We start from the raw sequence: 144179 nt of genomic DNA, 5'->3' as shown, positions 1-144179 counted from the left end.
TCCAGAGGTCCCTTCCAACCCCTGTCATTCTGTGATTCATTCTGTAAAACAGCTGGCTCCTGATTTTCTTGGCTTTTTTTGTACATTAAGGCAAACATTTGAGACGTTTTTAACTTCCAAATGATCTATTCCTTGTAGTGCAAAAAAACCCCAAAACCAAAACAACCAAAACAAAACAAACAAAGCCAAAACCAAACCAAACAAAACAAAAACAAAGCCAGAAAAAGAGACAATTTTCTCATGCTGCAAATGTAAAAATTGTTCACTTCTTTGTGTATTCTGCAAATTTGCACTCAATTCTTCGCAAGCTTTAAAAGTTGCAGGTTGAGAGATTGTTCAATACAAGACTTATTTTTGATTATTAGATGCTTGGTACCAGATAGCATGTGTACATTGGGGTTCAGCTGTTCTAGAAGTATTTTGAAAATTCAAATTCAGCCTCAGTACACTGAAATGTCTTCATTTCCTTGTAATGGAAAAGGACCGTGGGTCCCTAACTCTTATTGGTAGAACAATTTCCTATTTGAGTTTAACTTGTTTTATGGAGTGTTTCTTTGTGGTTAGGGAATATTTTTATGTGCTTTGCTTTTGTCATAATAATATAGTAGATTTAGAGCATTAGGGAATAAGGTTTCCTGATAGTCAAAGACTCCTTAATGGTATCTAGGAACTTTATTGAATATTAGAACATATTAAAAAATAAAGCCACCTCTCTGCCTAGTGTAGTTTCTCATATTGGTCTTTTATGTAGGTTTTTTATGTCTATCTTAGTTTATGGACATGAGACAAATGAAGTAACATTCAGGAGAATGAAGGCAAAATAACCCAAAGAGAATAAAGCAGAATTTATCAGCAGAAGATGCAGTGCTCAGCAAACACATTTCTCAAGAGCTTCTTCACGTCGGTCTGTCACACCTGGATTCCTGGGCCGTGAGCACTCCCTGGAGAATTCCCTGCTCTTTAGCAGCAGGCGGCACGCTTTGGAAATAGCACCTGAAATTTTCACTACTCCTAGGCTTCCAATTTATTTTCTGATACGGGTGTTGAGTCTCTTCTTGTGGTCACAGCAAAGCTCGGATTGATTTTAGCCAAAGGAGAAGCAGAAGAGTAATGGGCATTGTGAAAAATCCAATTCTTTTAGCATACAGGATAAATTGGAAATCTGGGCTTAAGTAACAAAGACAGCAGAGAAGACTGGAGTTGAACTGTTTATTGGAGAGGATACAGCTGAAAAAATGCTTAACCTTCTTATTGTCACACATTTTCATTTTCTTCACTGCCTGAGCAAATAGTTCTACTACAAACAGAATTGTATTAATCTAAGTAAGAAAGACATTCCTGGAGTATTTTAAATGTTTACTTGAAGCGGACTTCTTTACTGCTAAAGAAGAAACACTTGAAAGAAGAAACACTTTTTCAGAAGAAAAATTAACGCCAAAACGAGACATTGGAGATTTGCTTACAGTGGTATGTTACAGTAGTGGAAATTTTGTCGTAAATAATACAGTGACAATCTTTGCCATCACTTATACACACACACACACAAAAGGACGTTATAACAGAAATGCAGTCATTTAGGAGAGGAAATGTGCAAGTTACCCTTTAACTGTAGTGTTGCCTTTGAAGAACCTGAACAAAGTATTCAGAAAACCAGTGACCTGTGATGTTAATAATAGTGTGTCAAGAGAATGTTTATTATGCAATAATTCTCGAAAGGGCAAACAAGGTTGTCCAAACACTACCTTCAGCTTTTTAGCAGAAATATTTTCTCTCCTGAAAATTGTGTCTCAAATATAAACTATGGGTTCTTGTTGGTTTTATTGTGATACTTGTGCAAGTTCTTTGCAGAAAACATCATTTACTTGATTGAAGCCTTAGCCCTCTCCAGGACTATACACTCAAGCACAGCAAGTGTTCGAGCTGCTCCACACCGTCAATGTTAGAAACTTATTTCTAAAAATTCCTTGAATCATGCAGTTTTCCATAAGCCTCTTTGCACACAAAACACTCGCAAAAAATAGAATAAGCAGTGAGTCCTGCAAAGACTTATTCCCAAGAGTAGTCACATTTTCTTTATTTGGACAACTTCTGTGAATAGAAGGTTTGTCAGAAGGAACATGACTGTAAAGGATGGGACATGATGAAGTCCCTGAATGCCCTATATTCATATTCTTGTTATTGGTGTGATGAACAGAGTACACTCCCAATGTGTACTTCTCTGCTTTTCACTGATGTGGCCTTCCAAGCTCCTGGATATTTTGCTTTGAATATTTTGAACCACTCTGCTGTTCATTAATGGGGTTGACTTAACTTCTTTTGATTTCTTTGTTGACACAGGTTTTTTTCAGATCACAAAGTCTGCATTAGTTATTGATTTTTAGTTTGAATTTCAAACTGAAATGTATTTCATATAGTTTTCTGTTTACACTGGCTTTTTCTATTCCTTTAGATGCGTGCAAGGTGTAACAGGAGCACTCAAGGATGATAGCAAATTGTAGGAAATCTAAATAAATTCAGTGCCTCCATCCTGCATAGAGCAGAAGTCAATGAGATTCCCACAGTGGAGCCATTCTTCACCGGATAGGGTTAGAGGGAAAGTCTTAGTAAAACAATTTTGGGACAGATTGATAACACAAACATAAGCGTAGCTCATGTAGCAAAACTTTGAACTGCTAATTTTGATGTGTGCAGCCTATCACTTGATGCAGTTTCACTGCAAGGCCAGTAGCCGGTGTACTACTGATTTTTTTAACGATGGTTGTAGGGCAGAGCTGAGACTTCTCAACTAGTGAGTTCTTATTTCTTCCCAGGCAATATTAAATTATATCTATAAATATATCATAGCAACATAATTAATTTTTTCAAGGGGAAATCATGCCTCACAAATCCTCTTTGAAGATGTCAGCCACCCTTTAGATGAGGGTGATCCCATCTGATAAACCGGTATTTTTGAAAAAGAAGGTAAGATATCCACAGACCTCTCATGGAATACTAACTGGTTATACGAGGGGAAAAAAGATAGGAAGTTTTTGTAACTGAGAGCTATAACCAGTGGAATCTCTTGGTGCAGCTTGTGCTATTTAATGTATTCATTCAGGGGAAAAAAAAGGCTTACTAGTGAAGGAACTGGCTTTGCAGCTAGCAGGATTATTCTGTGTAGCTAGAACTGCAGTAGGTAGATCCAAACACAGACATAGATCCAAATTCAGTATTATTGTTTAGGAAGGAGAGCTGGTCATCACTGTGGCTAGCTCAGCATTCAGCAGAAGGCAAGTAGGAAGTTAAAAATAGTTAGCAAGGAAACAGAAAACAAGCAAAACCATTGTTACTGTATGAACTCACAGTTAGCCCATGTTTTGAATGATGCATGGCATTCTACTTAGTCATCTTATGAAGAATATAGAAGACAGAAAATGTAAATGAAAGACCAGTGACTTACGTACCTCAAGAACAAAACTAAACAAACATGGATTCTTCAGCGTGGAAAAGAGGTGACAGACAAAAGTCTGTAAGTGATCCGTGATCTGGAAAAAGTATATAGGAAATTACTCGCTGTTACTTACAACACAAAAACTCAGCTTCACCCAATAAATGACCAACCTGTAGACAAAGAAATGAAATAAAGTATGTTTTCTATAGACTCAAACTGGGGAATTTCTAGACATAGGGAGGTACAGAGATGGCACGTATTCCGTCAAAAAGATTAGACAGGTATGATAAAAGTTATGTCCACAGACAGCTATTTAAAAATCACGGTCCTGGTGTAACCCCAAGAGGAGGGAATCCCTAGTCTGAACATCGCTGTTGGGGAAAGGAGCATGTTACATGCTTTCTGGTTCCTACATCATTTCCTTAAGTCCCGCTACTGGTCACAGTTGAAGACGAGATACTGGGCAGGAGGGAAGGTGGGAAATTACAGTGAGGACAGCAGATCTTCAGAATAATGAACTCCATACCATTCATGTTGTTAAAATATTTTTTTTTTCTATTGCTTCTTTTTGTGACTGATTTTTGTTTCGACTGAGGCAAATTTATTTACTTCTATAATGTAAATGGTACTGCAGGGTGTAATTTAATAAAATACTTAGTCCTGTACTCATGTCCTAGTATAAGTAAGATCAGCCTTAGTGTATAATTATTCTGATTTGTTGAAAAGTCAGATGATTTTCCTGTCAAGCAAGTGGCAAAGAAGCTGGTAATACCATGTATGAGTTTTAAATAATGTAAAACTACCTTGAAACATCAGCTGCTGTGGGATTACTTAAACTGACCTGGTAGTTCACAAACGGGCTATGCGGAGCGTTCTGCTGGCCCTCTGGGTTGCTCTGATTTGAGGGGTATCCAAGTGATGTGTCGCTTTGCGACAGACACGTCTGTTCACCAGTTCAGGATCCAACGTGAAGTAGAACAGCTCTGCCTTCAGGGAGGGGATCGAGAAGAGGGAGCCAGGTCCTTCACAGTGGTGCGTGACAGAGAGACCTTAGACGACGGGCGTGAGTTGAAGGAAGAGGGGTACAGAAGGGATCTAAAGAGAAACTTTTCCTCCACAACAACAGTCCAGCCATGGCACAGGCTGCCCAGCGAGGTTGTGCCATCTCTATCTTCAGAGGTTTTCAAGTTTCGACTGGATCACGCCCTGGGCATCCTGGTCTGACCCCAGAGCTGCCCCTGCTTTGAGCAGGAGGTTGGATCAGCAACCTCTCAAGGTCCCTTCCAGCCTGAGTTATCCTACGATCCTATCATTTTATGAGGTCAGACATAATAGATATAATAGCAGACAATTACAGAGACTAACTTCTTCCTTAATATGAAGGTTTCACCCGATGTGCTGTACTTCAAGCTCTCAGAAGATATTTCAGGATCGCAGTATTGTGTCTGAAACCTGCTGTTATTTTAGCCCTTCATGTTTGTTTCCGTAACTGCCATGGGTGACTTGGCCACAACCCCAGAAAACCACCATGTAGGTGGAAGGAGGGACAGAAAGAAGGGGTCTGCCAAGGAATTGGACACCTGAGCAGAATTCCCTTCAAGTGCAAATTTTCCTCATTCACAGTGGAAAGTTCTCCAGAAAGATTAGTTATTTTTTAAGTGATAGGGGAAATGTTTGCATGTGGATGTGGGGGAGTAAGTGCTGAGGGAAAACGGCTTAGAGGAAATTTCAGTTTTCTGCTGTACCAGTATATCTGATAAATTGTCTTAGAGGAGCACACTGGAAATTAAGAGTGCATTTATTCTGCCAAATGTCAATGATAGGAGGCACCAGATAGCTGTTGCTAGCTAAAAATCCAGCTTTAGGCAGGGACCCAGGTAGACCATTTCAGGTTATGCAATTGATAATAAGCAAATGCTATTTTTCACTAGAAGCAATCTTAAAAGCAAGATTTACAATACCTCTCCCCCCCCCGTATTGTTATATGCAATGGATTAAATAATTTTCACCACAGAAAGATATTTTATCTTGACAAGAGCAAATGCCTCAGGCCTCATGGAGGCCTCAGGAATGTGGAGCAGGAGGTAGTCCTCTATGGAATAGCTGGGGCTTGTAAGCCTGATCAAAGAGTGATCTTTTTCTGATACATCCTGAAGTGTCTGTGCTTAAAGATGACTGGAACAAAATACTGGGTTTGTGTTAAGCATCTGACAAAATACCCGTTCTTGTTTACTTAGTTGCTTGTTTGTCCTGATATGCCCAGTCTCACTTTTCCGTGGTTTGCCTAAAGTTGTGTCTGAGCTTTGAGGCTCTCGAGCAGCACACTGAAACGGCCTCTGTCATTTCTCATAGCTTCCCTTACAAGTCTGCTTCAGAAAAGACCTTTGTCTGCTTCGTGCTTCACAACGCCGTTTTCCACACCCTCTAATTGCCTCACCGCAGTTTGTGGCTTGTTTCCACGTGAACCAGCTGCTGTCGGGGAGAAAAGCTAAGGAGGCAGCTCATGGTCTGGGGGCTCTGGCAGATCGAAACATATATGCAGCACGTGTCGATCAGTGGAAGGCAGAAGTGACGTCTCACACTGTGGGGTACTGCAGAATGAAGAGCAGCAGTAGGTAGTTGTTAGTGGGTTGAAATCGTCTGAAGTAAAAAAAGAAAAACTTCACATAAAAGAGAATGGAAGGAGGTTTCTTAACCCATTTCATTCAGAAATTAGTTGACGAGGCACCCCACAAAATCTTACATGGGTGAGGTGAGTAAGGAGCTGCAGTGTGTGGGGAAGGCATCTGCTAAACTTGTTTCGTCCCAGGAAAAAAAAAATCATGAAACCCTACCCGTAATTTTCTTGAAGCAATAGGATTAAGACCAAAAAAAACTTTCATAATATTATATGAAATAACAGGAACAGTCATAATGTAAAAGAAGGCTTTTCATTTCTTCTTGCGTCAAAAGAAGGGGAGAGGAATTTTTGCTCTGCTAGTTAGTCAGCTCCCTATCAAGAGTCTGCATTGTTTCCTTGGACAGGGAGAAACCGGAGTTCTGTTTCACAGAACTAAGCCAGGGAGTTTCGATGGAAACACTGGAGTTCCCCTATTTGTTGGGTTTTCTGTTTATTTTTGCATTTGCTATCTGTAAAACCACAAATAATATAACTAGAGCCATACCCTGGGAGTCATGTTTTGCATAAATTTAAAATGCTAAGAAAGAGAGTGGGAGATTAAGCCTCGGTTTGCAGATAACCCTTCCATGGCACAGCTCAGGGACAGCTAATCAAGCCTGTCAGCAACATGTGGCTCCACAGAAGTTTGTGTGTGGCTGGAGTGGGACTGTGCCAGGGTGGAGACGCCTGCGAGAAAGTCAAGCAACAAGACCCCTAAGAACATGGCTCATACCTGCGCTGGAGTGGTGGGTGCTTACGGTCACCTCTGAGACATATGCAGCTTCTGGAAACTCTGCCTCTCCAGCGCTCAGCAGTATGTAGTACATGTCTTGGGCACTTCAAAATAAGAAAATTTGGGGATTTAGATTAACAGGAAAGGTAGTCGTATCCTCAGCCTTGCAAGTCAATCACCAGTCAAAAGGAAGAAAAGTAACTAACTTGCTAAGTGCAATCATATTCATGCCTTTTGTCATTTCTACACGTCTCAAGACCATTACTGAGCTTCTGACATATTTTGAAGAGTCCTTTCCTACCAAAAGACGAGTTGATGGTGATCTTCAGACAGTAGTTGACGTGGAAGTCAAAAGGACCTGAATAATGACACAATCGAGGTTTTGCTGCATTTTTCTGGTTAATGTTCCCTCAAATAGGCATGATGAGGCAGTGGGTGAAGAGGTTGTCCACATCAAATAAGTGCTTTCTGAGCTGGCAGTCCTAGGTTTGCTTTCTAAACATAAACTTGCCCTTCTTTGTGGCAGCACTTACAGGACAGCACTTTCCTACAATGCTTTTTTTCCTTACAAGACGAGACAGAAAACTAGGTTAAAAGTAATGGCCAGAGTTGCTCAGCTCTTGCAGTGCATCATAGCAGGAGACCAGTAAGATGATGGAGAAAATGAGGTTTCTGGCTTGCATTGCTTTGCACCGAGGAGTGGCTTGCTGTCCTCTAATTGTGGCTACCAGTTTACTATATGGTAAGGAACCTTGTTAACAGAATGTGAATGCCACTTATTTACCTCTCACTTGTGGAAGCATACCCTTTGGTCTTCTGTGCTTTGAGGAGGTCCTAGTTGAGTCATTTAAGCCATTTTTTTCTTTTATCTCTGCTTTTTTATGAATACATTTTTCAAAGAAGCGAGTTCCTATTTAGACACCAAGCATGTGCAAAGCCCCAGCAGATTCCATCATAAAACTTAAAACTGGGTATTTGGAAAGAGCTTGACGTCAACGTCAAAGTGAAACTCAGTCTCGAAGAATTGGCTTCTTTGAGATCTGTTATGTTGAGAGCACTAGTTATGGGTGAGCAGCTGCTGAGGTTCGAGCCTGTCAGGTTCTCCCACTGACTCACTGTGAAGTCCACAAACCCAGGTGGGAAATACTTATTTTGGGTGTTAATGATGCAGCAAATAATAACAATACTTCAGTTTATAAATATACTTCAGTGTATTTCAAAACACTTCAATTTAAAATCCTTTACAGCAAACCAGAAAAAATGTGGAAGGAAACTTTAAGCTCATCTTAAATCTTCATAAAGGGCAAAAGTGATAGAATTAATAAAAATGACTGTGTTGCCATTAAAAACAACCAAAACCAGCCGGCTGTTTCCCTTAATCCCCTCCTTTCCACTTCCCCTTCCTCCAGGAAACGCCATTGCACACAGACAAAATGTGCAGCTTTTAACTTTGTATGTGCCAAATGAGACGCCAGTGGCGTAATTTGAATAAGGCATGATGGGGATGTGGTTCAGACTAAAAACGTTAGTAGTGCTGAAGCGTGAGGGGAAGCAGTAGCCTGACAGTGAAAAGACTGACAGTGACAAGGAATGACTTCCGTGTGTGCATAAGCTCAGCTGCTTTGCATTTGTAAGCCTTAGGGTGGTAAAATACTAACTTGAAAGTCAGATTCTGCACTGCAGAGACTTTCTTTTCACTGAGCTGAAGGATTTCTATGTGGACCAAAACCAAGACAGAGACCTCGTGGGCAGCGAGCAAGCCCACGTGCGTGGCACAGTGCAGAGCCATGCAGGTATGCTAGGCTGGGCCCAGGCAGTCTATCACAGAATCATTAAGGTTGGAAAAGACCCATAAGATCATCAAGTCCAACCATCAACCCAACCCCACCATGCCCACTAAACCATGTCCCACAGTGCCATGTCTACACGTTTTTTAAACACCGCCAGTGATGGTGACTCCACCACCTCCCTGGGCAGCCTCTTCCAGTGCTTCACCACTCTCTCTGGAAAAGACATTTTTCCTAATATCCAGCCTAAACCTCCCCTGGTGCAACTTGAGGCCATTTCCTCTTGTCCTGTCGCTAGTCACTTGGGAGAAGAGACCAACACCCACCTCACCACTACCCCCTTTCAGGTAGTTGTAGAGAGCGGTAAGGTCTCCCCTCAGCCTCCTCTTCTCCAGACTGAACAACCCCAGTTCCCTCAGCCGCTCCTCATCAGACTTGTGCTCCAGACCCCTCACCAGCTCCGTCGCCCTTCTCTGGACACGCTCCAGCACCTCAATGTCCTTCTTGTAGTGAGGGGCCCAAAACTCAATACAGTATTTGAGGTACAGCCTCACCAGTGCCAAGTACAGGGGCACGATCACTTCCCTGCTCCTGGTGGCCACACTATTTCTGATACAGGCCAGGATGCCGTTGGCCTTCTTGGCCACCTGGGCACACTGCTGGCTCATCTTCAGCCGGCTGTCGATCAACACCCCCAGGTCCTTTTCTGCAGGGCAGCTTTCCAGCCACTCGTCCCCAAGCCTGTAGCGTTGCACGGGGTAGTTGTGACTCAAGTGCAGGACCTGGCACTTGGCCTTGTTGAACTTCATGTAATTGGCCTCGGCCCATCGATCCAGCCTGTCCAGATCCCTCTGCAGAGCCTTCCTGCCCTCGAGCAGATCAACACTCCTGCCCAACCTGGTGTTGTCTGCAAACTTGCTGAGGGTGCACTCAATCCCCTCATCCAGATCATTGATAAAGATATTAAAACAAGACTGGCCCTAAAACTGAACCCTGGGGGACTCCACTTGTGACTGGCCACCAACTGGATTTGACGCCATTCACCACAATGCTTTGGGCTCGGCCGTCCAGCCAGTTTTTTACCCAGCAAAGAGTACATCTGTCTAAGCCATGATTCGCCAGCTTCTTCAGGAGAATACTGTGGGAGACAGTGTCGAAGGCTTTACTAAAGTCCAGGTAGACAACATCCACAGCTTTTCCCTCATCCATTTGGCAGGTCATCTGGTCATAGAAGGAGATCAGGTTAGTGAGGCACGACCTGCCTTTCATGAACCCGTGCTGGCTGGGCCTGATCCCTTGGTTGTCCTGCACAGGCCCTGTGAGCGCCCTCAAGATGAACCTCTCCATAATCTTCCCCAGTACCGAGGTCAGGCTGACAGGCCTGTAGTTCCCCGCATCCTCCTTCCGGCCCTTCCTGTAGATGGGCGTCACGCTGGCAAGCCTCCAGTCGTCTGGGACCTCCCCTGTTAACCAGGGCTGTTGATAAATGATGGAGAGTGGCTTGGCAAGCTCCTCCGCCAGCTCCCTCAGCACCCTTGGGTGGATGCCATCAGGGCCCATAGACTTGTGGGTGTCCAGGTGGCATAGCAGGTCATTAACTGCTTCCTCCTGGATCACAGGGAGTTTATTTTGCTCTCCATCCTTGTCTTCCAGCTCAGGGAGCTGGATACCCTGAGGGTATCTGGTCTGGCTATTAAAGACTGAGGCAAAGAAGGCATTAAGTACTTCAGCCTTTTCCTCATCCTTGGTGACAATGTTCCCCCGCATCCAGTAAAGGATGAAGATTCTCCTTGGCTCTCTTTTTGTTGTTAATGTATTTGAAAAAACATTTTTTGTTATCCCTTATGACCGTGGCCAGATTGAGCTCTAGCTGGGCTTTTGCCATTCTAATTCCCTCTCTGCATGACCCAACGAGATCCTTGTACTCTTCTTCAGTTGCCTGCCCCTTCTTCCAAAGGTGATAAACTCTCTTTTTTTTTCTGAGCCTCAGCAAAAGCTCCTTGTTCAGCCAGGCCGGTCGTCTTCCCCGCCGGCTCTTCTTACGGCACATGGGGACTGCCTGCTCCTGCGCCTTCAAGATTTCTTTCTTGAAGAAGGCCCAGCCTTCCTGGGCCCCTTTGCCCTTCAGGACTGTCTCCCAAGGGTCCCTCTCGACGAGTGTCCTGAACAGGCGGAAGTCTGCCCTCTGGAAGTCCATGGTAGTGGTTTTGCTGACGCCCTCCTTACTTCACCAAGAATTGAGAATTCTATCATTTCATGGTTGCCAAGCCCAAGACGGCCTCTGACCATCACTTCTCCTACCAGTCCTTCTCTGTTCGTAAACAGCAGGTCAAGCAGGGCACCTCCCCTGGTAGGCTCGCTTACCAGCTGCGTCAGGAAGTTATCTTCCACACACTCCAGGAACCTCCAGGACTGTTTCCTCTCTGCTGTGTTATATTTCCAGCAGACATCCAGTAAGTTGAAGTCCCCCACAAGAACAAGGGCTTGCAATTGCGAGACTTCTGACAGTTGCTTGTAGAATGCTTCATCTGCCTCTTTGGCCTGGTTGGGTGGTCTATCACAGACACCCAGCAGGATATCCACCTTGTTAGCCTTCCCCCTCATCCTTGCCCATAAGCACTCGACCTTGTCATCACAATTGTTGAGCTCTATACAATCAAAACACTCCCTAACATACAGAGCCACCCCACCACCTCTCCTTCCTCGCCTATCCCTTCTGAAGAGCTTATAGCCATCTGCTGCAGCACTCCAGCCATGCAAGTCGTCCCACCGTGTTTCTGTGACGGCGACTACGTCATAGCTGTCCTGCTGCACAATGGCTTCCAGCTCCTCCTGTTTGCTGCCCATTGGAGTAGATGCACTTGAGCTGGGCTATCGATTTCACCCCCAACATCGGCACGCCAGCCCTAGGCTCATCTCTAGTGAGCCTCGTTTCACCCCCTTCCACCTTCGAATCTGGTGTAAAGCCCTCTCGATGAGGCCCGCCAACTCATAAGTGAGAATCCTTTTCCCCCTTGGGGACAGTTGAACTCCATCAGCTGCCAGCAGGCCTGGGGCCGTCTAAACCACACCGTGGGCAAAAAACCCAAAATTCCGCCAATGGCACCAGCCTCTGAGCCAATGTGTTAACCAGCCACAAGTACAGGGCACTGACCCCCAATGGATATCCCATGTCGCTTGTTGTTAGCGTACACTGTTGGTATAGAGCTTCTGGATCCAAACTGCCTGTTTACTGATTTAGCGTGTTACCAATTCAGGTACCTCTGCATCGAAGCCGGCATTATTTCATTCTGTCAGTCTCCCGCTTTGATGCATTTTTCTGTAATTCAGGCCCATGGAAGGGAGGCGAAGCATCACCTGACAGTTTTAAAAGGAGATTGTGGTAAATGTTGTGTTTAATGGACAGAATTGTCATTCCTGTCCTTAGCTCTGAGAATTTTGGATGCTTTTCGAGTCTCGATAGACCTCTGGTGTGAGGCCCGGAGTGCGCTGCCGGATCACGGGCCAGAGGGCTGGTGCTTTTCCCCCTCCATCAGGAAGCGGTCACAGGCTGTGGCAGCCGCGTCAGGTCGGGAGATTCACAGCGGTGACGGGCAGGACTGGGGCACTTCAGCCTCCCCGGCACTGCTGAGGCTGGTCCCGCTGCCCTGGCACGCTGGGGACCGGCTGCTGCCCAGGGGCTTGGCCACCACGGGCGGCTTCTCCCCAACTGCCACAGCACCCAACGCAGCGCTGCTGCAGGCACTTGGGGAGCAAATAAGCGCGGTATTGAGTAACGCACATTTATTCCCATACGAATATCCACAGATTGTCACTGCAGCAATGAAAGATGGGGAATTTTTTTAAAAAAAGTTATTTTAATGCAAACTTCCATTTAGCTGCATGTTAGATAATTGATTTTTGTTGGTTTTTTTTTTTTTTCCCCCCTCACAGCCAGTACCCGGTTGCTTTCTACGGCTTCAACTTATCGCTGCTCGTGAAAAGGCCCCGCGGAGCGCCGGTAACGGCCCGAGGAGGGCCAGCACCGCCCGCCCGGCTGCTGCCGCCGCCCCTCGCCTCACGGGAGCGCGGGCTGCGGTCGTTGGGCGGGAAGGTCGCCCTTAAGGCTGCCCGCCACTCCTCGAGGCTGCCTTCCCCTCCGCGGAGCCTGACGGCCGCCCCGCCATCGCCGTGCGTGCCCCCTGAGCGGCCGAAGGTAGAAAGCCGTGACCACAGCCCGGCGCTTTCCCCCCGCAGCCGCCGCGGCCGGCCGGCGCCTCACGCCTCCTTAAGAGGCGGCGGTTAGCTGACGGCTGGCGCCTCCCCGCCGGGCGGGTGAAAAGTGCCGTATGCCCGCAATGGGGACCGGGACCGTGCCCCAGCCGAGAGGGATGGCCGAGCCCGCGGGACCTCAGGCAACCGTAAGCGCGGTGCCTCCTTCTTACGCGCTCAACAGCGGCTCCTCCGCGGGGTGGCAGGGGAGGGCTGACAGGGCGGGGGGTGCGCGGCTGCTGCGCCCGGCCCCGCGGGCAGTCAGGGCGCGGAGGGCCCGGGCTGAGGCGGTGGAAGCACCCGCTGGGGCGGGACACAGCGCGGCGGTGAGGAGAGGTGCCGGCCGGCCGCCCTCCCCCGCGGCAGGGCAGGCGGCTGGTCGAGCCCCCTTCTGTGAGGGGCGCCGAGACGGGCGGCCGGGGCCGGGGGAGAGCCGGGCGGCGCGGAGCGGCGTCTTCCCGCGGGCGCCGCCTCAGGCACCTGCCGCCGCCGCCGCGGCGCTGCCCGCCCGACCCTGCCCGCGCCCCGCTCCGGGCGGCGTGGCCGCGGCTGCCGAGGAAGGCGCGCTGGCCCTTCGCCTCTCTCAGAAACGCGGTCGGCGTCGGGCGTCCGCCCTCCCGGAGCCCGTACGCGCGTAAAACGAAGTTTTCGTGAGGTGAAAGAAGGGCAGCGAGGGGTAAAAAGGCGTTTGCGACGCTCGCCGTGAGCGCCAGAGCAGCGCAGCCAGAGGTAGGAGAGCATGCCGGTGGTGATCGTGCGACAGATGGAAGGAGGGACTGCGAAAGTTGCATAAACTTCATGACTCATTATCAGTCCCTCCGTCGTGGGGTGGTAGGTTCGTGCTTGCCTTAGTCCACTGTCGCTGGAATGGGTTTTTGGCAACAACTGCTGCGAACTCTGCCATCTCATTTATTTATCCCCGCATAGTATGCACGATGAAGCAATCCATTTTGAAACTTATAGGGAAGTAACACAATGTATCTGTTAAGGAAAAATTTCACTAAACGTCTGCGACAGCAGGTTTTCTTTAGGGTCTGATACGAAAAAAATGTGCTTCAGAGTTGCTCTCTGTGCCTTATAGCAGGCATCTGTTCGCATATATTAGAAGTGTGATCACAGACCATAATCCCTTCTTTTCATGGGGTTACGTGTTCCCCTTCAGGAGCAAACTCGCACACTTTTACTGGTAGAGGCTAATCTGTCGTCCTGGCTGACCTCTGGTCAGTCCTGCTGCATCGTTGGGAGAAGCTGCTGCCGGAGGGGTACGATCAGTTCCTGTGCTGGTGGTCGTGCTTCCCCCCCAGTAGCTCAGGGGTTTGCATTAGTACAAAGTCCGTTACCTTCCCTCGAGCAGCTGCTGAAAGTGGGTTTGAACCTTTGGGCTGTGGACTGGAGCTGCTGAAGCTCCGGCATCTGTTGCCTGTGTGACCCCTGCAGAGCTGGTCACAAGCCATAGTTTTAAATTGAGTTTACAACTGGTCTGTTTTTGTTTCATTTGCCTCTTTCTAAACGGAAGCTCCGTGTAATCTGTCGAAGGATTTATCTTTGGCTTCACAGGCAGTGGCAGCAGAATTGGCTATCATCTTCCCGAGGGGTGATGAACTCTCTCGTGTGTGTCTGCTATGCCTCAGTGATATAACTGCGTCTTTCTCACTAGTCTGAAAAACAAATCCCAGAACCTGTCTTAGTAATGGAAATGATCTCATCACTGTCCTAGGTTATAATAACGTGATGTAGTAATCAAATACTTTAAAAAGAACTCTCTCTTTTTTAAAAAAAAAAAAAAAAGCAGCACTACCACCCCCCCACCCCCCCAGTATTCAGACTTTCCTGAGGGCTTTCATTTACTGTTTGCCTCAGAGAAATGATATGAATTTCCTGACTGTACCAACTTCCAGTAGCCTGTGTGTCAATGTCTGGAGCAGCATTACTCAGCCCACAGTGCAGGGACAGGAGGTGGTCTCTAGGACATGGGAAAGTGGTCCACAAAGCAGGAGCAAACAAAGCACCAAGAAGCTCCAAAGAAATGTATTTTTTTTTTTAAACAGATTGTGGGGAAAGTAAAAGTAACTAATGAACATTCAAACTTCAGCCCAATTTTTTAAAATGGGAAATATTGTGGCAATACTGCAAGAGAGAATGGGTGGACTTTCCTTAGAAAGATCAGTTAGTTCTTCAGCTTGAAAGTATTGTATAGAATGAGCTGATTTCTGTACAACATAGGATCACAGTGTGGGTGAGGGGAAAAATATCAGACATATATTAAGAGATGATAGGGCTGTCACTGTACAGATTTTACTCATTTGCTCTAACGTTGAAAATGAAATCCACGGCTGTTGCCAGTGGTATCTCTGAAGCCTGTGTTGGTCCTGTACCAGTTGGCAGGTGGGCAGGGGCATGGACACTGCAGTTTTTCTCCCAATATGTTTTCCTTTCCCAGAAAGGTGGTTGCTGAGATGACACTCTCCATCGCAGCTCATGCTTTTGCTGCGTGCTGGGGCTTCCAAGGCTGTCAGCACGCGTAGCGATGGAAGCTTCCGGGATCTGGACTGACTGTAGAAGTCAATGTGTGAGTGAGTTGCCCAGATGCTTCAAGTAATCCCTGGAGGAAAAACAAGCGCTTCCAGGATAAAATTAACGTGATCCTAAAGCAGATATCCAACAGGCCACATAAATTATATGCTAGCAGTGCCTCTTTCTCTCTGCTAGCTAAGCACAGATGGAGACTTTTATATGGTAGGTGTTTGAAGTTAAGTGAGGCAAATCCTACCTCTGGGGTCCGTGTCTCTGAGCACAGGAGTCTCCCGTGCAGACTGCACGGCTGTTTGCAAGTACTCTTTTTAAGTTGTGGGATGCAATCACCTTTCAAATGAGTGGTAGGATTGGTAATGGTGCATCTTAAGGCTGAGCGCAAAGAATGTAGTGCTTTTTTTTGTCTGCTGATAACAAAATTACTTTGGCAGACACTTACAGGCTTCAGTACTAAATTAAATGTTGTTCATTGTTAATTTTCACCACCTTAGGATGCGGAAAGCATATTTTTCAAAGTATAAAGTATGCTGTTTGCAAACAAGAATCCTTGTCTCTCCATTGTTTCAGCTTCCATCCCTAATTATGCAGATTTAAGAAAGAGAGAGAAAAATGTAGAGTCAAAAGCTTCCACATACACAAGTTCAGAACTATATATGGTTTGACTCAGCCACATTGCTGTTTTTCGTGGTTATCTGATAATAAAGCCATTGAACTGACTCATCTTTGATATTTATTTAATATTTTCCTTAAAATGATCTCACCATAAATCAGTAAAACTTTTATTTCTTTTCCTACTGGTGTTATCAGACAGTTATAACGGTGCTTATATCCTTTGCCAAGTTCTGTAGGAATGTGCACTTTCATAATAAATGATCCTTTTATATTTACAGTGATTATAAAGTTACATATTTATTTGCACACACACAGAAGTTATAATAAAGTCTGTACAAATGTGTATTTATTATAATAAGTGGCAGTCACAGCCCCCAAGGGATTGCATTTTAGAAGACATGTATGATGAACAAGGCTGGTAAGCGGAATGTTGGGGTGGATGGAGATGATGGAGTAAGAAGCATTGCATGGTAAATGCATTTGTACAGGCTGTCTCATCCCGTCTGGTCCTCAGCCAAACTATTTAATATAAAGATCTGACTTTTGGAAAGCCTTGTAGGTTAAGTGTGGGGATTTTTTTGGTTTGTAGTTTTTGTTTTGGTTTTTTTTTCCCTTCCCTGTTACCATGTCTGTGTCTCCAGGATATAGACCGTAAATGGGGCTTAACTACTAGAACTGTATTCATGCATTTAACTTACTACATTGTCAACTGGATGCTAAAAATAAATGCCCCCAAGTAGAGGATTCATTTTGGCCTGTTCCAAAACTCATTAACGTCAGTGGGAAAACAAACAACACTCGTGGGCAATTGTTGTACCAAACATGGAGAAGCTCTCGCTGTAGCCTGGACATTTACTTTGCATGCTCTGTCAGAAAAATTGTGCCTTTGTACTCAACATGCAAAAGTGGAACTCTATGCAACATCAGCAGCTGCTGCCTAATGTTGCAGTCCTGTTAGAAAAAAGTCCACAGAACTACAAATCATTTTGGGGAGAAGGTGACTGGGTAGACCCTTGGAATGTAATTAATCAGAAATTTTCTCGTTGTTATTCCTGTGTACCGTCTTTTAAAAATAACCTATAATGGAGAGGTGTAAAAGCTAATGCACTTTTGAGGCACTTCTATTCTTAAAAGTTTTTCATGAATATGGGTGCCTGCTTAAATGAACATCTGGAATAATATCTTGACCTAGGCAATTTCTGTAAAATATGAAACTAACCATTCTTATGTTCCTGTTTTGATCGAATCCTTTTTCCTCCTAATCCAAAGAGAATTGGTAATGAGTTTCTAACCGTAGCACTAAGTGCAACACCCCTTTATCTTTTGATAAAGGCATGAATCTGCTAAGTTTTCACAAGGATGGTGTTTTTGGATTCTGATCTTACGTGGAAAAATACTTTTTCTTCACATAGTCAAACCCCTGCAACTATGAATCAAGGACAGCACTGGTGAAAAACCTCAAGACAAAGGAGAATAGTAGCTTGTACAACATCTAACAGGAAGACACTACGAAGCAAGTCCTAGCTTTTCTTATATCCAGTTTATTTTTATGGGTTTGTGTGTGTTCAGTGACGATACTTGCAGACTCATGTTTTCTTTACCAAGCAGTTCAAGGTTCCTGTAGGAAGTTGCTGTGATGTCTGTGCTGACAGTAATGAAAACCATTTTTTTTTCTAATTGCAAAATCTGCCAACATCTTGCATTTCTCTGGCATTTTCCACTTTGAATGGCACATACTCACACAGACCTTCCTGGTAAGTGACTGATTACATTTAACTATGACATACTTCCAAGTATTATTTTGCTTTTTATACTTAAATTCCTTTTTCCAAGAATCCCAAATTTATTAATTTAATGAACTCTTCAACTCTCCTGTGGCCTAGTGAATATAGGTTTATTTTTTATAAAGGTGTAGAGTAATTAAATAGCTTCTTCCTAGCCATTAAGTCAAATCTCAATCAAAATTATGTATAAAAACCTGAAACCATGTCTCATAGTCTCACCTTAGACATTCTCCCCTCCCAAATCTACAGTGTTTTGAAAAAAAAAAAGGCCACTATAATTATGGTGAATTTTATTAGGTGGTGTCGTCTGAAAAGAATTAAGGTGTGGGGTTTGTTTTTTTTTGGCTTCTCTTCTGTGTGCTTCTGAGAATTATCTCTTGTAATTTAGGAATTAAATAATGCAAGCATGAAAAAGATGTTTGATATGGGTAAAGCGGAAGGAAAACTGGTTTTGTTGCTTGTAAAACTTTTCACCAGTGAATGCAAAGTAAGGAGGATCATACGAACCGAGCCTGGCTTCTCCCTGCAGTTCCTTCTTCTCTTTAGAGTTACTGTTTTACATAGGTCCGTTTATGTCTGATCAGCTATAAGGCTGTATAAATGTGTCTGAAAGAAGCTCAGAAAAAATGTCGATGCAAAGTAGAGCAGAGCAGGACAGCGCAGGCTAACACACTGGTGCGTGCAGGGGGAGAACAGCACCAGTGTCCAGCCTGGTTTCATAGCTCAGATGAAGAATTTGATCCTGAATTTTTTTGCTTGCTAGAGCAGAATACATGGTTCGTTGTGGGGCAGTCCTGCTTCTTGGTGTCACTCGCTATGCATAAATGAAGGGCCAGGGAGAGAACAAGCATGGGGGATGAGGGAGATCAAAATTCATGTGCCTGCTCTGAAATGAATCATGTGGGAAGGTGAACATCAATGTCCCCCAACCGAGAGTGACCCGGCCACATACAGACTGGCTATTTTGAATTAACTTCAGTTTTGACTATAAATGTGATCAAAACTGATGTAGTTCTCTAATGACAGCTTTTTGCTTTGACAAATGGACATTTTCTGAACAAAAACTCTTGTTGAAGAGTGTTTGAACACCTCCGCTGTGTATTCCTCTGTCCTGTAATATGAGGCAGTCATTTCCCTTTCAGCACAGAGCGGGCACATCAAACGGTGTTTTAATATGCTGAGAGAGAGTTTGAGTTGACACAGGCGGTAGTAAGCCCTTGGTGTCTTAAGAAATAGCTAAATTAAAAGCTTAGGCAGTTTGGTAAGAGAGTAGTCATAGTTCATCTAAGTTTTGCTGAACTTTCTCTGGCTGACCAATACTCTATGCCTCAGAGAAGAGCATGGAAGTCCCCCTTATGTCCCGAATTTTGCAAAGCTCTTTTAACAAGGGAATATGTAAATTTGGGGTTTCTTCCTGACTTTGCTGTCCATTTACTTCTTGAGTCATCAAAGTGATGACCTTAGTGAATTAGATTGTGTGTGTCACTTTCCTGAAGGCCACAGTTAAGATCTGGGTAGCTAGCAGTTACTGCTGTTTTTGTTAGTTTTGTGGGTTTTTTTCGTTTTGTGTAACCATTGGTGTAGCTAACCTCTTGGTACTGGTAGAATCGGATTACTCTAACGTTTGATGTATCTTCTTGCTTATGATGAATAGAAAATTTTCCAACAATCGTATTAAATCAAAATGTTATTTTTGGTTTTAACCCATCTCCAAAGCCTTAGTTGGTAATGTGCATCCATTAATAGTGGCTTAGATCCTTCCCCCCATCCTCTCGGGGCTTGGCTATGTTGTTAACAGCAGCACTTGAGATAGTTGTCCGAAAATGAAGCAAGCATTACTCGATTCAAGCTTTCTTCCTAAATCAGCTGAGAGATTGCACTAGAGCTCTTGCAGGAGCTTGGTGTGTTTGCTGTTGTTACTCTGAACTCGGCAGAAATGGTGGCACAGAAAATTCAAGCCCTTTTGATGCTGCCACTACAGCCCCAGGAAAAGAGCGGGCACAGGCACTTGTCAGCTGGAGCACAGATGGCAGAGGTGACTGGGGAGCAGAGAGCTTCAGAGAAGTCGTGAGAGGCATGCTACAGAAAGAGGAAGCCCAAGAAGGGGCAGAATAACGTGCCACTCCCTTGTGCAGTCGCCAGGCAGGAAGATAGCTTGCTGCTTACTCTCCAGCTGGGAGAGGAGGGTCACGGAGGAGCTGCAACAAAGCCTTACTTGAATTTGCAGAGAAAATCAAACTACCTGAGTAGATGCTTAGCTGATGTAAGTTTGTTTCAAATACAAGCTGGTAACTCGGGAGCTTTTTTTGTAACTCCTCAAATCCTGGACCAAAGGTCTCTTTGGCTAGAGGCTTAGCTGGGTGAGGTCAGGCAGGCTTTGCCCCAGGCTGTTGGGCGTTGTGTGGAAGCCAGGTGTTAGATACAAGATGACCACTGGTATTGATGCACTTTCTATTGCAGAAGTGTCCCATCACAGACTTATCAAGAAAATGGATAAGGCAGTTGGGCTATTCTGCTAGTTCTAGTATTTATTTATTAAATCAGTTGATTATAAAATTATTTCTCTATGAAAAATGCAAAGAAATCTTTCACAGTATAAGTTTACCACTTAGTCTCTCCCCTCAGGAGCATAATATATGCAGTAGGGATGTCTATATATGCCTTTGTGTCTGTTTGTTTGTGTGTAAAACATACCTTTATATTACTTACTCAAACCCCAGCTTGGCAGTAGCCATAAAATATTTCCATATAAATTTTACTCACATCATTTAAGAGACTGAAAAATCTCAGCGTCAGAAGCTTGCTCATGACTACTTTTACTAGAAAGTCCTGACAAATTTCCTTGAGTCACTCTAACTACTTTGTCTTGCTTTTTTTGTCATGACCATAAAGGCCAAAGGAAGTGCAGCACAATTGTCCCCTCTATTGCAGACAGTGACCAGAACTCATATTTTGAATAAATAGTCCAAAACCAGAACATGAAAGTGGTAATGTTGAGTCACGTTGTACGGACACTATGAGCGTAAGATGATGAAACGCACCTTTTGTGTGCAGTCCTTTCTCCATCCCTGCAATGACAGTAGCCTGTGTGTGCTGGCTGGCATTACGGTTTGCACTGAAATGCCAGGAAATTCAGAGAAAAAGAGCCTTTTGGATAACTTGCTCTGGATACTAATTGAATTGAAAAAGAATTAAAAAAGGTCTTTAAGGAAATGTTTGCCTAACTTTCAGCTAAATTTGTTTTATTGTTGACATGTGTTACCTGAACAGAAGCCAGCTGTTAATTTCACCAGCTCCTTGCATTTTTTAGCTATTATTGTGGTGGTTCTTTGGTGTGTAACCACTGCATAACTGTAATGCAGAAGGATTGGCATCTGCAACTGAAGCCTGAGAGCATCGGGCAGCTTTGCGTGTATTGCAGCAGCTTGTCTCTTCCCCCAAAAGTCAAACATAAATACTTAGGAAAATAGTAAAATACATTTTTTTTTTAAATTTTTTGTTTTAAACCATCCCTATTTTACAGCAGGGAAGCGAAAGAAGGAATGAAGGCATAGATAAGTTAATAATATGTAAGAACCAAACTCACATTATTTTAATAACATTTTTAAAAGGCATTTGCTCAGAAATATTTACAAGTTGGATGATGTCCCTGTTGTCACTAAGGGAGAGTGAGGGATTTGGATTAGAGTCTAAATGTAGTGCCTTAAAACATTCAGCAACAGTTCTTTCCACAGTACCAACGAGGCTTTTTAAAGGGGGTTCCGGGAGGTTTTGAGAGGCAACAGCTCTCGGCCAGCACACTGCAGCACAGTAGAGGAAATGGAGAGTTTTGCCAGAGATCCAGGTAAGAATGAAATACAGGGGAGGTTTTTTCTTTTCTTCCCTTCCCCTAGGTTTTAAAGGGATATGTTCAACAAACAGCTCTGTCCAGTCAGGTGTTGCTCTTGAGATGTATATCACTTAATTTTAGAAGTTATTATTTAAGTGTTTGCGTTTTTGGCAACACTTCTAAAGCTGCCACTGGTATTGAGTTTTTCCATTTCGGAGAGCCTGGCTCGACATCTCAAATGTGCGAGGTACTTGGGGCACCCATTATCTTGAAGTGTGAGGTTTTTGTTCTCTGCTGCCTTAAGTTGGGCTTTGGAAAGTAAGAATACCCTTAAACGAATAACTGTCATACGTAAAAAGCTTATTTGTGGAATAGCTAAATTCTGAAATCCTAATGTACAGAAATGCTGGGCATTTTTTAATCTTGCTTTTCCTTAATTGCAGTGTGCGTATAACAAATAGCCTGCATAGACAATCTTCTTGAAATGATAGGTGGACTTGACTAGTGTACTGTAATTGTTTTTATGGAAGCTTTAGCCTAATAATTATTTTTCATGGAACTTCCATCAGATTTTTCTCATTTTTTCTTTGGTTTTAGGCCTTCTTGCTGGAAAAACAAGTTAGCTGGTTCCCACATAAGCTACAGGGAGTCTGACCTACATGGTGGGGATTACTGATCTACTGCTTGAGGTTTTTTGACAAATTTTGAGGCTCTGCCATCTAAACGATCTGTCTTGTGGCTTGGATTTCTGTAGAAAAAGACAGTGATCTTTGCTGTTTTTAAAGAATATTCTTGGAGTCTCTCAGCTGAGCTTTTTTTTTACATTCAAGGCTGTTTTTTATTTCTCTTGCAATTTCAATTGAAGTAAAATATAAAACATTGGAGAAAAGTTAAGTAAAGGTATTAACTGAAGGAACTCGTTCATTCTCAGAATAAATTAACTCCTTACTTTGAATTTACTCAGCTCCACTTTCTGATATTTCTCTAAGTTCGCCACACAGTAAAATCGTGTATGATGACATGGCTTTTTCTCGTAACCTCTCGCAAACTGTTGCAGTGAGTGGTTCTTGCTAACTCTCCTTTGCGTAAGCAGTATAATTCTAAGATAAACCATCATGCCCTGAATCTGTTGCCTCTTTCTTCAGGCCTGTAGTTAGTGTTCATGGTGAAAATACAATACTTGGCTGCATGGGAACTGTACTCGGAACTTCCATAACCGATGTGAAATACGTGCAGGTATTCAGGCAGAAATGCTTCCAGCCTCTTGAATGTTTCTGTTGGTAAGGTCATTCCTTGCAGAATATAAGATAGGGATTTTTTTTTCCTCTTCGACTTAAGTCCAGTTTAAATAAGTTTATTACGAGAGCATGCCTTATTTCCCCTGACTCACCAAGTCTTGCCTCCTGTTGCAGGAGGTTACTGTAACATGGATTTCTCCAGGAGGTACTGGGCAGCTGTATGTAGAGAACTGGCCTGATTATGTTACCATGTCTGACTTCCTCACTTTTGGCCTCTGAAGTAGCCTCCAGCACTAGATAAGGTGTAAATTTACCTTGCTCAAGATTTCTGTGACGTTTCTAGAGTTTCAGCCCTGCTCGTGTATTTTATAGCTCTCTCCTTCCATTAAAAGGAAATCTTAGTTACTCTGTATCACCTGTAGTTTCATTAATTGCTTACAGGCTGACAGGTCATCTTTCAGGAGGAGATTCACAATCTTTTAATCTGTCACGTCCTCTTTCACATGAAGTCAAATGTGGTTTCCCAATCTTAAAATCTCCTGTCCGTCTTTTTATTCTGTGTCAACTTCCTTGCCAAACTTCACCCCAGAGCATCCTCCAAAAATGTGGCACGAAGATCGAGCTTTTTGCTTTTCCGCTCAGAAACCTTCCTTCCACCCATGCTCCCTTAGCAAGGCATAGGAAGAACAGTTGTTGCATGTCAGCAAAGCATATACTTTTCCATTTGTTTGATGGGTGTTCTATGCAGAGTAAGAGGTAAACCTTGTTTCTTGTGTGGGAAGACTTAAATTAAGAAATAACATTGCAGTCATTTTCCAGGATGCTAGGCAAAATCATGTAGAAACAGATTATTTGTTATACAATCACAGGATCAATCTGTAACCAAATGAAATTCTGTAATCTGATTTGATAAAAATGGATGGTGACATTCATACCAAAAGCCTGAGTCAATATTTAGCTTATTCTGTACTCCTTACTCTTATCATATTAGATTGAGCATTAATGACTGTACCGGTAGTTGCACTTATTCACTTATTTTTTTAAATTGTCCATGTGTTTGATTTTCAAGAAGAATTGGCCAGCTTGATATAAACAATTTCCCTCTCATGATTTTTCTTACAATCTTGAGGACGTATTGTGGTGGTGATATGTATACTGTGTTGTGCTTTACTCATTTTCAGAGCTTTTCCGCTTGGTGAGACTAACTGTGGAGTAAGCTCATACTCAGCACGAAATGGGAAAATCTCATTATTCTTCTCGTCCTTTGTCCTTGACATATCCTGTAAAACTGAATTATCTATAGGAGTTTACTGGGTCAACACTGAGAATGAAAACGTTCCTGTAATGATCTCTGTCCGTGTGTGTGTAACTTCTTTTTGTGGAATTGCGCTGTTATTGTTGATCTTCAGAGACAATAATCCCTTATCCATTTCAGTCTGTCACCTCAAGTGAAAACAAGCTGAGATCACAAGGAGTGTTAATTTAAACAGTGATCCACCTATCCCCTAATAGCTTGTTACTTTTGATGTCTGAAACTGTGCCTAACAATTAAATGCTCTTGGGCTGACAAAACTAGAGTTCATTTTTGAGTGAAAGTGAGATTTAGTAACTTAGCAGAAAGCTGTCTCTGTATTACGTGTCCAAGCTAAACTGTGTCTGTTCAAGAGGCTATGTTTGCTATGGTATTTTGTAAACTTGGACAGTAAACTTTGTCAGTAAAACTTTTGTAACTTTGTAAACTTTGTCAGTAAAACATCAAGAAATACATCGTTAATCAGTCTGGCCCGCTTAGTTAATTTTGGTGATACTGTATGAATTGACAGAATTTATGCTCATGTTATTGCAGAGGCACTGCCTGCGAGGTGCTGTGCTAGTCCTTTAGGAAGGAATGCTATCAGCCTGGGGAACAGCATAGTTCACAGACGATGCAGTACCACCAGATATCAGGGAAACAAAACAATACATGTTAATAATATTAAAGTGTCCTTGAAGATCTGCTTAGAAGCGCTACTTCCCCCGCAGTCTGTCGAGGGTTGGCCTGCCGCCTGCTTCAACTCGAGTTCAGTTCTTTGTATGCACTTGTGATACAGTCCTTAATTAGTTGATGATTTTTCCATTAGGCTTTGTGGGATGGACAGCGTATAGTGGCAGTGTTAAGTGAGGTAATTTTGGGATCACAGCTCTACTTACTTTCTTTGCAGCACTTGATGAGCGTAATAGGTAGCTTCTGTTAGTGCTGTGTTTTGGCTCCTCTGCCGTACTAACATTTTAGATACAGAAATACATTAGTGTGCTTAACCCAAACTCTGTGGATAATGTAGTGCAAGCTTGCAAAGGGTGTGGTGTAATTATATTAGGGTCAAGTAACTGTGATTTGAATTAAATCCACTGTAAAGGACATAAGTATTCAAGTCGCTTAAACGTAGATGTCTGCTACCACTCCATATGTCCTGCTGGCTTCTGGCAGAGCATGAATATCTGTCCATCTGCCAGCCCCAGGGTGCCTCAGGTATGCTCACATGTCTGAAATGGCACTGGATGCCTGTCTTTGGGTCCCTGCCTCTGTTTATCGCATCCTGAAGGACTGTGAATATTAAGACAGCAAACCAAGAGCTCCAATTTGGAGTAACACCAGCATGACTAGGGCTGGGATCTGTCATGCTGTTGGTTGGAGCTGTATGGAAAACCAGATATTAGGCTTTGCGTATCACATCAGGGTCTACTTGCTCTCTGGCCCTTTTCTCCCTATTTAGAGACTCTACCTGTATATCTTTAGCTCGCAGTTTGTGCACGTGTGTTTGTGATGCAGTTGTTAATTACGTGATTGCATATTTGTCTGTCTGCGTGATCCTTGCCTCATTCAACATGGAGGACAGATGGTGCTCGGGGATTCATTCCGGCTTTGTAGTCAAAGAGACTGTTGTTTGCAGGATCACAAATGTGTTTCCTGCAGATGTTGAAATAAATGAGGCAGGGGGTTATAGGAAAAAAGAGGATGATCTCATGTCTAAGCCAGTTGACCAGTTGAGTGATGATCTGGAGAACTGGAACTCTGCCCCCGTGACGCTAGACAAATAACTCAAACCAGGCTTCTCATCCTAGGCCTAACCCATTTTCTTGTTTCCACAGATAAAGCAGTATCCTCAGCTTGGTTTCGTGTCTCTTAAAATGAGTGTGGTAACTTGTTGGTAGTTGGCTGTGCAGTTAGGGGAAACAGTGTATTTTCTGGTTTGTGACTTAAAAATTTCCTCTTCATTACAGTGATTGGATAGCCCTCACGGTTCCCTTTTCTTGATTGCCTTTGAAGTTTGCAACAGTTCCTCAAAAACTGATATGGCAGGGCTTGTTTACCAAGGTTCTCCTATGTCCTACTTTAAGTAGGACCCAAGGTAAAATAAACTTGAATATAACAAACCAGCTATACAATATGCCTACAAACACAATGCCACTTCCCTCCCATCTGCCTGTTCGTGCCACTGCTGAATTTGGCTGATAGAATTTTAATAAAAATAAGCCTTTGCAATTATGATTACAGTAGGAGAAATAATGGTGGATTTGTGTTGTTAGAGATCCTCCTTTCAGTCTGAAAAGCCATTTGCTTTCTGTGATAAAGGTGGCTTATTCCTGTTGCTCTGGCATTGACCTGCCTTGAATGAAAACTATGAACTGAATGTATGTTAAAATCTTTCTTATTCTGACTTCCTTAGATAAAACCCGATAAATAAAACCAGGGTAATTTCTAGCCTGAAGCTATTGTTAGGGCGAGCAGGATCAAAGAAGGGATATCGTAATGTTCTAGTGATCATAACAAAACAAAATTTTTATGGAAATGCCTGCATATAATTGCTCAAGAGCAAGAGTTCTGGGAGTGACATAAATCATAATTCTTTAGGGCTTATTCTGCCCTTTCAAAATTGGGGATTAGGAATAATTTCCTGGAGATCAAGTCCCACGTGGTGCTTTTTTTTCTTTTCACGCTGAAGCTTCTGCTGATGGTTCAGGTCTGACCGTGGTCCAGCTGAATCTGAGACCTGATCCTGTTCAGGAGTTTGCATGGTTTTTGTAGAGATGCAGAAAGGAATAAAATCTCTTAATAGATTTTTTTTACTTTGATGGTTGGAAACAGTTCTGACGTTTAAGGCCTCTGGTGGCCCCTGATTTTAGTAGAAATCTTCACAAAGCATTCGGAAAACAGTGGCTTATGAAGAACCTGTATAAATCCTGCCAGCTGGTTTGCAGTTTGCCCATCAAAGCTTCTTGTGAATCTCTAGACAACGGGGGTGGCCGGGGAGGTTATACACAGCTTCAGTTGGAATTTCCTTCCCAGGTTTACAGAGGGCACTATTGCTGCTCATTGCTAGTTAAATGAGCAGCTGTGCTGTTGCTGTGGATTAGATGCTGGAATTTGTTTTCTGTTATTTTCTTACATGCAGTTAGGTGCAACTTGGGGAATTTGCTGTTTGCGGAAAAAGCTTTCAAAGTGAAGGTGGTATGAAAAGCTGCATTAAAATAGCTAACCAGACCCTTACTACAAAGGGTTGCAGTTGTCTGGTGCAAGTTGCTGACTGTCGTGCTTGTGCTCTCCTGGCTTTTCAGTTCCAAATTCCTGTCTCTTGGTATGAATGCAGGACATATCCTCATACCTCACCTTGTACAGGGAGGAAGATACAAAGAGGAACTTCATCTCTGTCTGTCCTGACCATGTGAGCATCTTAATATAGAAGCAAAGCACAGGAACCAAGAATTTGTCACTACAGTAAAAAGGCTATTAACTAAACACTGATTTTTCGTTTATGTTTTTTCTTTTAACTAGGTTCGTAATGCATGGAAGCATATGTGTTTGAAAGTAAGTAATGGATCAATATAATTGCTCTATTCTTTTGTTTATCTGTAGAACTGTTAGAAACACTTGAATGACTGGAATTCAAGATATTTGGTTCGTGCTCTTACCCTGAGGTAGAGGAAATAAGCACAAGAAATTTCTCTAGTTCAGGCAAGTAAATATCTATACCTCCATAGCTTAAATAAAATTAAGTTTTTGGTAAACAAATGAATTGTGGGAACCTTCCTCAAGTGGAGGAACTAATCTGCTCTGTTACGAAACAGAGTTTAAAAGGAACGTAAGAATTTTAATTATATTTTTTTCTTTGTTTAATAGTTAAAGGGTCTGTCATACTGAACTCTGCTTTGAAAAACTGGGAAACCTCTTCTGTGTAGAACTGAAATAAACACTTGACAGTTGTCTTGAATAAAAATTAAAGCAAAAATGTCCGTCATAGATCCTTATCAACACATTGTGGTAAGTAGCTTTGAATCTTCTATGTATACTGTCTTGTATAATATATACTGTCTCATCTAATATATCCTATGAGAAGTTGCTCTAAATAAGCACGTAGCATTAGAGTTGTCATTAATTCTTTAAAGAAATGGTAGCCGTGGTTAGAGCAAATTTCTTCAGAAATTTATTTGAATGAAATCTGAAAGATTCAAGTTAGCTTTTCGGAAGCATGTCATGGCTTTGACTGTAGTTGCTCATGTGTAAGTCAAAATGGAATATGGCCTCCTAACACCCTCATGGGTGTGATGTCATAGGGTATCATTCTAAAGGACTTGCCTGTTCAAAGTGTTTCATCAAAGTGCCTGTGGTTCACTATTTCATACAATTTTTCCACGCACTGATTGTCAAACTGAACTGTAGTCCACAAAAGTAACATCTTGTGTCTTTCTCCCTTACAGTACAATTTTTTTGGTACAATTCTAGTTACCGAATAACTCTTTTTTTCCCTTTTCGTCCGTATGGATAGAGAGATAAGTTGGCAATTTTGGATCTTTAGATCTTAAACCAGTGTGTGTCAGTGATGTTAATTCAAAGAGAATCTTCAAAATATAGCCTGCAAATTCTAGATGCAGGTCAGTGAAGCGATCTGTGTCCCTCAACAACATCTGTGCCACTCAACACTGCTGCCAAAAGCTCTTGCTCCCTCCTTTCCACTCTATTCCAGTGTTCTTGCTGCATCCCTTGTACCAGCTCTCAAACGTATCTCATCGGAGTGAGCCAGTTGACCTTGCTGAATTGGCAGAAAACCAGTTTAATGCAAAAGATTATTTCTCTGCTGTCAGGGCTGGCCCAAGGGAAGGGTACAACCATGTGAGCGCAACCTGTATCAGCAGAGAAGTAGGGGCAAGGGGAGAGGAGAAGGGAAATGGGAGCAGAACTGCCCTTTGTATGGCAAGCCGGTGGAGCGGCTCAGCACCTTGTTGAATGCTGGCTTTCAGCTGTAATGTTCAGTCACGTCTCTTTGGTTGAGTGACTTTCCAAAGTAAACACTGAAATTGCAATTCCTACTCAAACTGAAATCTTGAAACAAGCTGGGTGTGTTCATATCAAACATTTTTCTTAACAGTCCCAGAATCTCACGGCAGGAAAAGTGATATGTACTCAAAGATAGTTACCATACACTTGTCATAATGTTGAACTTTTACATTGCTAAAAATACAGTGTATGCTTCCTTGAAATGATCTCTTATCAATTATGTGGTTTCTACCCCACGCAGTCACATCCTTTACACGAGTTTGCAGCCAGCAGATGTCAAACTTGTGTTTTACTCACCCTGTAGCTCTGTGAACACTGCTGTAAAGACAAGTTTCAGGTTGATGTCTGTACTTAACAGTGTTAAAACAACACCTTTCTGCATCAGTGCCCTCTCCTGGATGGAATGCTTGATCTGATCTGTACCTTTATGGGAGAGGTCTCTGACACTCAGTTATATTTCATTGAATCATTCACAGAAAAGATCTTTTTTGATACCAATATATATACCATAATGAACAAAATGGAGCCTTAGAAATATACATAGTTACAGTCCTCTGGCAATGCAGAACTGCTGCTGTGGGAATGTTGCCAATGCAGGAAGGAACACTGTTAATGCAAGCGCTGATCCTATAATTGCTTGAAAGGTGAATGGAAATCTTTGAGGTTTCTTAATCGGAAAATTGAAATTGCATGGGAAGTTTTACTAAAATTTAGAACAGTCAAGGGCAGCAGGCTCATATCAATGCAAGACTTGAGAATTCTGCATTTTCCAAAAGTTCTTCTGTTAACTATTATGTGTTTTCTGATCTTTTTATTTTTCTCTTTCTCATTTTATGAAAGACTTGGAGGAATGACATAAGGCATTCACAAAGTTACTGCAGGTACAGACAGAACTTACTGTACCAAAAATGCTTTTAGATTCAGAGAATGAAGAGTTAAGATGCATAATACATCTTCTGTTACCTTGATATGGCGGACAAATATTATAACAATGGGAAAAGTCACTTCAAGATAAAATTTGTGTGTGTACGCACAAATGTTTGTCTTAATTGTAATACCCTGTGAAAGAAGAGCATGGACTTCATGAAAAATCTGTTACTTAAGGAAACAGGCAAACATTTTTGTGTTCAGCCCAATTGTCAGCTCAAGTGTCCTTAACATTAAGGAAGTAAAAGTAATAAACACTTATTACACAATCTATCTATACCAGAGCTTTATGATTGGTATTTCGTGTGTGAGTATTTCTCCCGATTGAGTTAGATTTTGTGACTGAGCATTCTGGGATATGAAAAATACTATATTCAATGCATGCAAATCCCTTGCTTTCTCAGTAAGCGCGGAAAGTTTGTAGGTAAAACCCGATTGTGTTACAGGAGATCTTAGCGCATTGTTCTGTTTCCCAGTCCCGTAGTGGGAAGGTAATGGTGTTTATGTACATACAAAGGCAGTGGCATGTGAAATAGAGGAAGTCAGATAATTAGGGAAATTTTACTGGGAGGAAAAAAAGCAGTCAAAGGTGGGAGAGGAACAAGGGAAGCAGGTGGAGGAGTTAGAAGAGATGGAGAGCTGTGGTCTGAGAACAGGAGATACTGAACCATGGCTGTGCAGGATACCCGGAAAACCTTGTGGATTGAACCAGCAGAGAGTGAATACTGTCCACAGGAGTTCCCGTAATTCAGAAAACCCATGTTCAGGCAGGGCATGTTGAAAACTTTTTTTTTTCCTCCTTTCTTCTCTAAACTTATGGAGAAAGAGGAAGTGAAATGAAACATATATGTAAAGCTAGGTCACTTTGGATGATAGGTTTTAGGTTTTTGAGTTAAATGTGAGCTTCTGAAATTTTTAACGTGGCTTAGATTTTTAAAGGTATGCAGCTGTTGCTCCACTCAGTGTTGCAACATTTAAGTGATTTATATACCATCGTCTATTTTTCAGAAGTAATTGAGGAGTTGGCAATGTACAGATTTTTATCGAGTCTTAAGGTGATCATAAGTCACTTTAGAAAATGCAGCTTAGTCATCTAAACTAGCAAGGGCTGGATTTATAAAGGTATTCAGAGTCAATACATTTCTTGTGGTATTTTCAGGGGGCATCTAACTTCTTTAGAATTCAGTCTTTCCAAAAACTAACCAAAAAATGCTTCTGAAAGTTGTGCTAGCTGTTAATATGGACATTTAGGCCTCTTAATACCCTTAGCAACTGGATCCTAAGTGGAAAATTGCCTTAATTTCTGATTGCACTTAAGTTGTATGAAAAACGTTTATTTTGGGGTAAGAAGAGATCTAGACTTTTGAGCTTCCTGTGTATCTGTATATTTTTTTTTTTTACTGAGAGGGAGGTCGTTTATTTTAGTAGTTGCAAATTTCTTCCAAGCATGTGATTATGGCCAAATATTAATAACTCTATAATTATAAGCCTCAGTGTGTTATTTTGGGTGAGGCGCGGGGAAAGAAGATAATGTTTTTCTGTTTTGCCAGACCTCTGTGTACTCGCGTTCATTTCAGATCTTGAATCAGTCTTAACTTGGCAGAACAACAGCTGGAATGATGGGGTTTGCTGCTTAAGTCAGTAAAAAGCAGTTCTCATGATAGTATTAGCAAAACAGCTATCGACTTGTAATAGAAAGTAGTGATGATCTGTGTACTGCTGTAATGAGAATACTCTCGTAGGTGGTGGTTTGGCCTTGTTTTGATAGTAGGCATTTTATTTAGACATATGAGTTTCATGAGTAGGACTGGGAGATGCAAGAAGATTACTTCAGAGAAGTGGTTTTTGTCAGCGAGCATCTTGTAGGATCCCCATTTTACAGCCAGGACTCTGGGGCACCAGAATTGCACATGAGTTCTGCATAGCAGCTGAGAACTAAATCCAGCACGCCCATGTCCCATACTTGTAACTTAATTATAACTCCATCCTCCTCTTTGTTGCTAAATGTTCAGTGATCTCTGATTTGTGGTCTCGAGTGAGGACAGGCTCTTTCTTAACAGCTAAGAATAAGGAGGAGGGTGGTGTGTTTGTACTTGGGGCTGTTTCTCTTAATTACAAGGTTGTATATGACAAAGGAACCACCACATCAGTCTGTGTGAACAAACTCTTGAGGCCGGTGCGCATTGTGAAACCGACACTTTAGCGATCTGACATGCATGTGAAGGTGGCACACACTGATAAACCAGCTTTGAGCACTTTCAAGAAGCAAACTGAAAACAAGGGACAGTGAGAGTCATTGTTTTCTGGAGATTCACAGCTTGTAAAAATCCTTGAATCAGGGTAAATGGCAGAGCTGGGGTAACTTTACGTGGCTGTGTTCACAGCAGTACCAGCTGTTCCCAGACACCCACTAAAATCCCTGTTTACCCTGTGGTGATGGAAAACTCTGGACTTTCTTTTGCTATGTGACAGAGGCAGAAGTTTGTTCAGGGAGAAGTCCCATCCTCCTTCCCATTCATCCATCCACTGTTGGAGCTGCGATGCAGAAGGTGATAGATGTCACAAAATCATTGGTATGTCTTCATGTCAGCACAAGGCAGGCTGTTAAATAGATGCTGCTTCTTAACAACTTTGAATTCCCACATCTAAACCCTTCCTGTTGGGTTTGATACTTTTGAGGTGAGTTAACAGTCCCGGTTAGGAGAATAGACTAGAGTCTGGATTCCATTTTTACTGTGGTTGGTGAACCACTTGCGGTGCAATGACGATTTCAGTATACCACTTGTAAGGTAACAGTTTACATTGCCACAGTTTCTGCCCTGCCTGCTTACTTGTTCTTTGAACCAGACAACTCCTACAGCTTACAGGGGAAAAATTACAGAGTTGAAACTTACTGCTGGGCAGACTATCACAAAATGAGCCTCCAGCAGTCGTCACAACATGTGGGTGATTACAGCCTTAATAAAGATGCAACAATTCGGTGTCTGGGTCAGCCAGTGTCTGCAGTGAAGTCATACCCTCAGTGTCACTGTGGGCATTTTCTCCTAGATATTTTGCCCTGGTGATGTGGCTATGCTTTTGCAGACCTCTAGACTACAGACTTGTGGAGGAGTTTGTTGGTATCACTTGCATTGTTTTTTAAGGCGTCCTGACTCAGCTGTTACTTAAGCATTCACGAGCTGCTTTTGCTGACTTTAGAAGATTGGTTTAGGCTTTTTTCTTTTTTTTGAGAAAGTGGTATAACCTATAAGAAACTGTATTTTTTTATTTATTTGTATTAGAAGGATACAATTGGTTCTAGTCTCTGGGTGTAAGTGTGTTGTAGATGTGACATAATGAGGCTTGGCTGAAGCAACCAGTTCTGAAATAGTTAGGAGAACCACCTGAAGGCCGTTATAAAGTCTAGCAGTTGAAGCAGCAGTAGCTTAAATGGAGGCATGTGCCACTGTTGAAAACTAAGCCACATATGGATTGAAGGATTTTGTTGGCTTATCTGTTTGTTCCTTTAAAAAAAGGTTTAAAAAAAAAAAGGGAAGTATCCAGATGAAAGCACCAGGCACAGCCTAAGCAAGTGTGTCCCATGTCCCATATAAAGGTTATTGTCTATCAACTTAAATGTCAGTGAATTTCCTGATTGTGGTACTTCCCCCTTTTCCTTCTGATTGGAATATGTTGTAAGACCTTTAATACTTGGTTAGTTGTTTTGGTCCTAAAGACTGATATGCAGTGTTTATTTTAATGTATTTCACAAAGTTAATGGGTGGTTAGGGAAAGATAGAAAACATCACTGTTTCAGTTTTAGAAATGGAAACCTGAAGCAGGGGTGTGTCCCTGTATAGGATAGGTGACTGCCTGAGGTTCCATAGGAGGTATGCTTTCGGTTGAGCAGCTTGAGCTGTAAAAACCAGGCAGCTTGGGCCTGATCCTCTTTGTAGAGGCAGAGCTGAGGTGTGAGGTGGTCCCCTCCCGGTGCCCCAGTTTCTGTTGCAGCAGAGTGAGCTGGTGCCCTCCAGGTTGTACCCGCGGGTGAGTCAGTGTCTCGGCGCTGTGGGCAGTCAGACAGCTTGAGTGACTTAGGACTGGCTTTAAGATAGCAGTGTAGATTAAGTGCTGAGAGGCAGTTGTGCGAGACCTGATCCTGGCTCTAATACGTAAAACTTAACCAAGAAGTTTGGTACTGTGTCCCTGTAAAGGCCAATGTTGTCTGCCTTGCAATATGCAGTGGTGATTCCCATAATGGTATTCAGTAGGGTGGTCAAACTTATGGCTATGTAAATAAAGTTAAAATAGACGTGAGTTAATGACCTCTTTTGCTACTTCCCTATTTCGTTCAGGACAGACCTGCTCTTAGAAAGGCAGCTCCTGCTGTGTGCTTGGGCTTTGCAGGAAATGAGAAGCTCCAGAAACTGCATGAAGCTTGCTTGCGAATGTTTTAACGGCTTGCTTTTCACCTTCCCGCCATTGTCTTAGGAACACTTGCACTTTGAATATTGATGTGTACTATGAAGGCATATTCCATGCATGACTAACTATATCCCTTGCGTGTGTGGTATGCATGTATCTGTTCCAGAATGTATACTTTGAAATAATTGCACCCATTCTTTTTACTGGGGGAAGGTAATTACAAAGAGAAGCACACTGTAAAATAGCCCCCTTTTTATTTTTTTTCCTACCGTACCAAGTTGTCCCAGACTGACTAAATGCCTTAAAGCAGGTTCTGTAGAGAGGAGGAGTGTTATTCATTGAGATTAGTAGGTGTGGCTGCAGGAAAGTCAAGCAACCCTAGTGTAAGGTCTGACCTTTCAGTAAAGCTACAGGGTGCAGTTCAGCTTTAAGATGCTCTATCCAGTATGAGTTTCACTTACATTTTGACTGGGTGATTTCTCTCTCTGTGTTTGGACAAAATGAAACCTATTTTGATAGATGGTTTTTGGTTCTGGAGCTTAATCACCTCTAACTCTCTGACTTCCAGGTGGAACACCAATATTCACACGTATTCACTGTGACAGTAAGGAAAGCCACAAATGTCACAAAAGGAGCGATTGGTGACATGCGTGAGTATTTCTCTTTCTGTTTTGTCTCTTTCTTCTAGGAGACCGGCCGTAGGCTGGGGGAGATGACACGTCAAGCTTGTCATGCATTAAATAATTGTTAGTGGGTTGGTGTGTGGTTTATTTTTTTTCTTGTTTGTTAAAGCTACGGCAATATACCCATTTCATTGCTCACTCACTCTAACTCAGAAAGCAGATTTGCCGCTCCTTCTTTCCATTGATCCAAAAAAGCTGAGTGACTTGCAAACAATTTGCCTACAAGCAAGCAACACCTACACTTAGTTTTTTGGCTCAGTCGGAAGTGCTGTTCTGAGTATAGTGAAACTGGCAATTGCTGTGTCTTCAAAAGGCTGTGGTTTGGTAGTGGGAACACTTAAAAAGAAAGAAGCCCAGAGCTCTGGGTCAATGCAGTAAGAAGAAAAAAAAAGAAAAAAAAATCCAAAAACGGATAAGCAGAGCTCATGGTGGAGAGCTATATAAGACACCAGCACTTCTTCCCCTTTCTGTTAGGCTTCTGAGCCTCCGGACTTAGTAGCTGAACAGGAAACCACTAGGAAGAATGACCCATGAAAACTCTTGTCTGCTCTTACCGGGGGAAGACGGAGAGAATAATATACTGGCTGAATCTGTAAAAAGAATATTCCTGCTTCCTTGATTATGAGTGTTTTGCTGTCAGGTCGTCACTCCCTTTCCCTGGTGCTTCATGCAGAGTGTTGCATAGCCCAAGACTTGCAGGCTGGGGCTGGGAGGATGAGTGTGGTGCCTCGCTCCTGCTCTCTCATCAGGTTCGTTTGACATGCAATTGTTTCTCTCCCAGCACATTCCTGGAAACTGCTTTTGGGTCAAACTACAGCAGCTGCTCTGACACACAGCTTTGCTTCAGTGGGTTAACAGGTTTTTTTTCATAATTAGTGTCTACTGTTGATATTAAACTTGGCGGGGGTAAGTGGGAGGGGCAGTTGGAAGGGGAATGTTCAAGAGCCCCAAGTATGAGGGGAGAGAGGGGAGCCCTGGCAGAAGGGGAGAAGGAGGAATTGGGAATCTATTTAGCATCTGTTGAGGGGTGAAGGAAAGGAGCACACAGAGAATATGCAGTGGAGTGTTATCCTGGTGGCCTCTGAGAGGGTCTTTATGTAAGACGGACCTTGGGAAAAGTGCTGTAAAGAGTAGAACAAGGGGCCCACAGGTCTGTGTGTGTAAGAAGATGGTTAAATGGAAAGACGCAGGCTCTCAGACACAGAGGTCTCTGGCATGAGACAATGTGGGGAACGTGGGAAGGGAAGAAAGCAGGTTGAAATGGGGACCCCATGATACGATATCCAAGGGAGTATGGAAAGGGTGAAGAAAGCCATAAAACCGTGGCATTATTTATTCCTCTCTCCCGCCCCCCTAGGACAAGTATGGTCCTGTAGTATAAATTCCAAATATTATCCATCAATATAATTGGATTTTTTTTCCAGACAAAACTCTTATCTTACCAAATCATCAAAACCAAAAAGCTACTCAGGAAGAACTTTTTATTTTGATAAAGCCTGACAGAACTATGCTCAAGGGCCGCTGAAACCTACTTGGTTTCCTGTCTGAGGCAGCTAGGAGTGCTCCGTAGCCTGAGGCACCTGCAGTCTGGGGCATCTCTGAGTGAGCTTCCAAGTTCCCAGGGCTTGTTCTTGGAGTCCTGGCAAATCCCCCAAAGTGGAAAAAAACCCAGATTGTTGCTTCTGTTTTTATTTCTGGAAAATGAAAAATGTTTTTATTTCCCATGTATATACAAAACTTGGTGTGTTGGAGCTTGGAAGCTATTTGATCAAATCAGTAATCAAGTTAATTACTTAAGAATGATGCATGAAGCTATGAGGGGTGGAGGGTCTTTATGGTTGATTGTGCCAGCCAATGTATTTTTGTTTTTTATTTGATTTGCCAAAACTGTAACTTGCTGAAGAAATTTCTGAACTTTTACACTGGGTTTCTGATCTCAAGGGTAGGATTTACTACCAGGGAAGGTGGCTGTGATACATAATATGAAATGCCTTGGTTGGGGTGGGTACCTGAGTGTTGCTCTCCCATGACAGATGCTACCAAGCTGTCGACTCTTCTGGTGGGTTTCTCCTAATTTATTCTGTTGTTGTTGCTCCAGTTTGTGTTGACAGTGACTGCTCTGTGGGCAAGAAAGGTAATTTTACATTGTGGTGGTGATGGAGGTCCTGGGGAATGTGAGAGATTTTGTATAATGTTTTGCTTTTCTTCTTTTTTCCTTATCAGTCTTTCCAAGACTTTCTGGAATAGCTGTGAAAGATCTGAGTAAATCTAAGTTTATTAAATATGTGGAAGTGCTTATAATTTTGCTGTTTGTGTGATATTTTTCATCTTAAGGACTTGAGGTCTACCTCTGCTCAAGGAGTTTTAGATGAGAGGTCTAGTGTGCACAGTGCCCCAACTCTGTGGGTGGGCATGGAGGGCCTGACTTCTCTGGCATAGTTATCCCCACCTCTGTCTCCTCAAGCCTAGGCTGGGGACATACACAGTAGTTTAAGCAAGTTTTTCAAGATTTCTTGAGCTCTTAATTAATGGAGAGCGTAAATGGTTGTGTCATCCTTAAAACTAGGTAATAGATGCCCAGTACATTGTAACTTCCACAGGCGATGTGTTTCCTTGAGTGAACAGTTCACACACACAGCACTGCTGAATCAGATGTATTTTTATTGTCCTGGCTGATCTGGGTGGCTGGAACAACAGAGAAAGCTGGAGCTAGGATAGCTTCCAGTCCTTTATTTTTATTTTATTTGGCTGAGACTTCCCACTGTCTCTGTAAGCTTTAGAATTTTTGTAGAGTGATCTGACAAAGACAAGCAGTCGAATCTGAATCTGGGTCATACCAGGATCTGAGTAGCTAAGCTACAGTAGCTGCTTTAGTTTCTTGCTGGTAAAACACATGAAAATAAACGAAAATGGCAATAATTGCATCATAGGAATTTTCTATGCAAATTCTTTTCATATATGAAGTAAGTTAGTCTGCTTACACCAGTTTATCATTCTGTGAATGTGTGTGTGTGTGGATGATAAATGAGAATTACTGTAAGAATGCATGACCCAGGATGTTTGGGGCGGGGGGGGGGGAAGTTTTGAGAGCAGATTCCCTCTTTCCCAGGAGTTCATTCAAGTCCCTTCTTATTTCAGGTATCTGCCTATTTACTGTTGTCTTCGTATAGGAGCACTTCCTTTACTGGTTTCACTTGTTTTAATTTTATGGTGTCCCTTCCAAGGTGTCTGTTGCACTCCAGATGCTGTCCTATCAACATCCAATCGATGCAGCTCTATCTTTACAAAAGATTTAAATCCTATTTTAGTGACTGCTGCTCTAATAGCTGTGCTCAACTCTTCTGGCTAAGTCTTTTTACAGGCTGGAAGATGTATGAGATGAGCAACTGCAGCAGATGTGTGGTGGGTTGACTGTGGCTGGCTGCCAGGTGCCCACCAAGCTGCTTTATCACTCCCCCTCCATCGACAAGGATGGGAGCAGAAAATACCATGAGAAGCTCTCATGGGTCCAGATGAGGAGAGAGAGATCACTTGCCTATTACTGTCACAGGCAAAACAGACTCAATTTGAGGAAATTACTTTAATTTATTGCCAATTAATTGTAACAGAGTAGCATAGTTAGAAATAAAACTAAAAACACCTTCCCCCTACACCTCCCTTCTTCCCAGGCTCAGCTTCACTCCTGACTCTTCTGTATCCCCCCAGGTGATGCAGGGGAATGGGGGTTGCAGTTAGTTCATAACATGCTGTCTCTGTCACTCCTTCTTCCTCGCACTTTTCCCTTGCTCCAGCGTGTGGTCCATCCCACAGCATAAAGTCCTTCAGGACCTTCTCCAATGTGGGTTCTCCCATGGGCTGCAGTCCTTCAAGAACTGCTCCAGCATGGGCCTTTTCCATGGGGTACAGTCCTTCAGGAACATACTGATCCAGCATGGGTTCCCCATGGGCCATGGTTCCTGCCAGAAAATCTGCTCCTGTGTGGGCTCCTCTCCACGGGTCACAGCTCCTGACAGAAGTCTGCTCCTGCGTGGGCTCTACATGGGCTGCAACTTCCTTCAGGACACATCTACCTGCTCCAGTGTGGGATCCTCCACAGGCTTCAGTGTGGATCTCTACTCCACCATGGTCCTCCATGGACTGCAGGGGGACAACCTGCATCGCTGTGGGGGAATTTCTGCTCTGGCACCCGGAGCACCTCCTCTCCCTCTTTCTTCACTGACTTGCCATCTGTATAGTTGCTTCTCTCACATTTTCTCCTTCCTCTCACAACTGCAGCGCTGTGGTTTTTACGCTTTCTTAAATATGTTATCACAGAGGTACCACCCATGCTGCTGATGGGCTCAGCCTTGGCTAGCAGCTGGTCCAGTTAAAACTGGCTCTGTCTGACATGGTATCTTCTCACCGAAGCCACCCCTGCAGCCTCCCTACCTCCCTGCTGCCCCAAACCTGCCACATAAACCCAATACAAGATGGAATATCTCATAAATCCTCACCAAAAGCATGCAGATTAATTGTCTTAATTGCTTAGCTTTCTGCTGGTTGCAGGGGTCAATAGACCTTGTAAAATCACTTCTCTGACTGGAGGTTTTGGAAAAGACCTTGCCTTCAGTCCAGTGGGTTCTTATATAGTGGATGTTTAGTTTTGAATCTACTCCAGATACCACACCATACTGTGGAGCCTTTCCTTATGTCCATGACAGGACAAGAACTTGTAGAGAAAGACCAGAATCCCAAACGGCAGCATTCTGAAAGAGAAATGCTTGTAGACTGTGGTTCTTCTTTCCATAGGATCTCTCCCCTTCTGGATTTTCAGGGGGCTTGGTGGAAAACTGGGTCAATGGAAGAATTGTAAAATTTGTCTTACAGCTTTAAAGATCTATTTTTCTTTAAGTATACTGGCTTCCAGAACATTGGTAGCATCTACAAAGGAAAACAGTTATATGACTCTACTCTTAATGATCGCTAACCTTGCTTAATCCTGTTTTGGATTTGCAGCTTTTTTTTGCTTCATCTACTTTTGGTGGTATGGTAATAAACAGTGTAATTCTGGGCATTTTAAGGACAAAGTCTTTCCTTAAAAATGTTTAAAGTTTGGATAGCTCATGGCACTGGTACTCAGCTTCTATCCCAGTTTCTCTCCACCCAGTTGGAATTAAGGATGCATTTCCACTGTAGTTAGGCGCTCAGATAAACAAGTTGGAAGTATTGGTTGCAAAACTTGATAATGTGGAGATGGAAAGCAGCTCCTCTAAGTGGCTCTTGGCACGGTTAGCCCATGCTGCTGCAACCTGCAATAACATCCCCCGCGAGTCAAGGAGATGTTCTTCCGCTGGGGCAGTGTCGCTGATGTGCTTCCTGGTTGCCTCCTACTTCTCCAAAGGGAACGAGGAGCTGTGGCATCGTGTGGGACGAGCGTGCACCTTTCCCTGGCTGTAGGATCTGCTTCAGCAATGTGGAGGGAAAGAGGAGGTGGTGTCCAGTGCAGTTTCAGTCACCATTTCTCTCTTCAGAGGCCTTTACCCTGGGGTTGTGTTTACTGTGAGCCATGGATCTTGGTGTTGAAGCTGGCTTATTTAAAGCCAGAGTCACAGTAGTCTAGTGCAGTTTAGGCATACGTGTGCAGTGGTTTAAACCTGAGCTAGCTGAAAGGGAAGGAATTGGAGATTTGCCTGCTTGTATTAGAGCAAGGACACAACAGTTTGTGTTACAGCACCTCATTCAGGACTAATCCAGCTGTTCTCTGTATCACAGCTGGCCAGCCTTGCACCCTAACTTAGCTACAGTATACTTGATTTAACTGTTGAAGTGTCATCAGATAATGCTCTTCCTGCAAGGCCCTGAAGCAGGACCTGATTTTTGCAAGACAGCTTCAAGAGGAAAACAAGCCAAACTCCTCCCCTTTGCCAGCCTAACAACCTGGAAAAAGTAGGTCAGAGTTGGCCAATCTTCCAAGTCCTACAAGCTGCACATGCAGATCTTCACGTGGCCGGGAGCCATAAGATGTACTATATGCCTAAGAGAGCAAAGCAGAGGAGGAGTGCTGGAAGTATCTCGCAGGAAGGAGATAGCAATGTTCCCTTTTGGGCCCATGCTGCTTCAGCCTGTGCTAGGGTGGCCTGGATGGGCAACTGAGTCACAGGATGACCAAGCTCTGTGGGCTTCAGCAACGCCTTTTGATTTGACTCTTCCCGACAGCCCTTGTACCAGCCCTGCTGTTGGTCATGTCCTGTGGTGGTCCATGCTCCATTGTCACCCATAGCAGCTGACTCTGGCTCTAGAGCCATAGGCTGGTGCTGAAATATGTATCCTTAAAAGATGCCTATCTTCAAAAATGAGAAATACTAGTAACAACTGCTCACGAAATGTCTACTGCAGATCTCAGTCTAACATTGAGGCAACTGTAGACTAGATTTCAGTTTCCTTGACACATGCAATATTTTTGCCCTGTTGTATGGTTAGCCAGAAGCAGTGCTGGCAGGTGAAAGTCATGTTGGAAGCAGGCTCGTGTGTTCCACAGTGAAGCTGATCCAGAAAATGCTGCTCTTCCCAGTTGCAAAAATATCTTTTCAATGAGAACCAAATTCTGTCTCTGAATACTTGCCATCTAGTTACTGAGGCAGGGACTGTTTCTGTAAAATGTTAGTGAAAACTTGTTTTCATCCTAGAGGAAGGCTCTGCTGTTACTCCGTTACACTGTAATGGTAACACCAAAGCAGTCATGCTGGCTTAGACCAAGGATCCGTCCTGCCTGATACTCTGGTTGAAGGACCTCCTTGTCTCTCTGCTTGAGGCCCTTGCCACGCTGTCACTAACTGCGGCCCCAGGAGAATGGAGCTTGACGGTGACTGGGAACTGTTTCTGTTTCATGTGCTGTCATGTCTCCAGGCAGAACTTCGTGGTGGGGCTCTCCTCCAGGGAGTTGTGGACACCACTGTTTCTCCAGTTTGAGCCTTTCACTCTCTCCATTTATTCCAGTTGTCCTCTGTAATAATTTCATTTCTTTTTTGCTCTCTTTTCTTTCCCCTCTCGTCCCCCTTCCCAGGGAGGGCTTTGAAGTTGTGTTAGGGCTGGGCTAATGCCAGATAGTCAGATACAAAGGAAACATATGAACAGGATAAGCATGTGATACTTTCCTGTGATCCTCTCCAAGCACTCAACTGTCTTCACTAAGGGACTCCCTGAGCTGGATGTGCTTCTGATGTAATTAATAGCCCTCACTGAGTTTCTCTTGCATAAACTTCACTGGTTTTCCTTGAATCTGCGTAAGTCTTCTCATCCACAGCTCCTTTGAGAAGGAGTTCTGCAGGTTGCTATCTATTGCATGAGGAAGGCTTCTAATTCGTTTTAAAAATGTTTTTTTAAAAGTGTGATTTGAAGCATCCTCTGGTTACTGTCTTACATTTTGCAGGATGCTAACTGTCCCACGTATTGGTCTGTATCAAAGAAAAGGTCTCACAAATAAATAAATGTGTTCATTTATGTATTCCTGACTGAACGTGTTCTGAAAGGGAGGAAAAAAAAATCATCAGCCTTCCTCATCTTCATCACTACAGAAAGGAACACTTTGGTAAAGCCTGTCACTAAAAACTATGCTCTATCAAAGCATCCAGCCAACAGTGTTACAGGACAGTTGAAATACAGGGAATGTCTGCTTGACGCAAGGTTGTGCCGTGCTTAGTTGGACAGATTAACTCACATGCACAATCACCCCTTTCCCTTTATGGACCTGTTAACATTGATGTGCATACGCTGTTCTGACCAAGTGCTTTGCAATCCATTCTTCAGTCCTGTAAATGAAATGCCTGTAATAACCCGACTGAGCAGTGAGGTTGGGGCAGGAACAATTCAGAGGTGTCACTTTATGTCTGAGTTTCTTGTAATTGCTTGCAGTAGCAATGATGATGGTTTTACTAAGATGTGATGTTTACGTAGCCAACCTTAGCCTATACTTAGCTACAGTTCAGCGCAGTTAAGACAGCTCCAGGTTTTTAAAATGTTCCTGACAATTGTCTGAATTAAAAAGTCAAGGGAAGAACCTCTTCTCACTCAAAGGCCTGGAGGCTGCACTTCAGCAATGTAGTAAATGAAGCTCTAGGGCTGCTGGTAGAGGACCAAAACCTCTAAAGCCTCATGATACCAAATGCGGATCCAGTGTAAACTTGTTCTGCGGATTCAGAAAATGTTGCCAGTTTAAATTTGTATTAGCAGACTTTATGCCAGACTGGGAATAATCTATACTCCATCAAGTAACATAAATCTGGAATAAAATTCATATTGTGGGTTTTGAGTAATTTACCAAGAATGTGTTGGATATGCCTAAACCTACTTGAGACCAAATTATCGCTGCCCATATCTGGCAGTACCGTGGACCCACAGTCATAGCTGAACTAGACAGCCACACTGCCTGTTCCTTCCTCCTGCTTGTGTCTTTGTTGGCGGAGTGAGACATTTCACAAGTTTAACACTGAAAAAGCTCTTAAGAACTAGGCATTTAAATCAGTTAAAAAAAGCCCCAAACCCCTTAGATTCTGGCACACTACTAGAAAAACAGATTTTTCTCTGGGCTATTGTGAGCTGATGTTTTAGTCACTTGTCACTGCTGTCTGTCTGCAGATAACCTAGAGAACTGAGTATTTTTTTGGTCTCAGCAATTCCACAAATTTGGTTTGAACCTATGAAGGGTTCAGCTGACTTGTTTGTTTTCTTTTTTCCTTCCAAGGCTGCATCAGTGAAACTGCTAGTGGTGTCCCACCCCAATAGTAGTGGTGGTAGTGCAGTGCCTGTGCTGGGACTTCAGTTCTTTCCTTCACTTAAGTAACGCCGGAGATGAAAAGCACTGTAATAAAAGGCACTAATAGTCTCTAATAAACGTATTACCCAATCACAGGATTTCTCGTAGCATAGCTGCTGCTTTGGGAGCTGCCTTACTTCACTTGCAGTCACCTTCCGCTCATGAAATCTCGCACTGCATCATCCCCTTTGCAAAATCCCTCTTGAAGATGAAGGCCAAAAGCCCTGGCATTCCCTGTAGTACCTTAAACAGAGGCAGCAAATAACCTGTCACCTCCTCCTTGGGACCCCTTACTGGTAATCTCTGTGTGTACTCCTGGATATTTTAGATTCCCTGTGGCCTGCTGGCATGTCTCCAGACTCTCAGTCTAGCATCTGTATTACTGCTAGTACTACGAATCTGTCTGAAGACTCTCAGAAGCATCTGCCCCATATGAATGGGAGACCTGAATTCATAGCGGACTCCACTACACTCCTCTTTGAAAATGGAAATTCAGAACAAATCTAAAGAGGCAGATTAAAAGTTTGGCCTTGTTGCTGCGAGCTGCTGCAGTGTTTTATGGTTTTGAATGGAGGGCTTCTGATTGTGCGGCTGCGGTAGTTTTTAACGCAGATTACCTAAGAGGGTGACGAGATGCTTTTGTATGTGGCAGCCTGACACAGCCAGTTCTGCTCCTGGCATTCCTGGGCTCCACCTCTTCAGGCACGAGAAGAACTTCTTGGTTTCCAAAATCACAGCGCCAGCCTCCGCAGCAAAGACTCTACTTGTCTTTTGTAACTTTTGTGTTGCCTGTGAATTGGCAGGCAGGGTGCACCAAGCTGATGTCTTACCCTGAGCACTGGCATCCTAATCGAACTGATTACCATCCCCTCCATCCAGTCACACAGCCAGGTAGCATTGCCGACTGCTCTGTGGGGGACCTTTCAGGTCTGCCTTTTTTCCATTCCTTCTTGGCAGTCTGATACTGAATGAATTATCAATTAATGATGCCTATGTTCTCTGGAACACCGGAGACACCTTTTTTAGGGCCTCGTGTTAGTGTCCTTTCACTAGTTTGCAGCAGAGCAAGCATAAGCCAAATCTAATAATTCGTATGTTTTTTAATATGTTGTTTGGGAAACATTAATTATTTTGGAATTATTGATAAATACTGCTTTTAAGAAATCCCTGGAAAATCACATTCAACTGGGAAAAAACATGATTTTAAAATTCATTACATTTTCACCTGACTGTGACAGAGAGACCAAATAATACTTCTATGCCAATGTGAAGCATATTGTTCAGTGAGCCCCATGAAATTCGCTATTTCAATAAAAATTAAGTTGTTATTTTTAAGCACACAACAAAACTATGTTTCTGGCCTAGGAAGAGATTCATGTAGCTCATGCCATGCTGATTCACTGTGATCAATACTAGTTAATGTTCGTTGAAAATGCCTTCGTGCCCCCTGCTTTGGGTTTCTTTAGGTGAACAGTAGGTTTGATAGCTTCCGTAAAATTCAGAGGAGCCCTGCAGCCAGGCAGCAGCGAGTATGTGCTGCACAGCCTGCTCGAGCTCCCTTCCCTAGCCAGAACTGCTTGTCCATAAGGCACAGCTGTCATTTTTTAGCTTCCTTCCCTTCAGAGGAGCGGGAGGTAGTCGAGCAATTCCCGTTATTAGCTTGGCCTCAGTCAAGCCCCTCTGCTGCATGTAACTTCATGCTAACCAAGTTGTACTGTAGTGCAGTAAGCCAAGAAAATGGTGGAAAGTAGACAAAGATGGTCATTTCGGACCTAGTAAGATTTCGTGAATGGGGTTGCATTTAATGGTGGAGGATGTTGGTTAACCAGAAGGCAAAAAACTCCAATGAACCAAACTAACATGGAAGTTCTGCCATGTACTTGCTGGAATATTCCTGTAATTGCATAAATATGGTATCTGGAGAACATGGGTCCAAAAAATCTGGATCCAGATTTACTTTCTGTAATGGTGATGCATATATTAACTGAAATTAAAGTTAATACAGTTTTATTAAATATCCATTATGATCACAAGTGTTTATGACATGCTCATGTGGAAAAAGACAAATTCTTACGGTGCAGAATTTTTTTGTAGTAAACCAGATTTTGGAATACTTCAAGAACTTTGCATTTCTTTCAACTTTTGATGGACAAATGAGGTAACTTTTAATGTATGGTGGTAGTGGCTTCGTCTTTGGTATTTTAGATTTGAGCAGGCTTTCTATAGTTTCTTTATGTCTATTATGCTATTTAAATAATTGAAATTGGAATGACTGAAATATAAATTATATGTCTGAAATATTAATTATATTAATATGGGGTCCTGATGACAGTCATCTCACCAAATTAGTAACATAAGATCAAATGGTTTCCAGTCATTGTAGAAAATTTTACAGGTTTCTTTAATAGACAGATTGCTTAAAGCATTACTCATTTTTAATGTGAAAATGATTGATCCTAATTACTGTCCATTGTGTGTTTCACTTCATGATTCATAATGTAATTTAGAGATAGAATTCTATAGCAATTACTTAACCAGCAGATAAATCAAACGAGGAAGAGTGATTGAATCCTTACTTCCTACCTCTCAGCCATTTCTTAAGCCAGTGTGTTTAAAAATAACAGTTCAGATGCTGACTCTGCTTTTGTTACTGGATATCTGTCTTCAACCCCTGGAGAGCTGGTGGATGCTGTAAATCTTACAAAAGGATTATTATGAACATTTTGTTAATTACCTTTATAATTCACCTAGCTATAAGCCGCTAATTGCAGGACCCTCTGCTAGTTCCATCGACATCAATGCTGAAACTCTTAATTTTATTTTTTCATGTAAAGGTGGGGTTTCAGATACACTTGTACTTGATCATCAGTTCATATTCATTTTTTCCTGAGAAATACTGATGGAGACTGGTCCCTCTATTCCAGAGCGTTGTCTATGCCGTTAACATATTAAGCCCTTTGACACTGGGAGAAGTATGACATTTCAGTTGCATGCACATGTGGAGGCACTTACTGCGAATAGTCAGAGTGCCAGGAAGAGAGGAAAATTGAGTCATGCTATACAGTCACTGTCTTATGGTGGTGCATATGTCCATTTGCAAACCTTCCAAACTTCACCTACATTAAAAAGTTGAGATGCACTGCAGATAGCTAGTCCACAAATTACGGAGGAGTCATGCGAGAATGCTTGCGCAAAGAATAACCCGGAGCCTAGCTGAGCTATATAGAAACTTTGTTTTCTTCAGAAGTGTCCTGAGGAAGAAGTACAAATTCTTGCACGTTGCTTCTTTTGAAAAGTCTGTGGTTGGTATTTCAAGTAGGCTGCTAAAATAAAAGAGCAATTCCACGACAGTGTTGTCTCTACATAGATAATTCTCTTTTATTGATTACACTTGCAAAACATCAGCTTTTGTCCCATAAACCATTTCACAGAATCACAGAATCACAGAATCAATAAGGTTGGAAAAGACCTGTAAGATCATCAAGTCCAACCACCAGCCCAACCCCACCATGCCCACTAAACCATGTCCTGCAGTGCCACATCTACCTGGTTTTTGAACACCTCCAGGGATGGTGACTCCACCACTTCCCTGGGCAGCCTCTTCCAATGCTTCACCACTCTGTTAGGAAAGACATTTTTCCTAATACCCAGTCTAAACCTCCCCTGGCGCAACTTGAGGCCATTTCCTCTTGTTCTATCACTAGTCACTTGGGAGAAGAGACCAACACCCACCTCACCACAACCTCCTTTCAGGTAGTTGTAGAGAGCGATGAGGTCTCCCCTCAGCCTCCTCTTCTCCAGACTGAACAACCCCAGTTCTCTCAGCCCCTCCTTATAAGACTTGGGCTCCAGACCCCTCACCAGCTTTATTGCCCTTCTCTGGACATCAAAATATAGATAACAGCAGTGATCAAGCTACTTTTCACTTGCATTTTCAGATAAGTTTTTTTGAAAAACATACCTGGCAAATCAACTAGCAAAAACACAAACAGGAATAAATACATCCATGCAAAAGGATACACGCTCTGTCTGTTTTATCTGTGTTTGATAATTTTAATGTTTTGAAACACATTAAATGAATACTTTTGTGTTACTTGCCAGATTGCTGGTAGCTAGTTTTTGGTCCCCAACCAATAATACGGAGTAAGATTTTGATTACTATAGTACAGCTTACAGCAGTATCTTAATCAGAGCACACAGTCTTCCAGTATTTTTCCTCTTCATCTGAAGAAGGAAGTTATAAAAGAATACATTTTCATTTTCTTAATTGAAAATAGCACAAAATAAACTTTCAAACATGAAAGGGCAGATGATTAACTCTTTGCCTCGGGTTAAAAAAGATAATAAAGGCAGGGAGTGAGGGGGCGACTTGGCAGTAATGAGTTATGAAGACTGATTTTTCTAAGTTTAGTTGTTCCGTGCCTTGGGTTTAGTTTCTGTTTCAACACTTATTTGGAGTCTGTCTGATAGGAAGTTAGTAACAGCATCTGTATGCCAGCTGTGCAGTGGTATGGGGTTTCCACATGCTTCAGGATTGTGAATACGGATAGGAAACCATTTGCTGTTTGTGTTTAAAAGAAAAAATTAGAGTTTTGTAACTTATAGTTAGGGCTGATCACATAATCACATAAAAAATTGAACGGAAAGGCAAGCATTGATGTTTTGCCCAGAACACTGTTCAGCATCAGTATTTTGGTTAAAAACCAAGCTTTTGTAGGCGAGTTCAGCCTCTTGGCAGAGCAAGTCTGTAGTGTTTATTGCCAAAGTAGTGCTTGATAGCCAGAGTTACCAGATGAGGTCTTGCCACTTCTGATTTCAGTAGATATTTTGCTGTTTAGTTTCAAGGGGCCTTGATTCCCTTCTTTCTGGCACAATTTTGTGTAGTAATTCAAGGGAGCTAATGTATTCAGTAAAAGTTGGCAATTAGTTACATCTGCCAGTGAGAAAAGAAATTTAAAAACCACTCGGGGTTTGATCCCCCTGTTCCTCTGACTTTAAATAAGAGACAAGATCAGACATAAATTCTTAGGAGCTAATAAAGATTGCTATTTAAAGACTTGCCACACTGATCCCCAACTTTAAATAGCTGCTTATTAATAATGCAGGTAGCAGTGTGACTTGCCAAATTGCAGCAATTAGCTAAGCCCCACAGATATGGAGCACAGTGTAAAACTGCCGAAGAAGTTCTGGGGAGTGTTGTAGCAGTCCAAGGAAATTCTCACACAGCGAAGTCTTTGAATCACGAAGTCTGTTTACATACAGATTTTTAATTGAGCGAGCCTGAGTCTAAGAGAAGATTTGTTTACTGTCCCTAAAGTTTCCCTAGCTAGAGGAATACTTAATTCAAATCATGACCCTTACCTGGGTTTTAATCTCTTTCAAAAGAGACCTTTAAGGAAAGGATTCTTGTTTGTGGTGGGTATTCTATTTGCTTGAAAATGTTTCACTAAAGCAGAGGACAAACTTTGAAGAGAGGGTGCTGGAAACACATGCGCGTTTTACCACAGAAGAGGAGGTGGCTTTTCATGATCCCCAAAACCACAGAAATAACTTCCCAGGCTCTCCTGTGAAGCATCTGAGCAACGTTTTAGAGAAATCTGTAAACGATTACATCAGCCTTGGCCCAATTCAACAGAAGAAAAAATCTCATCGGACAGAAAAAACCTCATTGGACAGAAAAAATATTACATGTTTTAACCGGTTGGAAAGGTGGGATTTTTAGGGCTGCCAACAGCGCATTCTTTGCCCTCAGGAATGGCTATTATTAGACATATCAGATGAGTTTTGTCAACGTGTATTTTTCTCCCCCTGATAATTCTGATTAGCTATAGTTGGCATATGTTTCTGTATTTTCAGTTAGTGTTCCACACAGTTGTTATTCAAATATACTGTGTAAATAAGATCTTGATTCTGTGGTGACCTCCACAAAGCTCTGGTGATTGCAGTGGCTTCAGATGTGAACAGCTCTCCTTACGCTGTGTTTAACAGTACTTAAGTGGCCTGACTGATTTCCTTTATGATTGCCAAACCAGCAAAGGTGAAAGAGGATCCAAAACTGTATACCAAGCTCCTTGTTTTCATTAACTGAAGAGTGTTTTTGTGGAGTACTTACTTTTGTGACACAAGCCAAAGTAATTGAAGGCTAGAAAGAGAGGAAGGTGTAAAAGCTTTTAAAACTAATTATCACTGCCCAGTAGAAGTACACATATTTCCAATAAAGTTGAATCAATCCCAGTGCCATTCTGTTTGTTCAAGGCGTTTCTCTTCCCCTCTTAAAAGCATAATGTCTGTTTCTTATTGGGAAATCGTTAATATAATTGTATCATTCATGTCATTATATTTATATAATTTATATAGTTTAATATTTTTCTGTCATAGACCGTGAGGTGATCTGTGGTTTCACATAATTGTATGGATTATTACAACCCAAACTTGAGTTTTACCTGACTTGAACATCTGTTTTGCTCTGTAGTCGACACTCCAGATCCCTATGTGGAACTGTTCATCCCATCCGCCCCTGATTGCAGGAAGAGAACGAAACATTTCAATAACGACGTGAATCCTGTGTGGAACGAGACCTTTGAGTTCATTTTGGACCCCAACCAAGAGAATGTTCTTGAGGTAAGTCACATAGCTGAGCTGCATCTGTGAAAATGAAAGTTGTACAATGTCTAGAAGGTTCAAATAACAGCAGCTTCTACATGTATGACATCTGTTGTCTCAAGATTGCAACTTCTTTTTAAACATTAAAGGCTGGTTTTTGCCTTCAGACATGGTGCTAAGCAAGAGGTGTTGTATAAATTATTCAAGGAGTAGCCCTGAGAGTCATTACAAGATAGGCCTTTGAGTCAGCTCTCGGACTGCTCCTGAGGGCTAGTAGCTTACTATTCTTCACATCAGCCATAAATTATTTTCTTCCTGCTTCCTACACTGATTGGACTATGATGGACAGTGAATAGGTGGGGGTAAAGTCAAGTCTCTGCCTGTTCCCTGCTTCTCCCTGAGGAGACCATTAAGAAGCATCCTGGTCTGTATCAGAAACAGTGTGGCCAGCAGCAGTAGGGAGGTGATCGTGCCCCTGTACTTGGCACTGGTGAGGCCGCACCTCGAATGCTGTGTTCAGTTTTGGGCCCCTCACTACAAGAAGGACATTGAGGTGCTGGAGCATGTCCAGAGAAAGGCGACGAAGCTGGTGAGGGGTCTGGAGCACAAAAGTCTTATGAGGTGCGGCTGGGGGAGCTGGGAAAGAGGAGGCTGAGGGGAGACCTTATCGCTCTCTACAACTACCTGAAAGAAGGTTGTGGTGAGGTGGGTGCTGGTTTCTTCTCCCATGTAACCAGCAATAGAACAAGAGGAAATGGCCTCAAGTTGTGCCAGGGGAGGTTTAGACTGGGTATTAGGAAAATGTTTTTGCTGAGAGAGTGGTGAAGCATTGGAACAGGCTGTCCAGGGAGGTGGTGGAGTCACCATCCCTGGAGGTGTTCAAAAACCAGGTAGATGTGGCACTGCAGGACATGGTTTAGTGGGCATGGTGTTGTTGGGTTGGTGGTTGGACTTGATGATCTTACAGGTCTTTTCCAACCTTAATGATTCTGTGATTCTCTGTGAGACAGAAAGCAGAAGTATGGTTCTGCTGTCTCCTCAATGCCTGGAGCCAGGGGCTGAATAGCTCACCCATTGATGTTTTGGGTACTCTTATTCCATGTGCAGGGTTGTTGACTAAGCCACCATTAAGTCTCAGTATGTTAAGCTCTTCCAGGTTGTGTGCAAGAGGTGAGTGTTAAGTGTAACTATTTTATAAGTGGGCATGGCAAGCATTTAAGTTTATCTATAGTCCTTTGTTAGCTTGGTTCTTCGTAGGGGCTGGCCCTAGCACGTGAAGTCTTCTGACCCAAGCTTATGGAGTTTCAGTCTAAATTGGCCACCTGGGACAGAGGCTAAAGCCTGTGAAGCTTTTCACTGAGCTAGTAACTGTAATCTCTTGAGGCTAAACTGTTCAAGATCTGAAAATTGAGTTGTCCTTCCTACCAGGCTCCCTGTGTTTTTGGGGAGAGGAATAGGTTCTACAGTTCGGGGAGGAAGAATCCCATGATCAGCATGTGCATCCTGCACAAGAGACAACAATACTAGGGAATTCACAATAACTTTACTACAGCTTTGCAGGAAGTAGATTACCCAAAATAGCTTCCACCAGCTGGACACGTGCAACAGTCACCTGAGTTGATTCTTACTAAATGTTTTGGTCGTAGACATGCAAACTGGCCACATGAAACTTGAGAAAAGTTAGAAATCTCTAACTTAGTTCTTGCTTTTTAATGACAAGTCAGACAAATAGATATCAGGAATTAGAAAGAGGAATGGAGTGTTTCTGGCTTCTTTGTGAGAAAGCATTTGTGGAAATAGACAAAAGGAAGAACTTGGGTTCATCAACCTGCCTTTATTGCAGCATGGGAACTAAAAATTGTTTCAATTTCATCTGATAAGCCTTTGTGGATTCTAACAGAAGTCCTGAGGCAGAGAGTTTTATCTGTCTCTTTGCAGATCCTGTGTTGATTTCTGTTGATTTCCAGCACAGTATGGCCATAGCATACTGCCAGGTTCTGCAAGTCTCTATCTCCTGTAACAGAACACAACAAGGTTGATTATAAGTAGAATTTGGAAATGTATCTTTACAATAACTAAAGGCTGTTGCCATTGAAATAACGAGTTCTGTCCTAAAATACAGTTCATCATTTCAAAGGGTTGCTTGTGGCACAGGATGAAGCAGATTCTTTATAGCTGAGAAGAGGCTGAACCCAGATGTAGCAACTAGTTATTCAAGTGATCATATCTTGATTCCATTTGTTTTATGCAAAATATATGGTCCAAGCCACAAACATATGATATTTTAGAAGATACAATTCCACAAAGTGGAAAAAAATCGTAAGCCAAATGAGTTCGGAGAACTCATTTAATAGAAACTATGTAAATGGTAATCTGAAATTCTTTCTGAATATCTTACTTGAGAACTTAGAAGGCTGCCAGTGAGACAAAAGACTGCTAGACGTAGACCCACGTGGGTTAGAGCAAAAGCATTGAACAGTGTTCTGTGGTATCCACATACATCTTTGGATAGTATCACATTTTGAAGAGGTATATGCTTTGACATGGAGAATATGAGAAGAGACTTGAAGATCTGGCTGGATACAGAGAAAAACTTTGCGTAATTTGGAATGCTGCACATTTTGCCAAATCATTGCTATAAAAATCTTGGTTTGTAGATACAAGGCTAGGATGTATGGATTCTATCTTCACTGAAAAGTTGCTGTATATTTTTTGGCATATCACATTTAAAACTATATAAGTTTCTCCATAGAGAAGTTTTACTAACTGGAAATTTGAAGTAATTGTATGTTTTATATGCATAATTTGAAGTTATTATGTCTGCTTAGAAAGATGGTGAGGTTTACTGACAGAAAGGTGCTCGGATGAAAAACCCCGTGTAAATGATACTGTTGTACTCATGCAATTGAATGCTTTGAAGCACTGACACTATATGTGAGCTTATCCTGTTTTAAAAGAACATGTCTGTTGGCATTGGGTGTTGACTGGGTTGGGTTTGGCCTATTCCTTTTCTGTATAATTTTTTTTTGCTTTAGGTATAGGCTGTATGGAATTAAAAAGGGGTTTATCGAACTAGACTTGAATACCCGTGTATCTTTTCTAGGTTACTTTGATGGATGCCAACTACGTTATGGATGAGACTCTTGGCACATCCACATTTCCTATATCTTCTCTGAAACTGGGAGAGAAGAAGGTGGTCCAGTTAACTTTCAATGATGTAAGTTGCAACATTCATAGCTTTGCCTTTGTGGGTGCAGCTTTGAACATGATGGAAAGTTCTTAAAAGAACACCTGAACTGAGAGACCTAAACTATTGTGTAGAACAGGACGTACCACGTTTCAGTCCTTTATCAGGTGCCTGAATTTTATCTGTGCCACTTTCTGGTTAGATGAAGTTTCTTCACAAATCAGCAGAGGATGGTGCTTATAAAGACTAGGTGATGTGTCCTAAGGACTCTGACGGAGTCTGATGTTACTCGAGTATTCCCTCAGCCATTTTGCTGAAGCACAAGGAAAACATTTGGCCTGCTCTTGATGCTCCTCAGAAGTACCTGTTTCTCGATGAAAGGAAATCCAAGACTTATTTCTGATCCCATCAGTCTACCTCAGTGCTATGTATATATGTGTTTTCTTAATATAGAGCTAAGTTTTGAATTCAAGAAGGGATTAGAATATATCATGGAGGGGGTAATGGTGGCAGCCGTTCAGTCGGGAAACAGCTGAATATTTGGGGGCACAGGAGAGGGTATCTCAGGTGAGGATTGTTCTCTGCATACCCCGTTCTGAAGCTCGTTTTCTAAGCATTCACTGTTGCCCGTGGTTAAACACAGAGTGCTGGCCTGAAGGCACTGTATTTATCTTGTTACAGTACTGCTGAGAGGAGAATTAAGAAAAACAGTGCCACTGAATGCCTTAGTGTCCTTTCTGAGAGAATCCTCCTTAAAAGTCTAGTTTCAAACTTCCTCTTGCTAAACCAGTTTCTGCACTACTTGATTCAGTTTAGTTTAATGGTCTTTGTTAGCGTGAGAGGTTACACAGAGTTTGCTGGTCGGTATATTACCTCTACTACTGATGCCTGTGGCTTCTGGAAAACTAGCAGAAATTCTTTTATTATTGTATGTTTCACTTTCAATAAATGGCTTGTTGTAACGCAGCCCTAGTTAACATGCAATAATGCATTAATTGGATTATTCTCTTTGAACACATACACAAAACAGATGGAGTCAGTTTAACAGGGATTGTCTGCCTGCACAGTAACTCCTGGAAGTTGTTGGTAAATCTGTGTGTAATTGAGCTTGTTCTGCACGTATTAAAATATCATCATTTATTAGAGTGACATATCACAGGCCATTCTGAACATAATTCACTGCTTGTAGTTACATCCATCACATCTGGTTATCTTTACGTGTATCTATATTGTATGCATATACTATATGTATAATTATGGTCTGCATTTCTGTTTTGGGCTATGGTTTATTACATGATCAGAGGTCTTGATTTGTGACTGCTCTGCTGATTTCCATGAGATACAACTTTAAAAGTGTGGTTACAGCAAATAACTGGTTAAGGCCTATTTATTGGAAATTGGAGAGTTTCATGTGTAAGATTTAGTTTTTAATTAGGCGTAGCCTTAGGGCAGTTGGAATTTTTAAACCCTTCTTTTTTTTTTTTTTTTTTTTTTTTGAAGTTATTGCATTTTTTGAAGTTTCAGCATATTTATTTCACTAAGGGCTTCAGTAACTCTTGGACTTCCAGAGTGTGGGCTGACTGCAGATGCCTGGTTCTGCCAGGCACGAGGTGAGGCAGTGAGAAAGAGCTGATGAATAAATTTTGAAAACACAGTTTACAAAGCTCATGCCAATAATATAAAGCCTTGCCACATTACAGATATGCTTTAACTTCTCATCATCACTCAGCAAAGCTTGGTAGAGAACACAGGGGGAAAAAATCAGTGAAAAAAGCCAAATACACTCTGAAATTTATAAGCAAATAGTAAGGGGACATCAAGTCAGGATGAGCCCAATGTAGACAATTTGTATACACAACGTGTGTTCCTGAGATTTCTGTGGCAGTCTGTATAAGGTATAGAAAAAGGCATGCTAGTTCCTATTGGAATGTTTCACCTCAGGGATTTATTTAATACTGTGTGCGTACATTTTTTTCAATCATTGGATCACTGCGTGGTTTCTGAAGTGCTTTCTGAATTAGTAATATCAGGTGCTGGAATAATGTAATTACTACCTTGTCTTTGAAGTATTTCCGTAAATGACTCTTCACTCTGTTTCTTCATGTTCTCCCTTTGTTATTTCTTTGCCTTTTCTTTCTCCCACCACCCTGTTAATACGCTACCTCATTTACAATTCCCATTTCAGAGGGCAGGAGTGGAGTGCCAGGTTCTACCTGGCCCAACGGCAGGTACGCAAGATGTGGGAGGCCAGAGGCAGCTTTGCACTTCCATATCCTTAAATACTCTGTCTGTATAAGTGTCAAGTAAACGTTCAATCTGAGGTGTTCTAGCTTCGTTCCTAGTGATCGCATACCAAAAATGAGGAGGATAATCCGTTTATAGCTACAGGCAGAGTGAAACAAGACACTGTGTGTGAGTCTGTTACACTCCTAAAGGGCTGCACCAATGTGTCAGTGGCCGCTGCGTATGAGAGAGCTTGGGGAGATGAAAATGCCTATCCATTCTGTCTTAGTTCTAGCAACCTCGTACTGTTGGGTTTTGCCTAACATGCAATCAGTGCTTTAACCATCATTTTTTAACCTTTTGGGTTCAGGCAACCCCTTTAAGTGCTCTATGAAAGGCAGAGGAGACCAACCCATAGCTTATGGGTCAGGTAGTTCTATGTGGTCTGCAAGTATGTAGTGACGTTTATTAGTTTACTTGCATCCTTCAGAAACCTGTAAGCAATCACTCTTCTTTAAGTGTATTTAACTGTGGAAAGACACTTGGTGGCTCATGTGGAACACAGAGCAGTCATTCCCTTACAAGTCTTTGTTTCAGATGATACAAGTTGAGTATGAAGTTTACCCAGTGAACTGGAAGGCAAGTGGCAGGTAGACTGTGGCTGGTAGTAGAAACAAAGGATCATAAGTGTGTGAAGACAATTAGATCCCTTCAGGCCAAAGATGAATAGCACTGTCAGAAAGTGATTGTCAGTGGAAGAAAGCCAAGACAATGCGATCTGATGAATGAAAGTCAGGACCTAGCAGCACCTAGCAACATTTTCTACTGTATTCAGTGCTAGCGGTGTATTTTGGAATCACACTGGGTGCTTTAAAAAAAAAAAGTTCTGCAGAAAAGAAACTCATTCACGTATTTCCGAAATGTCCTCCCTTTTAAAAAAAGTGATTTAAGGAAAAATTCTGACAGTAATAGTTTATGTTCCATGTGTGGTTGTGTTTTTTCCCCTCTGTAAGTGGTATAACTGTATTTAAATATTTCTTGTTTAGGTCACGGAAATGACTTTGGAATTGTCTCTTGAAGTATGGTAAGTATCTCATATTTTTTAAAAAAAGGTGGAAAATGTATTAGCAGGAAAGGTATTTTTTATTTTACTCTGTTCATTAGAATTTTCTTAAAAACATGTCAGGTAGAGTGCAAAAATTCCTTGTTTTAGCATAGAAATACCAAGTACTGTATAAAGTAAGGAGATTTTAAAATTGAGGGTATTTTCACATTGTAATTCTATCATTGACTTAAACACCATTACCTGTACTAATAGGTGTGCCCTTTCCAAATGTTTGCAGGAGCAAGGCTATCATATATGAATTTCTCATCCCGCTTAAAGCTTATGTTAAGTGCTTTCCTTTTCAAGGGCTTTATTTCTAATAAACTCATAGACACCAGGTTCAGCTGTTATCCTCATTATTTTACCATCTGTGGTCACTTTGCATCTCACGTTAACTTTCAGCATATATGGGTACTCATTACCAAGCTGCCCCAATGTAGCTGAATATTAATACCATGCAGCACTGAAGTCAAAGGTGAAGATCTCCGTAGGGCCAGGATTTCACCATGTGTAAAGCTAAGCGGATGCCTAGCTGTTTGTTTTCCTTTTTTTTCCTCTCTAGCTGTCCTTCTCCCTCTTTCTTAGCCTATCTAGGTGAAAGACCAAAAATCACCTTGAGGCATAATCAGAAAAATATCTTTTAAGTCTAAAAATGTGAGAACAAGGCATTTAAGGAGTCTTTTTTTGTCTATAACTACAAATAGCAGTGCTGAGCACTGTAACTGTAAACGTGGAACTCTTTCATAATGACTCCAGAGACTGACAAACATCCCCCAGGGATAATTTCTGCTCATCATTTTGTACTCATAAAGATGCATACGTGGGTGGTCCTTGAGACCACCTCTAAACCTTCCAGGGCTTGTACATTACAAGTATTTCATATCTCTGACATTAAATGAACAGAAGATGGTTGGCTATATCTTGCTCCTCTTAAGCAGAAGGCATTGAAATATGTTAAACAAAAGGATCTGATGAAGTTCTGTTCTTTTGTTCTCGGATGGCTGCGTGGATTTTGGATTCTGCGTGGACCTGTTGTTCATGGTCTCATATATATGGTATATATGATGGAACATGGTATATATGTTCCATACCTTCATGGAACATTGCTTCTAGGCAGTCTTTTCCCCCCTTTTTCTTAATCCCGTTACTTTATTACCTAACAGGTTCTTAAAAAATCGGAAGAATCATTATCTGTGCCTACATAGATCCATTTCACAATTGTATGTTTTTCATAAAGGACTGTTAAAAATGCTGCCTTGTAACTAACATGTCAAAGTATCCACAAACACTTTTAGCTTATCTTTAAAAATACAGGAATTCAATGAGGCAGATCCCAGGACAAATTTGTACGGTCCTCCTCATGGCTGTCTGCTAGAGGCAGTGCTGCTGGGAGGTATTGTAGTTCAAACCCTTGGAATGACAGACAGGCTCAGTGAGTTACCTAGTCCAAATGAGGTGACAGTTCAAATTGTTTATCCTGCCTTGATACCTGAAATGAGAAGTGGGAGCTGAAGTTGTAGCTTTTATTTAAGTACAGTGTTGAGGTCTTTATGCAACGCTGTGTACATTTTTGATCACACGGAGTGGGGAGAAAGCCAGAGAAAAAGGCTTTTTCCTGTGGCCAGCCAGTACAATTTGCGCTGAGATCCATACAGTTTTTGATTGTCAGACTGAATGGAGGCAGAGTCAAAATTACCCTTTCCTCCCTTAACATGAAATTCTAACTTAAGAAGAGTATATGTTAGTAGGAATGTATGAAAACTTTTCATTGCAGTTCTTTGTTCAGTGGATAAGCAGAGAACTCAGATTTCTAGACTGTAAATTTATAATTGTATGTGAGTGGTGAACTTACTTGCTATATTCTAATTTAGGATTTTTTAAGACCACATAATACACCACTAGAAGCTATACATTTTGTGTTTAGTTTTCACTAGTATGTGAACCATGAGGTTTCTATATCAAATACACGTCTTAAAGACGCAGCGTGCTGTTGTTCTTTGCATCCATCGCTCCATGAAATCAGCTGATGCAATTGTCTCACATGACTAATCATAATTTTATTTTGTTGTATTTCATCGTGTGTAAATTAATGAGGAATTTACTCTTACTTCCATTCATTTCCCTAGGTGGTATTTTTAATTCTGTTTTGAATTATGCCTTTTGTTAAAGCCTGTCTGTTTTGCAAAACAGCTCTTCAACTGATCTCCGGTTCAGCATGGCTCTGTGTGATGAGGAGAAGAAATTTCGGCAACAGAGAAAAGATAATATCATGCATAGTATGAAATCATTTCTGGGAGAGGAAAACAGCAAGAACTTGACCACTTCCCGTGATGTAAGTTTGGAGAGTTCACATCAAGATTAGTATCACTGTTGGATTTCTGCATTTGTCTCTGAAAGGAATGAATGAGACATATGAGGTAGAAGGGTTCAATGTGAAGGCAGATGGCAGAAGCAAAAAAATTTCTTTTTCCTCTGTGCGCATACAATATTTAGAATGGAGAATGATTTTTCTTGTGCTCTAGATTCGTAGATAAAAGTTTAAGGAAACAAAATCCTGTGCCAAAATGAAGCTTCACTTAAATAAGAGATGTCCATTTTGTGCAAAAGGACAAGACTGCATAAATGCCATTGTAGGCTAGAAATCACAGCTCTTCATTTGCACTGGCACCTTAAACAAACTGCTGTAACTTTTATCTGGTTCTTTATTGTTTTAATCCTTAGCAGGCTGTGCCGAGGTTAAAATTGGGTAAAGGAGATAAAACCATGCTTTTCATTTTGCCCTGATTCTGAATTCCATGCTTTGTTCAGGTGTTGGTTCTGAGCTGAGATTGGCATCTGATAAATGCCTAAAGGGCATGTGAAATACCTGCTGCACAAGAAGTGTGCGGTGGCTCTGGGCAGAATCTGCCATTGCATGCTTGATATCCAGCCTGTGCTCTTAAAATGGCCTTGGCTGTATGGCCTTTGTGTCTAAAGGATTAGGTAGGAAATGAGCCGTTTTAATGTTAGAGTCAGCTTAGAAATTATTTTCTTTCTTTCTTTCCTTTCTTCTTTTCCTTTAGCCCATTTTATAGGATTAGGATTATGAAGTTTATTTCTTAGAGAACATGAGAAACTGCAGCTTTCATTGACTGGCTGGTGATCTGTACCAAGCCAACACAAAGTCAAGCCAACACAAAGTCAAGCCAACAGATCTAGATGGACTGATGGTAGTTTAGGTCGCATCAAAGTGAGAAATCTGCTGAACCCTGCTGATCTTTTCAGTGATTTCGTAAAACACTGCATTATATTGAGTTAATTAAGGATACACTTGGTACAGATCCATTTGTTTTGTAGTAGCTCTTCCGTCCTCCTCTTTCTTCCTTGCTTGTTCCCCATCTTGTTCTGCTCCCAGAATTGTGACAGGAAGACTGTGTGTATGTGGGGGGTGTCAAGCAGTGAACAGAGTCAATGAATTAATCTGTGTTGATTAATTCCTTGATACTGATTCCTTTTGTGTGTTTTTAGAATGTGACAATCTTTGGCAGAAACTGGAGTCAGCACTGAAGAATTCCTTTTAAATTTCTATGAAGTTTGAGCAGGGGGTAAATGTGTTGTTGTATACTTTTGAACTCTGTCTTGCATAGTAAAATGTGCTTGTGTGAGTTTTCTGAGGAAGATGAAAGAATTTGACAAGTATCGTACATATTTCATTTGTAGAGATATAAATTGTGCATATTGTGAAGGAATATTTTCAAGATTTTTTAATTCTCTGTTCAGTTATTTTTAATCTTAACACATGCAAATCTTATCAGAATAGATATTTGTGGATGTGACATTGGTCTGATCTTCTACAGCAGAGTAATATCATTCTCAGAAAGGATGCAGATATTCTGCCAAGATCCAGTTAGGACTGGAGTGATACTCAATGCCTGAAGTATCACTTCTATGCAGATGGTATGTGTGCATGAATTATTGTAAATTCTAGGTAAGATTTCATATTCTTATTGTCATCATCTTCCCTTGGTATCCCTCACTGTCTCAAATACTGAAAGTTTATCAGTTAAATTGCATCTTCCAAGACCAGAGAGTAATCTCTAACTGTAGGCTTGTCAACCCTGGGAAGGACTGAGGTAATGTGATCCTCCCGTTTTTCATATGCCAAATGTATATTTTTAAGCTGACTTGTCAGAATTTTTAGCTGCTTCTAGCAATGAAAAAAACCTTTTTGTTCAAATTAAAATATAGTTTTGTCCTTACAGCCTGTCATTTTTACTTTTATTGCTACAGATGGGAGATAGCAAGAGGATTTATAGGATGTTTGTAGTCTTAACATGGCATCAAAAGTCAGGAGACATAATGAGTATTCTTAGCTGCCTATGAGTCATTGTTTAATCTTAAACAAGTCACTTACTTACCTACTCAAAGTTCAACTAAGTTTCTTCATCTGTGAATAGCAACACGTGTGCCTTGCAGGGATGCTATGAGACTTTAATACCTGTGAAATAATTTTACATCCCTGGATGGGGAAGTGAGTACTTCCAAATTTCCTTACTTAATCTTGAGGCACGTTCTGAAAACACAGAGGATGAGATTTCTTGTATCTGGGTTATTGCTCCGTTTATTTTTATAATTTTTGTTGCTTTAAACAATTTTCTAAAAATACCATGATAAATTAAAGAAAGCATATAGTTCTCTAAGACTGGATTTGTAGAACAAATTTTTATTAATCATCTGTGTAACCCATGGCAATTTTTTTCCCACCACAGGTATTTTTGTCCAGATTTTGTGCACTGTATTTCCAGGGCATTTGGATAAAAACATCTACACCACTCATTCCTAAAACAAGATTTAATATGTTTTAGCTTTTTTTGCCAGATTAGTGGAAAATTTGATTGAGGTCATCTTTTTCGGAGCTCGCTTTTCTTAAAACATACCTTGTTTTCCAAATCCTTTTCATTTTCATGCCCAGTTTGGTGATTAAGCAATCACTTGTTGAGATGAGGCGCCCATTGACTGAAGTGGAACTGTATGGTGCTGAGCTTGTCCACACAGTACAGTGCCCCATGGATCCTAGAAACAGTACAGATGTGTGGACAAACGCTTCATCTGCGTTGTTAAATCCTTTCAATTCAGTGGAGTTTGTTTGGATGATATCTAAGCTGGTTTGATATCTAAGCTGGGTATCTAAACTAGCTTGGGTCCCTCAGCATTGTGCTGTGTATAGGAACCAGAAGAAAAAGAAAACCATGCTGGCATGGCTTTTGGTTTTTCAGAAGTGAGCACAAGCACATAGAATTGAGTGTGGCAGTGTGGCCAGGGATTGGAGCAATGGGCTTTTGTCTCCAAGACTTTTGTATTCAGTTCACATTTTTGCCATTGACTTCCTGCATCACTTTCTCGTGAGTCACTTACCCTTTTGGTCTAAGTTTAGTAATTTTGAATGGGTTTAGTACCTTTGCCCCAGTTTTACTGATTATGTGTTACAGGTTCAGAGTGCCCCAAAAAGTGGAGTGCGTCAGCCCCAGCCTGTGTACATGGAGAAGCGTGCAGGCCTTGGTATCCTGTCTTTTCTCCATTCTTTCTCAGTCATGAGATGGCTTCTTAGTTCTTTTCTGTTTGTACTCTGTCTGCAGCTACTTCCTCCCTGCCTCTGCTCCATATATCCTAGAGGGCAACTTGTAAGATGGGTGTATGTCTTTTCAAATTTTACCATTTCTTGCCCTTAAATGTGTTGGAAGCTGATTTGCAGCTGAAAAGCTGCTTTAACAAACCTACCTGCTTGGAAATGTGCTCTACCTTCCTCTTCAAAGCAGGAAAGGACTCTTAACCCCTCATCACCTGACTTATGCCTACAAGTCAACTTGTATTCAGTTGCCTGAAATAAATAAATGTAAATGTGCAGTAGATGCCTCTCTTCAGTTATTTTTTCATAATTTAAAAGCTTTATTTACTGTGGGAAGCTTACTTAAGCTGCTATCCTCTACTCTAGAGCTCTTTAGTTGAATTTCATTTCTGGAAATAAAGTAGTGATTGCAACTCTTCATACTTTGCTTTGGTATCAAATGGAAGTGAAGAGATATCATACATACACCAACTTCTCAGTATACCCACCCTCCCCCAGTATAGGATTCTATGATTCCCAGAATGCCTGTGGATTAAGTATACAGGAGTATTTGCCATCAGGATGCTAGTGACTCTTCTCGACATTCTTTGTTGATCCTCCTTACAGATTTCTCTGCATCCTGAAGAAAACTCAGATTTTCCCTTGTGCTCATGCCACTGCACTGATGAATAGATTTGTTGAATAGTGGTGCTTTGGAAGTGTTCTCACATACTTTTTCCAGGCTTGCACCTGCAAACCACTGTCTTCATCCTGTTGGGATTTGTCTGTGTAGGTTAATTAGGTAGTGTTTGTAAAGAGCTTTCAAAGCCTAACGTACATTATTAAAATTGTGATTAGTAATATGGCTCTTCTGTTCAAAGCAACTGCTCCGTTATTGGGGTGTTGGCTTAACAAAACAGGCATGTCCTAAATCTTTACCTTTGTTTTGTCATTTTTTGATAGATAGCTATCTCTGGAGGTGCATGATGAATGCTGATGCCAGTAAATACCTGTGGTTTCTATTACTAAAGCTTAACACTTATGAAGATAACCAAATAATCTTACTGAGTCAAGAATAAGCAGTTTTTGTGGAATGGAAGCCTTGAGAAATGTCTCAACATACTTGGTCATTGTGCATGGTCATTTCCTTGTGACTGTGTGTTTTCAGTCCACAGGGGAGTTTCATGGCTTGGAGTGTGGAGTCTGCAGAAAGAAACTGAACTCAGTAGTCACATGGTTCCTTTTCTTATAACTAATCCTGTCTATTGGCACCTCAAATTGCATTTCAGTGAAATTTTTGACTGATTACCAGTTTGATCAGATAGGGGCTTTCTGCACAACTGTGTAATTCTTTTTATGATTAGTAACAACCAAGAGGTTGTTACCTTGTCACCATTGAACAGTGGAAAATTTTTCTAGGTTTCAGAAACTGGGAACCAGGTGGGACCTTTGCTGAAACACTCAATGATGGTAGCAAGTTAATTTTTAGAATCACAGAATCATAGAATATCTCAAGTTGGAAAGGACCCATAAGGATCAAGTCCAACTCCCTGCTCCTCGCAGGACTACCTAAAACTACACCATATGACTACGAGTGTCGTCCAGATGCTCCTTGAACTCTGACAAGCTTGGTGCTGTGACCACTTCCCTGGGGAGCCTGTTCCACTGACCGACCACCCCCTCAGTGAAAAACCTTTTCCTGATGTCCAACCTGAACTTTCCCTGACTCAGCTTCATTCCATTCCCTCGTGTCCTATCGCTGGTCACCAGAGAGAGGAGATCAGCACCTCCCCCTCTGCGGCCCTCCTTGAGGAAGTTGTAGACTGCGATGAAGTCACCCCTCAGCCTTCTCTTCTCCAAGCTGAACAAGTCAAGTGACCTCAGATGCTCCTCATAAGTCTTGCACTTGAGACCTTTCACCATCTTGGTCACCCTCCTCTGGACACACTCTAATAGTTTGATCTCCTTCTTACACTGAGGTGCCCAAACCTGCAGACAGTACTCGAGGTGGGGCCGCACCAGTGCAGTGTAGAGTGGGACAATAACCTCCCTCCACCAGCTTGCAATGCTTTGCTGGATGCACCCCAGGACACGGTTGGCCCTTTCGGCTGCCAGCGCACACTGTTGACTCACATTCAACTTGCTGTCCACCCAGACCCCCAGATCTCTTTACATGGGGCTGGTCTCCAACCTCTTGTCCTCCAGTTTATATGTGCAACCAGGATTACTCCATTCCAGGTGGAGAATCCGGCACTTGCTCTTGTTAAATTTCATATCGTTGGCAATTGTCCAGCTCTCTAGTCTATCCAGATCTCTCTGTAAGGCCTCTCTACCTTCGAGGGAGTCCACAGCTCCTCCTAGTTTACTTTAATTTACTTCATGTACACTTGATTCCTGTGTCCAGATCATTTATAAAAACCTTGAAGAGCACTGGCCCTAAAATTGAGCCCTGGGGAACCCCACTGGTGACTGGCTACCAGCCGAATGTAACCCCATTTACTGTAACTCTTTGAGCCTCACCTGTCAGCCAGTTGCTCACCCAACTTGTCTAGCTCTGTGCTGGACATTTAGTTCAGAAAGATACTGTGAGAGACAGTATCAAAAGCTTTGCTAAAATCCAAAAAACCCTCATCTGCTGGCTTCCCTTGGTCAACTAGATGGGTGACCTTGTCATAAAAGGAAATTAAATGGGTTAAGCACGACTTTCCCTTGGTGAACCCATACTGGCTATGACCAATGACTGCATTGCCTCTCAAATGTTTTTCAGTAACTTGCAGAATAACCTTCTCTGTAATTTTACCAGGCACTGAAGTGAGACTAAGAGGCCTGTAATTATCTGGGTCTTCCTTCTTACCCTTCTTGAAAACTGGGACAACATTTGCCAGCTTCCAGTCGACTGGGACCTCTCCAGACTCCCAAGACCGTTGAAAAATAATGGAGAGGTCCCACAATAACATCAGCCAGCTCTTTCAGTACCCTGGGATAAATCCCATTGGGCCCCATAGACTTAAGCACACCCAGCTGCAGCAGCAAGTCTCGAACAAATCTGGAGTCAGCTGGGAGTTTATCATCCCCCCAGTCATGGTCTTCCAAGACAGGGCTCTGGCAGTTCCAGGGCCCATCATCGGTGAGAGGTGACTGACCTCATCAAGTAACGGACCAATGTTGCCTCTGATCCTCCTTTTGCTGTTAACATATTTAAAAAAGCCCTTTTTGTTGTCTGTCCTTCACAATGGTGGCCAGCTTAAACTCTAATCGAGCTTTGGCCGCACAAATTTTCTCCCTAGAGTGGCATACAGCATCTCTCTAGTCCTCCCATGTTGCCTGTCCTTGCTTCCAATGTCCGTAAGCTTTCCTTTTCTGCCTAAGTTCTAGAAGATCCCTGCTCAGCCAAGCCGGCCTTCTGCCCTGCTTGCTTGACTTCCCACACTTCGGAATTGCCTGCCCCTGTGCTCTTAAGAGATGGCTCTTAAAAAGCGACCAGCTATCATGGACCTCCGTACCTTCAAAAGCAGATTCCCAGGGGACCTTACTAACTGGCACCTGCAGCAGCCCGAAGTCTGTTCTACCCATATCCAGGGTCAAGGTTTTGCTGGCAGTTTTTCTCCTATTGCTATTTTATTTTATTTTGTCTTCTTTCTAGATACTTGGAGAAACTATGCAATGGAAGGGAACAGCTTTGAAGTCAGGGCTGGGAAGGTTGGGAAGTAAGAAGGAAAGAAGTATAAAATAAAACCCCTATAAACAGATTTTCAATATGGTGTCACCTGTAACTGGCTCTACTTTTGCTCACTTTGCCATCTCTTGGTTGCTGAGTAGGTGTACAGATATGCATAAATTCTCCTTACCTTTCCCGTAGTTTTTGCAAGGTAGCTGTAAATTTGAGACTGTCTTCATGTTATGTAGTAATATCAGATGGTTTTATTATAAAAAGCGTTTTTAAACTCCTAGCCAAAATATTATTTGTCTGTCTTCTGTTTCTGATTAGTAACTTTCACTGCTTTTGGCTCTGTCACAAGGATATCATTTGGATTAAAGCTGGTCTTTGGATTGCTTTAAAATTTTCTGTGGTTTTGTAGCTAAATAGTTTATTTAACAACTAAATTTAATACCTATTTTGGATTACCGATAAGAAGGATAGACATTCTAAAGAAATTCTGAGTATATTTTTATTTAGAATTCTTGCTACAAGTGGCAACTTCTTCAAATAGATTCTAATTCTTCAGAAAGCAGGCAATTAGAGTTCTAAGTAATAGGGCATTGTGGGGGCAACAACTTGCTAGTGCCGAGATCTGACGTGGTTTATTCACTCAATTTGTAGACTTATTGGTTGTATTTTAAGGTCTGCAGCAGTGCCACAAATCTGTGCGAGTGAAATGAACTTGAAATTCTATACATTGTTTCAGTAGACAGGAAGCTAAGGAGGGTCATAATGATAATGTTTGACTTCCATTGTATTTATATATATTTTACTATTTGGCCTGGAGAATCATTAAAATGAGGCATTACCTTTCTGTGCCTGTAAGGAGCCTAAAATGGAGGATTTTGTGCAATGATAATATTGTGCCCTATTAGCAAGTAGTATCAAATAAAAAGAACAATATAACAGAGTCGTAGAAATACTGTTTGGAAGGGATCTCTGGAGGTCAGCTAGTCCCAGTTGTCTCTGAAAGGAGTGCCTTTGCCAACACTCAATTTACTGCCAACAGAGAAAATCAGGGGGATTCTGCCTAGCAAGGCCCAGAAAGAGCCAGAGTTTTGTGAATTCCAGAGTCCTAACTCTGATGCTTACTTCCCAACCTTGGTCCGATCCTGAACTCAGTTGCTTTGTGAGGACTGCAACCCAAGCAGCTCCCAGTGGCTGCGTTTGCCGCTGGTTCTTTACTATTTGTGAGCAGCAGGTGAGGTATAGCATTAGTTAGCCCCTCCACCATTTGCATTAGGAAATTGTCACTAAGGCAGTCTACAAACTTCCTGGATGGCTTGCACAATGCTGACCTTTCAGCGGGGGATTAAAATCCCCTGTGAAGATCACAGCCAGATCAGGAGACTTCTGGTTTTTAGAGAAAGCCTTACCCAATTCATCCCATTGGTCAGCAATCTGACTGCCACAACATCCCTAGCGTTACTTTCTCTCTGATCATGACCCAGAAGCTCCCAAAAGACGTGTCTCTGGTTGCATCCTGATGTTCTGTGCAATCAAGGAGCTGCTTTCTTGTAGAGCACAGCCCCCATGCACCCTTTTTCCATGGCTATCTTCCCAGCCTCCACATATCCATGGCAGTGTGCCAGGCATGCGTGCTGTCCCACCACGTCTATGGCATTCTGATTGTGTCTTCCTTCTGAGCAGGAACATGCAGGTCTCACTACTAGCTTTCTCCCATGTATTCCTCCTGCATTTGCAACGTTTGGAGCCTTTTCTCGCTTAGGTCCCCATCACTGAAGTTAGTCTAGTCTTCCTCATTAAATTAGCAAGTCTGTTCATCAAGGTGTTCCTCACCCTGTTGGTCAGGTGGATTCTTTATTTTCCCACGGACCATCTTCAACATCAAGCAAGGCTTCATGGGCAAGAAGCCAGGAGTCTCACTAGTGACACCACCTGAGCCTGATAGCATCTGCTTGAGCCTCTTCCAGACTGGAAAGATCAAGTCCACAGGCCACGGGTGCCTGTGCCCCTCATTCTTGCTCCAAGAGGGGGCAAAGCACCTCTCACCTGCTTGGGGTCTCCCCTGCTTGTATCACTCTTGGCCACATGGATAAGCAGCGAGGAGTAGCATCTGGAAGGCCAGGTGAGACTCAGCCATTTCTCCATGCCATCACAGATCTGGAGCCTGGGCAAGCAGCAAACCTCCCCAAACAATCTGGCTGGCAGGTTGGCCTGTGTCCCATAGAAGAGGGAGTCATCAGCTACCGTCACTTGTCAACTTTCTTATCCAGTAACCTGTGATATCTGGTCCAAAATCCTCCCTGATGGCATTTGTTGCTTCTCTGTCACCAGGGCACTGAACCCAGGCAAAGCGCTGCAGGTGGAAGGGGAGACTTCTCTCACTGCCAGAAGTAGCAAGCTTGCAGCTCCCCGTCTCCTGGGAATTCATGCTTTCTTCCTGCCCTTGTGTGGCCTCAGTCATACCTTCCTTCTTGCCTGCACAGGAGCTAGGCACGTTTAGCTTCCCTTTATCTCCCTGCATGCCAGGTGCTTTGTTACATGCTATCTGTTTGCACCTCCTGGTTGCTAACGGTCCCTAAGTACAAGATAAATAGGAAGCTGGAAGGAAGCCTCCTCTGCCCCTCTGTGAGATTTCCACCTGGGCAGACAGAACCTCTCATGCTGCTGGCTGGTTCCTGGCTTCCCTTGGTCTTGATAGGCAGCGCTCTCCTCCCATGCTGCAGTCCAAAAGTACTTCTGCCATCCATCTCTTTGTGAAGCAGAAGGGACCGAGTAAATGACGTACAGATATTGTGCATCACTCTTGGGCCCAGAGAACCTAAGGGGGACAGGTAACTTCATGGATGGGATTACGATACTGTTCCATTCTACGTACAGTGTTTAAAAGTCATATCTCAATGTGCTTTATTAAAGTATTTTGCTGTTCTTTTACACATGTACCACTAAGAGACTGTAGAATACCTTCTTTTTGGCTTGTTAGAACTTTTGTGCACAGATTTGCAAAAGCACAGGTTTCTTCTCTGCTGTGAAGATCTCTGGATGGTGACCTATTAATTGCGCAAGGCTGGTATGTTTGGCCAGTGATTGATGAATAACGTTTATTTACTACTTTTAAGCCTTTATCAGAATTGATGTGGTGATATGCTGTTCTTCTCATCTATGCAGGTGCCAGTGATAGCGATACTGGGTTCGGGAGGTGGATTTCGTGCCATGGTAGGGTTTGCTGGAGTCATGAAAGCACTTTATGAATCAGGAATTTTAGACTGTGCGACTTACATTGCTGGTCTCTCAGGATCCACATGGTAAGGGTTTTTTCTTTCGTTTTTCTTCAGTTTTTCTTCATGAAGTTCAAGAATGAATTTCCATGAGAGTTCACTTATTTCTAAGGTTATAATTCACAGCAAAATTTACACATACACTATCATTATGGAAAAAACATATGGAGACAGTGGTCTTGCAGCATAGCAGTTCAGTGGAGCAATTCTGCTGGTGGAGGTGTTTGAGAATGCCTCGAAGGGTGAGGACAGCTCAGTCTCCAGGTGATCTTCCTAGGAGCTTTGATAGCAGGAATGGATGACAAGAGGTGCTACACGTATGCACCCACGTTTCTGTATCGACAGCCAGTACTGTACATACTAGGACTGTGTAACTGATTCTTTCATCTTGATAACCAAAAAATGAAGAATTCAAGTGGTTGGTAGAAATCCAAAATATTTTTTGTGTTTCTTTATTTTCCTGATGAAATGGGAAAAAAAAATCCCTTGCGATTTGAAGATGACGACTCATTCAACCCAAAATGGATTATAGCCTTTTGGGCCATTTTTCAGAGATTCTCAAAATCACTGAAAGATCTTTTGCTCCATTTTAGACTCAGTAGTCCCCTTCTTAGTGGATTTACCGGGGATGTCTAGGACCTGTTCACTGATCTTTCTTAGTGTAAGGAGATTTGAGCAGATGTATTTCAGCTTGTAGGAAAGAATACCGACTGCCATGCTGCAGGGCATCCTGCTATGGATTGCCTTGTATCACTCCTATTGTCACTGTTTAATTTAGAAATTACATTGTTTTTTAAAATAGTTTGTTAGTCAGATGGGAGAAAAGATCTTCCAAGATGTCTCAATTAGAATGCCCTAATCAGGTAGTTATGATGTCCTCCTGTCTGACTCAATGAATTCTTCAGCCCATTAACAGGAACCACATCACCAGGAGGAAATCAGGGTGACTTCACTGTGTGAAAGGCACTCTCTGGGCGTTACGAGCTCAGGGCTTTGGAGGCAGCAGAATGCTTTGAACCCCAGTATTATGTCTGCCCCAAGCACCCTTCTGAATGAGAGGGTTTCTCTTCTCCCTGCCCAGTGCTATGAACCTGTAGCCTTTTGTCTTCTTGGCTTTTATAAAAATTGTCCCAAATTACACTTATTACAAATGTTGAAACTATTTATTTTGACGTTTCTTAAATGAAATGAGGTAACATATTTAAAAGCTATGTGATTTTCATCAGCCAAAACCACCTGACAAATTCAATCCAAATTTCTTAACTGTTTGGACTCCTTATCACTACTTTTTTTCATTAAGTGAAAAATTGCACTTTTTTTTGTCAAACTTTAAAACTTGGTTTTAGTGTCAACGGATCAGGTTGCAGTAGAGGATGTTACATCTTAAGAAAATTTTGAACTTTTCAAGGGAGTATCCCCAATGTCACAAAACATGATTGTATCATAACCAGGTTTTTTTTATTTACCAGTTTGAATACTGGAGCTGCATCTGAATCCAGTTTAGGGCCACCTAGTACAAGAAAGGTGTTGACAAACTGGATTAATTCCATCAGAGTACCACCTGGGCAATTAGGGGACTGGAGCACATGAGAAAGTGAGGCAGCTGGCTTTGTTTAGCCTTGATGAGTAGGCAAAGGTAGCAGTGGGGGGAGATCTTACTGTTATCTTCAGGTACCTAATGGGTAGCTGTAAAGAAAACAGACTCTTTTTGGAGACGCACAGAGAAAGGACAAGGGGTAATGGCTGTAAGTTACAGCAAGATAAATTTGATTAGCTATTAGGAAAATTATTTTGCAGTGAGAGTGGTCAAGCACTGGAATGTATTGCCGTATCCTTTCTTGACTGGGCTGGGTGAGGTGTCATCCTCTCTCTGTCTGACTCAGTGAATACTTCATGTGAAAGTAGAACTTGACTGAACAAAGCCCTGAGCAACCTGATCTGACTTTTAAGTTGGCTCTGCATTGAGCAGGAGGTGGGAATACAGACCTCGAGGTTCCTTCCGGTCTAAATTACAAGATTATATGAATATCGCATTTCTTCGAGAGTAAGGGAAAAAGACTTTTGTTGGAACAGCTAAATAAAAATGAGCCGGGAATCTGCCTGGGATGAATTTTATCCCCTGGCTTAACTCTAAGGAAGTACATGAATTTTGGTTCCACACGTTCTAAGGAAATACTCTAACCCCAAAGTTGTTAATTCTTTTGAAATAGATAATGATCTGGTCTATTCCTTGTGTGGTTTTTTTCAATTATTTTTCACTTGTGTGAAGCTTGCTTCCCCCCTCCCAGACTAGATAGAAGGCTTTCAGAATGCCAGAAGTTTTTGAAATGCCAAAAGTATCTATAAACTAGAGTAAGTTTCTCGTTCAGATTGAACTATAAAAGATTGGCATCCCTGGAATCTGGGTTTTCTGTCACTAGTGGTTGGGGGGCAGATTCATTACTGTCTGTTGAAAAACCTGGATGTACTTTTGTCAAATTCAAGAAGCAGAAGATGGATGAAGAGCAATTGAGTAGTGCAACGCAGCGTGAAAAATTATCACTGTGTTTCTAGGGAATGGTGTGTAGTCTGTGTTCTGAAAAGACGTCAGTCAGCTGGCCATGACGTCCTTTTTTGGGAAAACCCAGGTGTGAATACATAGTTGATCTAATGTAAACCTATAAAATCTGTATTAAAATAGCAAGATTATCTGAACTGAATCAGTCAGGAACATATGTTGGAAATGGTTGTATTTAAACAAATTTGCTTTTGCTGTCTTGGTGATGTCACCTATTCAGACTTTCCTTGCTTGATGAATAAATAAATGGACACTTTGGCACTTCCTTTCTTTTCTTTTTTTCCATCCAGTCTATTACTTGGGAATAATGCTCTTTTCTTCTTTTTTTTTTTCCTGAAGGGTGGAGAATTCCTTTCTTGCAGGGAGAGGCAGGTTTTTGCTTGTTCACTCAGATGCATGCCTAACCTTGGAGCAATGCATTTACCTCCCTGATTGTTTCTGTCATCTTGCTTCAACCTTGTACTGAATTCTTCATCCTGAGTTTTCCTTTCTTTGCTCACATGGAGGCTTGCTGCTGTGTTTGTTCCACCCACGAGCTGACATGCATGCTAAGCTTTAGAGACTGCGTAAGGACTAATGAATCAAGTTCTTACGTCATCCATGTGACAGGGTTCATCATGCTGTCAAGTAAATTGCCGGGCAGTGATCTCAGGGCCAAGCTTACATAGTGTGTATCTCGCTGCTACGCAGAATTATGCCTGCAGTATGGTATGTATAGCTGAGCCAGGTAATTGAATAAATAATAGTGAAATGAGCGTCTAGTAGATTAGGGCGGCCTATCTTGAGTCTTCACCCATAGTGTTACTTAAGCCAACCAAGTGCAAAACCACAGTTGTCTGCATGCGTGCCTAAACTTTGTTTTGAGTAAACAAAACTCCAGTTTCCAGAGTGACAAAATCAAGATTTGCCTGATAGGCCTCTTCTGAATGCTCAGACTCAATTAAATCTCTGTACAGGTTGTAGTTATGGTGCTTCCTCTTATTATGAAAACATCTAGATCCTGGAAAGCACGCCATATACTAATGTATGTTAGGAATTTTTTTGTTTAGCTTTCTATGCCTTGAGAAAAAAGAAATTACAATTTACTTTCTAAACGGTGAGTAAATTAATCTCATTTAATCAGTAGTTGTATCAAATTATTTATGAGCTTATTGTACGTTTCAGGCACCTGACATTGAACCAGGCTTTGATACTTACGGAGCCTATTTTCCATTGCAGGTACATGTCAACTTTGTATTCACATCCAGACTTTCCAGACAAAGGACCAAAGGAGATTAATCAGGAATTGATGAACTCTGTGAGTCACAACCCACTTCTGCTGCTCACTCCTCAGAAAGTCAAACGCTACATTGAAGCACTGTGGAATAAGAAAAGCTCAGGCCAGCCTGTCACCTTCACAGATATATTTGGAATGCTAATAGGTGAAACGCTTATCCATGATGTGAGTTCATTTTTTTATGATTATTAGAGTTGTGAAACTATTGTGTAATAACCACTGTTACTATTTTTTTGAAATGACCTTGGTAACATTTAACAAAGCATGTTTAGCAATAGGAATATTTAAAGTTATAGCTGAACAGATACTGGATAAGAACTGGGGTTGTTCAGCCTGGAGAAGAGGAGGCTGAGGGGAGACCTCATCGCTCTCTACAATTACCTGAAAGGAGGTTGCAGTGAGGTGGGTGTTGGCCTCTTCTTCCAAGTGATGAGTGACAGGGCAAGAGGAAATGGCCTGAAGTTGCGCCAGGGGAGGTTCAGACTGGATATTAGGAAAAATTTCTTTACTGAGAGAGTGGTGAGACACTGGAATAAACTGCCCAGGGAAGTGGTGGAGTCACCATCCCTGGAGTTGTTCAAGGAACGTGTGGACGAGGCATTGTGGGACATGGTTTAGTGGGCATGGTGGTGTTTGTTGGTTGATGGTTGGACTTGATGATCTTACAGGTCTTTTCCAACCTTAGTGATTCTGTGAGGAAACACAAAATGCTTTCCTTGCTTTGGGACATGTTTCTGAATGGTGCTCATTTCTTGAAGAGCTAGGAAAACGTCATGCGTTCATGTGCAACGGAAATGAACTCAACTGCTGGGTACTTGCAGCAAGCTCTTAACATTGTGTATCATCCATTAAAATTACTGCTCAAGCAATTTCAACAAAAAATTATAAAATGGTTTAACCTCTTTATGCACATCTTGCTATAAGAAAAGCAGCATTTGCTTAACGAAATACTAATTTCAAGGTGAAACATCCACATCTCTATTTATTATTACTTGCTTTTCTGAAAAAAGAGACAATAGGAGGGCTTCACACAGTTGTATTTTATTGTTGACAAATCCTAATTGACTGAATCAGGCACACAGACTTCCCGTTCAAATGAGTCAGGTGAGCAGAATTTGAATCTGATCTTATCGTAAGATTGAAATGTGTTAATAGATTCACAGACTTGTTTTACACACTTGTATCTTTCATGAATGTACATTGCCACTCTAAATACTGAAAAACGGGCGAGACAGCTTTTAGTAGCTGTGATATATAGGGTGAGTTTCTGATGATGAAGGGATGTTAATGACCCTGTGAGGTTGGTTAGAAGTCCCTGTTTACTAAGGAGTTAAACAAATGCACAGATGTTTAGCTTAAATCTGATCCTGACACAATCAGCGAAAAATGGAAATAAGGCTTTTGGTTATTCACAGATTAACACATCTTAGTACTATTATGTCATAATGACTTCCAGTCTTTCTTGACTGCAGACTCCAGAATATTTTCTGGGGGAGATGCATATCCTTGGTTAGCAAATGTAAGCCTCTTAATAGACCATTTGCTTTTCTTAGTTATATTTGCTGGCTTTTCAGAAACAGCACAGATTGAAAAGCATTACATGATCATTAATGGCAGTTCTGCCTAAGAGGTTTCTTTTCATTTTCATGTTTTACAGTAGCAGAGGGAAAGAACTTGCTTTGTCCAGCAATACTGTTTTCTTTTTGGCCATGTTATTTTGGATTCTATAACACATGCTTATTTCATCTTCCTAGCATGTCTTCTCCCACTCCTTCCTTCCTGATTTGTGCATTTAAAAGGTATTCAAGCAGATTACTTCCTTTTACAAGTTCTTCTGTTCTGTTTTTCTTGGAAGTAACTGAGTTTGTTCATTTTCCTTCTCTTTGAGGATTTCGGAGCAATGACTAGTCTTCCAGATATCAGCAGGCCTTTATAGGATCCCTTTGGACATAATGTCTTTCTTTTCATGCAGAGAATGGACACCACTTTGAGCAACATGAAGGAGAAAATCAATAATGCACAGTGTGCTCTCCCTCTCTTTACATGTCTCCATGTCAAACCAGATGTCTCAGAGCTGATGTTTGCAGGTATGTTTTCAATCTGTGTATTGAGTCACTTGTGGAAAGAAGAGAGAAGTGGGTGGCTGAAAAAAAGCCTATTTTTTTAATACTTTTAAGAATAATTGTAACCTGCAACTTGGTACACATTGAAATTATTAGTCTTATGACAAGGATTAGGAAGGAATTTGCCATGATATGAAACATTCTTCAGGGCTTAACAAAATTTGCGTTGTTATGAACTGAGTACAGGGAGGTTTTAATTTATAAAAAGAATAGGAAGTTGTGATGTTGAAGGATATGCCAAACAGGCACATCATAAGGACAGTTCTGATGGGTTTTAAAAGGTGATGGGGAAATGGACACATTTGTGTTCAGTGACTTCTGGGAATCTGACAGTGGAGTCTGATAACAAGAAGTTACTCAGGGATAAGTGATCACATATTTAAGTAGGTGGATACTTACTCGATTGGTGCAGTATTTGCACCAAGGTTGCAGGGCTGTGGAGAACAGGCATCAAATGGACGTATTCCTCATGGCGTACCGTGGAACTGAGCCTTTTCTTGGCTTTTAAGAGGCATCTTTTACTGTCCATGGAAAGACAAACAGACTGTATTTTAGGTCAACGGCCTTTTATTTCTCTATCATTCTTGGGTTTGGAGACTTATTCTTAGACCATTTTGTAAACGTTAATTTTTATTTTTTTACCTGAAAATAAGTCTAACACAATAACAGCCTCTTTAGGTTTACGTGAAATGTTAAGTGGTGGCCAAGTTTTGTTCTCTGTATGTTAGAAAAAAATTATTTCCTACCAATTGAAAAGAATATTGCTTATCCACGAAATAGCTAAATACATTGCAGGAGTCAAGACAAAAAGAAAGCTGGTGTTTCTCCAACAGCAGAAAGCTACTTAACATTAATATATCAAGCAGGTAAAGGGAAATGTCTTCAGCCATACAGGATTATCTCTCTTTCTAAGAAGAGTGAAGTTAGAATTGAACAAACATCTTTTTTAATTCTTGCACAGTGTAAAGTACTGTTGGTAACAAAAAGGGGGGTTTGCTTTTATTTATTCCATAGGTTTTAATCCCATCTAGTAGCCTCAGTTGAGAGTGGGTCCAATTGTGCTAGATGCTGTACAAAGAAAAGGATATGTATATCTATATAGTTATATATAAGACTGAGAATGGAAACACCAAGTGGCTTGCCCGAGTTTTCTAAGTCAGACATTGTATCCACATTTCCTAAAAAGATTATTTGGAAAAGTTGCTGTCAAAACTTCGTTCGTAATGGAAAATGACATTGTAAATTAGGTTAAATTTTTCATGGGAGAATGTCTACTTTGCTCCTTAGGAAACTGAAACCTTTTTGTTTGAAAAGAATTGTTTTTCAGTGTGCTTCTGTCTTCTGAGACATTTTATTTGGATTACTTATTTACTGTTTCAAAAAGAAAATTCTCTTTAGTTAATAATGGCCTTCTCTAAGCAAGACCAGAAGCACCTGAAGGCCGATCTAATTTCTCTAGCCTTACCAATTGGTCTAAAAAAGGTAATGCCTCTGCCAGTGGATCTTATTTTCGCTTTTATGAGGCTATCATCTTTATCATTATATAGGATGCTAGATCTTGATTGTTTCTATTGTAAGCTTTTTTTCTCCTTTTAGAACTGAACAGCTATTCTTGATGTGAAATAGATAGTAAGTTTTGAACAGAATTATTTACACTTTATTTACTAGATTATAGATGTAGGTGAGAGCGTTCATGTTGTTTCAAGTTGAAATGCATTAATTATATCAGATAACATTCCTTCCGGGAGCGATGGTGCAAGATTTCATGCAGCTGCTAATAGCTTTCATGCCCCAGGCTCTGCATGTTTTCCCTACCAATAGCATTTCTGACCCAGGTGGCACCAGCCATACCCAAAACTGCAGTAATCATTTTAACTGAACGTAATTACAGTGATTTAGTTAAAGGTGGCTTTTTTATTATGATTATTATTACGATAGCTTCTTTTAACGATACGAAATTACCTGAAGATACTGGTATCCAGTGTTAAAGAGGGGAGTGGAATTTAATGTTTGGCTTTGGTGTTGTGTGCTTCCATCCCCTAACGGCCTTGTTCACCAGCTTTGCTGCTGCTGCAATACCAGACCAGTCAAAATTTGGATTTGGGGGTCTTGCTCTTGAAAGTCATTATAGTAAACTTACGTCTGTGAGAGGGTGAGTGTGTGTGTTACTCCATACCAGTAAGTGCTGCAGAATTCCTTTGGGAAGCAGGGCTGCCTTGAGGTATGGATTCATAGCACTCGGATCCCAGGCTTCAGGTTTCAGAGGGATCCTTCAGTCGGCGCTGGGTTAGCCGTGTTCATCACACATACTGGATTGGGTATGTGGTTTTGATCTGCCCGCGTGCAGCAAGGCTGGACTGTAAAGTGAATCTGGTCTCAGTGTGTCAGTCCGTGCTTTTATGTGCCAAATCCTGAATCTGCCAAATGCTTAATGTCGGCAAAATACTACCTCTCTGTCTTCCCTCCCAAGAACAGGAAATATCTGTTGCATCTTCAGCTGGTATGAAGCAGCGTAGAGTTATGATCCAACTTACACAGGGCCACATCCAAAATGCAGTGAACGCAGCTGAGAGGTTTGACTTAGTGCATTTTGGATTAAGCCACAGCCAATGAACTAACCCAGTTTACTGGGATGTAAACACTAAGTATTTTTCTTGGTATAGAGTTCTTGTCTCTTGGGACAGTCAAGTCCTGCTCATTTAAACGGCCGCGGTCTCAAGGAGCTTCTGGAATGGCAGAAGCTAATGCTGAAGCCCTTTAAGGCAGAAATCTTACTTCCCTAAGCAGGATATGTGATTTGAGAAATCCTCTTCTTCAGTGCAAATACAAAAATGAAAGTGGATTATCACAGATTAAATTAATTCTAATTCTGAATTTAGTTTGGCTGTCGACGTGGTTCTGAATACGTATCTGCCAATTCCTGTTTATGTATCTAAAGGGAAGTACCATTAAATCCTGGATTGGGTCTTCAAAGGAATTTCCTTCTGTTCTAATAAATGTAAAGATTTGTGGGTGGTTTATTTGGAAAATAGGACGTTGTATTTGACTTAGCATAGATAAGCATTGCCCCACAAAACGAAGCTCTCAGCAGTCATGATTAAATCTTTCCTTTTCGGGATGAGTGGTTAACCTTATGCTTAACATCTCAACAGAAACACTGAATATCTTGAGGGGTGGATGACATCCTATGACTTGTGGGGCTTTTTCAAAGCTGTTTCTTTTGCCTTTCTATTTCAGAATAATTTCTAATTTGTTTACAGAAACAGTCAAATCAATCACTACTAAAAATATGGAACATAAAATAGATGAATGGATGAAATACTAAAAATGCAGGGTATTTTTTGTTCGTATTGCTCCCTTTTTGAAATGAATTCTCTGAAGTAAGCAACTGCACTGGTGTCAAAGAAAATATTTCAAAATCAGCTTAAATTCATTTTCAAAAAAGGCATACATCACATAATGTAAATCACTTCTGAAATTTTCTGCTAAGATCAGAATGTGCATTTGAACATTTTATTCCGTATTTGTACTGAGCTCTCTATTCAGTAAAATGGCATGTACTTTTAGAAATATGCTTGGCATCGTTCGCTATTAATAAGTAAGTTTCTCAGTTGCCTCTCAGCTTTGCCTTTTCATACTGGATTTCACTAGAAACTTTAGGATTTGGTGAGATCCAAATTCGTCTCCTAGAATATTTCACAACTTTTGTGATATTAAATAATTTTTCTGCCGTCTTTGTCACTGCCCTCCACATTTTGGGTAGGGTCACGGTGAACAAAAACAAACTTGGAACGTAGACCCACGTTGCATTTCATGTGACAGGGAATCAAATTGAAGCATGAGATGAAAACCAGATGTCATTTTGTTTTTCTCATTCGTGATCGCTACTTTTACATTTCTGATTTTACAACCTCATATTTTTTAACCAAAGATTGTTGTGGTAAGAGAGAATGAGAATGAGAATTCCTTTTCTGCTGTGACATTAGACTGTCCTTCAGTTGAAATCAAAATTTTTACTTCAGTACAACCTAAGAGATATTCTTGTTGGTTATTTAGCTTCCCATTTAACTAAAATGTCTTTGCTTGGACAGAGGTTTCATTCATTTATATATACTCATCCTCTGTTTCTATTCAGGTTGAGATAGCTGACTAAGCACAATTTTGTTTCTTATTTTGCAGACTGGGTGGAATTCAGTCCATATGAGATTGGTATGGCAAAGTATGGCACTTTTATGTCTCCTGATTTGTTTGGAAGCAAATTTTTTATGGGGACAGTGGTGAAGAAGTATAATGAAAATCCGTTGCATTTCTTGATGGGTGAGTATGTGACAGAACGAGACTTCAAAATAAAACTAATTTCAGTAGTTCATGGACAAGGGCTTTTAAATGCAATCACACAAAGTGTGAGACAAGAAGTAGATTTCTCAATTTGTTGGAAGACATCCATTTGAAAGATTTCACAGACATGGATTGCCATTCCCTGTTTTTTTGTTTCTGGTATGTACATCTGAGCTTATGAGTTAGCATGTTCCAAAATCAGAGGTGTGTTGAGAGAGCAAGCAACTGCTTAAATAGTGCAGTATCTGTCTTTTTTTCTTCTACCAGCCTCCATTCATTGTTTACTTTTTCCCTTTCAGGTGTCTGGGGCAGTGCATTTTCTATATTATTTAACAGAGTTCTTGGCGTCTCCAATTCTCAGAATAAAGGTCCCACCATGGAAGAAGAATTAGGTAATATTAGTATATAATTCTTCTACTATGCAAAACAATTACGAGCAAGATTCAGTGCACTCTCACGCTGTGGATGGCACTCTGCTGGTAGTCATTTTAAGAATGTGGAATTCAAGTAACTTTAATTGCTGATGAGGTCAGGGAAAGAGAGTTAGTAATTTTATTTTCTTTCTTTCACTTTTGTTTGTGATCAGTATCAGAGGTACTGAAAGTCACATGCATGTATCTAACTATTTTCATGAAATTAGAAGAATCCAACTCCCTTTTTTATGCTGTTATGCTAGCTTTTGGAGATCAGAACCTGACAAATACTTGATAGTTACTTGTGTAGTCTCTTGACACTGGACTGTATTATTCAAGGGATTAGAAAAGTAAAACCAAATTTTATCACCTCTGGATTGTTATTGTCCCATTGTGACCACAAGTCACCTGTTGGTATCTGATCCTTTGCTTACTAATTTAATTATTTCGGTTTCATTCCTAATGCACAAATGGCATAGTGACTGTAAGGAGAGAGTTGTAGCTTGGTTTGGATAGACTTTATTGTGTGTTATTCGAGAATGTAGTTGATAGTGAAAGGTTTTTTTACAGTTTTCTTCCTATTCAGAAGGTAGCATTACAGGGAAATATGTAACCAATAAATAAAATGTACTAGACAGCCAGATTTTTCTGAAGAGCGTGAAGAGAAAATGCAGATTGAGTTGAGTTTAAAAAAACAACAAAAAACCCCAAGCCCCTTATCTGTCTCTGTCTCCTAATAGAAGGTATTCAACTGTTTGATAATGTACTTCTTTATGGATGAAAATGAGACCTGTGCCTCCAGGTTTGTGTTTCTGATACACCTCATGGGTGTTAACACCTGTTAATGGTGGATCTCTGGCAATAAATTTCATAGTGGAAAAGTCTTGTGTTACTGCTTTTTAAGATGTTGAGAGACAGAATGTTATCTCTCATCCGTCTCTCATTTCACATATGATTTAAAAAATATGCTTTGACGTAGGATTAGATGTGAAAATACTAATGTGACTTGAACCACAATCTATTATCAGAGCTGAAAATGTCCCAGTGAAACCTTGGTACCACCAAAGTGAACAGCAAAATGCCAGTGGACATCAGAAGAGCCAGTATTGCACACAGCATGTGTAAATCACACCTAGAGCAGTAAATAATAAATTTTGCATAGGGCTTGCTTTAAAGAGATGATTTGGTGTCCAAAAATTGCAATCCAAATCCAAAAGTTTTGGTCGGCTTCCTTTTTGGGTCACTAATTTTTATTTTGACCTGTCTCCTATGTCATCACTCAAGAATTTGTACATGTTTGTCTTTGGTGCATGTTTGTCCACTGATGGTATTTGAGTAGTGATTGAGGACCCAATTAGTATTAAAAAGAAAAAGTATTTAAGGGAAAATTACAGGATGATTAAGCTGTTCTGTTTCTTTGGGGATTTTTACAGTGTTGTATGTAGGTCTAAGAGGTCATAATCTCTTTAGAAAAAACGCAACAGTGGTGGTCATCTGTATCCAGTATTCATTACCAAGGGTAATAAAGCTGTGGCTTTTTACACTTGCTATTACAGTGACTCTCTCTTCAATCTTCTTTTTCAGACAGGTGTGCTTATAGGAATTAGATTTAGACTTAAGCAAAAAGTGCAAAGTGTAATTGCTGTTGTTTTGATACTGCGTTTGGTAGAAATTACAGCATTTGTTGGAAATTACAACCCAAAGCAGGGGTATGTCACCAGAGACCAACATCTACATTATCCTTTCATGAGAAAAAGTAGATGTTATTTTATTTTCATTTTTTAATGGAAAAAACAATTAGTTGATAATATGTTCAAATTCACTAATAAACAACCTTCATCCCGTTTATTTTAACTGGCCTCAAATTTCAATTAGAGATGATTCCTAGCATACATTATACTAGGGAATGAAGGGGTTTAGTTTTCAAAAGCCTTCTTTTGGATACATTTGCATCACTGGAATTCAGTCCCTGTCTCCAGTCTCTGTAAGATATAAGCTTCCAAGATATAAAACATGCTCATAAAACATTGCTGATCTACCATATTTCAAGAAAGGCTTCCCTCCGTAATTAGCGAAAATAATGTTGTCAGCCTATAATCCATTCTCACATGAATTCACCTCCACTACAAACCTGTGGAGGTTTGTAGGAAGATTGGAATGTGTTACTTTTTCAGTATTAATTTTGACTTTCAAATAATGCCTTGAAATAGTAACGAATAGTTAACACTGACTTTGTGGTTGTTTTGGAAACACAGCTGTTAACCCTAACAAAATGCAGATTTTTGCCAGAGAAGTTCACTCATTTCTGGTTTTATTTCTCTCACTTAATGTTACGAGATGGAAACCATTGTCTTTTCTACCCGTGTAACTGCATTGGCCTTTATTTTTCCACACATACTCCAGTAGAACTTTCATAACCATCTTGGCTTTTGTTTTTCCCCCAGTATTTTTAGGGTACCTATTCATATATGTATGAGTGAGGTTAAGTGTTCCTCTTTTTTTTTTTAAAATTAGCAGGTATTTAACAGACATTAACATTGTCTTCCTAGTTCACTAGGAGTTATTGAGAGGACAGAAGCTATACATCTAAATTTTAATCAAGGTAAATGAAATGTGTCAGATATGTGGTGCAGAGGTGAGTGGTAGGTACTGCTTTAGGATTACATTTTGTTTTCTCAGCCCTTTGGCTAATCTGCTTATTGCAGGAGCTTTGCAAAAATTGCAGGCTAAAGCCAATATGTTCTGATCAGATTCTGAACACAGAGATGTTCACAGCAGATGGGATCTCTTCAGCTGGATTTTCTATTGTGAAGACTATCATAGTTTTATTACTCAAATTATTTTAAAATTCTTAGCTGTTCTGCCAGTTAAACCCTAGCAGTTTAAAGTAATTTTATATTTCTTTCAACAGAAAATATTAAGCTAAAGAATTTTGTAAGCAATGACAGTTCAGACAGTGAAGATGAATCACAGCATCCCAAAGGTAAGGAAATCCTCACATTTTATTTCATAGTTTACTTTTTTCATCAGCTTTCGTGTAGCATGGTCAAGTTTGTGGATGTTGGTAATTAGCCATAGCCAGTTTTCCTTAGTCTTACCAACAGTATCTTATAACTGAGAGCTCTGCTTTCATTTATACCAATGGTAAAACTTAATTGCCTAGCCCAAGGACCTTAAAGCAGCCAGTGGCTCAGCAAAATAGAGAAACATTGAACAAGAGACCTCAGGAGGGCCTTTGGCTTGACTTCATGCCTCCTGCTGAAGCTGATGACCAAATGATTCTCTCACATATCTTCAGTCTTGCATCAGCCCAACCGGGCTTCACAGAGGTTTGCAATTTCACATACACCCAAAAATTAGGCTTGCTGAGCCAGTGGAAGTCTGTTGCCAGCAAGCTACCGAGCTCAGAAGCATGTTTGAATTGTTACCAGCACAGCAAACTAACACTATCCATTGTTTTCAAGGGTTCCTTGATCAAATATTTACCTGAGAATGGTTTAATTTGTGTTTCCAGCGTTCGTACATGTCTTCTAGCACCTTTACAAATCACATCTGAGACAGGAAATTCCCAGTGCTTGGCACAATGTTTTAAACAATGCCCAAATCCAGTTTCCCAGAAGAGTCACAACCACTAGGGGAACACTGGGAGGTGGGAGGAAAAAATCCTATTGCAAATTATCTTTAGGTACCTAAACCACATGGGGATTTCGGTGATTTTAGTCAGGGTCTCTGTCTTGTCCTAATAATGCTTTCTGTATTTGATGACACTTCTGGGGATGACAGTGATTTTCACCTGAAGAAATTGGTTACGTTTTTAACAACTAAAGCAAATGCAGCTGTTTGTAATTTTAGGATCTACAGGAAGAAAAGAAAATCTTGTGTGATGAGACAGTGAATTATGTCATTACCTCAGTTAAATGATTACTTCTTCAGTTCCCCTTATGTGTAAAATAATAGGGAGAGGGTGATACCACAGTCTGTGTTTATTTGCGGATTTCCTGTTTAAGCACTATAGTCAGCACGAAAGACTACATTTCTCTCATAGTTTGTAGCCATTGTGGACAACCTACAAATCTGTGATTTGTAAACCCTTGGTAATCCCTCTCACTTCCATAGAATATTATTGTACAGATGTTGGACCTCTAAACGTTGTGGTGTTTGATGCTTGTTTTCTCTCTGCTTATATAAAAATCAGTTCCTTTAAAGCCTGGATTAAAGAGGCACATTTCAGTGCTGGATTTAAAGTATCAAGCCTGAGCGTGAATTATCTTCTTATACAAAACACTCCAAAAAGTTGAGTTTTGACAGTTTGTGAATGCAAGGTGGTACCAATCCAAGTCATTTTTACTGCGACGTCTGACTATAGACATCTAAGTCTGGACAGTTCACTGTACTCTTTAGTTAATTAAAACCAAATATTGCTTGTGGTCTACAGTTTACTCCAAGGGTATTTTCAGATATTTTAGAATTCCCATGCTATAGCATTCTCTTTTATGCAGACTAGCTTTGCCTTCTTAAGGAAAGCTGGGTTCCTAGCAATCAGCAAAGGATGGAGAAGGATGTCAATACACTTCCAGATGAATTCAGGTCTACATAGAGTATGGATCTTGGCAACTCATGTCTGTCCCTTGAGCCCAGGAGACTTTGCATTCTGGGTGCTAGCACAGATAAAGCCATATCCTCATTGCCTTTTCCATCCAGACTAATGAAGTCCGCTCAGGTCATCTAACACATTCCCAGTCTATTTTCCTAATGGACACATCCACATTACTGTACTGCAGATGAAAAGTTTCACTGGCCTGTGAAGTTGGTAGGATGGTTTCTCTCCATTCCTCTGAAATTCTTGCAGCAAAGCTCTTTCATTCAGTCCACGGCTCCTTGAAAGAAGGCTATGACCCAGTTCCTTTTATTTTAATAGGTCCTTTATTTTAGTAGACCCAGAAATCTTGGTTTTATAACTTACATGTTAACTGTCTCACCATCGGTTATTTTCATTCTCCTCTACAGGCACTGAAAATGCTGAGGCAAATCAAGAATATCAGAACAGCAGCCAAGAAAGCTGGGTGCAGCGAATGCTGATGGCTTTGGTGGGTGATAGTGCCCTTTTCAACACCAGGGAAGGGCGTGCTGGGAAAGTGCACAACTTCATGCTGGGATTGAATCTCAACAGCTGTTACCCGCTCTCTCCTCTGGCAGAACTTCTCACTCAGGAGTCTGTGGAGGAAGATGAACTAGATGCAGCGGTTGCAGGTTAGTTTGCAGAAAGCCTATGTTGCTGCATATTCATTAGTAAAACCAGAAACAGCGAGTTCTCAGTGTGGTAACATTGAACTATGAGGCTTACAGCAGCATGTACCTGAAGGCAGGAGGATGTTTCTGTAGCAGCAGTCGTGAGTATTGATCAGCAACAGACGTTGTGAGGTGACTGGGTGTCTCAAAGGGCACCCACCGCACAGTGACTTCTGTCTGCTGCCTACCTCCCCTGTCCCCTGGCAGAGTGCAGAACAGTCAGTACCTTTTGGAGGGGAAGTGGCTCTTTATTTGGAAGGAATTGCTAGCAGAAGTGACCAAGCTGCTATTGTGTATGGTGCCCTTTATCAAGGCTGCTTTCTCACTCTCTTGGACTTCTCCAAAGGGTATCCTGTGTTGTTCCTTTTCTCTTATTGGTGCTAAGCCTTCTGGTGGAAGTAAAACCTTTCCTTGTTCTCCTACAGGGCTTCCCTGTTGCAAAAATTTTGTAGCTCTTCTGCTGGCTTTGTCTTCCTCTGAAAAACCTGTGGAGGCAACACACTTCTATAGTTCTAGATCTTTGCTTTGCTGACACCATGTTCTTCCCAGTACGACTGATCTATTAGGTGCATTCGCATTTCACATGTGGCTGATGTGTAGGTGCATTCACATCTCAAATTGGCTTAAGCAGGGAGCAGGAATGCGGATGGAAGGTAAGAATTTCAGAAAAATATTAATTTGCAAAAGTAGTTCAATGTCTTGCCCCACTCCATGAAGTACATGGTGTCTGGGACGGTAGTTGCAGAGAATTAGGAATCACGTTCGATTAGTATTTTGAAGATTTGCTATAGACAGTGTTCATTACAATCTTCTCAATGAAAGCCAATTAATTTCTTAGTATTCTTCTGGCACTGGTGCTTTATTTTCCTTCCTCGGTAGGCAACAGAGCGCTGAGTTAAGGATGTGAGTTACCCCATAGAAAAGTTATGTCACAATGAAGGTGCATACTTGGTGGAGCCTCCACATACAGTTTCTGTGAGACAAACTGTAATGCTTCTGGATTATTATGGATTATTACTGACATCCATCAAGCCAAGAAACTACAAATCTCTGAAAGTGGTGTTCCTCCCATGTTCTTGTGTAGCGGCACAGTGTTGCCAACCATCCCTCATAATAATAGTAGTCACTTCAGCCCTTATTTTCTATTCAGAGGAAAGAGATTGTCCTAGCTGGCTATTATGCAATAGTAAATACCAGATGTCGTTTAAAAGCTTAAGTAGCAGACGCGCTCTAATGTCTATTTGTTAATGTAACAAATCCCTTTGAGTTGTTGTATAGTAATTTCCATCTCTCCGCCACTTTCTAAATATTTTTATCATCTCAGAGGTGTTTACAACTGGGTAATCTTAATATTTATAGTAGTTGTAAAAGAGGCAGGAAAGTGGGTAGTAAATTTATGGTTGGAAAAAATGACAGTTGATGAGAATTTTGCATAATTAAGACGTGGATAATCTTCAGAATCAACTACCAACTTCCTGGGTTTTAATTTCAATTGAAATAAAATGCTGGTTTGACAGAAGGAACCTGCACCTCTGAGACAATTACATCTGAGTGCCTGAAATTTCTATGGGTAAAATGTCTGGCAAAAGTTTGACATGACTGCGATTTTTTTAGTGTTAGCTGAAGCCCACACTCATAAACCTGAACTAATAACTCAAATCTAACAGCTATGAGTAGTTGCAATATTATGGTCAAGAACAGTTAAAAACCCCTTGAAATTTCATTAGTTAATATACAATTTAATAATTCAGTAGTGTGATTAAGTGTATCCAGATTTTAATGCTGTGAATTTTGCTAATGTATGTAAGAGCCTAGGAGCTGAGAGGAGTAAATAGAAAGGAAACTTTAGTGTAAATTTCAAATATTGTGTATTACCAAGGTACTGGATGCATTTAAACTTTGCATATTTAGTCCTACCACTAGCAGTTTACCTATCAGCTTGAGTACAAAAAGAAGTCTGGATTGCTTTAGGACTTACGTTCCCTTTATTACCAAATGCTCCACAGGAGAAATAAATGAATCAAAAAGGATATAAATAATACTTTACATCTCCAGTTATCTTAGACCTTCTGTAGACCCACTGAGTTGCACTGCAGAGGATGAACTGTGGCAGACCTAAGCTGATATTACAGTCATTACTGAGGATTGAATTTAGGGTCTGCAGTGCATACAGCAGAGATCCCAGCTGCTTGATCTGATAGTAAAGTGCTCAGCTTTGCTTTGCTATGGATTCTGTTTATGCTGAGCATTTTCTTAATTGATCTCAAATATGTTTTAAAACTTTACACCCCTTGAACAATTTCATTGTGAACTCAGAGTTGTTCTGTTTCTGTGCCTTGATATTACAACACACCAAAATGACTTGAGAAGATGCCAAGTGAACAACAATAGGGAAAAAATAACTCATAATCTCTGCTTCCTTATTTCAGTAGTTATGGAAACTCTGTTATAGTAGATGCACGTCAGTAGCAAATGCCCTTTTCATCTCCCATACTTCCATTGAAGCTGCCATCTGTGACAAAGTTTGGTCTCTAGAACATGCTCTCTTTTTTATTTCTAAACAATTTTTAATACCCGTTTGTGTATCCGATTACTGCAAACCAGATAGGCATGCTGTGCTGGTTTAACGCAGAGCTGTACTCGTAAACTTCTTGTACTTCTCCCAGTCTGCTGTTTGATGGACTGAAAGCTTCTCGTAATATGGATGCATCTTTCATAAAAGCAGTCTGCATGGGCTGAAAGTTAATGTCCCAGGCTCTCAGACCATAAATACTCCGTTCAGTCTTCATACCTTTTGATGAATAATGATGGATTGACTTGCCAGGGCTGTGTATGTAGAATGATTGTCCTGCATTCATGTGTTACAAAGTATAAAAAGAACAAAGGTTTCTTATCCAGCCCTTCAGAATAACTACAGTACAGGTTACAGAGTAGGTGATGCTTCTTTTAGCATCAGGGATACTTATTGTAACTTACGCCTCTCCCAGGAGCAATTGCAGCCTCACCTGCAGTGTCCTGACCCACAGTTCAGTCTGCCTGCTTGCCCTGTCTCACCGGGGTAGTGTGCGCTGCTTCTGGCCTCTGGCTCCAGATCCTGTGTAAATCAAATCAAATTACATGCTGAGTCTGCCTTTAAAGTCATGGCGTTAAAGTAACGCTGGATTATCTTCATTGCTTTTTGAATTCTGACCCCGTAACATGGACACAAGTTGCATTTCGGAACTTTTCTTCTCAGTTCAAAGATTAGAAATGTACTTCTAAAATGAATTGTAATAAAAAGAAAAACCTTGGTGTTGAATTTCTCCTGTAATCACAGAAGACCACGACTAATAAAAACAATCTATGTCATCATTATAAATTTATTGATGGTATTATGATGTTTTATCATTTAAAATATCATAAAATTACTATGATAAATTTGATGATAGAGTCATGAAGGCTGTAAGCAATAGGAACAGTCTTGTTCTTCAGTGCCTTTTTGGTAGGAAGTTTCTGTATGCAGTAACACTCCTATCACAAACATTATTATAGGTGGTACTATTCTTGTTTAAAGGATCACTGTTGACTGTCAAATTCAAATTTTGTAAAATAAGATAATACAAAACTTGAACAAAAATGTTTCTGCAATTTTTTAAAATTCTACTGAGAACAAGGTTTGCAATGTCTTTAAGAAAGGAGGGGGAAAACAAAACTAGCTTATTTCTGCTAAAAGGATTTGTAGTAAGTGGATTTTTTTTACCAGGGTTTTTTTAATTGTTACGAATTTGATAAATAGTAATATATTTTCATTGATTTATGCTAATTAATGGCTATGAAATAGATCTGGTTCTAAAATAGGTCTGTAAACACACTTAGCCCTTTAGCAATAGACAATGATTTGAAAGTCTTTTCTCCCTTAGATATCAAGGCAAATATTAGGAAACTGGTGCCTCATTTCTTAGCAAAGTGCCCTCTAATAAATAATAATAATAATGGATACAAAATATCAAAATATCTGTTCCAAGATTTTTTTGCTGCTCATAACTGTAAGTTTTTCTCATGGATCCTGAAATGATAGGAACTAGAGTTTGAATTATTTTTGATGGATTTTCTTCACATAAAAATATCTTTTTTCAGATCACTTCCATCGCCAATAAGTGGGTGCTAGGAAATTTAATTATACAAGAAATAATTATATTATTCTATTCAGCATTCCTTAGATTACACTGCCCTCTACAGATCTGAGCATTCGTTTTTAGTCAAAAGGCAAAAACATACACTGGAAATATTCTTAAGATCTAGAGCAAGTAAAGACTGTCAGGAGAAAAGTTTTAAGTACTACAAGGAACATTTAGTAGTATCCAGAGAGTTGGCTAAGTGCAGAGACACTTAGGAAAAATTGCTGCTTCTTTCCTGAGCTGCACCCAGGGAATATTGGGGTTAAAGGGGAGACATCAACTTCTTCAGCCCTCAGTTTGGGCGTTAGAGATAGGAGACTATTTTGTACTATACCGTGACAAAAAAAGCACTAAGTGGCTTACATGTAATTCTGCCTAATGCCTGAATTTAGATACGGCTATGGGTTACTGTTTCTTTTTGTCCCTAGTATAGTAGTGGGTATGAGGTCATGAGATTTCGTGTAGGTTGAAAAAGAAGTCATTTGACTTGGTAGTCCTAATTTTAATGGACAGAAACAGACATCGAAAAGCATCACTCGAGAGCAGAGCCACATCAAGGCTGTTAGGCAAATTTCAGTGATTTGGGGAAGAGGAGCTGGGAAGGACAGGGGCTTTGGGAGGGAACCTGGGGGAAGAGGTTTGGGCAGGGTTTGTGGGACACTGAGGGGAGGTACGTTAGGGATGTATGTCTCTTAACGTCCCATAAACGCTTTCCTTTGTGTATGGGTTGTTAGGGATGAAGGGGTAAAGCTGGGAAGGCTAGGGTCAAACCTGGGCATTTGTCCCCTTCGATTTTGCCCCGAGCCACCACTGCTTCTGCCTTGGGATGGGGCGTTTGGGTACTTGACCTACTGAGGTCCCTTCCAGCTCTGTTTATTTCCCCTCATTCTCCAGTTGTTAAGATGAGAATTAAGGTTACACACGAGGTCACAGTATGCTTAGTGCGATACTGTACATTTTGAATTCTGCGGAATCTTCAGTACTTGGGGAAACATTTGAAAGCTCATCAAAATTTCAGTTCTTAACTGGTGTATTTCTGTTTTGTTTTGTTTTCATTTGTTCTGCACAGATCCTGATGAGTTTGAGAGGATATACGAGCCACTAGATGTGAAAAGCAAAAAGATTCATATAGTGGACAGCGGGCTTACCTTTAACCTGCCGTACCCACTTATCTTAAGACCTCAAAGAGGCGTTGATCTGATCATCTCTTTTGATTTTTCAGCGAGGCCAAGTGATTCCAGTCCTCCTTTCAAAGTAAGTAAGATAGGCCATTCCTTTCTTTGTGTGCATAAACTTAAGTTGACTCAGTTGTATTCTTCCAGTCGGGTTAGTTGCACATTTCATGGTTCCAGAAGGCCTTAGTGCTATTGTATCGACAGCATTGGAGCAATTTGTTTCCACGTCAAGGCAGAATATTGCACTCTGCCTCAGTTCCTGTTTACGTGACTCACATGAGACAACTGACACAAAGAAGGCAAATATATTTTCTTTGAAGTAGTAGCTCGGTTGTTTTTATGGAAGTCTTGCCTTCATGCTGAATTGCAGAATTTTATTTTATGTCAGTATTAAACAATTAAGTAAGTCATTTACCATTGTGCTAGTGCTCTACCTCTGTACAGCTGTTCTCTGTGATGCTGTGATGTAAATGAATGGTCTTCTGTCATCATCTTGCAGAAATGTGTCTCAGTCACTCTGGTATTGCTAAATATATAACATTTGGGAAGTGGGGCTAACTGTTCATTTACATCTGGCGAGGCTGGATCAATGGGCCAAGGCCAATTGTATGCAGTTCAACAAGGCCAAGTGCCGGGTCTTACACTTGGGTCACAACAACCCCATGCAATGCAACAGGCTTGGGGACGAGTGGCTGGAAAGCTGCCTGGCAGAAAAGGACCTGGGGGTGTTGGTCGACAGCTGGCTGAATATGAGCCAGCAGTGTGCCCAGGTGGCCAAGAAGGCCAACGGCATCCTGGCCTGTATCAGAAACAGTGTGGCCAGCAGGAGTAGGGAGGTGATCGTGCCCCTGTACTCGGCGCTGGTGACGCCACACCTTGAATGCTGTTGAGTTTTGGGCCCCTCACTACAAGGACATTGAGGTGCTGGAGCGTGTCCAGAGAAGGGTGACGGAGCTGGTGAGGGGTCTGGAGCACAAGTCTGATGAGGAGCGGCTGAGGGAGCTGGGGTTGTTCAGTCTGGAGAAGAGGAGGCTGAGGGGAGACCTCATCGCCCTCTACAACTAACTGAAGGGGGGTTGCAGAGAAGTGGGTGTTGGTCTCTTCTCCCATGTAACTAGCGATAGAACAAGAGGAAATGGCCTCAAGTTGCGCCAGGGGAGGTTTAGGCTGGATATTAGGAAAAATTTCTTTCCTGAGAGAGTGGTGAAGCACTGGAAGAGGCTGCCCAGGGAGGTGGTGGAGTCACCATCACTGGAAGTGTTCAAGGAATGTGTGGACGTGGCACTTTGGGACATGGTTTAGTGGGCATGGTGGTGTTGGGTTGATGGTTGGACTTGATGATCTTACAGGTCTTTTCGAACCTTAGTGATTCTGTGATCTCACTAGGATAATCCCGGTACTGGATTAAGTAGGATTCCTAAATCCATTCAGGCAAGAGCAAAGCAACCTCAGAAAAATCCAGCACGTGTGGAAAGCACGGCTGTCATTCTGCACGACCTGTACAACCTATGCATCCAGACAGCTCCAGCTGATCAGAAAAGTTTAATGTTGGATCAGTTTGGTAGCTAATGCAGAAAAAGCAGCGCTTACGAGACTACTGTCAGGTACTCAAAAAAGAGGCAATATTTATTTGAAACCCATGTCAATTTTAAAAAATAACTTTCAAGGAAACCAAGAAAACGTGCTTGTTTGAGAAACAATTGGCATTCTTTGTTGCTTTACTGAGGAATTTCAATTAGAACAGAGTATTTTTTTCCTTCCTCTTGCTATCAAGGGACAAAACCCCAAAACAAAATTAGAAAATAACAGTAGTGTCAAAATTAACTCTAGATCAGTGTTGGCGAATGCAAAAAACCCTCAAGCTTCAGGAGAATAAAAAAGTGTAACTTCTATAATCTCTAGGTCTCTTGGGGACTACCTGTAAGAGTAGAGCACTGAGAGGACTCATACTAGCCCTGAGATCCTTCATTTTTCCTTAATTGACTGAATCCCACAGTCTGTTTCTTCTTTTAATTTTCTATTTGTTTAAGAATTTGTCTCCTTTTTTGTCATGACTGAGTATTTTCCCCATCAGCTAAATTTGCTGACACACCACTGCCATCTCCTCTGAAAGATCTTTTTTCTTCAGCTACGTTTTGTTCTGCACGTGGAGTCTGTGCAAAAGGCTGTGTGTCTCTATTACTCTTAGCCTAAGCATTGAACTTTCTGTCTTCGTCAGCTGCAATTTTCTATGCCGTTTCGGGGAACGTAACATGACTTCCAATGGATCTCTCCATGTTAAGTGGTGTCCTGAAGGTTTTTCTGTAAATTCCAATTTCAAGAAGGCAAAATCCTTTTACGCAAGAAAAAATGGTGGGAAAATTAAATGGTGCCTTAGGTTTTCATGAAGCCACCGTTGAAGGGCATGGTTCATTATTTCTGAAGCGCAAATATGTGTATAATCAAGAGTGACGTACCTCTAGCTAATACACAGGTATAGTCCACAAGCAGAGGCTGTATGCTAATGGCCTAAAGGACAGAAACCAGTTTTGTTTACTGGCTGTGCAATCCCATTGTTCTGCTTGCATTACAAAGAGTAAATGCCAGTTCAAGAGTTGGCCTGTATCTGTGGCAGCACTCTAATATATTTTTATTACTCCAACACACAGGGAAATCAGCCAGCTGAAGTCAATGACTCTACCCTTGTTTTATTATTTTACACCCACTGTCTTTTAATCTCTTGCGTATCCAAAACAGTTGCCCAAAGAAGGGTCCTGTTTCATTCAAAACCAAGATTAAAGATGTTGACCTTCCCTCTCCTCCCTCTCACACACCCACATTACATGCTTTTGAGTCATTATTTACAAATTATTTTGTTTACTGAGTTGTCACGAGGAAACAAAACGTTTGTCTTCCAGACTTACTTCTTCACGTAGCATGCTTTCAAATGCTGGTCTGTGCTATGAAGTGACTCTGAACATAACAACGCTTGGATCAGTGTTTATTACTCTCATTGGTTTCCATAGCACTGATACTCAGTTTGCAAGTAAAATTATGGATGGTTTTTTCTAGCTGTCAGCTCTGTAAATTGACCCAAAGATTTATGTGACAGACCAGCTCTTTCCTTCCTGTGAATCATCGCAGGTGATGAAGATTGGGCAGGCTGAATTAGGTGCTCAGTTTGCCATACTGGGTCATCTATACAAGGATTGACTTGATCAGTCCTTCTGCCGTAAAGAAGCGTCAGTTAATAAAACTGCTTCTAGTAACCAATTTGACCTGTGTCTCTCTACATAAAATCTCACTTTGCAGTGGATGCTTATATGAACCTGAGTCTTTGTTACCTTTTCAGGAAATTTTGCTTGCTGAAAAATGGGCCAAAATGAACAAGCTTCCTTTCCCAAAAATAGACCCAAATGTATTTGATCGAGAGGGCATGAAGGAGTGCTATGTTTTCAAACCAAAGGATACCTCTTCAGAGAAAGACTGTCCAACTATAATCCATTTTGTTCTGGCCAACATCAACTTCCGGAAGTACAAAGCTCCAGGTGAGTACACAGTTTCTGATGCTAAATCTAGGTGTTCCTTTGAAGCTTTATAATGGCATGGTGATTATATACTAGAAATGTTTTTTCTCTGAAATAACTCTTAAGTCTATCTGTAGTAATTAGGGATTTCAAAAGAGCCATTAAAAAATAAGATGGTAAGTCCTCAGACCTAACATTTACATTGTATTTTTGTATTTGTTCCGTATGCAGGCGTTCCAAGAGAAACACAGGAAGAGAAGGATTTTGCAGACTTTGACATTTTTGATGATCCGAATACACCATTCTCTACCTTCAACTTCCAGTATCCCAATGAGGCTTTCAAGAGGCTTCATGATCTAATGGAGTTCAACACCCTCAATAACATAGATGTACGTATGCCACTGTGGAAGGGGCTTAAAGGGAATTGTTAAGATTGTTAAATGGGAAAGCAGGCGATGCGAGGAAAGCCCTAAATCTGTCATACAGAAGGTACAGAGGTTTACTTCAGTGTTTGCCTGATTGTTATGACATATAAAGTGCTTCTTGCATTTAGTTGTGCCTCTTGCTATTCTCAGAATTGAGGCTGGATCAAAGCCCGTTACAGTCAGTGGAAAAAATCGTCTTTATTTTAGTGAGGGCTGGAGTATACCCTAGGTACGTTCTTCATGAGCTTGCGTAGAAGCGTGCGCAAACTGTGGCATGGTCGACTTGCATCCTTCCAGCCTGGAAGGGAGGAAGAGTCCAGTCACTGTAGGTAATAAAGTGGCTGGAGTTACCTGAAGAGAATTGGATGAGATACACAGTGAGAATTAGGTGAAGGGAATTTGGTCTTTTCACTTGACCTCTATTTCTGAAGTACTGAAATATCAGTGTTGTAGGAAGTATTACCATATACGATCCTCAGTCAATAATAAACCACTAAACAAATATGCTGCTGGAAAGGCCAGAGGTGCTTTCTGGTGGGAAAAAAAAAAAAACCTCGAAACAGTATTTCTGGGGCTAAGAAGATGGATATAATATTGTGGCCATCTTCCAAATGGAAGAACTATTGGAGTGTAGTGTGTGTGCTTTTTATAATGTTTGAGCCCGTGCTCATTAGGATCCATTACCAATTCATATTCTTTTTAATTTGGTTCCTGTGTTGTTTTTGTCATTTTACCATCAAAAGTCCTGCAGGGTAACAGGGCAAAGGTGTCTGGGCAGGATGTAGACATTATGTTGAGGATTTTATACTCAGTTCTTTATGTATGCTGATTTTCTAACTGGAAAACAGGAAAATGGAATTTTTTTGTGAAGATCTCTGGAAATTTCTGTATCAACTAACTCAGTAATAATTCTTTTTAATTGATACTAGCTGTAACACATGACCATGATCCCAGCATCCATAGAGTGACTTGCCATATTCACAAGTGTAAATGATCACCCCAGATAGAGAAAGGATTTTTTTTTTTAATGTAGTGAACAAACCTTGTTACTTCAGGACAAAGGAAGCAAAAGTGAAGATTTACTCTTTCTCAACATAATTATTTTCTATACCCCTTAAGTATGGATTTTCTCCGTGTTTTGATTTACCCTTTATAATTTCATTGGGACTCGGTTTAAATGATGTACATTCTTGTGTGACTTCTTTGATGTTGCTGGTATCCTGTCATATCTTTATTAACTACATTAAAATCATTGCTTTATACAATCAAGAAAATAGTATTTGTAATAATACTCAGCAATCACTTTGTTCAATGATGGAGCAGAGATAAAAGCAGGAGCAACAGTTGTTAACATCTGAAGGGATCTTTCCTATCAGTTAATAAATCACTAAAACATTAGTTATTTCCCCAATGACACGTTGTTCGCTCTTTTCCAGGTGATCAAGCAAGCTATGATGGAAAGCATTGAATACAGAAAAAAGAACCCATCTCGCTGCTCCGTGTCTCTCAGCAGTGTTGAAGCAAGGAGATTCTTTAATAAGACCAATCTTAACAACAACCATACGTAGAGGATCTGTCTTAGGTCCCACTCCTTCAAGAAGCTGTTTCTGTCTTTATAACTGGAGTCAAAAAGACACTCTCAGAGCATCACTGCTCCTGAACAGGGCTGTGCAAAACTCCTGAAAACATTTTTGTGTGAATTTTCAAGTTTCAATATAATTTTGTAATTCTTTTTTTTAAACTAAAAACATTAAAAACATTTCAGTATGCTGATATCCTTATTTTTAAAACTATGGAATTAGTTTATTTTGACTATGGTCATGGGGTTCAGTGTCCTTTTTTTTTTTTTTTCCTTACAAAATTGTAAACACTGGTTCCTTATAGTGGGGCAATTGCCTGATTTTTAATTTGATGTAAACTGGGCCTATCTTGAAACGTAAGATGGAAGTAGAAACACAATAGAATAAAACTTTAGTAACAGAGACAACGTGTACCTGGGCTTGGGCCCCGATTCCACTCTGCTTTGTATCAATGAGAAGGTTTCCTCTGACTTTGGTTTGAAAAGTCAGTAATTGCTAACTACTGCTGGGCAGCAGCAGCTCCCAGGTATATTAGGTCGCCTGGCTGCTTACTAACTCTTTAAGGTTGATTTCTTATACTGGAAGGAGTTTTGCTCACTAGTAGCCGTTGGCTCGGTTGGCCTTACCAAAACTCCATCATCTGTGTTTCAAATTTCACTTTTCTTGCATGAGTGGTGTCTCTTAAAAAAAACCCAACAAACCTTTGATAACAAAGGGGTGTCAAAGAAATGGGGTTTATACATCTTTGATATTATGAGTGGGATCCTCAGCTGGTTATTAATGCTAGTAGAGCTTTTGTAACTGATGCTGAGAAGGATCTGCTCTTGAATCTTTTAATCTCAAATATTTTCACAAAAATTGAACTCCACTTTACTACTGTTTAAGAATGTATGTGTCTACTCAGCAAAAAAATCCAACCTCTTGTATATTCTTTTTCGCTTTTGTTCCACAAAATTACATTGCTTGAATTCTTGAGCTAGTAGCACCTGTGTGTTAAATTATTGTCAGTTCATGTATTTCTGACCAAAATGTTTATAGATAAATTAAAAGTGCTTTTGCATTTGGTCATGATTAAAAGCATCACATTTCTGCAAAGGGACAGTGGCAATGTTTACTGGGGATAGATAAAACGTTCCTAGCTAAGAATGTGAAGTAGTTCATGTGTTAAGGGCTATTTTTAAAAATATATTTTTAGTATGTGGAATAATGAAAGACTCTGCATAGACACAGATTATTTTACTACCATATCAACAAGTCTTGAGATAACTCTGCAAATGCATAGAAAAATGCAGTCGCACCTCCGAAAACTTCCAGCCTCCTTTGAAATAATGGAATCGGCAAGTGTGTAACATGGGAAAGAGCAAAAGGAACCAACGAGGTCACTGACGGCCTCGCACTGTGTGCGAGATCTAGGAGTCGCACGTTTTCGGGACTCGGCTTCGCTGGCTTGTTCCATTTTTTTAAAGTTTGTGGGATTAACTCTCAGCAAATGCACCCAGCAGTGCCGGCAGTTGTTCCTTCACTGCTGTCTTCTGTTTGAAGAAGATGGTGGGGGCTGAATAGTTCAGCTCAAGGCAAGATTGCTGTCTCTGAGAGTTAATGCAGAAGAACACACAAAGGCATTTGTAGAGGTGAGAGGGGGAAAAACGCATCCCCAGCTGCCCTGCCGGTTGCTTGTCCGAGGCTCCACAGCAGACGGAGAAGAAAAGCACTCCTTCCTCTAGGAATATCATCATGGTGAACACAAAGCACGTTTTAAGTAGGATTATTTGCAGTACCGTGGTCAGAAGGCACGCGTGTTTCTCTTCAAGAGCTGTAAGTGGAGTTTCAGTCTGAAGATTTCTGTTGACGTTAATAGTGTTTGGATTTCACCCCCTGCCTTTCCGATAGGGCTGTCAGGATCCTAGCAAGCGCAGAGATCACGGTTGCGATGAATGCCGTCGCTTCGTGCAGAGACTGTTTGAGGCGTCGCTGACCTTTTGTTTTGATAGTTTTCTGACAAACAATTTTTACAAAAACTGCTCGTTTATCAGAGTTTATTGCTAATTCAGTGGTTGTTCCTTTTATTGTGAATTATTGAGCTATTTTTAATTGCTAATATCTGTAAGCCCATGGGAAGGGAAGTAATTATAATGCATTTCTTTCAACAGCCACTGTATCATCCCTCCTTAAATCTGCATGCAATGTTATGTGATTAATAACATTTTCTGCATTGATCAATAGGTTGTATTTCTGTGTGAGTTAGTGCATGTTTAAAATCAAGAGAGAAAATAAAAGTAACTTATCTTAGTGCTGCATAAGTTAAACATTTTCAATAAATTCTTGAATACAGGAAGAAACAAGTACCATTATTTTATTGTAATATTTTTTTAATGTTTCTTTTTTCCTTTTGTTAACACAATATTTTTATAATTTTTTTATAATATGTACCTATTCTGTTTTATAGAAGTGTTTTATCATGCTTTATACGGTTTATGTTATCACAGTGTTACCGGACAATACAAAATAAAACTTAACTATATTTGGCACTTACTGTTTTCAGACAGACAGTTTATTTTGATCATTTACATGATATTTTCATTTTTATTGTGAAGAGATGTGGAACAGCTCGAAGGTGTGTGGAGCCTGGTGGGACAGCTCACAAGCGGGAAATGCAAGGTTTTGCTTGTTATTCTGTCTTTCTAATTTAGATGTTAAAACCACAGCGGTTTAGAGCAGTTCAGTGTGTGGGGACAGCACATCGATCCATTTTTATTCCTGCTGATACGTTCTGATACCGGCACTCTGCCAGATATTTTGTGCTGTCCTGTTAAGAGCTACTACAGCGAATCACCGTACGGGTTTCGGTGTTGGGTCTTTGCTGCCTTTAATCTTGGATTTCTTAAAAAGCAGGTCAAGGAGGGAAGTTGTTCCAAACCTGTTGGGATCAAAAAGCTGCTGGCCTGTTGCTTCTGTGTGGCAAAAACCAGGAGCAGTCTGTCATTTGCGGGTACTTCAAAATGCAAGGGCATCATTCTGGTGGAATCATAGAATCCTAGAATCGTTTCTGTTGGAAAAGACCTTTAAGATCATCATGTCCAACCGTAAATGTAACCCTGCTAAAAGTCCACCACTAAACCATGTCCCTAAGCACCTCATCCACATGTCTTCTAAATACCTCCAGGGATGGTGACTGCACCACCTCCCTGGGCAGCCTGTTCCAGTGCTTGACAACCCTTTCAGTGAAGAAGCTCTTCCTAATACCCAGTCTAAACCTCCCCTGGTGCAACTTGAGGCCATTTCCTCTTGTCCTGTCGCTAGTTACATGGGAGAAGAGACCAACACCCACCTCACCACAACCCCCTTTCAGGTAGTTGTAGAGAGCGATAAGGTCTCCCCTCAGCCTCCTCTTCTCCAGACTGAACAACCCCAGCTCCCTCAGCCGCTCCTCATCAGACTTTTGTGCTCCAGACCCCTCACCAGCTTCATCGCCCTTCTCTGGACACGCTCCAGCACCTCAATGTCCTTCTTGCAGTGAGGGGCCCAAAACTGAACACAGCATTCGAGGTGCGGCCTCACCAGCGCCGAGTACAGAGGCACGATCACCTCCCTGCTCCTGATGGCCACACCATTTCTGATACAAGCCAGGATGCTGTTGGCCGCCTTGGCCACCTGGGCACACGCTGGGCATCAAACGCTTGGGGTTCGATACGTGTATGGGGGGAGTAACAAGTGCCCAATATGCAACGTGTGCATATGTAAACCATGCACCCAAATTCTCTCGAGCCAACGCTGCTGAGACCTTACACTGCTGTAGGTGCCAGGATGGGTTTTGTCATCCAGGCGCAGACTGTCTGCTAGGGCAGGAGTCCCTCCTCCTCTGCTAAGATCAAATTTGTCATAAAAACCCCCTAGTTTTAACTTTTTCAAACATTTGAAGTGTCTTGGGCTTCCCAGAAATTCATTGGTAAGTTCATAACTGTAATTTCACTACAGCCTCAAACAAAAAGCCTCTCTTAATTCTGTGTCCGTAAACTTCAAATGGAAAACTCCATCTTAGTATGATCAGAAACTTCGAAGCTGAAACCTCATGTCAGTTCAGCTGCAGAGCAGAATACTAGAATTTGCAGTCTTAAGTTACAGATTATATTAAAAATTGCGTCAAAGGAGAATAATAATGCAGAAGAAAACTCTTCCACTTCTGACAACTGATGTGAAACCAGGAACATCAAACACAGTTTTTCCTTAGCCAAGAAAGTTAGTCCTTTGTTTCTTATTTTCCCTTCCTTCCATCCCTGGTTCATCTGGTTCATGACTGCAATATTTTTTTCCAGCCAAACGTGTTATACCTAGAAGGCAGTAAAAGGTGGGTTTAGAGAATGAATTATTTCAGATGTCAGAAATTATTTTAGGTGATGCCTGCAGGATATGGAAGTCATGCTAGCCCGGCGTGACTGCGAAGAGCTCAGCCTCGCGGGTAAGCACGGCTCCTGAAAAGCAGATGCGGACTACGTGTCTGTCCCGCGCCAGGGAAGCCTGGCACCAAACCTGGCCCCGAGGTCGCGTTTCTTCTCCGTAGGGCCTTCGGGCAGTCTCCAGCTGCCGGGATTGGCATCTGAAATCTCCGCTTGCCTTTTTTCTTTAGCAGCAGAAGCGAACGCTCGGAATAAAATCCTCTTGACCCAGAAAGCATGAGAGTGTAAGAGCGTTGACCTCGAGAGTGTTTGCATCAGCGAGAAGAAAATTCACTTTGGCAGGGAAACGGGGCCGCAACCAACGCGCTTTCTGGTTTGACCCAGCATGTTTTGGCTGTGGGATGAAAGTTGAGAAGTCAGTGTAAATGGGCCGCAGCGTTCGCTGTAACACAGCCGGGATCACCCACAGATCTCTGCTTTCAGAGCAGCAACAGGCTCGTTTTTGAAGAGAGCTGTTCAGCCACTCTGTAGGCACAAATGGATGTGAGATCAGTAATGCGGGAGCGAGTTGTGCAACCACAGGCATTTACATAACACATTTGCTCTGATGCTCACTCAAAAACATGTAGACATTTCCTGAAGCTGTAAATTCACCCATCACTCTTACTGCTTTTGCACTTCACATACGGGCTAGATTTGTGTATTTATGTGACTCATCCAGTAAAGTTACATGCACTGGCCCTTCTCACGCTAGATAAAAAATAAAGACCATGATAGTTCACAGGCAAGGAATTCCCCTTGACAACAAAAACATGAGACTATTTTGCATGCGAAGAACCGGCAGTGCGGCAATCGGGTTGACAGAGCGACTTGTCAACCTTTAGACTAACCAAAAAATACAATATTCAGTACAATAGGAACAGGAATTCCTTATGTGACTGTTTAACCCCTGAGTGCCAAGCCACACAAACTTGGCTCAAGCAGAAATTAGGGACCACAGGCCAAGCCAGAAGACTTCTGTTCTCTTTAGGTTTAGTCAGAAGATGTGTGGGAATAGAAGAAGAGAAGTCCCAGAGCAGTCAGCCATCAGCTAGAGGAGACCCCAGCATGGGGGGAGAGAGCTGGACCCCAGGGGTGGCACAAATACAGCCGGGTCCAAGAAATAGGTGGGGGCAAACAGGGTGCTGAGATGGCAACCCCAACCGTGACCAGGCCACCGGGCGCTGGTGCAAGGGCTGGGGTGGGAGGGACATCTGATGTCTGCAGAGGGGGACCATTCTGCCGGTGCTTTGGGCTTCCCCACGGCTCCGTCTGCACCTGGAGTCATCGGCCCCATTCGTGAGGTCTTCCCAAGACCTGCCAGAAAAACCTCGGAGAATTTAACATTGACCCAACTTTATACTTAAAAAATATCTTGCCTTTAATCAGAACAATGCTCTTCCAGTGCATCCTCCTTGAGGCCTGTGGCCAAGCTAGAAGCAGAAACATGGTTTTGCCCTTTGTGTTTCCCTCTAATTCTCAGCCAGAGATTTTTTTTTTAGGCAAGTCAAAAGTGACCAGGGAAAAATAGGCAGCTCCGTTCTTATTTGGATGTGAAACTCTAACTTCTCCTGTTGCAGAACAAGCTACATAGGTAAAATTATAAAATTTCTTTGTTATCGTTTTCTAGTTTAGCTTCATATCTGCTCCTCGCCCAACTTTCTGGACCGGGTCGGGGGAACGGATGGCTGGGGCCGGTGCTTGCTCTGCGCGGGAAATGGAAACTTGCCTCTTCTGTAAGGCAGGTCGTTAAGTGCTTAAGATGAGGTTAATGTAGGAGACACGTTCCGCATCCAGCTTGTGCTAAACATGTTATAGACGTTTTGTTGCCAACAAGTTGTTTAGGGTGTGTTCTGGAAAATATGAAATGGAATTAACGTGATGACATTAAAAGAAACGGAGGCAAGTATTTTGCCGGTGTGTTTGGGAAGGAGGAATACTGATACTTTGCAGCTGTGGATTTAATACAAATCCTTCCTTCTGGTCCCGTTTTGCTAAACCCCGGGGGATTTGCTACAGGACGTTCTTGTCTTACAGTCAAACACTGTTTATGACACTAATTAATCCGTGCTAGCTGTCAACAGAAATAGACACAGCCCAAACAGCTGAGATAGTATTTGTGCACTGGCAGATGTGGATGTGAAAGTCTGTCTGTCTGTCTGCCCGTAGCCGCAGGGCTCTCGCTTTTGGCCAGGATGCAGCGGGCAATGGCTGCGAAGGAGCCGTGACCTTGTTTGCCGGCGGATCCTTGGGGGAGATGAGCGAACGCAGCGGAAGCAGAGGCTGAAACGAGGTCGGAATTGGTGGGCAACAAACTCCGCCGGTGCTGAAGTGGGACGCATGTCATGTGCAGTCTCCGAAGTTTTTTTTTTGCCATCCCATTGCAGCACTCGCAGCTGACGATTAAGGCTGGGAGGAACCAATGGCCAGACAGCCTGCATAGTGTTTAGTATTTTCCCCTTTGCCTAATAAAGTTGCTGAAAAACACCAATTAAGTAGTTTTGCCTCCAGTAACCTCCTCCCATTTTGAACTGGTGCTTGTCTGGCCTTGCAGAGATCCAAAATTGAGTAACGCTGATTAACTCTCGCTTGCCATTCCTCCCTCAGCTTCAAGACTCTTTTAACATCTCATTTAAAGCCACATTTCCCCCCCATTTTTAGGTGGAGAAATTTCTTTCCAGCCGGTTTAGAGGAGGTTTCAATAACCCACCGGACCGTAGACCTTTTTCTGTTACTGCACGCCTGTGTGCCTTTTCTCTCTCTTTTTTCAGGCAGCGTGGGACAAGGGCTTGCCAGAAAAGAAATGAGATAATTTTTTGGCATCTGAGATCCTCACTGTGTCTTTATTGGTCGCTTCCTTTTCTTCTTTTATTTCTTTTTTGAGCTCAAACAGTTTCTTCTTTAGTCTGAGGTGCTATGCCAAGCTAACGCTGTTGGCCAGCAAGTAGGTGGTAACCCGAGGAGCGACGACGTGCCGCCAGCACGTGTGCCGTGGGAGGACTGCGCGGTCAGGGGCTTCGGCAGCGAGAAGCAGAAGCTCTTCAACAGTGTTGCATGTCCTTAATTCCCCAAGAGAAACATCTGTGCTCTCTTTTCCTTCTTGCTCTTCCATGGCACTTCTGAAGCAAGATAAGGAAATGACGCCTGGATTAGTGAGAAGCCTGTAATTAGTAGGCTTCATTAAGTTGCTAACGGGTATATGGTTGCATCAGCAGTAAAGGACATCGTGGAAACCATGGGTCACATTGTCAAACATGATTAATAGAAATAGCAAAAGGTCGCAGCTAATTTTTCTTTATTCTGCAGAAAAACAGCTTAAAATTCAGCTCGCTTCCCTGCCCAGCCCAGCACGCCTGTCTTCCCGCTGCCACCGTCCGCTCGGACGTACTGCGTGAGAGCAGGCGGGCAGTTAGTGTCCGCCGAGACGCTGTTCTCCAGACCAGCGCAAGGGCCAGGCGTGTTTCACCTTTTTCTGATTTAGATACTCGAAGCTTTGTAACGCAGCTGTGAGCTGGGATAGCCAGAAGAACCAACAGCGGGGTGTGGGGCGGTGTGATGGAGCATCAGCCAGCTGCCCGGTACCTAAGCGGCTCCGGATGTGGTCGTGGCAAAAGAAAACAACAAAAAAAGTTTCTGGTTCACTGGAATTTTTGATGTTTTGCAACTCACATTTAATATGGAAAATACCAAAGAGAAGGAAAAGCATCTGGCCGGCACGCTGGCCCTGCGGCCACCCTGGAAGCAGCCGTTCCCCATATTTCCGTTGCTGTTTCCAGCTCCCCTGAAGAGCTGCTGGAGCCGTGGCATCCCCGGCCCCGATCCGGACCCTTTGGGTGCTGCTCCCGCACCGCAGCCCCGGCCCAGCCAGGGCCTGGACATGGCACTGGCCCTTCTCTGCACTAACTCATCAAAACCGAGGTGTTTCAGGGGAATATGTGTAAATAGCTGTATCCCAGCAGTCTCCAGGCTGCAAGGAGCTAAAGGCAGGGCAGTGCATGAAAAGGTTCCTCTCCTTCGCTCTTCCCGTTGTGGATACAAAGCTGCCACTTGCAGATGCTTCAGATGATTTCTTCTGACCCGTATTCCACAAAAATATAGGAGACTGTAATACACCATTACTCACCTTAGTCTTTATATTTGCTAAGTGGAAGTATATGGGGGAAATAAGACAATTGTCTTTTTCGCAAATCCTACCTCTTCCCCATCCGCTTCTGGCTTTCAAGCCGCCTCGGAAAAATAGAAATCTACCCTTTACATCCAGCTGCCATGAAGCAGGAAGACGTTTGGGTGTTTGAAGCTATTTTAAAAGGTCTCCACCAACTGGTTGAAATACAAGAAATACAACTGTCTAGGTGAAGAACACAGATATTTATACAATCAAATACATGTATTTAAAATTTATATTCAACTTCTGAACTGTCATTGCTCAGGAGCAAACCCAACCCTCTTTTCTTTTCATCCCTGTGGGCCAGTGCATGTTTCCACCTAAAGGAAATATTAAAAGTAAAAAGGATCATTGCCCTGATGTTTCATTCACGTGTCAGTAAAGGCAGCAGAGTGACGGGGTCGGGGTTTGTCTTTTTGCTTGTAAATGATTTGGTACCAGTCGCGAGAAAGGGGAGTTGTGCATGCAGCAAAATGTGATGAAAGTGACCTTCTAGGTTTAATAAAATGGCTAAAAACTGGGAGGACATGAAAAATAGGCGAATTGTTTTTCTTACAAGTGATGGTAACTAGCTGCCCACAATATCAGCCAAATTTCGGTCAACTTGAATGAAAATTCAAAGGCACCGACCTTAGACTACAACTGTGTTTTATACCAAACCCAGCCATTCTTTCCTCTGCCATGAGATCCCCTTCTGTCAAACCAAGGCAGTTCTGACCCGTCCTTGACATGGCGTAACCCGGACAGCGAGCGATCTTTAATCAGTCTTTTTTTTTTTTTCCTTCTTATTTAATGCTTTGTTTTTAAAGCATGTTTTGGTGCACTGACTTCAAAGGATTTACCAGGAGAGATTTGGACTGGACCGATGGCATGGCTGATACACGGAGGAGAAAACAGGTCAGCTAATGTCGGTGGAGCTGATTTGAATCAAATAAGCCAAGGAGCACGGTGCTTCCTTCTGCAGCCTGAATTGTAGCGTGTGGTTGGGGTACGTGAAGGCTGCCGGAGAGCTTAAGGGGCAGGTGGTGGGTTCCCTTCACTGTCTAACCACTGAAATTTGGTCACCAGGAAACACATGGAAACAACACCCACCAGTCATTGTTTTGTTTCTTAAACAGAAGTTAACAGGAAGGAGGGAATGCAAAAAAAAAAAGGCAAGCTGTAAACCCCGTGGCTCCTTCGTGCGTGTGGTTGGAAGGGTGAGGCCAAAGCTCTTCTCGCAAAAATATGCAGTGGGAGCTAAGCGGGAAAGACACGCACAGAGAACTATGCACAGAAAAGTTGCTAACTAGAACCTTCCATATAGACCTGAAGAGAATTTGCTCTTTTAAATTTGCTTTCCTTTCAAATCGGAATGAGCAGTTGGAGTCCTGCAGCTGAACCACTTCTACACAGCTCACTTTTTGGTAAAGTTTTAACATTTCACTCGAATGTAAAATTTCAACATTTACGTTCTGCAGCGTGACGAAAGCCAACTTTTCTGCTATGTTGTGTAATGTAATAACTGTCAGATTGAAAAAATCAACTTCATTGAAATGTCTTTTTATAATTGCCCATGATGTTGTAAGACGCACTTAGCAAAAATGTGTTGACTTAATGGATGCAATTGAATCACGGTTTTCTGATGGCAAATCATCACAGTGGAAAACAGACTTTGCTAATATTTTCCCAGTTCCCTGTGTGGCAGGACACTAAGGAAGGCTCTTGCAAAACTCAAAACTTTGTCTTATGAATGTACAGGTAATACGCAAGTGATGGTCTTTTACTTTCTAAGTAAACACATGTTATTTAGGAAAAATAAAAATAACTTAAAAACCTGGCCTTCATCTCCCATCAGAAGGAGGAAACAGTGCTCAAGAGCCTCCGTAACTCCAGCTTTGGCTCCTTCGGTGGTTGCATCACCACCAACCCCTCCTCCTCACTGCTGTCGGCTGATGGTTTTTAGAAGAGCGATGTAATCCCATGTGGTAGGGACAGTCGCAGGGAGCGACGCGTTGCTCCCCAGAGAGCCTGGGCAAGTTCAACTCTCCCTCATCCCACAGAGGTGATAAAGCCCTTCCCCAAATGGGGCCACACAGGCAGAACAAGGTGCTAAATGCTGTGATGTGTTAGCTCAGTAAATGGGGTTTTAATGAGTCACGAGATTTCTCCTGGATGCGCAAACACGCTTTTTGCAGGACATCAGCGCTAAGTGCCTCTGAGCGATCTGGTAACTAGTCAGGTGAGGAGGTTGTAACCTGCTGTACCTGAACGAGTCCTTCCCGTGACTCGAGGACAGGCCACCACAGAATCAGTCCATCTCGAGCTGCAAAAAAGCTAATTAACCTTGGAATTGAAATTATTTCAGTCTAAAAATGAACAGGTCTCAGCCTTCCTTTACAGGAGGGCATGTTTACCAATTTGTCATAAGATTTTCTTCAGCAATCTTATCCCAAAACGTTTTCTACTTCTCAGTGATATCGCAATAAAAATAGTTGCAACTCTACTTACTTGTGCAATAGAATTGTGTATATAGATCTGAGACATTCAGGAATGAAGTGTTGAACAGCTTTGTGTTCTGTGGAGTCCGTAGTTTAAGGAAAACATGGAGAAGACACTGTCAGTGCCTCCCTGCGCTGAGCCTCTGAGCTTACCCTGGTTCGCTTCACCTGTAGATGCTGTTCAAGACTGTTAGTTTAGTTAGTTAGTTAAAGTATGGTTATTTGCCAAGTAACTTACATATCAGTCCACCCGCTTCATAGCCGTCTGTGGCTATAAAAAACCCTTGCCAGCCTGCAACTCATATTATGAACAAGGACAACTGTGTGTGAAAATAAAAAGAAAATAAACCTCGGCTTCTAAAAGGAGGAAAATTCAGATTTCCAATGGTTCTGTGGCAGTGATGATCAAGGAAGAGCTGCTGGACCTTTCTCTTATCTAGTCGGAATTGCAGTGAGTCAGTGTCCACGCAGGAGAGCGGCCTTGGCCGTCTTGCTGATAACCGCAGCGCGTGATCCTCGTGCATCTCCTCCGCCGGGGCCACCGGTGTACACGTGTCTTAGGTTCCTGCCATATCTGCACGTGGGCCGCTGAAGGACAGTTGTGTCCCCTGGGGTCTGCGCTTGTGTTTTACATCTAATAAACTCCTATGCTGCTGTGGTGTTACAAACAGGCTGGTAGTAGTTGAGGGTGAATTTCAGCCATAGGCAAAAAAACCCCCACCATAAAAAGAAAACCTGGGACATCTATGCACCAAGTGAGTCTAATCCTGTGATCAATCCCTGCTGAGGATTTGGTCTGAGGAATGGAACGTAAATCCATGGGGAGCAGGGCTTCCTTCACAGACTCACTAATATTTTGCTCTATGCCTTATTGTTTTTCTTGCCTTTAGGTATTTTCTGCTGCAACAGACCTAAACAGACAGATTGCTAATATATTATGTATCACTCTGGTCTGAGTGGGCAAGAAAAAAAATGAGACTCTGTAGTTGGACTTAATTTTTACACCTAAGAATTTTGTATGTAGATACATATGCACATGGATACATTTATAGCAGATGTTCTTTAGAAGCGACAGATGCGACGTAACATTCAAAATGTGCTGTATTTAATATCACACGGTGGAGGAACCCCGGCTGTTTGTGGGCTTTGGGTTGTGTCTTGGGCAATACCTTCTGGGTGTGCTCTGCTGCAGGTTGCCACAACTTCAGCTGCTGTCATTGACCTACCATACTTTCATACATAAAATCTGCTGGTTAGCTGCTTAAAAAAAAGAAGAGGTTGATTCAGATGCAGTGTAGATTATTTGCAGGTGCTGATAGTATGATGGGAGGTTTGATCTCAAGCCCTTTTTTTCACCAGTAACAATAATTCCTGCTGCTATTTCTTAAACTTGCTTGCTCTTCCATCTTTATTTTCCTCTGCTTCTGATCCTATGAAGGCTAGGAGTTTTGAATATACCCCTTACTGGCCTCTGGGACTTGTTGCATTTTGTAAGCAATAGGTGAAAATCTCTGATTAAATACAGATTTTATTAGAATTTCATAGTGAGCAGAGTCACACAGATGCAGGGATGGGGGGACAGCAAGAGGGACGGAGGTCGACCAAGCAAAAGAGAATAAATTTCAGCATGTTTTCCCCACATATAGCTGTAGGTATCGCTAACAGCTGGGCATCCATCAACAGACTAATGAAAGTCGTCCTGCTCTTTTTTTCTAGTTGGTAGCTAGTAACGCTTTCAAACTCCCCGATTCTTCAGTGAAACAGGAAAACGAATTAGCCGTCGTGTTTTTCCCAGGTGTGTACAGCATTGTTTTAAGTCTCCAACCCAGAACTAAACAAACTTTTAGTTCCTTCTTAGTTAATATTTACCAGTGCGAATAAGGCTGTGGTTATTTCACACGTTGTCTTGTAATAGTTACCTGTTTTATTTTCTCTTCCTGACAACAAATTACAAAAACCTGAGGCTGGAAGACAACTAGAATATTGTATCAAACTGCAGCTCATATTCATTTGGATTTCTGCTTAAGGACAGTCACACCAGGATTTGTATTTTTATCCAAAACAATCTCTCTTCAGTTAATAGCTAAATTTGTTTTGGAACTCGCTAAATAAGTCCATAATGACAGTTGTTTCAGAATTTAAGAAAACTTTCAGAATTGTGTAAAATTCTGTGTAAAATCGTGTAAAATTTCTACTAGAAATGTCTCCAAAGGTCATTAATTTTGTAAGGGTGAGAAATTTTAACAATGACTTTAACAGTTCCTTGTTTTAGAATTAATACAGGATATTTTTATTTGATGTAAAAAGAAAAAAGAGTCCAGAGAAAGTTTTGTCAGTACAAATAGGTTAATTTTAAATTCTATTTCTGGACAGTCTTGATTCTATATAACGTTACTTGGTAAGATTTGAACTGATTAGGCAGTTGAGGGTAAGGCTCGGTGCTGAAATCCCACGTGGTTAAGGTTCTGCAGACACTTAACTACAGTGATGACCATGGAAGGAATAACAACATATTGAACTTTTTCCTGAGTTGCTTTTACAGACCCATGACTCAAAGATGAGGCTAGTTCACCCGCATGGACTATTGTTGTTATTGCAGTGAAGCTGCTAAGTAAAGTCAATTTTAGCTCTAAAATGGATGTGAATGCGAATTTGCAAGGTAGGTCTGGGCCTGTCTCTACCCTATAAAGGGGAAACCAAGTAGCACTTCTGCAGGTGTTGGTTGCTTGCAGGGACCTGTATGGGTATGTGGCTCTCCGGAGAAGACCACTTCCCAGCTGAGAACAGGTCCTCCCATCACTAAGCCAACATTGGTTGTCATCTGTTTGGCACCTGGCTGCAGAAACGGGGTTGTGTCAGGGGGAGCTGATCCTGGCTGGCAAAGAAGTCACTGCTCTCCTCTGTGGTGGTGTGTCATTTGTCATCGCTGTTGAGGATGGAGCAAGAGAGCAGTAGGGCCAGACCATTGTTGGGGCTGGGGCTGTGCCCTGTCTCTCATGAGCTGAGAGCTGCTGCTTTAGTGCTGAGCCAAGCCCCAAAACTCTCCCTCTTTCGGGCTGCGTGGGGTGACTGGTGCTAATGCAAATGCTCCCCATGCCATATATAAAACCCTACTTGCATTAGTCCATCAGTGTGGTCACAAAATCTATCTAGTGGCCCAGAAGTCCAACATTTTTTCACTGTTTCTCCTTTATAAGTTCTGCCAGACCCTGTGTTTGCAGCAATGCTCAAATTTTGTTCCTTTTCCTCTTAAACAAAATGATTCAGCCATACTGCATTAGCTGCTTGAAGGTCCATCCAGTTGAGCCTTTCAAAAGTGTGCAACTGTCCTCTCTATGTTGTCACCTAATGGAAAGATAAGGCAGACCCAGCAATACAGGGTGGGAAAAAATACATCTCTGTAAAGACTTTTCATTCTGGTAGGTGAAGTGTTTAAATTCAAATGTCATTTTTGTGAGCACTTCGAAGAAATTTGTTTATCTGTTACACTGCTTGGCACTCACGATAAATGGTGTAAATAAATACAGAGCACGCACTATGTTGGATAAGAGGTTAATTTTCCCGTGCTTGAAAAATCTCATAGAGAAGATGGAGAGTGCTCTTCTAAAGTAATTTATGCTTAGGAGAAAAATGCAGAAGGCAGGAAAACCAGTAGAGTTTTCCACTGATTGCTTGCTAGTAAGAAGATCAAGCAAATTACAAAGGCAGCTGGAGGTGACTTTAGACATAAGTCAAAAAAAGTATGCTATAAGGAATGGAAGAATATAATAGGCTTTTGCCACATTAATATATGCATGAAAGACTCCCTTTTTAAGTGAAATAATTCAACCGTATCGTTAAGCTTCATGGGGAGAATAAATACATTCTTCTGTTTGCGGAATTTCCAGTTAAATCAGCACCTTGCTGGCAAACTAGCTACTTATATCTGTGTTGGTTTTTACTGTCATCGCACAAAGATTGCCCATTGTGCTAATGGCTTTTGAGTCTGTTGTCATCCCGCTGTTAGGTGGAGAGCAATCGAAGGGGAAAAAGAAGAAAAAAATTGTACGCCACGCAGGCAGAGAAAAAGCCTAAGCCGCGGGATGAAAAGCAACCCATAGACTTTGCAGGAATTATGTGCAAAGGAAAGAGGACCGCGCGGCTGTATTTGACTTTACTGTTTCGCTGTCTTGCTATTATGCCATGAAAATAGTTTAATTAAAACACTTACAGCACTCCAGATGGAACATGGCTTTAAAGCAGGTGTATACAGCGTGAAGCCTACAGCATGAAACCTCCAGAGCTCTTTTTCCCTCTTCAAGAGACAGAAGAAGGTCCATTGGGTTCAGTGCAAAATGAAATCTCAGAGTTTTCTCAAAAGCATGTTTAAATATTGGCAGCCCCCCCACGTTTTTTTCTTTTTTGGCAAGCAACAGCTATGAAAAAGACTGCTATGAATCTAGACAAATACCATTTAATAAAGTTGTTAAAAGATTGCTTCAGATTCAGCTCCTTTCCCTTGATAAAATAATGGGGTGGATTTATGTGATTTTTTCCTTGCTGCTAATTGGGGTTAAGCTTGGTATGTCCTTCATTTGTGTTCAGAAAAGCTTTAATACAAGTAGCTATAGAAAAATCAGCCCATAATAGTTATAGCTCTTAGTCAGCAACTGGGTACTCTGAAGTACTGGCTTATCAATCTCTCAAGATCCTGCAGATATTTTGCTTATTTGTATAAAAGCCTATTTTTTAAATGCTTATAATGTCTTGGCCTCAGTGAAATCTCTTGACAGTGGATTTCATAGACAAACTTTAATCAGACCCCCCCCCCAGTCTCTTCTTTTTTCTCTTTCAATGTATTGCTGATCATTAGCTTGTGTTCATAGCATGGAAGAGCAAGAAGGGATAGACTTGCACTTTGATTTGTTTAGCTTTATTAATTTCTTCACTAAAAGGTTTATTTTTCTCCATCTGGGAAGATACTGAAGCTGCAAGTCAGGCCAGTTGCCTGTCCCTTCACCTTCCCTGTTCAGGACAACTGAGGCGCGTGGTGATGGAGATGTCCCCCATGGCTGCCTGGCAGCAGAGCCCACAAGGTTACATTATACCATGTTTAGTGTTTTCCACGCTGTTACTAATGAATTCTAAATGTTGAACTCTATTTTCTGACATTACCTTGAAAGATCTTTCTTTTTGCCAGTGTATTTTGTGCACCTACTTTTATTTTATCCTTGAATGCTCCTGTTGGCCATTTGTCTCTGAACTGGACTATATGTAAATAGATTTTACCCAAGCAAATCCGTATCTCAATGCCATGGTATATAAATGCAAGACTTGTGATCAAGACATCAAGAGTAATCCAAAACTTCAAGATGGTATAGTCAAAATCTTTGAATCTCCGGTAGTTTGTGCTTCAAATGGGAATAATGGATATTCACTTCTAACTTTAAACCTGAGAAATTTCAGCTTAATGAAACTGGAAAAGAGACTGGAAAAGCCTATAGGAATTTTTATTATAGAATTTTGCATATGCTGTGTTCAAATGTTCTTCTAAGGGATGTATACAACTGAAACTGGGGCCAGTAGAAGAAGCCAAGAGGCTGTCTTGAAAAATCAATCAGCAAAGATGTGGGAAAGGAGTAAATTGCTTATTTGGGGTCTGCAGGGCTATAGTAACCTTGGAGGCTGAGGAGTTGGGAACGCTGCCGAATCGAGGCTGGAAAGGGCTGTTTGTCTTTTTATACAGCTTTCCAAAAATCTGCTGGGTTCTGATATTTGTTTTTCACCTGCCTTGATAACCTTGATCCGAGCAGCATTCTGCTGGGCAGTTCCCCCACCCCAAACCAGTCTCGCAGGCAACATCTACTGGTTTCTGGGCGCCACCTCTTGGTCGCTGGGGATGGACCCTCGCTTCTGCTGGGCTTGTGAAGCTCTTGTTCTCGACAGGCTTTATTCATTTCACAATGGGCTTTCAAGAAAATGATACTAAAAAAAATGTAAGGCAGACGAGAACTTTGCATTATTCACGGTTTGGTTAAATCAGAGCAATATTACAACACTGCTCTACAACACGGTCTTCAAGGAGGTCATCTCCTGTGAAGATTGGCAGCAAAACTTGCCAGTATTACTGAGAGCTGGATCACGGTTGTATGATTTCAATGCATTTTCCCTGTCCTGCTCTTGAGCTTCTCTATACGATGCTGAGGTCTGGGGTGTGTGGTCAGGTCTCCTCCCTTTGGTATTGAACGTGGGCCTGATGGATGGGCTCTGCCCAGGAGTTCTGCTTGTTGGTGAGGAGAGCCATGAACGTGAGTGGCAGCAGCTCATTTGAAGCATCCCCCTGCATCACCTGGAAGTTTAGTAACATCATACCAAGGAAATGAGAAAAATCTGCATCTCTGAAATCAGTTCCAAAACAGCCTCTGTAAACCACACATTTGTGAGCAGAAACAGAATGTAATGATTTGGGTCAAATCAGGTTTGACTAGTTGGTGGGGTATTTTGTTTTACTTTTGGATTTTTTGTGAGGGTTTTTAGTCCCTAAGACTAGTCCGTGCCAGATCTTTCAAGGAAACCCACTACACCCTATAGGGAGAAAGTAGCCTGATGTGAAAACGTCAAAGGATGAGATTCAGCATCCTTTTTATTAACTCACAGAAGCACAGGTGCAGTTCTCTGTTGCCTTTCTTTTCATTCATCCAAACTCTTACACAGCTGATTAAAGTTTCAATAATCGATTAAGACAAAGCATTTCAGTTCCTTTGTTATTGTTCTTGGGAAAGCAGACTTTCCCAGCATGATAAGTGTTGGAGGGTTTTACATGACGGTCTGCGAGCCCCCGGTGGCATGCGGAGAGAAGACTGAGCAGATGGTGATGGCTTTCCCTTGGGATCCCACGTTAACATTTGGATGAAAATCTCATTTCTTACTTCCTTAGTGTTGAGTGCTTGAGTGACTCTTGGGGCGTTATCGGAGGAACTGCAAATCTGCATAACCACGGGTGGGATGGGAGGTGCACTGCGAAATCCTCTTAACTTAAAATGAACCTTTCTGCCCTGTGCCTGTAGTATCGAAGCCATCGCAATATCTGAGCCCTCCAACATCATCATCCTTTTAGCCTTCTCATCAAACAGGTTCACCTCCCAGCACTAAAACTAAATGTACTTTACTGACTAATTAAGAGACTTGTGCCTTCAGGCCACTTTCTACCTTTAAAGGGTGGGAACTGCAGCACTATTAGTGGTGCTAATTAGATAAGTAACAGTTTTGTAGCCTGCCTTAAGTCCTTGAAAGAGGAGCAGAAATGGAAGGAGTTAACTGCTGCTGCTTTTTACAACAGGGGTTCGTGCTGCAAAGCTCTAGAAATGACTTGCTGACTTACGGTCTGCCTCTGTTTGCAAGTTTTATGGTGCCACCCAGGATTAACTGATTTCGCCATTAAAGGAAGATAAAATGATAAAACTAAAAAGCAGTCTGTAAATTCCAGCAACAAGGGGTGCCAACCTCTGCGTGTTGTAATGGATGAGACTTTGACATTTTTACGTTCCTCTTTATTTGCAGTTTGGCTCTAGCTGCGGGAGACAACATTAATTGCCAGGAGGTAGAGAGAGAAGAGTGCAACTAATAACATGAGTTTATAGGACTGTGGGATGGTTTGGAAAAGCACAAGGGTGTTCCTTCATATTAGTCTATCTTGATCAGGTATTAAGAAATCATTACAAGAAGCATGAGAAAGCTTTAAAGGACCAGGGGAAGGCCTACAAATATTTAAAGGGTAGGCTGGAAAGCACAGGTAGTGAAGGCAAAGCAAAAAATAGTGGCATTAAACTGCACCAGTGAAAATCTAGTGTAAATGTTCCCCCCCATTCGCCCCCCATGCAGTCTTCATTCCTCTCACAGGTATGACTTGAGCATCCATCACATCTGAGAACAGCCCCAGATTTTACGACCAGAAGTGGAACTGCTTCCAGCCCTACAAAACCTACGGCTGTCTTTCATCGCAGGGTACCTACACCCTGTGACCGGAGAGGTCAGGCACCGCTCCCTGCACGCCCTGAAGGTGGGCAGCAAACCGCAGTGTTTTGTTTGCTCAGACAAGCTGCGTTCATCGCGGTGGCGTTACTCGGGAGCAGCAGGCCACTGTTTGCACGCTCTGAAGAAGTCGCGGTAAGCTGATGCTTTCCTCTTGGGATAGCTTGCAGTGACAGCAATGCTTTCTGCGTGTTTTTTCCCTTTCAGAAGACATTTAGCAGCACTCTGCTCAGTTATGCCCAGAGTCGGTACGATCATTAAGAAGGAAAGGAATTGGAAATCGGTACATCTCTGACTGGTCGATCATTTACTCTCATTGCAGCTTGAATTAACTAGGACAGCAATATCAGCATGGCAGGAGCAAAACACACGGGAATAAAGTGCCGGGGTTTGATTATTTTTTTAATTTTTTTTTTTCCTAAGATGAAAATGGGATGTTCTGCGTGCCCCCCATCCCCTCCCCAACCAAATAAAGGGCTTTATTTCAAGTGCGTAATGATGAGTCGGCCCTTCAAAATATTGTCTATTTTCCGTTGCCCCAGAGTCATAATTCAAGGGTCCAGATTTGTTCCGCAAAAGTAAAATTGTTGTGAATGGATTATGCTTGGAGTTGAATTTTAAGGCATGAATTGCAAACTGGTTTTCATCAACAGAAAGGAGTTTGCAGAGCTCATTACTCACCTTGGGTAATGTAATTTCTTTATTGTTGTCATCTGAGCTAGGTACCGAAGATGGCAGAGTTTATATAACTGTAAAACATTCAGGATGAACCAGCCTGTTCAGCCACGTTATCCTATGGGCCACCCCTTAAGATGACCTTAGACATGTGGCATTGCCACAATTCCATGGGGTATCTCAGGGACCTGTATTCTCCTTGGCTGGCTGGTACAGGCAAAGGTTGGAAAGCTCCGAGGGATCTTTCTGTCTTTGCACCCAGATACTCATGAGGCTTCTAAGACTGCAGTACCTTGTTTCTGAGTCTTCGGTTTTATCCTCCTCCAGCTCCTGTGTGGAAAGCAATAAAATTGGAATTATTCCATCAACTCTGCTTGCTTTTTTCTTTACTTAGAAAACCAAAGGTTTTCCTTGGGGCCAGGAGAAGAAAAAGACAAGGGAAAGAAAAGAAAAACAGGTAGAAATTAAGTTTTCTAAAAATAAAAAACTTTTGTGTTTTCTATTTTCTCTCCTTTTTGGTAGGAGCATGGAAACAAGCTGAAATAAAATCACTGATTTTTGTTGTTTAAACTGGAGATTTAAAAGCTATGTGAATGCAAAAATTTCATATGAAATAGAAATTCCATGTAAATTTAGCGACTATGTAATGTCCGTGTTGAGCAAATGAGAGTCAAGGCACAGGCTGTGGAAATTGGTTAGTTAATACGGGATTTTGAAATTCTGGGTGTATATCCTGGGCTTAATACAGCCTGAAATTTTATTCCACTCATCTATTCTCATAAGGCATAAATCAGGGAAAACTGAAAGTGGCTCAAAGGACAGTTTAACTTATCAGTGCTTTGATCTGATCTTGCGAAGTTGAATTTTGAAGGAATACTATCACAAATATCCCAAGAAGTCAATATGGATGTATTTGTATGTACAAAATGCTCTGAATTTCCCTTTCTAATTTTAACTTCAGTTTTGACCGTGGATCATTATTTTAATACAAACACTAAATGAGAAAAGATAGATTAGCATTGAAACAGGCAATCTGTAGTCCAAGTAAGCAGTAAGTAACAAATTGAATTATTCTTAAGAAATTTTTCTTCTATTGATAATGTCAGCTCATAATGTCTTGTTCAAAATTACATTTTTATTTCTTTGATGGGATGGAGTCAGAGAGCTCGAGATGGGAATGATGCTAATGTATCACTTTGGGGTGTAGCAAGCCTGCACTGAATATTAGGATATAGATGCCATTGGATAAATTCTCATTTGCACATTTATGTTGCTAAATTTGTCTTATAGTAAAAGAGAATTTAGCTTCTTCTAGATATCATATCTGTCTTTAAAGTTAGAGGAGTAAAATGTGACACATTGTTGTCCCTCAGGGCTGCAAAGTACTTCAGCTGGAGAACCCTGAATATTAAGTCGGATGTTCCTAAAATGGAGTGTTTGGGAATTTTGCTTTCAAGGCTGTATTATTAGTCAGGCCCAGGTTTGCATGAAGTATTCGAGCTGCCTCCAAGGTGATATAAAGCTTTATTGCTTTCCCAGTGGATGGAGCAGTGGAGAAACTCTCTGCAGGAATATATTTACTTGCAATTTGCTTGGTTAGCGTACTGTAGCATGCAATATTTTTTTTTCTGTGGAAACTAAAAGAGCGTGCAGATTCTTCTTGGTGTCTCTCGCTCCAGGTAGTCTTTAACTTCAGTGCTGTTATTGACCTCTTTCTTTTGGTAGCTCAGTCCTCAGGAGTGCCCCAGGCCCAGCACATTTGTGCAGTGGGTCCCCGGGCACCCCTGCTTGAGCAGGTATATGATATCGAGGTGAGAGCTGTCTGTCTCACAGGGCCCTGCTGACTGGCATAGCTGATTTCTATTTCTGAATGCCACTTCCAGTCTATTCCTGACGGTAAAATTTTTGTGGCAATCTTAATGAGGTTTTTCTTACCTTTGGGAAATTTTAAAAAATAGTAATCACTTATTCAGAGCTATTCTAATACATTTTCAGGGATGACAGGAAGAGAGTAGAGGGAAGGGGAAGACACCTATGAGCTGGTGAGGGAAACCAGACTGCAGTGGTCTGACTTCTCCAACAACGAGAAACTACCCAGAACCAACAAATCCCACCTTTGATTTGAGTCCTGAGAAAATCAGCTGACAAGTCTCGCTGTATCTAAGAGTTGGCATAAGACCGCCATAGGTGGGATCCAGTCCAGGAGGAGCTGCTAGAAGCTGGTAATCATGTTAAAACACATACGGAGCAGATACATGTCCTTCTGGATGCTTCCTTTATCACAGTTGGAAACTTTGCACAAGGAGCTAGAGGGAAACCTGGACTGAGCAGTAATGAACGTTTAGGAAGATGAATAAATGAACCCAAATCTGATGGTCCTGCAAAATTTCCCCCAGAGAGGGTGAACTGAGTTATTCAGATTTAGTTCTTTAGATCTTTAAATAAAATTTCAGGTAACCGTTAATTACACTTGGTTGGGACGTTCAGAGAAGGGTCTGGAGTGAGTAGAAAGGAAGTCTTAAATTGCCAAAAGATTGAAGGAAATGAAATATCAGGATCTAATGGTAGCAGAGTAATTTAGAAATGCTTGGTTTCATGTGTAAATAAGAGAAATGTAGTATTTCCTCTAGAGCTTGTGGCTTTCCTTCTAGCCCTTCACCAGGAGGTACCAGCAGGAAGGAAACTTCCTGCTATGAGCTCTCTAAATAATGTGAGAGTCCAATATGTTGTAGAGCAAGCTTGATGGTATAGCAGTGAAATTACTGTAGGTATTACTGTATTGTTAGTAAATGGTTACCAGAGTAGTGTGTCTGCACATATCTACATGCATGTGAACCTTCTAATAGATCACTGTCTTTACAGAGTGCACCATTCAGTGACACTGGAACAAGGCTGTATGTGCAAGTAGCTTGTGCTGATAATGTACTAGCACACAAAAAATAGAAGATAATAGCAGAGGGTCCCAAAAATACAAGCACGAGATGCTACAGTGGTCTTGGGAGTGAGGAGCACAGAATGGTATGCACTTGTAAACATGTACCATGAGTGGTCATTACTGGTCCTTAAAGGATGTAACCATGGATACTGGATAAAGCTGATTTTAGGTATAACAAAGAGAACAAAGAACAAGTATCCAACATACAGTAACTCCCATATATAGTAGAACTTGATATAACATGGAATTTATGCACCAACGAGGAGAGAGAAATTAAGCAAACCCTTAGGAAAGTCATAAAAATAACCCACGCAGACTCAATAGTGAAGAGGAAGAAATCCCAATATTAGCATTATAATCCTTCTGGTGAGGAGTGTGGGATGCTGATGACGATATAATGACATCCAGTGAAGGGTGGGCATAACACCAGAGAAAGGGGTAGCTGTGAGAAAGTTTTGCATTTATGGATTTTAATTATATCATCATTGCAGAAGAGCTGTTATAATTGGATGCTTTGGACGATAAATGTTCATATAATTGTAATTGGACTAATAATAATCCTTGGATTAGACTGTCAAATCTTTCATTAGACTGTCAATAAATTCTTGGCCCTGCATGTGCCCTGTTCCTTTGGCTCACATAGGTTAAGTAGGGTGTTGGTAGGGTTGTCTGCCCTTGAAGGCTGTTGTAAAATCTGGATGCAACAATATGTATGATGGATAAAGGGCCTTTTTGTGATCTTCCAAAACAAACAGAAAAAGTGGTCCAAATGGTTTGTTAAAACTAGATATGTCACTACTAATGTAACAGTTAAAAGAAGTTATTCTTGAAAATGTTAATGTTTGTGACCCATTCCTCTAAACCAGGGTGATTAGAAGGCTAGCCAGGATGAAACACCTAGAAGAACCTATTGAAGACTGTCATCCAGGCCAGCTAACAGGGAGCTACCTGACTGTGAAGAATAAAATTGGAAGACAAAAGGAAAAAAATCCCAAGCTTTGTGAAAGTTTGTGTAGTCAGACAGCTGTAATAGGTGGTTTTCTCTTGAGTATGTACTAAAAGCACTGAAAGGCTTAGAAGGAACAGATCCCAGTGCCTTCACATCTTGATTGATCCTATCTGCTAAAGCTATTTGATAGTAGGGGCTTTAAAATTGAGCTACACATGAATATTCATGATAATATTGAGGACTATATACCTTTCAGCAACTGGTGAAAAATGGAGTATGGATAGTGGAAAATCTTTTAGCTGGACTGAATGAAATTCTTTTCAGGTGGACTGTATTTCATTCCAGCTGATTGCTATTACACCACTTTCAGCAAAGAAACTGCAAGCCCAGCTGTAGAAATTCCCTTTAAAAACGTAGCCAGGGTGAAACAAAAGGGCTGGAGGCAACTGGTTTTCAGTGGAGATGTGGTCCTCTCTGGGCAGAACTTGTGATAACAGCTGCATGTTTAGGTAGGCTTTCAGTAAAGGAAGAGATAAGGATTGGTTGAATTCTGCTTGAGAAAAGAGTCCTGGGAGGATTTTTATTGCTGAAGCCTTTATGAATCTGAAACATCTGGATGCTGGTTCTCAAAAGAGTGCTGCGGAGAAAAAAGTAAGCTCTTAATTTTAGTAAATGCATAAGAAAAGAAGAAAGTTATGAAGGATGAGAAGGTGACCTCCCAAAGCTTGTATTAGATGTCTTCTACCACAGTGACAGTCAAACAAGGTTGCAGATCCAGCTACATCTCTGTTTTCAGGCAATAGGAAGTTGTTCTTTCTGTTCAGAAAGACAGAGGTTGTATTGTACAGCCAAGCTCATTGTTGAGTTTTAGTGAAAACTGACTCCGATATAAAAGCTACCTCCAAAGTAAAAACCCCAAAGTGTCCTTTCAAGAAAAGAAAAAACTTTCAGATAATATAAAAAGATTAACCAAAATATCCAAATGGAAGTGTTTCACATTTGGCGTTCTAAAATGTTAAATTTTCCAATATCCATTTCTTAATTTAGTTTCCTGTTTAAAATGATAATTTTCAGATATTTTCTTGACAAGAGTTGATGTTTTTCCATCTCTTGTCGTTGGAGATGAAACTTCAACAGGTAGCCGAGACAGGTGAACAGTGCCTCTTCCATTGCTAACTGTTGAGTCTGAGAGAACGGAGAAATAAAATTCACCTTGTTTACCTTCCCTGAGTTTCCAAGGTTTTGGACTATGCTATAGGATGGCAATTAATAAAGTTGGCTTCCTCTTAGGAAGACACGGAGTTTGCAGTTCAGTTGCTGCTCCCTTGGTAAAGCATTTTGCCAAAGAATAGGACACCTCTATAGAAAATAGAGTTTCCCTTGCTTTGAGAGTATTTCCAGATGGGTTTGTCTGCACTAGCATATTGCCTATGTAAAATAATGTACTGGGACTCTGTAAATTAAGGGAACTACTCATTTTGGTACTTCAGTGCAGAAGATGGGTGTGTGAGGACAGATTTTGGCATCTCCTCGAAGCTTTCCCTTCCTGCAGCTCGTACCCTCTCCCCACCTACTGTGGGGTTTGTGGGGTTTTTTGGCGTGTGGGTAGTTAATTTACCCCTCTTGCCAGCAGAAGTGGCAAAACATCCCATTTAAATTTGATGAAGTACCGGTGAGATATGACTAGGGCTGTTTAAGTAGGTGTATGCATATATTTAAAAAAAACGAGGGGGGTGGATAAGGGCATACCCATATTTTCTCTTTAAATCTGTTTCCATTCCTAATGGTGAATGCGGAGCCGCAATGTCTTGCTGTGGAAGTTTCCCCCACGTCCACTAGATGTTACTGTTGCTCTGTAGAAGCGCATTATAGCAGCTATACTAAATTCCTGACCAAACCCCTGTAACTGAGTGTGAGAAGCTCTTTCTGTGTCAAAGCTTTCCCCATCACCAACAACCTCCCCCCCACCATAATTTACTTTTTCGATTGTTACTGTCACATCTAGAATTTACAAAATTGTCACTTAAGTGTAGAAAGTGACAATTTCCTTCTAAATCTCCTAGTTGCAGAGACCTCTCTTTGCCCTTTTTCTAAGCACATTAAATGCATCCAATACATGGCAACACTTTAAAAAGCAAAACAGCAAAAAGTAAGGCTATCCTTTTTAACTCTTCCGTGAGCTTATGACTTTAATCCTGCAAAGATTTACTAATAGCTTTACATGCTCTATTATTATTATAGGGATTAAAGGAATATGTTGTGAAGTTTTTCATTAATTTTAACTTTGGGTTCTTACATTTTCATCTATTTTTGTTGTTGTTGTTTTATTACATTAGCACTTAGGAAAATTTATTTTTAAAGAGAATTGTGTCTTTGCAGCTCTTCTGTTGTGTTTGTCCTCCCTCTTCCTCCTCATTTAAAGTTACAGCCAAATGAGTAGGGCTAGTGCAAGCCTATCTGCTTACTTCAGTCCCGTCACACATGGTCGTGGCTTCCACTGCACCAGTTTCAGCACTTTGCCCATGCTGTCGTTAATGCAGCAGAAAACCAACCCAGAAAAACCACCACAAATCTAGAAAAAAAGCTGCAAATCTTTCTGCTGAAGAAGTGAGCTTTGTGGTGGACAAACACTAGGAGGTGGGGGACAGAATCCCATCCTCCATCTCCTTGGGTTTTTTTTCTCCATGGCATTTAAGGAGCTCCAGGACAGCAGGAAGCAGCTCCTGGAGGGAGGTGGGAAGGACTGAGCCTATTGCTTTTGGCAAAGTTGACTTTCTAGATAAGCTCAGCCCTAAGTCATTGTAAAGCTTCTGAGTTTATCTCACAAGCTTGACTTCTGTCCTGTTCCCTTCCATCTACTGAGAAGGCCCTCAGTAAAACATGCTAGTGGAGAAAGTCACGAGTAGGCTTTCAGGCTACTATCACACTGGGGAGTTTAGGGAGGGTAAACCATCCACCTACCCAGCTGAATGGCCCCAAAATTGTTTCAGGCTGTCTGCAGGCTCAGGTTATCCTTAAACGACAAATCAATGGCTATCTCTGCAACCAAAGCATTGGGGAATAATCAGGTTGCTCAGGGACTCAACGTGCAGACGGATACTGGCCTTAGCAGGGTTAAGCTGTTTAAAACCCAGATTGCATTCCTGTATCAGGGACTTTCTGGGTGGCTTCAGCCTTGCCTTGCCTCTCCAGCCTTACTTTTTAATCACTGCACCAGTCTATCTTTTGTTATTAGTGTGTGCAGTGACCAGGGAAAATATTAATTAATAATAGACAACTTATGCTGTAGCATAGCTGGTTGTGCTCAGTTTTGAATGTTCTTTTCAAATACCAGGAAAGGCATGTACACTAAACCCTTCATCCAGCTCCTCAGAGGATGGTGGTTGTTTCAGAGCTGTTAAGCAACTTTGGACAAAAGCCACAAAACGTCTCCCTCATTAGCCATGACTACATATGTGTGGTGTAAAGCCTGTGGTCAGATGTACATGCTTTCAGAGGAAAATTGCAAATTTCTCAAAACAAATCCTGGCAGCTTTAGTTCCTGTTCCTAGTTATTTCTGCATGCACTATTTTAACATATTTATACACAATCTAATCTGTAGTTCCGTAGTTCAGAAATTTTAACTCTCCGTAGCAACAGTTCAATAAATTGGCTTGATCAAGCCAACTGTATCTCTTGCAGAAACTATTTAATGTCTGGTAGCTTTAGGAGAGAAGTCATGGGCAGATGTGATTTGGCTGGTTGATCCTTGGCTGCGGAGGCTGCGATGGAGGTGGACAAGCAGAGCAGCCTGGGAGCGCCTGTCCTGCCCCAGCCCAGGCTGTGCTGGCTCTTCCCGTGACTTTCTGTGGCTGGCAGAGAAGGATCAGAGCAGGATCAGGATGCTGAACTGCCTTTTGAAATTAGATGCCTGTGGGATCTCTCTCCTGTTAAACTCATCCAGGGGGAAAGAGGTAGGGCTCATGGTCATCCGTTGTGCAGGAGAACTTGGTGCAGCTTTGTCTTCTATCTGAAAAGTTTTCAACTCATGCCTCCAAGAAGAGGGCCTTCACCAGTAGGTTGGTTCTCTCTTCTACCGCCTGGAAGCTTAATTTCCCTTGGGGGTAACCTTAATTTCCCTTGGGGATAACCTTAATATCAATATTAGTTGATGGTCACCACCACAGCGGTATCAAAGGCATTCAATTTCTTAAATTCTTTTCAAAAGGACAGAAAGAAATGCACAGGCCAAACAGTTCTACTGGGTTACCAGCCCAAAATAATTAATATTTACTGAGGTGAGAGAAGTGCTGAGCATGACCCAACTGGTTAGAGCTCTTCCTGGTCCTACCCTGTAGTAACGAGTTGCACAATGGCTCTGGCACGAGCTCAGGAGCGTGTTAGAACACCTTCCCTTCCTCTCCACCACAACTCGGCAAGCGTGAACCAAGAATGTGGACAAGTTTCTCTGCTTACATGTTGTGTTTAGGCAACACTTCGGGGTGTGCTTCTCCCAGCTTAAAATATCAAAAGTGTTGAAAACCCTTCAGTTTCTTCCCTTGTAAGATACTCGTTCCTATTTTTGTTATCTGGCTGAGAATCCAATTCTCTTCTGAATGGTCCTGGGAAAGATCTATGCAAAACTGCTGATCTCTTCCTATCATCAGTCATTTACTTCCTTCAGAAAATCACAAAAAATATAAAAAAAAGAAATAAAATAGAGCAATTCAGAGGTGCTCTTTTATACCAGAAACACTTCCCTTTTCTCCTCCTAACGGCTTGTCTCACCTGTGCCTGACTGCACAGTGCACGTGGTCATCTGTACACACTGAGACCAGCACACCCGCGGTTGCTGAACCGACCCATACAGCCCCAATTGCCGCCACAGGAACAAACTGAGTGATTTTGGAGACAGTGCCTGGGGATGCGGACCCGTGAGCCTTTTTCACACTGTTGTTCTTTTGCTTTTGCTGAGGCTTTTACTGCGTGTGGCTGTTCCAAATCATCCCAGAGGGCATTTTATACAGGGTGTAAATACGATACAAGTAAGGCGTTTGATATTTTGAAGTTGTGTACTTTCATGTAGCTGTTTTGCGGGTATAACTTTCATTTGGTTTGGTTTGGTTTGTGTTAGGAGTTGGAATTGGATGTGAATTTCATTGCTACAGATGGTGCCTTGACAGAAAACTTTGGTCTAGTACAAATGGAACTGAAATTTCAAATTATGCCCACAGGCTTAAAAGAAGAGAATCCAAATCAGTAATGCAGCAGGTGTTGGCCATTTGTAATTCCTGTTCTCTGATTCGAGTGATATCAAGCATCCTATCAGTTCTGGGGCTTGTGCAGCTTTGGCTCCGATGTATCAGCGTCAGCAATAGCTTTTATTTTCTCTGAAAGGTAATATCTCTGCATATAATTTAACTAGAGTTCAACCTGAATGTCAGTCAGGTTTCTTTGTCCATCCTTTTATAACAACTCGCTTTCCACCTGAAATGAACATATTGGGCTTTACTGGTGCCTCTACCTAGGATTATCGTAATTTAAACCCCTTGACTGCAAACTTCAGCAACTCTTGGCTCTGTTATTTAGAAGCCATGAAGTATCTTGATGGTCTTGGCTAGCTTGCTGTTCCCTCCTCTCAAATTAAACGGAAAGTTTGAGAATAATTAAATTCCCTTGAATTTGCACGGGAAGCATATCTGCATATTGTCAGGGTAAGGGAGAACAACTCAAAGCTTCCAGGAAATCATCATGTTATTGATTTATGACTAAACTGGTTAAAGTAATTACGTAACCCTTTTTTAAAATTTTCTAGATAAAGGAGCTGAGATTGGTCTTATGTTTTTCTAGCATTGTACCATGGTCAAATGTGTAGCGCTTTCCAAAGCAAGGGCAACATCAGTTTTGGTACCTCACTGAGGTTTGTTCCAGATGGTAATGGTGGTAGATTTGCAAACTTCGGGTTAGCTATGCCACATTTTTGGTATGGAAGAACGGAATTTCTTACAACAATGTTCACCCCGTGGCAGATAATATTTGCTCACAGTTGACCTCAGTGAAAGTGGAAAGTTTCTGAACCCTGTGTTTTGTTTAGAAGTCACCCCCCTATGCCACCAATTCTTCCTAAATCTGATATAAAATAACATGTTTCATTTAATAAATGAAGAGACAAGTCTGTGAGGAAATATTCTGACCATTTAGTTTAACTTTTAATAAAATGAGGGGATAGAACACATCTGTTTTCTTAAAAAAAAGCTTTTTTGAAAATATTTAGGCATAAAAATTTCTGGGTTCATTTGAAAGTGCCACCACAAGAACTGTTAAAATACATTAATCTAGTCTTCTGCCTTAATTTGTCTGATGGCTGTTCTTGTATCTTTGGGCCTTCTCATAGATTTATTGGCTAAAATTGAAAAGTCCAATGCGACAGATAAATTCCTCATGTTGGTGTTTATAGATCATGGTTAAATCTTCTTTTGACTTCTCTTTTGGTTCAACTGAGAATACTGAAGTCTGGGACTCTTTCCATGTGAAGTAAACTTCTAAAATCTCTGATTTATCAGTAGCTTTTTTGAACCATATGCGTCAAGGCAAGATGGGGTTTGCTGTTTGTTAGCTCTGCCATGTACTTACAGATGTACAATTTTACGTTTGTCCGTAGTTAGAGGCATGCTGCTTGCTTTACCTGGTCTCCTAAAGTTTAATGTAAGTCTGTATCAGTGACCGCTCCTCTTCTGTGTTTTCCCCTGCCTCATTCTTTGTTTCCCCTGCAAGTTTTAATGAGAGTATGATGGAAAGTTTTCCTTCCTCATATCACTAATAAAACCATGAAAAACAGCAATTAATCCTTGTGGGATGCTGCTGAAAATATCCCCGTTCAATTCTGTGTCCTTTCCTCTTTACAGCGGTATTTCAACAGCGGCCAGGTAGCTGTGTAGCAGTTGCCATCATGATTTTTTTGTAGTACTAGTTACTTTATCAAACCACTCACGATACTTAAAACTTTCTGATAAGGGAAACGCATGGATACTTCAGTTACAGATACTTACATTTTCCAGCACTCTTACGGAGTGGATGGATATTGCTAGGTCAGTTGCAGAGTGGAGGAAGCTGAGGTGAAGCTGTCTGAAGTGCATGGGAAGTCTGTGCCTGAGAGAGAACAGAAACTCCCTCCTCTTGGTTTCAGTCTCATTTCCCAGTCAAAAACAAGATCCTCCTACTTAATAACTGATCCTGTGCCCAGTACAAAAGAGGCACGAACGTAGTGCAGAGAGTCCAGACAAGGGATACAAAGATGATGCAGGGACTGGAGCATCTCTCCTATGAGGAAAGGCTGAGAGAGCTGGGACTTTTCAGCCTGGAGAAGAGAAGGCTCAGAGGGGAACTCGTTAGTGTACACAAATACCTGAAGGGAGGGTGAGAAGGAGACAGAGCCAGGCTCTGTTTGGTAGCAAAGGGCACAAACTGAAACACAGGATGTTCCCTTTGAACATCGGGAAACACTTTTTTACTGTGAGGTTGACCAAGCACTGGCACACAGGTTACCTAGAGAGGTTGTGGAGTCTCCATCCTTGGCTGTATTCAAAGGCCAGGACAGCGTCCTGGGCAACTGGCTCTAGGTGGCCCTGCTTGAACAAGAGGGTTAGACCAGATGACCTCCAGCAGTCCCTGCCGACGCCAACCATTCTGTGATTCTGTGAATATCCCTGAATTTTTGTGTATCCATTCTTCAGTTCCCTACTTTTTCTGTTTAAGTATGTTCAGCTCTTATTTGTGCTCCCTCATACCCTCTGATAAGCAATTAGAGGAATGAAAGCTGATGACCCTGGGTCAGAGGCTACATGTTCCTCTGAGCTGGCTGACACACATGAGCTGTTTTTAGAAAACAAACAGCCCCCAACTGCACAAGAAGTACAGCTCAGCAACACTTCCTACAGTATTGAGGCACAACACAGATTTTAGTTTGCAATGATTTTTTTCGATGTGAAGATTCAAAGATTCAGGACAACGTCCTGGCTTGCTCACATCTATGAAATGTGTGCTGTTGACTTTAAGACGACATTTCAGCCTTTTCGCAAAGATTTACGGGAGGGGGTATGTGTATGTGTGTAACAGTTGTCTAAGAGGTTTTCATCTGCACTGCTTCATTAGCTGGAATTAGTACAATTAAATTGGTTCTGTGTTATTCTGTGTGGTTGCAGCTGTGAGGTCCTTCCTGTTCAGACCCAAATCTGTGTCTCATCAAGGTATAATATGCTAAAATTTACCTGAAGTGTGCTCATGAAATCTGGTTCTCCACAATAGAAGCTCCATCTTGCAAAACAGTGTGTCCTCCAGCCACGTTCTACAAGGAACCACCTCCACCATGCCCATGCAGTGGCCGGGCTACTCATGCATGCAAGGCTACATATATATATACGGGTACATATAAGGTGCAGGTCTGGAGCCTGGGTCCTGGCAGAAACTTCAGGTAAAATCAAATGCTTTGCAAACTGCTTTGTTTGTGTGCTTGTTTTGTGCTGCCTCATATGCAGTTAATTTGAAAGAGATAGAGAACTATAACTTTTTAATCATTCTAGAGATGTTTCTTTTACCCTCGAACCACTCCCCCCCCGCCCCCCCCCCCCCAAATGAAGTTAGGTTTACTGTCTCCACTATGGCGTCATATTTCATTTTCAGCTTAGAAATATTCTCTGATATCAAAATTAGAGCCAGAGGGAAACTTAGTTTTCTGTGTAGATTTGGTTTTGCATAATTGAAATGAAGAATTGAATACATTATTTACATGATATAGTAGCCGTTCTTTCATAGAAAAAAGGCCCAAAAAGCCAGATGACAAAGATGAGGGTTGGTTAAATAGCTGTTGTGTCCCAAAATGGGTTAGTTTGCCAACATGCTCCCATTTGTCACCTCTGCATGGATGCATTCCTGTGAGATGGAGGGAATTTTTTCTTAGTGCTTTCCAGTGATCACGTGCTACTACGAACGTAACTTCTTCTTTGGACAGTTATTGCTACTTGGAATCTGCCATTTTATTGCAGATATGGGAAAGAACTGTCAAAGCCAATGTGAAAACCAAACCATGGAGGGTGGAGAGAATTTTTCCAAGCACAAGCAGTGGGGATCAGTGCAGTGAAGGATAAATCATAGTGAATATAAACATTAAAATAAAAGCAAAATTTCGCTTGAGGTTTCCGAAGAAAGTGAAACAAGAAAATGTCCTGAAACTGGTAAAGGAGACTGTAAGGACAGTGGTGTGTCTATGTAGACATGGAATTCACTCCGTGATTCTTGTTCAGTGAGTCTCCACTATTTATTATTCAGAGGAGACTGCAAATAGTTGGCATTAGCATTTTAACACATAGCCATGTTGAACTACTTGAAAAGAATACGCTGAAGCCTATGAATGCAAAGAAGAGTTTTTGTCATCATTCACCCTTATCCTGTTGTACCTGGTATTTGTGAATTATTTTGCACAAACATGGACAGGAGAGAATGTCTAATATTGGAAGTTGTCACGATGGAGCTATTTTCCCCAAGCTGTGCTACCAAAGGTATTTGTTTGCCAGGGGAATGTTTGTCTTTACATGCTTGATACGCAGTTGAGAGATGACTCAAAAGTCTCAGAGGATTTCCTAGTGGACAGATCCTCACCTCATAGACATGAAAAAAGTCCTGCAAGGGATGACATGAATTGGCCATCTTGCCAATAGTCTTGTCTGAGAATATCAAAGCTTCACCTGCAGACAAAAATACCTTCCTGTCACTATAAATTATTTCTATAACTTTTGTTAGTCCATATAAATTCCAATCCTATACGGAAACAGAGAGTAATGGTCTAGTACAACCAATTTGGAATAATTTCTTACCTCAGTTTAATAATAATTTCTCCATCAGTTTTAGCGGAAAGACTACCGTAGGTACAGAAGTTGCACTTGGTTTGAGAAAACACAAAAAAGATACTGGAGTGTGCATGTAGAGGTGCTGGTTTAAAAAAACAACTTTCACAATCTATTCTAGTTTTTGGAAGATGAATAAATAATATATCGGCAGCTATACAGCATAGGTACATGTATGTAGTTTTAACACATGGAGAGTTGTAATTTAACTACTGTATAGGTCTTATATCACCCCTCTGAATATGTTGCAAAACAGATGCAGGAATTGTGCAGGGAGTGGACCACTGAAGGAATGGAGCTACGTAGCTCTTAGCCGTGGTCTTGCAAATCAGGATGAAATTGCTTTCCACAGTCTGAAAAGATTGTTTTCTATAAATCCATTGCTCTGTGTCAATTAACATAAATTGTTGAGCTGGCCTTTATTTGCACAACCAGTGAGCATTTTTCTTGAAAGACCAAGACTTTAGAAATGCTACCTGGTACTCGACATATTGCTGTCGTAAGAAAAAATAGCACTTTTAAAACACAAAGTAGGGCCCTCCTGAAAAATCCCTAAATGTCTCGGGTGATGAAAGTTATAATTTCTGAGATGAGGGGTGGGATTGGCAAGCAGACACTGAGAAGATGCTGTTCAAAGTGGTTGCCTTGTCATGGTTTCAGATATCACTCAAGAAAGGACAGAACAACTGACCTACATCTCTTTGAGTTTAAGTGTGTTGACAAGCAGTTTAGATCAACGAGGATAAAACTCCTTTAATCTGCCAGAATGTTATTTGATTTCTTGATGTTTCAAGAATAATTCCTTCTCTTTTACGCCGACCGTTAAAACTAAGTTGCCTAGGTAACAGAGAGAAGGAAAACTGTTACCATGCATCTGTGGTGCTCAATGTGACTTGGTGATCCGACAAACAAATGTGGTCCAAGGAAAAGCGGCCCTTCATTGCGTGGTTAGATTTATTTTGCTGGGTGCTAAAGTCTGCAGAGCTGCAAGATAAAAAAAGGACAGAGAAATCAACCTTCTTCACTCCAGCATGTCTTTTATCTCACCCTAAGCATGAGGGTCTTAGCAGCCCCATTTTCCTTTGTATTACAAGTTCTTTTCTATGGTTAATCTCTCCTCCCAATTTCTTAGCAGTTGATTAACCTTCTTTTCTTGTGACACAGAGGAAAATCAATATAAAAACTTGATAGCTCAAATTCAGTTTTATTTTTGGAAAAGCCTTAAAAAACCCCTGAGAAACGAGGCTATAGGTTGAGGCTGAACACTATCCCGTCCTTGCTATGCTTTATTTTTAGAAACTCCTGTTCTGGGCTTTGCCATTCGTACCTCAGATGTGATCTAATTGTTGAAGACAAAGAACTGCTCTGGCTGTCTCTCAGAGGGATAATCTCTTATGCTGAGAAAATCTTTAGACTTAATTAAGACAGTTTTATCATTCCTGTGGACTTCCAGAGTGGCACAAAAAGGCCCTATTAATGCTCAGAAACTCTCACTATTCTAATCCAGTGATATTAAGCAGAGGTTTATTTCAATGAAGGTAACAACCCTCTCCAAGTGGGACTTGTTTTGCACAGAGCTGTGGATTATTCCTTTATCTCCTCTAGAGCTATAACTCCAAAACTTACTGTACAAATAATTATTTTTACACCTCGAAAGTAGTACTAAATTCAAGACCGTGACTGAACTGTCATTTGGAAAGTATGAATATCCTCTGAGTTTACCTCTTATAAGGCTTTTTTATTTTTATAACTGTTTAACAAGAAACGTAAAGATATGCATCTGATCAAAGAAAGCCCCCTGATGTTTTATGCAATGTGTCTTCCTTTGACTAGAACAAAAAATAGATCTGAGAGCACTTTAATCTGTTGAAAGCAGAACTGTACTTACAGTATGCATCAGATCTCAATTGTTTGAAGTGACTTAGGATTTTCTCATCTGACGACATTGTTTTACTTCATTGTTCGTGTATTTAAGATAAAAGAAAATCATTACTATTTTAAAGTTAACACAAAGAAAGTAGTCATGATCAACACCAAAGGTTTCCAATTCCTTGTCTGTAGGTTTTCTGGATGCTTCTTTTAAGTGACTCTGTGTATACTTTTTATGCACAGTTATATATTTATGTTAAAGTACTACTATAATACGTTATGGTACTAAAGAGCTGGAGGACATCCGAAACTTTCAGGTCTTCACTTTGGTTTGAAAATTTGGGCTTGGATTCTTGCAGAAAGATGCTCTGTGAAGATTACTAGCTTTTTCTGCTCTCGACTGGAGTTTATACACCAATCAGGCAAGAAGCTTTCAGTAAAAGGGAGAAAGTATGGTCTTTAGAAGCTTACTTTTGGCTTGAGATTGCTCAGTGATGCTTGTCCAGTAATCAGCATCTATTTTAGTGCTTCTCAAGAAGAGGAATTTGGAGGCCTTTGCCTTCCAGCTTACCATACGGAGCATCCAATCGCTGATGCGCAGTTGTGAGATGTGCATTGTTGTGAGCCTCCACAGGGAGGCTTCCCTGGTGGCCCTGGGTGTTAGACCCCACGCTACGGTCTAAATAAGCAAAGCCTTAGCTTCCACCTTGATACCCAGCAGCTCAAGTGCAACTCCCATCCTGGATTGTGTCAGATTACTAGCAAAGGGATTTGCTGGGAGGACGGTAATGGAAATGACGTGGAGGTTGCACTACTAAGGGTTGCGGGAGGATATGAGGGGAGGCTGAGGCCAGTCTGGCTAAGTTTGCTTGGGACTTGGCTACATGCCCATTAATGTCATCCTGCCATGGACCCTTGAGGAGCTGTCGTGTTGCCTGTAAGATAGAGCTGCTGTATCTCCTGCTTTCCATGTTATGTATTTCTTATGGTTTTGGGTCATGATAAGAACTAGATACACTGCTCATAATGTTGGGAAGGTCAGCTACTGCTTCGTGAGGCTCTTTCCTTCCTCCTCCCTCATTTTCTCCATCAGTCCTTCATTGGAACGAGTAATTTAATCCTAAAGAAATCTTTCTTGACAAATCCTTCCTTGAAACTTGTACCCTCCAGTGAAAAGTTCTGATCTCAAAAGATCTGCAGTAAAGAAGATATTTTGCCAAAAAACTCCCAAATTGCTTTGCTCTGTATTTGCTCCTTCGTCTATATCTTAGTAGCCTTTAATCACAGGCTGTTGCCCTACAAAACAGTCTGCAGGGTCTGTGTCTGCCTGACACAGAGACACTGCCTCCTGCTTCATGACATTGGCTTCCTTTGTGGACAATGACTCGTTCATATCCAGTCTTTGAGCCATCCCAATCCGGTTTTTGGTGACATCAAAGGGAAAGATGTATTTTTGGTGCCATTGCACCAGCTGGAGCCCACTGTCTTGGCTAGTCTTAGCTGCTAAATATCATTCCTCCTCTACAACTGCCTGTGTAAGGACTTTCTGACCTGCCTCAATCAAAATCTGCTGTAACTTAAGCTATTTAAGTAGTTTTGTTCCAGGTCTTTGCTAAATTCTATGGGTCGGAGAGGGAGAACAGAGAAGTATTGGGGGATGAAAGTCTCTTCAGCTGCACAATTATAATAAAAAAAGTACATATAAAGAGCAGTTAAGTTTTCTTCCCTGCACCTTGTCTGGGGAAGCAACCCCCGGCTGATCCAGTGAGCTTTACCATTTCTGTTTTGATCTACTTTAGCTATTATTACATAGGGTTTTTAACATGGGAATTCTTCCCAATCAGGAAGTAATTATAATCACAGACTGAAACATTAAATGGAACAACAATCACATTTTTATTTATTTTTTATTGCAAGCATATGTTTCTCTCCTGAGTTTTGAGAGATGTTGCTACATCCTCTTCAATCACAGAAAGGAATGAGGCATGACATTTCTTTTTAATGAAAATGCTGATCTACTGTTTATCTTCATAGAGCTAAATGAAAACTTTCAAAGGCTGACCTGGTTGAATACATTTATGGTTTAGCCTGCGAAATGTAGTGCTTGTGAGAAGTTTGATATCTTTTTTCATGTTTAGGTTGATTTTTAAAAGCAGGGGAGAGCTCAGCCTGCTTAGTATTTCATCTCTTCCTGGGTCTTCACTGACTTGTGATAGACGGTTTTATATGGTGAGAAAACCTGAGTGTTGGGCAGTGAAGCATGTCTGTTAGGGATGTTTAAAATGATCCTTTCCTGCCAAAAGTGAAGCAGTGTTCAGATTTATAGAAAGGGATGGAGCATGCAAGATGACAACTCCTGTGTGGTTTGTTGTTTGTTTTTTTTTCCTTTTTTTTAAGTTCTTCCAAAACAGTTCCTGTTTTTTTTTTTTGTTTTTTTTTTTTTTTTTTTTTTTTTTTTTTTTTTATGCAGGACAATATAGTAGAGAGGCAAAACCTGTTTTTCCCAGCACAAGAAAAATTTGATTATTCTCACCCTCTATTTCACAAAGACCATGTCCCTGACAGCTCCCTCTCCCATCCTTCTCCCCTGCTGATGCTTCTTGGAAGGATGGTGCGGATCAGAAAGATGGCAAAGTCCGTCCTCTGTCTACATGCCCCTCTCAGCTGAACCAGCTCTGGACCCTTTGGGAACTGGGACACCCCAAGACACGCTCTTTGCTTCGTGTCTGCCTATGCCGTACCTCACTGTGCACGAGGAGGCAACGACAATGCCGTCACCTCAGCTCCTCTAACAGTAACATCGAATCTCTCAAACAAGCCAGTTTCCTTAAGATGTTCATAGCTGGTTTAAAAAAGAATATTTAAGTGTTTGGCAGTAGCTAATATTCTGCTGCTTGCAATAATGTAGTTGAATACATTAGTGCAACAGCATTTGCTCAGGGACCAACGGGAAGAGTGCTATTTAATACCTAATTTTAGGTGGCTTAGTTGTTCACAGAGAGTGGGTTTTCAATAAACAAAACATTTACCATGATAATGATACAGCAGACACACACTGTGCCAAATGACTGTTAAAAATAATTTGTGGTTGGCATGGGAAAATTGCCATTTGTAAGTTGCATAACAATACTGCTTTTAACGGTAGGTACGCAAAGTACTTGAGATTGTCTGGATTCTGCTCAAATAAGTGCTTTCATAGCCAATTATCAAATATTAACTGCGAAGGTGAAAAAAACCCTGTATGTTTTGTATCATTCTGGCTTAAATTTCAAAACTTCCACACCTAAAAAATTTAACAAGGATGAACTATAGATTTAGAAGCCTTACAGAATTTTTTAAAAATAACCAGCAAAGTCAGTGCAACAGGGAGAAAAATCCCTCCTGCAAATTCACAATCCCTCCCTCCCCCTTATTTCAGCATAATTCCATTTAGAAACTTTTTTTGGTATAGTTTAAATTATTTCTGAATCGAGTTAAACTAATTGCAACAACTTGGGGTACTACCTTTAAAAGGAACATGCAGGTTTTAGTATCTCTTTTTATTTCTCCAAAATACCTCCTTGAACTTAAACTTTCTCATGCAAATAGGTATGTCATGAGACTTTTTAGACTTTCAAAATTCAAAGAAAAACTTATTTCTCTAATTTTTCAGTTCTAGCAGTTTTAACTTGCTTTAGGTGATTTCAGGTTTTGCCTCTGTGTTGTCCGCATAATGATAAATGTTTTCCTTCCTTTTTGTTCCTTCCTCTTCTCTTTTCCTATATTAAATTTTCCTGCAGTAGATTTTATTATTTGTGTATGTTGTCAGGGTAGCTTTTCCACTAGATGTGGTTGGAAGCAACTAGAATGAGATTCAGCCAGGTCCCTTGATAGCCATTTTATGAACACTATACTTTCAGTCAATGATGCAAAGTTATAATACGCTGGCTCTTTAGATGGCAAGCAGAAACCTGCTAGTTCCTTGAAGGTTTTCCCTAGCTGGAAAATACGAGCAGTATAAGCATATAAGCAATGTAGCTCTGTAACCACTTTCCCCCCTCATTTGCTGAATAATGGGAACAGAAAGCTCCCCCACCTTTTTGAAATTTTACGCTATGGGATTTTCTATCATATAAATCTCCAGTTAAGGTATTGTACAATTCCTGGTTAATGTGATTGTTGCCAGCTAGAATAAGACGAGCTATTGTACTTTCCTGCTTTCTTGGCTGCTTTCTGGTTCACTCCTGGTATCACATCTACCAACGCAATAATTCACCTAGCTTCTTGAATATCAGAAGACCAAGCCCAGAGGACAGGCTTGGGAAGACTGGACATTTCCTAGTTGCATCCAGCTTTAATTGCCACACCCAAAAGGGTAGGTGACCAGAACAATCAGTCTACACATACGTAGACCAAATGCTAAGGTACGCTCCCCTTTAATGGTAACAAGACTTACATATGTAGTAGTGCATGTGTGGGAGAGCAGTGTGATCCTTTCTGCCCCTCCAGTTCTGAAGAAACAACCAAATGCAGTTTGTAAGAGTTTCAGACGCCCAATCTAGAGGTAGCTCCACCTTTGCGGTTTGTATAGTTAACTTTTATGCATGGGTGAATTATGTGATTCCCTACACAAGGTTAATTGGTTTGCAACAGAAGATTCCTCTTTTGTTTGATAGCATGTCCATTCAAGTTGCTATCCATCATCGTCCCTTCTCTTAAATGACCTGTTTCTCTTTCGACTATCAATTTCAGTATAATTTTCTTCAGATAGAGGTCAATATTCTTTTAAGACATGATTGTCTTGCTCCTATTTCCAGATGTGGTTCCACACGGCCTTAAAACGTTCTTGTTCATGCACGCATTCTTACATCAGGATTTCCAGATTTCTCAACCCTGAAGATTCAAATTACATAAGCAGAGATAAAAGAATATCCTTTGGTATAGGTATGTTATATTATGTAGATACAAATTATATAGATAAATATTGAATTACACATATAATGCCTTTCTAAGTACTTGGTATTCACATCTTAACAGGCATCTGGTAATGGCAATGTTAACAGTACTTATTAGATGCCTTTATTTAAATTCATTTGACTTTCTTCAGACTACAAAACCCTTTCATAGGCTTCCTGGCTATCCTGCTGTGTTCCGTTACAGCAGCTGTCTTGCACCTCTGTCTCCAAGAGTACATATAAAACTTCCAAAGTGGTAAAGGAGATTTTTGAACTGCATGGCTTTACACACAAGTCATAATTTAGGTAATTATTACCAGTTTTGCTTGCCTCTAAATAACTCCAGAGGAAAAAAGAAACTAAAAGTGCCTTTAGATTGGACAGGTTCGGCCCATTTTATGCAAGATGGCACTTCGCTGTAAATATAGGCCTACTGCAAACCATGGCAAAACTGCCAGACCACCAGACCACAGTCTAACTTGCAATTGGTAATACACAAAGAACAGTTTCATCCCAATAATTTGGCATAAGATGTCTAGTTTAAAAGACCTCCTTTGTAGGCTAAGGTACTAATCCAAAGCAGTACTGCTGCTAGAATCTGACCCGATTCCAGTAACTGTTACTAGCAAATACATATTTCTAATATGTCCATATTAAATATACACATAGCACGTGTTTCTCTCTAAGTGTTATTACATCTCTTTTACATTCACTTTTGCACTGGTATTTGTTGCTGTCATGCGATAAATTATCTTTCTGCTATAGATTAACAAGCTGCAATACTCGATGCCATGGGCAAATCATGATGTATCTACACTCATGGATCAGGGTGGCAATGAATGATGACTGCTTTGCAAAGCAGAATGTCAAATTGATTACATATCCCAGTAGTTGGAATATAAAGCATCATACTAAAAAGCCGTAATATTTTATGTTGCTTTGCCCTGGGAGAATACTTTTTTTACAAGGGAGGTAGAAGGGATTCTGACGGATTAATAGCTCTACAGATGACATGAACTCAACAGCAAGGTACACCAAATTCTGTCCTTGTCCAATGAAAAAGCACCTGTGTTTGCAGGTCACGGTTTTTGTCTTGCTCTAAAATGGTACGTCCTTCCGTACAAAAGGCGGTGCACCCAGTTGCGTGTATGTGGGGATACGCTGAGATGGGTATCCTTTGATCTGCGCAGAGAGAACAAACTACTCTTAAAGGCAAACTAAGTAGTTAAGGACCTTAGTCATCTTAGTGTGCCTTGCAAGTTTAGATTAGCCTACACATGTTTTCACTGAGGTATTGACTAAACTCCAGAGATCTCAGGGGAAGCAGAATGGGACACCTCACTTGGGTGAAATTAAGACTGGACCAAGAGGGCCCTCTGCCTCTGTGACAGCAAGATGATTCTACCTTTTCTGGGGTCCTTTGTGCTCCATGAGTCCTGATTTTTGAAGTTAGGAAAATAAATGCTTGTCCAGAATCACTCCAGATCCAGAAAAGCAAAAACTTGTTTTTAAGAGAGTTTTTTCTTTTCTCTCTTTTGGAATATTCTCAAAATTCCAGCAAATTCTAGCAGTCCAGCTTGTACAATGTCCTGAAGTCCTGGATTTATGCCTTATTTGGCATATATTCCCTCCACCCTGGTCACTGCACAAGCAGCCATCCTTGCTCTTACACGATCCTGTTGAGAATCCATTAGTAGATGTAACATATACGAAATTTTTTTTCATTATGTGACGTCAGCTGGCAAAAGAATAATGTATTTATAAAAAATTAGTTTTAGGGCTACAACAATGTAAAGGCACCTCAGTGTAAATATAAATTGGGACCAATAGGGTTCTCTTAGTTAGGTTATCAGCCAGAGCCTGAGCTTCGATACCCATTTGGGCTCTTCTTCATGTTCAGAAGAGGTTCCCCAGGGAAATATCAGAGTTGGGTTTTGTAGGTATGGTGGATGGCTGTCCCCCCAAGTCAGTCCCTATTTCTTGGCCCAATTTAAATCCTCCATTCGGAGAGACAGCAGGTAATCAACCGCATGACACTTTGCTTCCAAAGCTTTCCACAACTCCTACTGAACGTTTATGGCAGCAATATGAATTTGAATGCATCTTCCACCCTTCCCACTGCCCCCTTACAACAGCCCTATCTATAAGAGATTTTGTAAGAAAAAGATATAAGCATAGGTCAGGATACAGTATAGCCAAAAGATGGTGCTAACGTATCTGTAGAGTTGGTTAGCCAAAACTGAGCGGGGAAAACATAAAATTTGCGATGATGTAAATGTGCTGCAAGGAGACATACATTTTAAATAAATGAATGAGCATTCGTATTTACTGTATGACATTGTGAATGTAAGCAATTAAATTTTTACAGATAACATTCAGCTTCTATAAATGGATTATTAGATATTAGCAGCTTAGTGGTATATTTCAGAGTTAAATAGGATAAATGAAAATACACTTGCATAGTAACCTTTAAATTTAACAATTATATTACAATTCCTGTCACTGGCCTCTCTTCCCATTTAAAAAAATAAAAATAATTGAAACAGCACAGAAAATACCAGAAACATGTAAGTAGGATAAAGAGGCAAACTGTACTCTTTGCCTAACCATATTTGCATGTTTACTTGAATTTATATTAGGTTAGATTTAGCCTCTAAAATCTTGACATTTCCCAGAATCACCATCAAATGATGCTGCTTAAATGTTGGGAGATGTATTTTGCTGGTGACAGTGCTGAAAGTATGGCTGGGCAGTGGTGACAGAGACAGAAAGCAACTAATAGAAATATGAAGATTTCCCAGTCTTGTTAATAAAGAAATCCACAATAATTCTTCCAGCCTGCATGTAAGCAAAACTTGCCAGGTAATTCGGTGGTGGAGTTATTACCTTGTCTCCTTCCCCAGCATATTTATGCCATAATCTTTGAATGTGCAAAAATTGTGAGGTGGGTATGCGCGTGTCGAGCACAGTACCCGAGGGAAAGGGGGAGACAGTACTACAATTCATATTATTTTCCAACAAAGGAGGATTTTCAGTGAGAATGCTATAACCCATGAGTATCTCACTTCATCCGTGAGTTTAGATGCAACACAGTTTTTGAAATCCTACTAAGTTACAGATTTCCAAAAGACAAAAGTTTCCCCATAATATTATAGAATATAACTGTTGTTTGCTGGCAGAGACTTGCAGAGTCTCAAAATTACTATGGATACGAGTTGTTCCTATGTCCTCTAAGAATTCTGCTGTCAAAAACTAGAGAAGGAAGTGTTGGTGTAACTTATTCACTCTGCCCCTTCTTCATCTCCCCTCCCTGCATCACTAAGTTATTCCTGTCAAAGAGCAGATCCTTCAAGCTCATAAAATGCTTCTCCAAGCGTACATTTTACTTTTTAATTTTACCAGAATGCACTAAATTTAAACAGTTTAAAATGTAATCTTGGGGAAATACTCCTCCCCTCTCACATACTGCACTGAAGTTCCTCATTTGTCTGCCCAATTCTTATTTATGATGACCAGGAACGGGTGTAGAGTCTCACTGCTGATTGGAAAAGCAGGAAAATCTTTTATGGAAAAACAATTCTTCCATATGCTTTTATCCACTTGCATTTTGGGGGCAGTCCTTCTTCCTGACCGCATGGGCAGTACCCTCCACACCAGTAGACTAATCACAAATTGTGGCATGTTTGATCTTACTGTTGATTTTTCAAGTTATTGGTTTAAACCGTAGGAGGTGACTTTCCAACCTTGTCCTCAAGGTGGGATCATGTCCGTTGCAATCCTCTGTAGTGGGAAGTCTGGCGGTAAATGACATTTGTTCGCCACCTGTGAGGGGCTGAGGGGAGAAGAGCAAAAGGTGGTCACTCACCAGCCAAGCCAGCGCAGTGGGGGCTGGCAGAGGCCGCGTATTTAAGGATGTACTGAGTTAAGCCTGTGTTATTTCAGTGTTTTTCTGAATGTTGAGTTGTGACGCGAGAGTGTTTCTTGCAGCTGGATTGGAGTTTTAAGCATCTTTTGTTCGTGAGGCTGATCTTTAACAGCCAAATGAAAAAATCCAGCTGGATTTTTCATGTGTTTTTTTGTAACGTTGCTTTGGTTGTTAAATGCTGTCAGCAGCTTCTTGGACACAGTTGCTGTACTTCTTTTATTTGAAGAGAGGGAAAGCATAATAACGGTTTCAGGATCTCCTGATCCCTCACTCTCCGCAGGTACATAACCCCCAGAGTTGGTCACAAGCGAAATGGAATAAAACATTACAAGACATTTTTGAAAATATTGGCAGCATGACTCTGTTTTTTGCTCGGTTATTCCTTCAACTCAAGGTTTTAATTAATTTTGGCATTTTTGAAAGGGAAGATGAAAGGGCAGACAAACAGTCTTGAATTTTCTTAACTTCCAAGGATACCAAGTGGTCAAATAGTATAGACTGAACTGTTTTGTGGTAGTGGCACACAATTTTTCCAGCTTCCTGGCCCACACTAAGAGCAGAAGTTCTATGTATTTAGCAAAATAGCTAATTACTAAATTTGACCTAAATTCAAATATATATCACCTCAAATACTGTGTTGAGTTTTGGGCCCCTCACTACAAGAAGGACATTGAGGTGCTGGAGAGTGTCCAGAGAAGGGCGACGAAGCTGGTGAGGCGTCTGGAGCATAAGTCTGATGAGGAGCAGCTGAGGGAGCTGGGGTTGTTCAGTCTGGAGAAGAGGAGGCTGAGGGGAGACCTTATCGCTCTCTACAGCTACCTGAAAGGGGGTTGTGGTGAGGTGGGTGTTGGTCTCTTCTCCCAAGTGACAAGTGACAGCACAAGAGGAAATGGCCTCAAGTTGCGCCAGGGGAGGTTCAGGCTGGATATTAGGAAAAACGTCTTTCCTGAGAGAGTGGTGAAGCACTGGAAGAGGCTGCCCAGGGAGGTGGTGGAGTCACCATCACTGGAGGTGTTCAAGGAACATGTGGACGAGGCATTGTGAGACATGGTTTAATGGGCATCATGATGTTAGTTGATGGTTGGACTTGATGATCTTACAGGTCTTTTCCATCCTTAGTGATTCTGTGGTCATACACCTATATTTTGCTGCAAATCTGTGTGTTAAGCCAAGCTGCCAAGGTTCAGGAGGTAATAGTTTTACACCTTGCTTTTAGTTTCTTTCTGTAGGTGTGGCCATGATTGTTATTGTTGTTTCGTTTACTTTGCAAATATGTTGATCTTTAAATGTAACATCTGGTGATAAATATAACTAAAAACGCTTCTACAGTTTCATATCAGGTTTTTGTTGAATGCACGGAAACTGCCTTCAACGTCCATATCCCTGCCACTGTTACTAATGGAAGAAAGGACTTGTGCGGAACAAACGTTTGCTTTTCCTCATTATCCCCCACAAGAATTCTTATCACAAATGGGCAACAGAAAAGATACTAAGCATCAGAAAAGAAAATGTGAAGGAATATCTCAGGCTTTAAAACTTGTATATTTCAGTCTAAAAATACTCAGGAGCATATTTTTCCTGACTGTAAAGGGTAGAAACTTTTCCATCTGACTTTTCATAGGCCAAGTCAAATGCTTATAATAGAAAATGAACATAAATTCTTAAGCAGTTTGGAAATTGAAAAGATTGATTTTCTTTACATACGTGGCAATTCATCGGGATAAAGAAACTGTAAACCATAAACATGCACTACTAGAAATAGCGTGTAGTATTTTCTTATGATGGCATTTCCAGCAACTGCAAAACGAAAGCAGAATGATGTATAGAATTTGAATCAAGAGGTGTTATTTGACTTTTTGAATGACATCATGGCTGAGCAATACTCCTGCAATTCCACATTTGGACACTGTTGTGGTTTAAGCCCAGCCAGACTAATCACCACACAGCTGCTCACTCACTCCCCTTCCTCAGCTGGACAGGAGAGAGAAAATATGAAGAAAAGGCTCGTAGGTCGAGATAAGGACATAGGGAGATCCCTCACCAATTACCATCATGGGCAAAACAGACTTAACTTGGGGAAATTAGTTTAATTTATTACCAATCAAAATCAGAGTAGGATAATGAGAAGTAAAACCAAATCTTAAAAAAACAACACCTTCCCCCCCACCCCTCCCTTCTTCCCGGGCTCAACTTCACTCCTGAACCTCTTCCCCCGCCCGAGCGGCGCAGGGGGACGGGGAATGGGGGTTGTGGTCAGTTCATCACACATTGTTTCTGCCGCTCCTTCCTCCTCACACTCTTCCCCTGCTCCAGCGTGGGGTCCCTCCCACAGGAGACAGTTCTCCACAAACTTCTCCAACGTGGGTTCTTCCCACGGGCTGCAGTTCTTCACGAACTGCTCCAGCGTGGGTCCTTTCCATGGGTGCAGTCCTTCAGGAACAGACTGCTCCAATGTGGGTCCCCCGCGGGATCGCAAGTCCTGCCAGCAAACCTGCTCCAGCGTGGGCTCCTCTCTCCACGGCTCCACAGGTCCTGCCAGGAGCCTGCTCCAGCATGGGCTTCCCACAGGATCACAGCCTCCTTCAGGCATCCACCTGCTCCAGCGTGGGGTCATCCACGGGCTGCAGGTGGATATCTGCTCCACCGTGGACCTCCATGGGCTGCAGGGGGACAACCTGCTTCACCATGGTCTTCACCAGGGGCTGCAGGGGAATCTCTGCTCCGGCGCCTGGAGCCTCTCCTCCCCCTCCTTCTTCACTGACCTTGGTGTCTGCAGGGTTGTTTCTCTCTCATATTCTCACTCCTCTCTTCTCCGGCTGCCTCTTCCCGGTTTTTTTTCCTCTTCTTAAATATGTTATCACAGAGGCGCTACCACTGTTGCTGATTAGCTCAGCCTTAGCCAGTGGCAGATCCGTCTTGGAGTCGGCTGGCATTGGCTCTATCAGACATAGGAGAAGCTTCTAGCAGCTTCTCACAGAAGCCACCCCTGTAGCCCTCCCTGCTACCAAAGCGCTGCCACGCAAACCCAATACAGACACTTACCCCCTTCATTTAAATATTCTTACTTTTTAAAAAAGTGTAATTGTCTGCATAGGTTGATTTTATTTTTTTTTTATTTTTTTTTTAATTACTGTGGGTCTCTGGCAACTTTCTGGTTGATACCCCTAGGTTTCTTTCATCAGAAATTTTGGAATTTGCCTGAGTTTATGTTGTGTTATACCTACCTAGTTTCATCATGATTTATGAGGGAGGAGTGAATTGCTCTTCTTTCCCGTGTGCTGAAGCTCTCCTTACTGCATCCTACTCCTCTGCAGACTGATCTGCAACAGAAACACGTGCTTGGTCTGCTTTGTGCAAATGAAACAGAGTTCCAGAAAATCCGTGTGGGAAATGAGCAATGTATACGCACAGAGAGCCATTTGCACAGGCTTATAGGTAGCATTGAGTTCTATATATTAGGTTGTATTTA

The 144179-nt window shown here is 41.5% G+C and overlaps 1 protein-coding gene across 2 annotated transcripts; it reads left to right on the top strand.

Annotated features, from left to right (window-relative positions):
• Window positions 1-28079: 28079 nt before the first annotated feature.
• On the top strand, window positions 28080-96537 carry PLA2G4A (phospholipase A2 group IVA). Of its 2 annotated transcripts, XM_009806888.2 has the most exons (17): window positions 28080-28154; window positions 35068-35149; window positions 50446-50594; window positions 53680-53793; window positions 57033-57070; window positions 59282-59423; window positions 69508-69644; window positions 73393-73615; window positions 75423-75537; window positions 79753-79890; window positions 80211-80303; window positions 83236-83307; window positions 85332-85574; window positions 90840-91024; window positions 94277-94472; window positions 94683-94840; window positions 96313-96537. In XM_009806888.2, exons 1-17 carry the CDS (start codon window positions 28122-28124, stop codon window positions 96442-96444), a joined length of 2250 nt encoding a protein of 749 aa, XP_009805190.2. In that variant the 5' UTR covers window positions 28080-28121; the 3' UTR covers window positions 96445-96537. The 2 variants fall into 2 exon arrangements, with proteins under 2 accessions (XP_009805190.2, XP_059677974.1); XM_059821991.1 differs by lacking the exons at window positions 57033-57070; window positions 59282-59423.
• Window positions 96538-144179: the final 47642 nt, after the last annotated feature.

The sequence above is a fragment of the Gavia stellata genome, chromosome 10, assembly GCF_030936135.1.
Source record: "Gavia stellata isolate bGavSte3 chromosome 10, bGavSte3.hap2, whole genome shotgun sequence".
NCBI lineage: Eukaryota > Metazoa > Chordata > Aves > Gaviiformes > Gaviidae > Gavia > Gavia stellata.
Note: the sequence above shows the minus strand (reverse complement) of the source record. Positions and strands in the feature narration are given on the sequence as shown.

Excerpts from the sequence above, each read along its gene's own strand:
- PLA2G4A (XM_009806888.2), top strand. The coding sequence starts at position 28,122 with ATGTCCGTCATAGATCCTTATCAACACATTGTG. Across the intron at positions 57,071-59,281 it reads GAATTGTCTCTTGAAGTATG|CTCTTCAACTGATCTCCGGT; the intron begins GTAAGTATCTCA and ends TTTGCAAAACAG. Across the intron at positions 85,575-90,839 it reads ACTAGATGCAGCGGTTGCAG|ATCCTGATGAGTTTGAGAGG; the intron begins GTTAGTTTGCAG and ends TGTTCTGCACAG.